Source organism: Ranitomeya imitator, chromosome 1, assembly GCF_032444005.1.
Source record: "Ranitomeya imitator isolate aRanImi1 chromosome 1, aRanImi1.pri, whole genome shotgun sequence".
Lineage (NCBI taxonomy): Eukaryota > Metazoa > Chordata > Amphibia > Anura > Dendrobatidae > Ranitomeya > Ranitomeya imitator.
This window is the reverse complement of record NC_091282.1, coordinates 255,321,952-255,466,130: the sequence shown is the minus strand read 5'-3', so window position 1 is coordinate 255,466,130 and position 144,179 is coordinate 255,321,952. Positions and strand designations below refer to the sequence as shown.

Genomic DNA, 144,179 nt, shown 5'->3' with positions numbered 1-144,179 from the left:
TATTTTCTATTTTCTGTCTCTACATGTCCTAATATCTTCTATTTCTTTCTTTCTGCATGCATCAGAATGTCTTCTGATGAGGAGCAATGTCCTGGGCCTTCTGAAGCCGAACATGTCAGTGAAGTGAGTACTCACCTCGTCAGATTGGTAAGTATTCACTGTCACATCTACACATATGACAATTTTTTTCCCTTTTTTTAGAGTTCTTCTACTGCGGCAGAGGCTGGGCAGGAGCAGCGGACTCACACTCGGGTGGCAAGGCGGCAGCGTGTACATATACAAGGCTGACTGTTTACTATATCCTCACTTTAGTATTCTTGAATCTTCCTTTCTTTACTTTACTCTTTCTTTACATTTGTCTTCTGCACTCCTTTTGTATCTTGACTTTCCTTATTCATGCCATTTCTCATCCTATTTTCTTTCTTTTCCTTATGTTAATGTATCCAACATTAATGTCTTTATTTATTTTTTGGTTACAGAACGGAATGAAGGCCTAATAGAAAATGACCTCCTCATCTCCCTGGTCCAGGAGCGAGTCCCGTTGTGGGACACCCGGGTTCCACAGCACTCGGACAATGTGATGATCCGGCGCCTATGGAATGAGGTGGCCAAAGCGATGTGGGATGGCTGGGACAACGCCCCTACTCGGGTCCGAAGTGCATTTTGTAAGTATTGCAATGCAGTGTGAAGCAGCAGTGACCATGGCCGTGCTCACACAATTGTGTGTGATGAGAGAAACTCTCAGGAGTTTGTCTCATCACACACAGTTGTGTGAGCACAGCCAAAAGTACATTGTGTAACCATAATTTTTTGTTTTTTCAACAGTGCAGAAAGTCAAAACACGTTGGCGTTCGATGAAGGACCGCTTCTACACGGACCTGCGTCAAGAGAGCCATGTTCCCAGTGGTTCAGGAGCAAGGATCTGAAAGTACAAATACCATCGTATTCTGGCATTTTTAAGACAGGTCCTTGCCCAGAGAACGTAAGTATTTATCTCGTGCATTTGGTTGTGTTGTATTGCCATAATCTGTATGTTTCTATTCCACAGGAGTTGGCGTCTGGTTAACTTTTGGTATTAATGTTTTTCTTCTTTTTTCACAGCACATGGAGCAGTACAGTTGGCCCAGGTTCTGGAGCGGTCCTTCATCAGACAGCCACGGACCCATCCCAGCCATCCAGCAGCGCTGCAGCAAGTGGGCCTGCCACACTACCTGGAGACCAGGAAGCTGGTCCATCAGGTGTTCCCCTTTCCCAGTCCTCTGCCCCCATTTGTTCGGGCTCCTCCCGGCAGTGGCAGAGGGCATCAGACAGGTCCCTCATGTCCGAGTTTTTGCACTTGAGCTTGTTTTTTTTTCACGAAGGATTCAAGGCTTTGGGTGAACGAATGGATATTTCCCTTAGCCACATGAATACACGTATCCAGGAGGTCACCAAAAGCCTTGACCAAGTAAAAGCCGACCTCCAGAGGCCAGCACATCATTTCTTTAACCAAATTGAGCAGGGCATGTCGGAACACCTTATTCCTGATCTCCAGCTTAGTGTCATGCAGGCCTGCAATGCTGCTTACGTGCAGGCTATGCAGCAGAGTCGGTACTTTCAGAAGACAATGTCGGCATATCCACCTGTGCCCTCACTGTCATGATTAACCTCAATGCCGACCTCTGCTGCATACCACTGCACGACCACCTCTATTCCTAGCACTGCTGGACACCAGTACAGCACCACCACCATGCCGAGTGCTGTAGGACAGCCCACCGCCACCATGACAACCGCTGCTCCTGCTTGGACCTCCTCCACTGATACCACGATGTAGCAGCAGGACCCTGGCATGGCCTTCCGTACCGCCTCCACCACGATGCAGCAGCAGGACCCTGGCAGTCTTCCATACCGCCTCCACCACGATGCAGCAGCAGGACCCTGGCATGGCCTTCCGCTCTACAAGCGCTATGGACTCTGGCATGGCTACACACTCTACGAGCACTATGGACTCTGGCATGGCTGCACGCTCTACGAGCACTATGGACTTTGGCATGGCTGCACGCTCTACAAGCACTATGGACTCTGGCATGGCTGCACGCTCTACGAGCACTATGGACTCTGGCATGGCTGCACGCTCTACGAGCACTATGGACTCTGGCATGGCTGCACACTCTACGAGCACTATGGACTCTGGCACAGTGCAGCCGGACCCTGACGGGTCATCAACCACGACCATGCCACGACATATGAGCCCACTGAGGCTTACCAGAACCCGGCGATCCCAGAAAGGGAGAAAAAATAAAAAAAATGACTCTTAGGATTCCTCCCCCCTCACCTCAGTGTGTCTGTTATGTCAGGTTTGTCTCACCCTTCCAGTGCGTCTTAGGCCTCTCATGTGTCAAGCCCTATCCCCAAACTACCAGACCCACAAGTTTCATTGCCCCTTCTTCTGCCTCCCCTGCGTCATCCACACTTAGCCAGGCCTCACTGCTCCACCCCCTTCTCCCCCCCTTCCTCCCCCCCCCCGTTTCCATCACTCTACCCCAAGCAGGCGCAGTTAAATAAATATTTTGGTTGTTAAAAAATAAATACAAGTTTTTTGCCCCCAATTATGTTTGGTTTATTGTGTCTTTCGCCGCAAACAACACACACCGTGCGCCAAATAAAACACTGTGCCGCACACTTTATTTTTTGGCCACATCATAGCTCCAGTAGTTAGCAAGTACAAGATTTTTTGTCTTTAGTATAGAGCTATGAGGTGGACCAAAAAATGTATACTTGTATTTTCTCCTTAATCTCTTCATTCTGCTTAGTCTGTGACTAGTGTTGCAAACTGAAAAGAAAATGGTGGCAATACAATGCAAAACTATACTCTACAGGTCAGGTGTCCAAAAACTCATTAGTTGGGACGCCTGACCTGGTGACTAGAGAAGTGCATTGTATAGCCTCCTTTTTCTCTTCAGTGTACATAATCTATTTCACACAAACTGAAGGGACGATGGCGGTCATACACAGCATATCTATGCTCACCTGCACATATGTCAGAAATAGTTAATTCACGAGGCTGTTATATGTGCATCATGAATTCATTATTCCTGACACCTGACTTGATGAGTATAGATCTGTTTTGTATGACAGCCATTGTCTCTTCAGTCTGTGTCCAATGGATACTGCATAGCAGAACAGAATCAGGATGCAATGACGTCAACAACCTTATCACTAAAACAACATGGCTGCTGTCACACTAGCAGTATGTGGTCAGTATTTTATATTAGTATTTGTAAGCCAAAACAAGGAGTGGAACAATTAGAGGAAAAGTATAATATTAGCATATCTAGCACCTCAGCCTTTATCACCCACTCCTGGTTTTGGATTACCAATACTGATAATAAATACAGACCAAATACTGTTAGTGTGAGGACAACCTCGGTTTATACAGGAAATACGGTACATATGAGACACAGTCAAGACACCAAAAAAGTTTATTAACGAGAAACATTAGTAACCAGGGATTCAAGCTTCAAACCAGGGATTCAAGCTTCAGGAGGCTAATTTGCATATTCCAGGTGCCTTCTGGGAGAAGCGAAGTCTCCCTAAGCTAGAAGATCGTTGGGTACAGCCGGGACCAGCTGCTTCGAAAGCATCACCAAACCAGGGATTCAAGCTTCAGGAGGCTAATTTGCATATTCCAGGTGCCTTCTGGGAGAAGCGAAGTCTCCCTAAGCTAGAAGATCGTTGGGTACAGCCGGGACCAGCTGCTTCGAAAGCATCACCAAACCGCGCGTGCGAATTTTTGCCTGTAGGACATTATTGCAAGAGAGCTTGGCTGAGTAGATTACACAAGAAGGAAAACACACAGCAAGTCAGCAGGATCTAGGAGCAACATGGCAGATGTGACAACCTACATGGTGAGCTGCAGCATGTGCTACATGTTCACAGATCGACCAGAAGAAGAATCCAATTTCACCTGTCAGAAGTGTAGACTAGTGGCCCTTTTAGAAGAAAAGGTGCGGGGTCTGGAAGAAAGAATAGCAACTTTGAAACTCATCAAAGAGAATGAAGACTTTCTAGACAGAACAGAAGCATCTCTACTGGTCACAGAAGGTGAAAAAAGTGTCAGAGAACCTCCAAAAGCAGATGAGTGGAAGCATGTGACCAAAAGAAGCAAGAAGACCATGGAGAAATCACCAACCACACAACTGAAGAACCGATATCAAATCTTTGTAGAGGATGAAGATGGCACACCTAAGAATGAAGCAATACCAGCAAGCAAAAAAAGAAAAGGGCACACAGCAACAAGTGACAGCAAAAAGTACAGCCAAGAAGCAACGAAGAGTGGTGGTGGTGGGAGACTCACTACTGAGAGGCACAGAAGCAGCCATCTGCAGACCGGACATAACTGCAAGAGAAGTATGCTGCCTTCCAGGTGCGATGATCAAGGATGTGACCGATAGGATACCAAAGCTCTTCAGCTCCAAGGACGTCCACCCATTTCTTCTGATACATGTTGGCACCAATGACACGGCAAGGAAGGACCTACCGACAATCTGCAAGGACTTTGAAGAGTTGGGGAAGAAAGTAAAGGAACTGGATGCACAGGTAGTTTTTTCTTCTATCCTTCCAGTAGACGGGCATGGCACCAGGAGATGGAACAGGATCCTTGATGCAAACAACTGGCTAAGACGATGGTGCAGACAACAAGGATTTGGATTCCTGGACCACGGTGTGAATTACTGGTATGATGGACTCCTCGCCAGAGACGGACTACACCTCAACAAACCTGGGAAACACACATTCGCCAGAAGACTCGCTACACTCATCAGGAGGGCGTTAAACTAGAAGAAGAGGGGACGGGAAGAAAAACATTAGACTCGAACAAAGACGACCCAGGAAAACATACTCTGAAGGGAGGTAAGAACATTTCTAAAACAATCCACAGTGAGGAGATTGGAACAAAACAAAATCCTCTAAACTGCATGCTCGCAAACGCCAGAAGCCTGACAAACAAGATGGAAGAACTAGAAGCAGAAATATCTACAGGTAACTTTGACATAGTGGGAATAACCGAGACATGGTTAGATGAAAGCTATGACTGGGCAGTTAACTTACAGGGTTACAGTCTGTTTAGAAAGGATCGTAAAAATCGGAGAGGAGGAGGGGTTTGTCTCTATGTAAAGTCTTGTCTAAAGTCCACTTTAAGGGAGGATATTAGCGAAGGGAATGAGGATGTCGAGTCCATATGGGTTGAAATTCATGGAGGGAAAAATGGTAACAAAATTCTCATTGGGGTCTGTTACAAACCCCCAAATATAACAGAAAGCATGGGAAGTCTACTTCTAAAGCAGATAGATGAAGCTGCAACCCATAATGAGGTCCTGGTTATGGGGGACTTTAACTACCCGGATATTAACTGGGAAACAGAAACCTGTGAAACCCATAAAGGCAACAGGTTTCTGCTAATAACCAAGAAAAATTATCTTTCACAATTGGTGCAGAATCCAACCAGAGGAGCAGCACTTTTAGACCTAATACTATCTAATAGACCTGACAGAATAACAAATCTGCAGGTGGTCGGGCATTTAGGAAATAGCGACCACAATATTGTGCAGTTTCACCTGTCTTTCACTAGGGGGACTTGTCAGGGAGTCACAAAAACACTGAACTTTAGGAAGGCAAAGTTTGAACAGCTTAGAGATGCCCTTAATCTGGTAGACTGGGACAATATCCTCAGAAATAAGAATACAGATAATAAATGGGAAATGTTTAAGAACATCCTAAATAGGCAGTGTAAGCGGTTTATACCTTGTGGGAATAAAAGGACTAGAAATAGGAAAAACCCAATGTGGCTAAACAAAGAAGTAAGACAGGCAATTAACAGTAAAAAGAAAGCATTTGCACTACTAAAGCAGGATGGCACCATTGAAGCTCTAAAAAACTATAGGGAGAAAAATACTTTATCTAAAAAACTAATTAAAGCTGCCAAAAAGGAAACAGAGAAGCACATTGCTAAGGAGAGTAAAACTAATCCCAAACTGTTCTTCAACTATATCAATAGTAAAAGAATAAAAACTGAAAATGTAGGCCCCTTAAAAAATAGTGAGGAAAGAATGGTTTTAGATGACGAGGAAAAAGCTAACATATTAAACACCTTCTTCTCCACGGTATTCACGGTGGAAAATGAAATGCTAGGTGAAATCCCAAGAAACAATGAAAACCCTATATTAAGGGTCACCAATCTAACCCAAGAAGAGGTGCGAAACCGGCTAAATAAGATTAAAATAGCTAAATCTCCGGGTCCGGATGGCATACACCCACGAGTACTAAGAGAACTAAGTAATGTAATAGATAAACCATTATTTCTTATTTTTAGTGACTCTATAGCGACAGGGTCTGTTCCGCAGGACTGGCGCATAGCAAATGTGGTGCCAATATTCAAAAAGGGCTCTAAAAGTGAACCTGGAAATTATAGGCCAGTAAGTCTAACCTCTATTGTTGGTAAAATATTTGAAGGGTTTCTGAGGGATGTTATTCTGGATTATCTCAATGAGAATAACTGTTTAACTCCATATCAGCATGGGTTTATGAGAAATCGCTCCTGTCAAACCAATCTAATCAGTTTTTATGAAGAGGTAAGCTATAGGCTGGACCACGGTGAGTCATTGGACGTGGTATATCTCGATTTTTCCAAAGCGTTTGATACCGTGCCGCACAAGAGGTTGGTACACAAAATGAGAATGCTTGGTCTGGGGGAAAATGTGTGTAAATGGGTTAGTAACTGGCTTAGTGATAGAAAGCAGAGGGTGGTTATAAATGGTATAGTCTCTAACTGGGTCGCTGTGACCAGTGGGGTACCGCAGGGGTCAGTATTGGGACCTGTTCTCTTCAACATATTCATTAATGATCTGGTAGAAGGTTTACACAGTAAAATATCGATATTTGCAGATGATACAAAACTATGTAAAGCAGTTAATACAAGAGAAGATAGTATTCTGCTACAGATGGATCTGGATAAGTTGGAAACTTGGGCTGAAAGGTGGCAGATGAGGTTTAACAATGATAAATGTAAGGTTATACACATGGGAAGAGGGAATCAATATCACCATTACACACTGAACGGGAAACCACTGGGTAAATCTGACAGGGAGAAGGACTTGGGGATCCTAGTTAATGATAAACTTACCTGGAGCAGCCAGTGCCAGGCAGCAGCTGCCAAGGCAAACAGGATCATGGGGTGCATTAAAAGAGGTCTGGATACACATGATGAGAGCATTATACTGCCTCTGTACAAATCCCTAGTTAGACCGCACATGGAGTACTGTGTCCAGTTTTGGGCACCGGTGCTCAGGAAGGATATAATGGAACTAGAGAGAGTACAAAGGAGGGCAACAAAATTAATAAAGGGGATGGGAGAACTACAATACCCAGATAGATTAGCGAAATTAGGATTATTTAGTCTAGAAAAAAGACGACTGAGGGGCGATCTAATAACCATGTATAAGTATATAAGGGGACAATACAAATATCTCGCTGGGGATCTGTTTATACCAAGGAAGGTGACGGGCACAAGGGGGCATTCTTTGCGTCTGGAGGAGAGAAGGTTTTTCCACCAACATAGAAGAAGATTCTTTACTGTTAGGGCAGTGAGAATCTGGAATTGCTTGCCTGAGGAGGTGGTGATGGCGAACTCAGTCGAGGGGTTCAAGAGAGGCCTGGATGTCTTCCTGGAGCAGAACAATATTGTATCATACAATTATTAGGTTCTGTAGAAGGACGTAGATCTGGGTATTTATTATGATGGAATATAGGCTGAACTGGATGGACAAATGTCTTTTTTCGGCCTTACTAACTATGTTACTATGTTACTATGTAACATGTAAGAAAATAACTGGTACAGATAAAATAACAACAGGACATTTACACAATGTCCTGCCATGACACACATCCAATATCCGAATCAAAAAAGGCAGCAAATTGGTCCCGCATGTGGCCAACTTCAGCTGTTGACCGCAGCGGGTGATGCTGGTAATCGGGCAGTGGGTGTGCAACTGGTTCAATGTTGGGCCGCTCCTTAGCCATAATGTAATTGTGCAGAACCACACAGGCTTTGACCACCTCGTCGACTGTCTCCATTTTTAGATTTATGGCTGATGCTATAATGCGCCATTTTGAGACTAGAATCCCAAAGGTACACTCTACAGTTCTTCGTGCCCTGGTCAGTCTCTAGTTAAAGATCCTTTTAGTGTGGTTCAAGTCACGACTGGAATATGGCTTCAGTAGGTTTTCGCACATCTGAAAGGCCTCATCCACAACTATAACAAATGGCATTGGTGGACCTTGATTATTGGTGAGAGGTTGTGGCCGTGGAAAATTAAAATTTTTGCCATACACACGGCGGCCCATATCCGAGTTCTTGAAAGTCTGGGAATCGTTGCCATGGCCAAAAGCTCCATGTCATGATATGTACTTTTGCCCTGTCCTGTATTTGAATAATATGCCATTTGATGTATGTAACTGTTCTCTGGTTTCTATTAGCTGTAATTTATGTATTTTCTTGGCTGGGAGTTCACCTGTAACAATGTCTCCTTTCCCCAATACTTGCAGCCCTAAGCTCTAATGTAATTAAGCTTTGTCAACATCACTAGTGGAGGAATAGCCATTCTTCCTCACAGCAGGTGGCTAGTCAAATGTACATATTACATAGACTGCCTGGAGCCCACCAGTCTAGAATCTTCTGGTGGACCCAACCATTGAATAGAAGGTGTAACCCCTACCCCCTTCATGGGCGGATCCCAGGAGCTCAGACAATCCATTTTTATTTTGAGATCAGATGTGAGTTGATCCTTGAAGGAGAAGGAGTGGGGATTCTTAGCTGAGGCAAGACCCCACGCCCATCTGGGACTGTGGAAGCGAACGGGGCGAGACTTGAGCTGAGGACATATCTCGTCGTTCGTGAGATTGTTTTGGGATCCCTTGGACTAATTGTGGACTATTGCTTTGTTACCTGGCACAAGGATTATCGGGAGGTGGCCCTGAACCTGTTCCATTGGACTAATTGTGGACTCTGTAGATCTACCTCCATGTGTTGTTCCAGCATTCTTGATAATAAATCTGTTGAATCATGCCTCGGCCTGTTGTCCCTTCTTGCTCTGCCGTACACCCCGTCACACTCCAATGTCCACGGCGATGAAGCGACAGTCCGCATCGGCTATTGCCATGAGCACAACAGAAAAATATTTTTTATAGTTGAAGTACTCCGATCCTGTTCTGGCTGGTTTGATAATGCGAATGTGCTTTCCATCCACCGCTCCCAAACAGTTGGGGAAATCACACACGCTCCAGAATTTTTCCGCAATTCCAATCCACATGTCCAAGGTGGGTAGGGGTATAAACTTATCCCGAAGTACATTCCACAAAGCCCGGCAGGTGTCCGCAACCATTCCCGACAGGGTGGATATTCCAAGCCGGTATTGGAAATGGAGGGATGATAAACTCTCTCTGGTTGCCAGAAATCTGGAAGAAAAGAAATAATAAAGAAACACCGGATTACGTACCGATAATGCTTTTATAGAGCCACGACAGCACCCACTGAGAGAGGGGATCCGCCCCTAGGAACAGGAAACCCTACAGAGAGATAAAAGGGGCGGTCCCCCTCGCTCCCATAGTTTGGGTTACAGAGATTGCGAGGAACCACCCACCAGTTTTAGTAGGTAATTCTATATCATCATTTATTCTAACATAACTACGTATAATTCCAAGAATCCACCACCTTTAACAGTGCTCATATGTACACTAATATATATAAATGGGAGTGAAATGAAGGGGTGCTGTCGTGGCTCTATAAAAGAGCATTACCGGTACGTAATCCGGTGTTTTCTCTTCGCCACGACAGCACCCACTGAGAGACTTTCAGAGATAGTTATTTGGGGTGGATTATCGTGTTAAGAACTGATCTACCGAAACACAAGTCAGTGGAGGCAGATAGATCTAATCTATAGTGACTATAGAAGGTAGACGGAGAAGACCAGGTTGCAGCATTACTTATGAGTTCTATAGGAACCTCTGCTCGCTCAGCCCAGGATGATGCTATCGCCCGGGTGGAATGTGCCTTCACAGTCTCAGGTGGATTCTCCCCTTTAGACGAATAGGCCGGGTATATCGCCTCCTGAATCCATCGGGATAATGTGCCTTTTGTAACACCAGATCCTTTTCTTTGACCCTGGAAGGAAACAAAGAGAGCCCTGCTCTTCCTCCAGGCGCTAGTCCTGTCTAGATAAGCTATTATAGCCCTTCTCACATCTAAAGTATGGTACTTTTCTTCCTCCTGATTTGTAGGGTTATTGTAGAAAGAAGGAAGAAGGATTTCTTGGGACCTATGAAATTTAGTACACATTTTAGGTAGGTAGGAAGGGTCTGTTTTCAGGACAATTCTATCTGGAAATATTGACATAAAGGGAGGATCTACTGATAGTGCCTGTATGTCACTCACCCTTCTTGCCGACACCAGAGCGACAAGAGCAGTCTTAAGGGAAATACATTTAATGTGAGCTGAGTCTAGAGGCTCAAACGGGTGACCTGTCAAGACTTCCAGGACTAAATTAATATCCCAAGGAGGTATTTTGGGAATCTGAACTGGCTCTGATCTCTGGCAAGCTGAAATAAATCTGGCTATCCATCTATTACCTGCAACATTGTGACTATACAAGGCCCCTAGAGCAGAAACTTGTACTTTTAGAGTACTAACTGAAAGGCCTAAATCACGACCTTTCTGAAGAAACTCTAGAATAGTAGAGACGGGAATTTTATTAGATAAGGCCGATGGATAGAAATTTAGAAATTTCTTCCACACTCTCACATATATGGCAGTAGTGGATTTCTTTCTACTTGCCAATAAGGTATTAATTACATTATCAGAGAAGCCTCTTAGTTTTAACAGCTGCCTCTCAAATTCCAGGCTGTCAATCGTAGACCCTTCACATGAGGGTGGTTGAAGGGCCCCTGGAAAAGAAGATCCTGATCCTCCGGGAGGATCCACGGATCTGAGATGGACATGGCTCTGAGCAGGGAAAACCACGGTCTCTTTGGCCAAAATGGGGCAATCAGGATTACATTTGCCCGGTCCTCCCTTATCTTCCTGATTACTGTTGGAAGAAGAATCAGAGGAGGAAAAGCGTATGCTTTCTGAAATGTCCAAGGAATCTGAAGGGGATCGAGAATATCGGGATTGTCGGCCCGGAACATTGAAGCGAATCTTTTTAACTGCCTGTTGTCTCTTGTAGCAAAGAGATCTATATCGGGAACACCCCATTTCATAGTTATCATTTTGAAAATTCGATGATTTAGAACCCACTCCCCTTGGTGGAGGGTATGACGACTGAGGAAGTCTGCTCTTGAGTTGTCCACTCCTCTGACATGTAGCGCTGACAGGGACAGAAGATGTTCTTCGTCTATAGTTAGAATGTCTTCGGTTATAGACATAAATGTTCCCGATCTTATTCCTCCTTAATGATTGATATAAGCCACTGATGTCATGTTGTCTGACAGAATTCTGGTATGTGTCCCCTGTAGCTGCGGAAGGAATTCACATAGAGCATGATAGATAGCTTTTAGCTCTCTTATATTAGAAGTCGTCTGACTCCGTGACTGACCACAGTCCTTGGACTAGGTGGTCTTCTAAATGTGCTCCCCAGCCAGTAGGACTGGCATCCGTATATATTATGTTTGAGGGTTTAACTACCCAGGGGACCCCACTAACCAAGTTTTTTGGCTCTAGCCACCAGTTCAGAGATTGGACTACTTCATCAGAAAGGGAAATCTTAACATCTAAACGACCATGTGATTTTTCTTCTTCATGTAAAATTGCATACTGTAAATGCCTCGAATGGAATTGGGCCCATGGAACTGCTGGGATACATGACGTGAAGGAGCCAAGAAGGGACATGCCTTCTCTCAAAGAAATTAGGGGTTTATCTATTACCGACTGAACCTTATTTCTAACCGTTATTTGTTTAGTTTCCGGAAGGAAACATCTCTGGCTTGTAGAATCTAATATAATCCCCAGAAATATTTGCCGAGTTGTTGGGAATAGCCTAGATTTTTCCCAGTTTATTATCCAACCTAATCCTTGCAGAGATGCTATCATATCACACAATCGTTGTTGACATTGTGAAGGAGATTTTCCTACTACCAAGATGTCGTCTAGGTATGGATTTACGAGGGTGTCTTTTAACCTTAGGTATGACATTACCTCCGCCATTAATTTAGTGAACACTCTTGGAGCTATAGATAGTCCAAAAGGCATAGCTGTATACTGAAAGTGCCGGATACACCCATTCAATACAATCGACACATTGAGATATTGTTGATGCTCTATATAAATTGGTAGATGGTAATACGCATCTTTAAGGTCAAGAACCGTCATAAAGCAATGGGGAAACAGGAGTTTAATGGTGGACCGGATAGACTCCATTTTAAAGGTTTGATTTTCTAAGTAGATATTCAGCTTTTTAAGGTTTATAATGGTTCTGAATGTTCCATCCGGTTTTGGAATAAAAAATAACGGGGAATAGAATCCCTTTCCCTCCTGAAGGAATGGAACCTCCACCAAGACTCCTTTGGATAGAAGATTCATTACCTCCTGCTCCAATGCCTCCTGTTGCAATTGAGACTTTAATGAAGTCAATAGAAATGAGTCCGGAGGGACTCAGGAAAATTTTAATCTTAACCCCGAGGTGATAAGGCTATTTGCCCAAAAATTAGATGTTATCGCCCGCCACTGATTTGTGAAGGAGGACAATCTGTCTCCCACAGGCAGATCTGTCCTAACGGGGTTTGTCTTCAACCTTGAAAGGGCGCTTCCCAAAGAATGCACCTCTTTGTTTTGTGTCTCTTGTGGCCCAGCGATCTTGGTTCTTAAAATCCTTCCTTTTATTAAACGCGGGCTTTCGGAACGCTCTCCTATAGAATGGAAGGTAATTATTATTAGGGAAGCCCTTCTTTCTTTCTCCCGCTTTGGTTAGAATCTCGTCCAGTTTAGTACCAAACAGGTACTCACCCTGACATGGGAGGCCACACAATTTGGATTTTGTTTGGGGATCACCCTTCCAGCCCTTAAGCCACAGGGCCCTACGTGCTGCATTCGTCAGTCCTGCCGACTTGGCTGCCAGGCGTATGGAATCAGCAGATGAGTCCGCCAGAAAGGCTGTGGCACCTCTAATTAGGGGTATAGAGGACAACTTCTCCCGAGAAAGACCTCCTTTCAGCCCTTCTTCCAAGTCACTTAGCCAGACTAGCATGGACCTTGCGGTGCATGTAGCTGAAATAGCCGTTCTAAAAGCCCCTGCAGAAGTCTCCCATGCTTTTTTTAAAAGCGAGTCGGCTTTACGGCCTAGAGGATCTTGTAATGAGCCCGAATCCTCCACAGGCAGTAAGGATTTTTTTGATGTGGACGCCACTGCTTCGTCTACTTTCGGGGCTTTTGACCATGTTGAAAATTCTTCATCATTGAAGGGATAACGCCTCTTTGAAGACGGTGTTAAACCCCTCTGCCCCTGGCTTTCCCTCTCTTTTTTGATTAAATTTTTCACTGCCGCTATTACCGGAAAGGAGGGTCTTTTCTTTTCGGATAGACCAGCAAACATTATGTCTTGCTGTGTTCTAGGGACCTTAGAATCCTCTATGCCCATGGTGTTACAAACGGATTTCACCAGGTTATCAATACTGTCCGTGGGGAAGCATCTATCCTGATCCTCATCTGAGGAAACATTCTCTTGTGATTTATCCGAGTCTGCATCCTCTATCTCAGAAGACTGGTCGGATATAGGGGAAACGTATCCCCTTTTTCCCTTAGTACGCGGCTCTTTGTCAGAACTATGCAGGGCTCGTAATTCTTCCCTAATCATGACTCTGATGTCTTCTGATTTAACTGAGGCTTCCTCCCGTAACGTAGTATCAATACAAGAATTACATAGCCTCTTAGTGTAACTATCCGGAAGGGGCTGGAGACATAACGCACACTGTTTGTGTTTCGCTTTTTCTGTTCTTTTTGCCTAAGGTGTATAGAGGGAGAGGGACAATAATCAGCTTAGTGGGGTAGATGCACACTCACCCAGTGAAGCTGTCTGTCAAGGTACCGGCTGAGGAGGAGACTGAGGTATAGGTGGAGGTCGATCCGATTTCTTTCTAGACGATCCGCTCTGTCTAGAGCGGCTGCTGCTGGTACGGCTGCGTGGGGTGACAGCGGTAACTTCCATAGAAGGTATCGCAGGCTCCCTCGTAGAATCCATCTTGGATGCCGGATTGTCAGCGCCGGCGTCCTTTTCACATGGGGGCCGCCATCTTCTTCCTGTCGAACCCGGAAGTGCTAACCACTTCCGGGTCGCGGCCATGCTGTATGCGCCGGCGCTGTCACCGGCATCAGCGCAGGCGCCGTCTCCCTCCTCCGGCACCCCGGAAGCTTACTTGCACTTCCGGGGGCACACACAGGGCTCCACGCTGCTCTAGCGTCCGCCGAGGACGGCGCGACGCTCCTTACCGGCGCTCGCCCTGCAGACCGCCGGATGACTCCGCCGTGAGCCAGTAACCGCCCGTCCTGGCCTCACGGCGTCTGCCAGCAGAGGGGGGAAACTGAACTAGGACCCCCGACGCTGCATCCAGCCCTGGAGCCCTTGCCGTCCTCACAGGTAAACTGCGCAAGCGGCGTCCAGGCTGGGCATCCTCTTCACTCCGTGGATTTTCCCGTAGGAACAGGAAACCAAACTGTGGGAGCGAGGGGGACCGCCCCTTTTATCTCTCCGTAGGGTTTCCTGTTCCTAGGGGCGGATCCCCTCTCTCAGTGGGTGCTGTCGTGGCGAAGAGAAAAAATTACAATCAATTCTATTTATGGTGTGGTTATGCTAAAGACATAAAGGAAAATACCAAACAAAAAAAAATGTCAGAACACCCAAAATTAGCACTGGCATTGGTTTACATTTCTTACGTACCTTAATGTAACCAGCAGACGTTCCTCTGGTGCTCTACGGAGCTGGGTGTCCTGTCTCCGTATGGCTCCTTGAACACGAGCAAGCAAATCCCGGAATGAGTCTTGCGACATCCTTGTGTATTCCGGGAATTTGTCAGGGTTCTCATTAAGCTCGCCATACAGCGTGTGATAGGCCCCACGTCTCTCACATAATTCAATAATGAGGTGTCTCCAAAAACGCCTATGCTGTCTCCTTATCCGTCTTTCGCGATTTGTGTCTTGCTCTCAAGCAAACGCACAGGCAAGAAACAGCTTGATGCTTAAATCCAGGTTGAAATAAAAGCTCTCCATGCGAAGATCCATCATGACACAGGATACAGTAGCACACTGTTAAGATTTCAGCAGTCCTATGGTCTATATATAGATATCCCATAATATACACCCTCTGTAGTCCCATTGGCGGTGTCTGGTTATCTAGATTTTCCTCCTGTAAAATTTGTCACCATGCGCTCAAAAAACGCAAACGCAGACAAAAACGCATAGAAAAGCGTACAAACGCTGCGTTTTTTTAACCGCATGCGTTCCCACATGCGTAAAAAAACACGTTTTTTCCAGCACTTGGGGATGCGGATTAAAAGCTGTGGATTCTAACGCAAATGTGAAACTAGCCTAAGAAAAAAGTGCACAAAAATCCCCAAAACATTTTGATATGGTATCTTGAAGAATACTAATATAGTGGTGTCCTTTGTCCGTGATCCTATTGGTCAGTGTGGTTACAGAGAACATGTCTTGCTCTTGCAACTGGATGGCTGTTATACCCTGCAGTACCTAACAATCCACGGATATGAATAAGCGCTGTATTGTGAGCGGCAGCCAGGGCCGTAGTCATGGCCCACATAGGTGTCTGCTTTAGCATGCCCTGACCACCCGCATCACATATACAGTCCCACTGTCTCACTTGCCTGGTTCTCAGAGACCTCCCTTAGACACAGGGACACTTCTTCACATAAAGAGAAAGAGTCCAATTCCAACTTAAGACATAGAACTTTGCTAGTTTCCAATCACAGCACATCCTCATCAGTTACAGCATCAATACAGAGTTCAGCACAGTTCACATCCTTCGCTTTCCCCTGTGCTCTTCACTATGTCCTTTAGGCTGTACTCGGTTTGTCCCGTCTTGACCGGTATTGCAGACTAAGTAATGTAATAGATAAACCATTATTTCTTATTTTTAGGGACTCTATAGCGACAGGGTCTGTTCCGCAGGATTGGCGCATAGCAAATGTGGTGCCAATATTCAAAAAGGGCTCTAAAAGTGAACCTGGAAATTATAGGCCAGTAAGTCTAACCTCTATTGTTGGTAAAATATTTGAAGGGTTTCTGAGGGATGTTATTCTGGATTATCTCAATGAGAATAACTGTTTAACTCCATATCAGCATGGGTTTATGAGAAATCGCTCCTGTCAAACCAATCTAATCAGTTTTTATGAAGAGGTAAGCTATAGGCTGGACCACGGTGAGTCATTGGACGTGGTATATCTCGATTTTTCCAAAGCGTTTGATACCGTGCCGCACAAGAGGTTGGTACACAAAATGAGAATGCTTGGTCTGGGGGAAATTGTGTGTAAATGGGTTAGTAACTGGCTTAGTGATAGAAAGCAGAGGGTGGTTATAAATGGTATAGTCTCTAACTGGGTCGCTGTGACCAGTGGGGTACCGCAGGGGTCAGTATTGGGACCTGTTCTCTTCAACATATTCATTAATGATCTGGTAGAAGGTTTACACAGTAAAATATCGATATTTGCAGATGATACAAAACTATGTAAAGCAGTTAATACAAGAGAAGATAGTATTCTGCTACAGATGGATCTGGATAAGTTGGAAACTTGGGCTGAAAGGTGGCAGATGAGGTTTAACAATGATAAATTTAAGGTTATACACATGGGAAGAAGGAATCAATGTCACCATTACACACTGAATGGGAAACCACTGGGTAAATCTGACAGGGAGAAGGACTTGGGGATCCTAGTTAATGATAAACTTACCTGGAGCAGCCAGTGCCAGGCAGCAGCTGCCAAGGCAAACAGGATCATGGGGTGCATTAAAAGAGGTCTGGATACACATGATGAGAGCATTATACTGCCTCTGTACAAATCCCTAGTTAGACCGCACATGGAGTACTGTGTCCAGTTTTGGGCACCGGTGCTCAGGAAGGATATAATGGAACTAGAGAGAGTACAAAGGAGGGCAACAAAATTAATAAAGGGGATGGGAGAACTACAATACCCAGATAGATTAGCGAAATTAGGATTATTTAGTCTAGAAAAAAGACGACTGAGGGGCGATCTAATAACCATGTATAAGTATATAAGGGGACAATACAAATATCTCGCTGAGGATCTGTTTATACCAAGGAAGGTGACGGGCACAAGGGGGCATTCTTTGCGTCTGGAGGAGAGAAGGTTTTTCCACCAACATAGAAGAGGATTCTTTACTGTTAGGGCAGTGAGAATCTGGAATTGCTTGCCTGAGGAGGTGGTGATGGCGAACTCAGTCGAGGGGTTCAAGAGAGGCCTGGATGTCTTCCTGGAGCAGAACAATATTGTATCATACAATTAGGTTCTGTAGAAGGACGTAGATCTGGGGATTTATTATGATGGAATATAGGCTGAACTGGATGGACAAATGTCTTTTTTCGGCCTTACTAACTATGTTACTATGTCCTCCCTGTTCAGCTTCGCAACGTTTAGGAGTTCCTTTGTCCGTTTTGCACCAGACATAAGGGCATCTGCCCAAGTAGAAAGCTGCCACATTTTGGAGCAACCTGCATTTCTGTTCTGCGGCGACTTCTGCTATCACCTCTGCTCTCACTTCTGTTTCTGCTGCTGTCCTGCTGCTCTCACTTCTGCTGTCCTGGATGACTGAGCTTCACACTTAAAGGGAACCTGTCACCTGAATCTGGCGGGCTCTGTTAACAGTCCGATGGGCAGTGTTTTCTGTCCTTTCATGCACCTCTTCCTTTCCCGCTGGCCGCAATATCGTCTTGAATTTGATTGGGTTTCCTCCGTAGTACACGCGTGCGCAATGCAATCTCGCCGTGCGCAAGCGCAGTATGCTTTGCCCAACTGCGGGCAAAGCCAAAAAGCATTAGTGCGCATGCGCCGGCGCACTATGTCCCGGAACACAGCGAAATACTTCCGGAACATAGTGCGCCGGCGCATGCAGTATATTGCAATCATCATATTGTATATCACTGTGTGCTTAAAATTGCTCATTTTGCTTTTCTACCCAGCTAATTGTTGTGTTTCTCTTCAAGAACTGCAATGAGAAATCATATCTATCCCCTTATATGGATACATTTTGGTCAATAATTTTTAAACGATTTTTGTCATTTTCTTGGTCACGATGTACATTTTTACCATAAGTGGTTTTTGTTTGAAAGGATTGAAAAAGATCAACATTTTCCAACTTCTACCTATTTGACAGTGAAAAGTGAACATTATGATGCCACACTGATAGCGTCAATTTATCTATAAAAAAGCTGGACATGCGAGCATGCGCATAGACTATAATGAGTACTTGTTTATAATGTATAGAACACTAGAATATTGGATGAGTGAAAATGATCCAATATTTCTTTACTTTATCTTATAATCATCATCGATTACAGGCTGTTAATAGCCAACAGGTGAATTCACAATTTTACAGAATAAATACAGAATAAATAGCAGTAATCTGCCAGCAGTAATTTCTGACTCAGTGCCTTGAGGTTTAGATTATTGATACTTAGAATAGGCCAGTATTATCAGATCAGTGGGACTCTTCACACCCCATAAAGATCAGCACAAGTGCTGTTAGAATGAGTCACAGCACTTGTGCAAGCACTACAACCAGTGTCAGACTGGAGTGACAAGGGCCCACCAGTAACATTGACTTGCACTTTTCACCTGCATGCAAATATTATACTACCTACTTTCACAAATTTACCTATATCTCTATATATTAATAAACTGGGTAGCGTGGTTAATAAATGATGATATGCTGCTTTTTCTGTACAGAGTGAATCAAGTGAATTATGCCAAGTACTGCCCATACAGTGGGGTTGGGGCCCAGATCCACACAGGGGCCCACCGGAGGATTCCCGTTACCCTATGGGCCAGTGCGAGCCTGGATACAGGAGGATGTGAAACTTATTTATTTTTGTGATTTTCCCAAGTTTAAACTGGAGCGCCCCCAGACGCAGGGCCGTGGGTTACTCGGTACCGGTCCTCTCTGGCTCAGTTCTGGGGTTGTCACGGTGGCTGGAACCGGTCCATGACCCTGCTAAGGGGCGTCCAATAAAAGGTGATACAAGTCTGTCAAGGTTTTGTGACGCCACCTGTGGTATTCGGTCAGGTCGACTGACGCTGCTTGGGGTCCACTGGGGTGATGTGATGGCAGCTAGATAGTATACCTTCCCACAGGTGAAGTATGTCCCCAGGGCTTCCCGATAGTGTAGGTGGCGATGGTGTGAGGTGCAGATAATAACGAGGACACAAGGTTGCAGTCTCTTTACCTCTTTACTGGTGACTTCAGGATCCTCAATCCAGAGCACTGTTAACAGGGCCGACCGGCCGGTCCGAAGGCACATCCAGAGTTCCCTTTGCAGGTGGAAATCGTTGCCTACCACTAGCACCTGTGTGTTGTAGTGCTTCCCTGCTGAGCATTCGGGATAGTCCTCACAGCTTCTGTTCTCGTTCGTTCCAGTTCTTTCTATTCTCCGTCCCCCAAGTTGGTTATGGTTAGGACGCACCCGTTTGACGGGTAGGCTCGGAGCTCTTCCGGGACCCTAGAGACGCCCCTCTCCACGGTTGCCCCCTATGTCTGCTTAGGTGATGTAAGGTACACAGCCAACCTATAATTAACTGTCCTGCGGTATTTGAAGTAAGGCCTGAAGTCAGTTACTCCTACGGTGATCTGGCCACCGACTACGCGCCTCAGTAAGATCCTTCCTCTCTCGGCACGACTCTTACTGGCTCTCCTTTGTGCTTGATCTCGTTTCTCACTGTCCACAATATCCTTCGCTGCGTGTCCTTTCTAAGGATACCGCCGCAAGGTAGTGCAGGCGCGGTTCCGTTTCTTTCTGTTCTGGTCGCTAAGTCTCTGCCAGGTTCCCACGCCTGACAGGGACTCCCCTGAAGTTTCCCCCACAACACCCCCTGCCACGGGATGTTGCCTGGGCAAAACCCAGTCAGCTTCTGTCCTAACTTCCTATCCAACCCCTAGTTTTACCAGTGTGAGGAGTGGCCTAATAAATAAAACCTTTTGCTCCCCCTAGTGGCCAGAGTGTGAAGTGTAATGTGTGCTGGTGATACCTGGTCAGATGAACTCCTTTAGTGCCATCAGACGTACCATCACTCCCCTTCGTGGCAGAGCGACGTTACTGCAACGACCAGGTCTCTGAGGCGCTGCAAAACCATGCCTTAGTGTCCTCACCTGAGCCTGGCAGAAAGTATTAGTACATTAGTGTATCTACCTGACCAACTCAATTGATGAAACAATTGTAGTACACATATTACACATCTAAATCACACACTAAAATATCAGATAGTAAATGTCTGTAATATAATGTAATGTGATACGTGTGCATATAAGGACCAACATACTAGGGACAACTGTGAAACAGGAATCCTAATACATCACAAGAGGAACACAGCCACTATGTCCCATAAAATATCAATCTTTATTCAAATATAAATATATATATAAAACACAAAACATCGGAACAGGTACATTCAGTAAAGAATGGGGTTGGAAAGACCAACTAAATAACACCATTAAACAAGGGCTACATGGTGTCCCCCATAAGCGCACAAAAAATATAGTGTAAATAATACCGTTATTATCAATCCATAATTAGTGTGGGAATACAGGCCAGAATAGTAATATTATCTAGTAGATGTAACCAAAACTAGGGATAAGCCATGCACAAGAGCAATAAATACACTGCTAATGCAGATGGGCATGAACACCCATTATGTCCATAGCTCATCCCATGTAGTCACCAGTACATAAAAAAGATGGCCACAAATGAAACCCAGACAATTACCTATAAGTGCGCCAGCATGGGGGGATCCAGAGCCCACCCCGACGCGCGTTTTGGAGCACTATAGCGGCTCCTTCCTCAGGGGGTGTAAGCGGCAGATGTCCGCAGTAGTTTTATGCGCCATGACACCGGAAATAGCCGACGGCGCATGCGCCCCTACAGCGGACCCTGCCAACCAACACGCCGCCGCCATCCGGAACCGGAAGTGCGCGGGCCCACGCAGACCGGAACCACATGACCGCAGACGTCACGGAAGACAGCCCACACAGGAGCACACGCGCCCAGGCACATCCCGGACACCATATTAAATGAGGGCACACAAAAGGGCAGAGGACACATATTACTAAACGCATATACAGACGCAGTAGCGTAAACAACAAGCGGAATGCTTCGTACAATTTATAGTTACATAGTATATATAAGTGATCAAACCCTAAAGAGCTACAACGTAGTACATTCCGCATAAAGTATATTGCTGCTCAAAAAAGAGTCGCTTAATACAGCTACGACGACCCAGAAAACCATACAACATACATAAACACCATGAACATTGTATAAAGAATATATACAAGACAATATAAAAACACAAACGTATACACACATATACATAAAAATACACAGCCATATAAGCCATACAAGTACTGTTCATGTACAGCGACAAATGTAGATGGTACAGACGAGTTATGTCAGTGTTCGACAACAATGTCATATCCGTCGAACGTTTCAGATATCCCCAATAATCATATGGCATAATGGACACCTACCTAAAAAGAAAATAGCAAGAAAAGAACAAACAATTAATCATATGTAAAAACAAGGTGTATCTAGTCAGCTGACTTATATAGGGTGAGAGATACACCATTACAGGAAGGGAGCAAACGAAATATGCTCGTTTAGTCCCTGTGGGTGGATCGTACCTAATGTCCAGATCCACTTGGACTCAAGCTGCGCAAGACGCTTAGATAGGTTTCCCCCTCTTATATTGATCTGAAGTAGATCAATGCCTCTAACCCTTAAAAGTTTCTCATTGCAATCGTGGAAGTCACGAAAATGCCGCGGAATGGTTTTGAGGGTGGATGCGTCCGCACAGGAGGCCGCCGCGATAATGCCCAATACGTGTTCCCGGATACGGACTTTAAGCTGCCGTGTGGTAAGACCAACATAGATCAAACCACACGGACAGGTTGCATAATAAATCACGTACCGGGAAACACAAGTGATACGTTGTTTTATAGTAAAGTTTTTGGAACCATCAAAGTTAGAAAAGGAAGCACACTTATCAACATTAGGGCACGCGACACACCTACCGCACGGAACGCATCCACCCCCCAACCTCGCGGCATCCAAAAAGGTAGGCACCGTCAGCCCAACATAATGACTCCTAGTCAATCTATCCCTGAGATTACGCGCTCGCCTAAATGTGATAGCAGGATTATCCGGAAGGATTTTAGCCAGAATCGAATCGGCCTTTAGAATGGGCCAAGCATTTTTAACCGCCATACGTAATTTCTCGTGTTGGAGATTGTATGTGGTGATCAATCTAACTCCATTGTTGGTATTAGATTTAATAGGAGCTCTACCATAAAGTAGGTTGTTACGATTGGCATACTTGGCCCGATGATATGCCTTCTTGATGCTGCGACCACTATAGCCTCTGGATAAGAAGCGTTTTAATTCCTCCGCCCGAACCTCAAAGTCTGAATTATTAGAACAAATCCGCCGAAGGCGGAGGAATTGGCCAATAGGTATTGCCTGGACCATATGGCGCGGATGGCAGGATGACGCATGAAGCAAGGTATTAGTAGCAGTATGCTTACGATAGATATCTGTCTGGATAGTACCGGATCTGTTCTTATAGATAGTAACATCGAGAAAATCAATTTTCTCGGCATCCCACACCGGGGTAAGACGAATGTTTAGATCGTTGCTGTTTAAGGAGGCTATAAATTGCGCAAGGTCGACGGCGGTGCCCTGCCAGACAAAGAAGATGTCGTCGATATATCGTGTCCATAAAAGGACACGATCTATCGACCCCTGTTTGTCTGACAGGAAGAGATCCCTCTCCCACAGCCCCAGGAACAAATTAGCGTAGGCTGGCGCAAAGGCCGCACCCATCGCTGTGCCCTGGAGCTGTAGGTAGAAGGATCCCTTAAACACAAAAAAATTGTGTGTAAGGGTGAACTCGAGAAGCTCCAGGATGAGGTCCCTCAAAGGTAATGCCAGAGTGGATGTACTGAGAAAGAACTGAACAGCACGTAACCCATCACTATGGCGGATGTTAGTGTAGAGGGACTCAACATCAACTGAAGCAAAAAGAGTATCACCCTCCAAGCACAAGCCGTCGACCTTGCGCAATAGATCACCAGTATCTTTCAAGAAAGAGGGAAGTGTCAGCACTAGAGGTTGAAGATGGTAGTCAATCCATCTATTGACCTGCTCCAGGAAATTCCCCCTCCCAGACACAATTGGACGGCCGGGCGGCGACCTAATGTCCTTATGTATTTTGGGGAGGAGGTATAATGTGGCAATTGTAGGTTCCCTGACAGTAAGCGCCGAAGCCAAATCCTTGGTGACAACGTCGTTGTCTAGTGCTCTTTTAAGAATAGACTCCAGCTTGGCACTAAAGGCAGCAAGGGGATTGTATGTCAGTTTTTTATAACATACAGTGTCATTCAGCTGGCGAAACGCCTCCTTTTCATACATCGTTTTAGGCCATACAACGACATTGCCACCCTTGTCGGCTGGCTTCAGCACTACGTCAGGGAGATCTTGAAGATACCTAAGTCTAACTCTTTCTTCTCTAGTTAGATTATCACCTCCCCCCCCATACCTAGGAATTTTCAGGAATTCATTGGTCACCACCCGTACGAACCAATCGATGCTGACCAACTCAATGCCTGACCAATGTGTGAAAGTAAACAATGTGAGCTGACTGCAATAACTGTCATGCACATGACCTCCGGGGTTATCTATGGTCACCTGCCATGTTCTAACAGTCAGTGGATTGTAGTGGGACATTATGGATTATCTTCTCGGCGGACAGGTATGGTATACTGTTGCATTTATTTTACTTTTTTTTTTTTTTTTTTTTTTTACAGGAGATCGAGGGCTTTGGTGGAATTAGGTGATGCAGTAAGTATGGTTTAAATTCAGAATATTAAAGGAGTTTGTGTCATTATTTCAATTAAAGGACTTTATTCTGGCTGTGTCTTTATTTACCATATAAATATGGGATTAGTAATGGATAGGTGTCTTAAGCTAGGTTCACATTGCGTTAGGGCAATCCGTTAAGGCTGGTTTCACATTTGCGTTTAAAAACGCACCATTTTAAACACAAACGCATTTGGTGAAAAAACGCATGTAAACGCGTTTAAACGCTGCGGTTTTTTTGACGCATGCGTTTTTGCATGTGTTAATACAAACGCGGCGTTTTGACGCATTTACATGCGTTTTTTCATGCGTTTGCGTTTTTTAAACACATGATGAGAAGTGTGTGACAGCTGCCAATCATCAAAATCAACAAGAAAACCCACTATAAACAAAAATAGCTAGGGTTAGGATCCCTAGGGTTAGGGGTAGGGTAAGGCCGGGGTCACACTAGCGTATTGCATCCGATGCGAGAACATCGGATGCGATATGCTAATGACACTCGGCTCCTGCTCGCAGCAGAGCAGGAGCCGAGTGTCATGCGTCTGTGCTCCGATTCTCACGCACAGGGAGGATCGGAGCACAGCTGCGGAGGAGGCGGAGAAATTAATTTCTCCATCTCCTCCATTGCTGGGGTCCGCTTATAGCGCACATCACTCGGATGATATCTGGGTGGTGTGCTCTGTCTCACTCGCACCCATAGGCTTATTTGGGTGCGAGTGAGCTGAGAGTTTTCCTCGGTCCGAGACAATCGCAGCATGCTGCGATTGTCTCGGACCGAGGAAAATGGCCGACAAAAAGTCGGCTGGTGGGAGCGGCCCCATATGGTAACATTGGTCCGAGTGCAATGCGATTTTTTATCGCATTGCACTCGGCCGTATTACGGTCTAGTGTGACCCCGGCCTTAGGGGCAGGATTAGGGGTAGGATCCCTTTATCAATTTTACGGTGTGGGGTGGCTTATCAGTGTGTTTTCTTGTTTTTTTTAATAAAAACGCATGCAAACGCATGCGTTTACATAGACAGCAATACGTTTTTTTGCTGCAAAAAAACGCCGCTAAAAATTACATGTTGCATTTCTGCAACACAACGCATGCATACAAAAGACGCATGCGGCGGCAAAACGCATGCAAAAAAAGCATGCGTTTTTAATGTTAAGTATAGGGAAAAAAATGCATGCATTTTTTTGCGCAAAAACGCAGCGTCAAAAAACGCAAATGTGAAACCAGCCTAAGCGCATAGCGCTAGCAGATTGCGCTAACGCAACGTTTATTTCGGGCCTGCGTTCGCCGTCCCCGCTACCACAGATCCCCGATCTGCTCTAGCGAGGGACGGACCTCGGACGCAAAAGAACAGCACATCGCTAGAACGTGCCGAAAATGGCATACGCTAGCGATGCGCTACAGGCACAAATCACATTGCTGTCAATGGGTGCGCTAACGGACCCGTTGCATGGCGTTAATTGCGACATTTTCGCGTGCAACGCAGTCCATTAGCGTTAACCCATTAACGCAATGTGAACCTAGCCTTATAGATGCTTCTCCATTATTAAGCCGTGGGCTTGATGTCACCGGACAATACAAAGGTGACATCAACCCCACAAATATAAACCGCTGCAGGGCAAGTGGGAAGAGCCAGGTAAAGTGGCACAATTGACACATCTTTGGATGTGCCAAATGTGGGGCAGCTGCGGGCTGCTATTTTTAGGCTGGTGAGGGCCAAAATCCATGGGCCTCGCCAGCCTGAAAATACCAAGCCGCCTGCTTTTTCCTTGGCTGGTTAACAAATATAGGGGGACCCCACGCTATTTTTTGGGGAAGGGATACCACTATTTTTGCTAACAATCCAAGGTAAGCAGACTGCTGCGGCCTGGTATTATCAGGCTGGTAAGGTTCATGGATATTGGATCCTTTACCAGCTTGAAATACCTTTCCCAGTGGTCTGCTTTACTTTTATTAAAGAGGGGGCCTCCATGCTTTCCTTCACTTCCTGTCGTGTCTGTCCAGCTGTGTCGCAAGATTCACCATTATGCAGATTAATACAAATGCGTAGTAAGCTTCGTTACCACACTTAAAGGGACACTGTCACCTGGATTTGGAGGGAACAATCTTCAGCCATGGAGGCGGGGTTTTTGATTCACCCTTTCCTTACCCACTGGCTGCATACTGGCTGCAATATTGGATTGAAGTTCATTCTCTGTCCTCCATAGTACACGCCTGTGCAAGGTAAGATTGCCTTGCGCAGGCGTGTACTATGGAGGACAGAGAATGAACTTCAATCCAATATTGCAGCCAGCATGCAGCCAGTGGGTAAGGAAAGGGTGAATCAAAAACCCCAAAACCCCGCCTCCATGGCTGAAGATTGTTCCCTCCAAATTCAGGTGACAGTGTCCCTTTAATACGCATGTGACTAGGGAGATATGCAGTTTTACCGCATCTAACGAAAGTGTATGAGTAATTAAGGCTAGGTTCACACTGCATTGTGTGAACCCGTTTAACGGACTACGTTACATAACATGGTGTAACGTAGTCCATTAAAGCTGCCATTGCTTGTAATGGCGAACGCATCGCTAGCCTACATTGGGTGTGCGCTAGCGATGTGCCGTCATTTGAGTGATGGACCTCGGGCATCTGCGCTAGCGGGATCGGCAAAAGCGATCCCTTTTGGGACATTGCGTTAGCGCAGTCCGTAGCGCTATGCGCTAAACGGACTGCCCTAACGCAATGTGAACCTAGCCTTACGCAGCAGAGACAGAGTATCTCCACTACATAAATTGAGATGCTGCGGTCTGGAAAGACGCAACGCATGTCAGTCTCTGCGGGTGAGCCACGAGCATCGGTGCACGCATAGCGGACATCAGATTCCTTGAAATCCCATCCACTATGCTGTAACAGCTGGACACTGCAGGTTGGACATTGCTGATGCATGCAGCGTCCAACTCGCAGCGTTTATTGACCATGGGAACATATCCCATTATATCTGCAAACAGGAAATCACTTTTTTTTCCTTCCCAGAAACCACCTTTCAATTAGCTTTATTTCAAGTGATAAAAAAGCAAGCAATGAAAAAACGCATGTAAAAAACACACACCAAAAACGCAGGTGTCCTGCCAGTGACCTCAGATGCAGATTTCACTTGCGTCAAATCCTGACGGTGGAAACATACCCGTATCCGGACCTGCGGCGCGTCTTTACAGACTGCAGCATGTCTAGTTATCTTGCACAGTCCTATGTATAGGATGCGGTGATTCTGCATGGTTCAATGAACACAGGAGGAATCACCGCGCGTACTAAAGGGGGCAGCGCTTTGGGCGGAGGGGGGTATCCACTGCGTCCAAACCGCAGCCATTCCGGCACGTGTGCACATACCCTACAGATTTGTATGGTGGAAGACGAGGCTGAAGTTGGTTTCTTATTCGTTCAGTTTCTTATTCGGAGTGTTATGAAATGCAATTCAGAATCACAATGGACATGGAGGTCAGAGCACATACAGTGAACTGACAATAACCCAAAATAATAGAACGAGCTCTGAGACGTGGGAACTCTGCAGACCGCAATCCCTAAGCCTATCAAACCACACTAAAGGTAGCCGTGGAGCGCTCCTGACCAGAACCTAGGCGCCTCGTCACAGCCTGAGAAACTAGCTAATCCTGAAGATAGAAAAATAAGCCTACCTTGCCTCAGAGAAATTCCCCAAAGGAAAAGGCAGCCCCCCACATATAATGACTGTGAGTAAGATGAAAACACAAACATAGAGATGAAACAGATTTAGCAAAGTGAGGCCCGACCAGCTGAACAGAACGAGGATAGGGAAGATAACCTTGCGGTCAGCACAAAAACCTACAAAAAACCACGCAGAGGGGACAAAAAGACCCTCCGCACCGACTAACGGCACGGAGGTGGTCCCTCTGCGTCTCAGAGCTTCCAGCAGGCGAGAAAAACCAATAAAGCAAGCTGGACAGAAAAATAGCAACAAAATAACATAAGCAAAACTTAGCTTTGCAGAGCAGCAGGCCACAGGAATGATCCAGGGAAAAAACAAGTCCCACACTGAAACATTGACAGGAAGCATAGATCAAAGCATCAGGTGGAGTTAAGTAGAGAAGAAGCTAACGAGCTCACCAGATCACCTGAGGGAGGAAACTCAGAAGCTGCAGTACCACTTTCCTCCACAAACGGAAGATCCCAGAGAGAATCAGCCGAAGTACCACTTGTGACCACAGGAGTGAACTCTGCCACAGAATTCACAACAGTACCCCCCCCTTGAGGAGGGGTCACCGAACCCTCACCAGAGCCCCCAGGCCGACCAGGATGAGCCACATGAAAGGCACGAACAAGATCGGGAGCATGGACATCAGAGGCAAAAACCCAGGAATTATCCTCCTGAGCATAACCCTTCCATTTAACCAGATACTGGAGTTTCCGTCTTGAAACACGAGAATCCAAAATCTTCTCCACAATATACTCCAATTCCCCCTCCACCAAAACCGGGGCAGGAGGCTCAACAGATGAAACCATAGGTGCCACGTATCTCCGCAACAATGACCTATGGAATACGTTATGCATGGAAAAAGAATCTGGAAGGGTCAGACGAAAAGACACAGGATTAAGAACCTCAGAAATCCTATACGGACCACTAAAACGAGGTTTAAACTTAGGAGAGGAAACCTTCATAGGAATATGACGAGAAGATAACCAAACCAGATCCCCAACACGAAGTCGGGGACCCACACGGCGTCTGCGATTAGCGAAAAGTTGAGCCTTCTCCTGGGACAAGGTCAAATTGTCCACTACCTGAGTCCAAATCTGCTGCAACCTGTCCACCACAGTATCCACACCAGGACAGTCCGAAGACTCAACCTGTTCAGAAGAGAAACGAGGATGGAACCCAGAATTGCAGAAAAACGGTGAAACCAAGGTAGCCGAGCTGGCCCGATTATTAAGGGCGAACTCAGCCAAAGGCAAAAAGGACACCCAGTCATCCTGATCAGCAGAAGCAAAGCACCTCAGATATGTTTCCAAGGTCTGATTGGTTCGCTCGGTCTGGCCATTAGTCTGAAGATGGAAAGCCGAGGAAAAAGACAAGTCAATGCCCATCCTACCACAAAAGGCTCGCCAAAACCTCGAAACAAACTGGGAACCTCTGTCAGAAGCAATATTCTCTGGAATGCCATGCAAATGAACCACATGCTGGAAGAACAAAGGCACCAAATCAGAGGAGGAAGGCAATTTAGACAAGTGTACCAGATGGACCATCTTAGAAAAGCGATCACAGACCACCCAAATGACTGACATCTTTTGAGAAACGGGAAGGTCAGAAATAAAATCCATAGAGATATGTGTCCAAGGCCTCTTCGGGACCGGCAAGGGCAAAAGCAACCCACTGGCACGAGAACAGCAGGGCTTAGCCCGAGCACAAATCCCACAGGACTGCACAAAAGCACGCACATCCCGCGACAGAGAGGGCCACCAAAAGGATCTAGCCACTAACTCTCTGGTACCAAAGATTCCAGGATGACCAGCCAACACCGAACAATGAAGTTCAGAGATAACTCTATTCGTCCACCTATCAGGGACAAACAGTTTCTCCGCTGGACAACGATCAGGTTTATTAGCCTGAAATTTTTGCAGCACCCGCCGCAAATCAGGGGAGATGGCAGACACAATTACTCCTTCCTTGAGGATACCCGCCGGCTCAGATAAACCCGGAGAGTCGGGTACAAAACTCCTAGACAGAGCATCCGCCTTCACATTTTTAGAGCCCGGAAGGTACGAAATCACAAAGTCAAAACGGGCAAAAAACAACGACCAACGAGCTTGTCTAGGATTCAAGCGCTTGGCAGACTCGAGATAAGTCAAGTTCTTATGATCAGTCAATACCACCACGCGATGCTTAGCTCCTTCAAGCCAATGACGCCACTCCTCGAATGCCCACTTCATGGCCAGCAACTCTCGGTTGCCCACATCATAATTTCGCTCAGCAGGCGAAAACTTCCTGGAAAAGAAAGCGCATGGTTTCATCACTGAGCAACCAGAACCTCTCTGCGACAAAACAGCCCCTGCTCCAATCTCAGAAGCATCAACCTCGACCTGGAACGGAAGAGAAACATCTGGTTGACACAACACAGGGGCAGAAGAAAAACAACGCTTCAACTCTTGAAAAGCTTCCACAGCAGCAGAAGACCAATTGACCACATCAGCACCCTTCTTGGTCAAATCGGTCAATGGTTTAGCAATACTAGAAAAATTGCAGATGAAGAGACGATAAAAATTAGCAAAGCCCAGGAACTTTTGCAGACTTTTCATAGATGTCGGCTGAGTCCAATCATGGATGGCTTGGACCTTAACAGGGTCCATCTCGATAGTAGAAGGGGAAAAGATGAACCCCAAAAATGAAACCTTCTGCACACCAAAGAGACACTTTGATCCCTTCACAAACAAAGAATTAGCACGCAGGACCTGAAAAACCGTTCTGACCTGCTTCACATGAGACTCCCAATCATCCGAGAAGATCAAAATGTCATCCAAGTACACAATCAGGAATTTATCCAGGTACTCTCGGAAGATGTCATGCATAAAGGACTGAAACACTGATGGAGCATTGGCAAGTCCGAACGGCATCACGAGATACTCAAAATGACCCTCGGGCGTATTAAATGCAGTTTTCCATTCATCACCTTGCTTAATTCGCACCAGATTATACGCACCACGAAGATCTATCTTTGTGAACCAACTAGCCCCCTTAATCCGAGCAAACAGATCAGATAACAATGGCAAGGGGTACTGAAATTTAACCGTGATCTTATTAAGAAGGCGGTAATCTATACAAGTTTTCAGCGAACCATCCTTCTTGGCTACAAAAAAGAACCCTGCTCCTAATGGCGACGATGACGGGCGAATATGCCCCTTCTCCAGGGATTCCTTCACATAACTGCGCATAGCGGTGTGCTCAGGCACGGACAAATTAAACAATCGACCTTTTGGGAATTTACTACCAGGAATCAAATTGATAGCACAATCACAATCCCTATGCGGAGGTAGGGTATTGGACTTGAGCTCATCAAATACATCCCGGTAATCAGACAAGAACTCTGGGACCTCAGAAGGAGTGGATGACGAAATTGACAGAAATGGAACATCACCATGTACCCCCTGACAACCCCAGCTGGACACCGACATGGATTTCCAATCTAATACTGGATTATGGGCTTGTAGCCATGGCAACCCCAACACGACCACATCATGCAGATTATGCAACACCAGAAAGCGAATAACCTCCTGATGTGCAGGAGCCATGCACATGGTCAGCTGGGTCCAGTATTGAGGCTTATTCTTGGCCAAAGGCGTAGCATCAATTCCTCTCAATGGAATAGGACACTGCAAGGGCTCCAAGAAAAACCCACAACGCTTAGCATATTCCAAGTCCATCAAATTCAGGGCAGCGCCGGAATCCACAAATGCCATGACAGAATATGATGACAAAGAGCAGATCAAGGTAACGGACAGAAGAAATTTTGACTGTACAGTACCAATGGTGGCAGACCTAGCGAACCGCTTAGTGCGCTTAGGACAATCAGAGATAGCATGAGTGGAATCACCACAGTAGAAACACAGACCATTCAGACGTCTATGTTCTTGCCGTTCAACTCTGGTCAAGGTCCTATCACACTGCATAGGCTCAGGTTTAAGCTCAGGTAATACCGCCAAATGGTGCACAGGTTTACGCTCACGCAAGCGTCGACCGATCTGAATGGCCAAAGACATAGACTCATTCAAACCAGCAGGCATAGGAAATCCCACCATGACATCCTTAAGGGCTTCAGAGAGACCCTTTCTGAATATTGCTGCCAGCGCAGATTCATTCCATTGAGTGAGCACTGACCACTTTCTAAATCTCTGACAATATACCTCTATCTCATCCTGAGCCTGACAAAGAGCCAGCAAATTTTTTTCTGCCTGATCCACCGAATTAGGCTCATCGTACAGCAACCCAAGCGCCAGGAAAAACGCATCGATATTACTCAATGCAGGATCTCCTGACGCAAGAGAAAACGCCCAGTCCTGAGGGTCGCCGCGCAAAAAAGAAATGACGATCCTAACCTGTTGAATTGGGTCACCAGAAGAGCGAGGTTTCAAAGCCAGAAATAGTTTACAATTATTTTTGAAACTCAGAAATTTAGTTCTATCTCCAAAAAACAAATCTGGAATAGGAATTCTCGGTTCAAGCAAAGAATTCTGGACCACAAAATCTTGAATATTTTGAACTCTTGCCGTGAGCTGATCCACACATGAAGACAGACCTTTAATGTCCATTGCTACACCTGTGTCCTGAACCACCCAAATGTCTAGGGGAAAAAAAAGACAAAACACAGTGCAAAGAAAAAAAAATGGTCTCAGAACTTCTTTTTTCCCTCTATTGAGAATCATTAGCACTTTTGTCTTCCTGTACTGTTATGAAAGGCAATTCAGAATCACAATGGACATGGAGGTCAGAGCACATACAGTGAACTGACAATAACCCAAAATAATAGAACGAGCTCTGAGACGTGGGAACTCTGCAGACCGCAATCCCTAAGCCTATCAAACCACACTAAAGGTAGCCGTGGAGCGCTCCTGACCAGAACCTAGGCGCCTCGTCACAGCCTGAGAAACTAGCTAATCCTGAAGATAGAAAAATAAGCCTACCTTGCCTCAGAGAAATTCCCCAAAGGAAAAGGCAGCCCCCCACATATAATGACTGTGAGTAAGATGAAAACACAAACATAGAGATGAAACAGATTTAGCAAAGTGAGGCCCGACCAGCTGAACAGAACGAGGATAGGGAAGATAACCTTGCGGTCAGCACAAAAACCTACAAAAAACCACGCAGAGGGGACAAAAAGACCCTCCGCACCGACTAACGGCACGGAGGTGGTCCCTCTGCGTCTCAGAGCTTCCAGCAGGCGAGAAAAACCAATAAAGCAAGCTGGACAGAAAAATAGCAACAAAATAACATAAGCAAAACTTAGCTTTGCAGAGCAGCAGGCCACAGGAATGATCCAGGGAAAAAACAAGTCCCACACTGAAACATTGACAGGAAGCATAGATCAAAGCATCAGGTGGAGTTAAGTAGAGAAGAAGCTAACGAGCTCACCAGATCACCTGAGGGAGGAAACTCAGAAGCTGCAGTACCACTTTCCTCCACAAACGGAAGATCCCAGAGAGAATCAGCCGAAGTACCACTTGTGACCACAGGAGTGAACTCTGCCACAGAATTCACAACATCGGAGCTTAAGTTGGTTTCTTATTCGTCAGTTTCTTATTCGGCAATTTTTTATTTTCTGTTTTTTATAGGTTTAACAACAAATAATAATCATCACAATGATAACATACAATGCAGTGAGGTGCCCTAATGTGAATACGCTTAAAAACGGCAAAAATAATAAAACTGGCACAAAAATGGGCATCAAAGTGGGCACCAAAGAGCGCTGAAGAAAGGGTTAAATGCCTTTGGGCCACTGATCTAACACTGCAGACATATAGAACAGGGCGCCCTGCATCCAAACCAGTTATTTCCAGCCTGGCCCAAATGGGTTCTGGGTACCAGAACTAGCATCAAAGTGGGCAGACAGTCAATTCTTGCCATTTTAATAAGTAACTGATGTTTTTAAGGGGTTAAATGCCTTTGGGCCACTGATCTGACACTTAAAATACACAGAAAGTGATGCCCTGCATCAAACCCAGGTCCATTCAGCCTGGCCCAAATGGGTTTCGGGCACCAGAACTGTCATCAAATTGAGCAAACAGCCCATTTTCACAGATTTGAATAAGTAACTGATGTTTTTAAGGGGTTAAATGCCTTTGGGCCACTGATCTGACACTTAAAATAAACAGACAGTGATGCCCTGCAAGCAACCCAGGTCCCTCCAGCCTGGCCCAAATGGGTTCTGGGCACCAGAACTGGCATCAAAGTGGGCAAACAGCCCATTTTCTCAGATTTGAATAAGTAACTGATGTTTTTAAGGGGTTAAATGCCTTTGGGCCACTGATACGACACTTTAAATTCATAGACAGTGATGCCCTGCATCAAACCAAAGTCCCTTCAGCCTGGCCCAAATGGGTTCTGGGCACCAAAACTGGCATCAAAGTGGGCAAACAGCCCATTTTCTCAGATTTGAAGAAGTAACTGATGTTTTTAAGGGGTTAAATGCCTTTGGGCCACTGATCTGAAACTTAAAATACACAGACAGTGATGCCATGCATCAAACCAAGGTCCCTCCAGCCTGGCCCAAATGGGTTCTGGGCACCAGAACTGGCATCAAATTGGGCAAACTGCCCATTTTCACAGATTTGAATAAGTAACTGATGTTTTTAAGGGGTTAAATGCCTTTGGGCCACTGATTTGACACTTAAAATAAACAGTGATGTCCTGCATCAAACCCAGGTCCCTACAGCCTGGCCCAAATGGGTTCTGGGCACCTGAACTGGCATCAAAGTGGGCAAACAGCCCATTTTCACAGATTTGAATAAGTAACTGATGTTTTGAAGGGGTTAAATGCCTTTGGGCCACTGAAACGACACTTAAAATACACAGATATTTATGCCCTGCATCAAATCCAGGTCCATCCAGCCTGGCCCAAATGGGTTCTGGGCACCAGAATTGGCATCAAAGTGGGCAAACAGCCCATTTCCACAGATTTGAATAAGTAACTGATATTTTTAAGGGGTTAAATGCCTTTGGGCCACTGATATGACATTTAAAATACACAGAAAGTGATGCCCTGCTAGCAACCCAGGTCCCTCCAGCCTGGCCCAAATGGGTTCTGGGCACCAGAACTGGCATTAAAGTGGGCAAACAGCCTATTTTCGCAGATTTGAATTAGTAACTGATGTTTTTAAGGGGTTAAATGCCTTTGGGCCACTGATGTCACTCCACGCTTACATCCCCCATGTCATTATGTCACTTTTATTAGTGTTAAAATGCTGCAGCAATTTTTCATTATATTTAATGAAATTTGCAAAACCTTCTTTTTACAGACTTATACCATTTTTAACGGTCTTTGAAGGCTTGATATATTTTGAAACCTGTAGAATTATACCTTTTCAACTGCACCTGTCAGGAAACAGGAAGAAATTCTGATTACTTCAATTACACATACAGGGCTCTCAGCTGCAGTTTCCTCTGCCTGCCAGCACAAGGGTGGAATTCAAAGCCTCTCTTCCTCCCTTCCCCCTGCTATATGGCTGTAATTGAAGACCAGCGTGCAAGCTCCACTGAGAAATTTTTATGGCTTTGTGCTGTGAAAGCCGTCCTCTCCCTAAACCCGCCTGATACTAGCTATAACTGGTACAGCCACTTTCAAACCGCATGGGACTTTTTTTTCTTGAAAATTTATGTACAATGACACAGATCAGGGATTGGGATATAAGGGTTACATATTCCGAATGTCCACCGAGAAATCTATAACTCACTGAAATCGCTAGTATCTACACCCAAAAAAATGCAAGGCAAGGATTTCTCCTTAAGCGGGTTATATATCTACGCCATGTTTATACTTAAAAGAACCCCCATGACATGGTGAGCATCATGATCATTGTGTCCTTCATCTCCGTAAGTGTTTTTTCAAATTTAATCCCATTTTAGTTGTAATTGTACTGTACACACGATACTTGTCTATTTTTCGAATATCTTTTTATAATTCTGTTAACGCAGCCTACCTTTTTGTAGTAAAATATATAAAATTACTAGATTTGTTCCTCCTTGCTCTACAACGTACTGTCCTGTCCTCTGAAGAGAATTACTCTACTAATTTGGGTTGCCTCCTGACACATTATGAATTAAAAAAATCGGAGCTCGTGGCAGCGGAAATGTCCTCTGCATTTGGGAGACCTTGTTGCAATGGACGGCGTTGATAGTTATTGTTCCCGCCTGAGTGGGAGTAGTTATATCGCGCTCGCTGCAGCGTGCCAATTAGCCAGTACAAAGAAGGCAGACTTTCTGGCTACTAATTATCCTAGGTGCAGTACCCTTTCTGACCTGAGGGTAAGGGGGGTGCCATAGAGCTGCAAGTTCAAAACCTTAACTTTGAAGTGGGACAGAAATAATTCCCCTTCAGAAAGAAGTGAGCAACCTGAACAACCCCGGTTCATGTCGTATTGGTGTTAGTGGCGGGGATCATAAAGTTATCCTCCCTGTCAAGAACATGAGGTATTTGATTGTGTATTATTGCACACACCGAGCTCTGCTACAACCAAGAGCAGAGAACAGACGCTGTGGGTCATTCCGACCCCCCTCTTCTGCTTGCTGCTATGAGTGTAATTCAAAACCCTCACTAGAAGTTATGGCTGTAGCTGCCGTTAGCAGTCTCTGTGAAGGCTGCTCATTTCCCCCCCTCCCACCAAAGACTAGTTTGAACTGGTGTAAAGCCCTGAGTTTCTTTGTACTATTAAAGTTATAGCGCCACTGATTTCAGCTACAAAGATAAGAATTATATATTCCAGACATCCATCGATAGATCTATCACACACTGAAAACGCTAGCAGCTAAACCCAACGAGGGCAAAGTGCAGATTTTTCCGTAAGTGGTTCAGGGAATCAATCCGTATTTACAATTAAAAGAATCGCCCCGACATAGTACACCGCTTGATCCTGGCGTATTTCATATACGAGGTTCATACAGTGAGATATGCATAAAAATGGTTTTAATATTTTCAGTAAAGGGGAGGTTTCAGCCCCAGAGTGATGTCACTACAGGGGGAGTGCCTGGGTTTTTGGGCTAAGAAAATTTTTGGGTTTCAGCATTCCAGCAGTCTTGGTGCAGGAAGCAAACTAACAACAGCTCGGTAAAGCTGTGCTCGTGCATCTGGATATATGGAAGCCCTTTCTCCTCCTGAGCACAAGGCCGCCATGCTGATATGAAATGACCTGAACGATCTGTAATTGTTCTCTATTCAATGTTAATCCTTTTTTTTTTGTAATCTTCAATGTACATATGAGTTTGTCTTCTTTAGAACATCTTTTATACTTTGTAAACACTGCCTTCCTTTTTTTATGGAGTTTTGTTTTCTTTAGAACATCTTTTATACTTTGTAAACACTGCCTTCCTTTTTTTATGGAGTAAAATATCTAATTTACTAGCTTGTCTTCTATGCTCTATAAACGAACTGTCGCTTCCTCTTAAAGGGCCACTGTCACCCCCCTCCAGCCGTTATAAACTAAAAGAGCCACCTTTTGCAGCAGTAATGCTGCATTCTAACAAGGTGGCTCTTTTAGTTTTTGGTTCATGTATTCCGAAAATAAAGCGTTTTGAAAGTTATGCAAAATACCTATCTTTGTCCATGGAAGCGGGTCCTCACTCTCCAGCTTGAACCGCTACTCTGCCGTCACTCAAATCTTCAGGGGCTTTCGGCGCCGCCCACTCTGCGCTGTTTTTGCTTCAAAACCGGAGCCTGCACTATCTACTAATGTGTTTGCAGGCACAGTAAGCTCTGGCCGTCTGACGTCCCAGCCAGGCTTGCAGACTGCGCCTGTGCGGGCATTGCGGCCACCCACCTTGGGAATCCCTGCCCCACACTGTGTTATGCATTATGCACAGTGCGGGGCAGGGATTCATAGGCAGGGCGGCCGCACACGCACAGTCTGCAAGCCTGGCTGGGACGTCAGGTGGCCAGAGCTTACTGCGCCTGCCCCACACAGTGGTAGACAGCACATGCGCCGGTTTTGAAGCGAAAACAGTGTGGAGGGCGCGGCACCGAAAATGCCAGTTCTGGTGCCCAGAATCGATTTTGGCCAGGCTGAAGGGACCTGGGTTTGATGCAGGGCATCACTGTCTGTGAATTTTAAGTGTCAGATCAGTGGCCCAAAGGCATTTAACCCCTTAAAAACATCAGTTACTTATTAAAATGGCAAGAATTGACTGTCTGCCCACTTTGATGCCAGTTTTGGTGCCCAGAACCCATTTGGGCCAGGCTAAATGGACCTGGGTTTGATGCAGGGCATCACTGTCTGTGAATTTTAAGTGTCGTATTAGTGGCCCAAAGGCATTTAAACCCTTAAAAACATCAGTTACTTATTCAAATCTGTGAAAATGGGCTGTTTGCCCACTTTGATGCCAGTTTTGGTGCCCAGAACCCATTTGAGCCAGGCTGAAAGGACCTGGGTTTGATGCAGGGCATCACTGTCTGTGAATTTTATGTGTCGTATTAGTGGCCCAAAGGCATTTAACCCCTTAAAAACATCAGTTACTTATTCAAATCTGTGAAAATGGGCTGTTTGCCCACTTTGATGCCAGTTTTGGTGCCCAGAACCCATTTGAGCCAGGCTGAAGGGACCTGGGTTTGATGCTGGGCATCACTATCTGTGTATTTTACGTGTCAGATCAGTGGCCCAAAGGCATTTAACCCCTTAAAAACATCAGTTACTTATTCAAATCTGAGAAAATGGGCTGTTTGCCCACATTGAGGCCAGTTCTGGTGCCCAAAACCCATTTGGGCCAGGCTGAAGTGACCTGGGTTTGATGCAGGGCATCACTTTCTGTGTATTTTAAGTGTCAGATCAGTGGCCCAAAGGCATTTAACCCCTTAAAAACATCAGTTACTTATTAAAATGGCAAGAATTGACTGTCTGCCCACTTTGATGCCAGTTTTGGTGCCCAGAACCCATTTGGGCCAGGCTAAATGAACCTGGGTTTGATGCAGGGCATCACTGTCTGTGAATTTTAAGTGTCGTATTAGTGGCCCAAAGGCATTTAAACCCTTAAAAACATCAGTTACTTATTCAAATCTGTGAAAATGGGCTGTTTGCCCACTTTGATGCCAGTTTTGGTGCCCAGAACCCATTTGAGCCAGGCTGAAAGGACCTGGGTTTGAAGCAGGGCATCACTGTCTGTGAATTTTATGTGTCGTATTAGTGGCCCAAAGGCATTTAACCCCTTAAAAACATCAGTTACTTATTCAAATCTGTGAAAATGGGCTGTTTGCCCAATTTGATGCCAGTTCTGGTGCCCAAAACCCATTTGGGCCAGGCTGAAGGGACCTGGGTTTGATGCTGGGCATCACTATCTGTGTATTTTACGTGTCAGATCAGTGGCCCAAAGGCATTTAACCCCTTAAAAACATCAGTTACTTATTCAAATCTGAGAAAATGGGCTGTTTGCCCACATTGATGCCAGTTCTGGTGCCCAAAACCCATTTGGGCCAGGCTGAATGGACCTGGGTTTGATGCAGGGCTTCACTGTCTGTGAATTTTAAATGTCGTATTAGTGGCCCAAAGGCATTTAAACCCTTAAAAACATCAGTTACTTATTCAAATCTGTGAAAATGGGCTGTTTGCCCACTTTGATGCCAGTTTTGGTGCCCAGAACCCATTTGAGCCAGGCTGAAGGGACCTGGGTTTGATGCTGGGCATCACTATCTGTGTATTTTACGTGTCAGATCAGTGGCCCAAAGGCATTTAACCCCTTAAAAACATCAGTTATTTATTCAAATCTGAGAAAATGGGCTGTTTGCCCACATTGATGCCAGTTCTGGTGCCCAAAACCCATTTGGGCCAGGCTGAATGGACCTGGGTTTGATGCAGGGCATCACTGTCTGTGAATTTTAAGTGTCGTATTAGTGGCCCAAAGGCATTTAACCCCTTAAAACATCAGTTACTTATTCAAATCTGTGAAAATGGGCTATTTGCCCAATTTGATGCCAGTTCTGGTGCCCAAAACCCATTTGGGCCAGGCTGAATGGACCTGGGTTTGATGCTGGGCATCACTATCTGTGTATTTTACGTGTCAGATCAGTGGCAAAAAGGCATTTAACCCCTTAAAAACATCAGTTACTTATTCAAATCTGAGAAAATGGGCTGTTTGCCCACTTTGATGCCAGTTTTGGTGCCCAGAACCCATTTGGGCCAGGCTGAAGTGACCTGGGTTTGATGCAGGGCATCACTTTCTGTGTATTTTAAGTGTCAGATCAGTGGCCCAAAGGCATTTAACCCCTTAAAAACATCAGTTACTTATTAAAATGGCAAGAATTGACTGTCTGCCCACTTTGATGCCAGTTTTGGTGCCCAGAACCCATTTGGGCCAGGCTGAAGGGACCTGGGTTTGATGCAGGGCATCACTGTCTGTGAATTTTAAGTGTCGTATTAGTGGCCCAAAGGCATTTAAACCCTTAAAAACATCAGTTACTTATTCAAATCTGTGAAAATGGGCTGTTTGCCCACTTTGATGCCAGTTTTGGTGCCCAGAACCCATTTGAGCCAGGCTGAAAGGACCTGGGTTTGATGCAGGGCATCACTGTCTGAATTTTATGTGTCGTATTAGTGGCCCAAAGGCATTTAACCCCTTAAAAACATCAGTTACTTATTCAAATCTGTGAAAATGGGCTGTTTGCCCAATTTGATGCCAGTTCTGGTGCCCAAAACCCATTTGGGCCAGGCTGAAGGGACCTGGGTTTGATGCTGGGCATCACTATCTGTATATTTTACGTGTCAGATCAGTGGCAAAAAGGCATTTAACCCCTTAAAAACATCAGTTACTTATTCAAATCTGAGAAAATGAGCTGTTTGCCCACTTTGATGCCAGTTTTGGTGTCCAGAACCCATTTGGGCCAGGCTGAATGGACCTGCGTTTGATGCAGGGCATCACTTTCTGTGTATTTTAAGTGTCAGATCAGTGGCCCAAAGGCATTTAACCCCTTAAAAACATCAGTTACTTATTTAAATCTGTGAAAATGGGCTGTTTGCCCAATTTGATGCCAGTTCTGGTGCCCAAAACCCATTTGGGCCAGGCTCAATGGACCTGGGTTTGATGCTGGGCATCACTATATGTGTATTTTACGTGTCAGATCAGTGGCCCAAAGGCATTTAACCCCTTAAAAACATCACTTATTCAAATCTGAGAAAATGGGCTGTTTGCTCACTTTGATGCCAGTTTTGGTGCCCAGAACCCATTTGGGCCAGGCTCAATGGACCTGGGTTTGATGCAGGGCATCACTGTCTGTGAACTTTAAGTGTCGCATTAGTGGCCCAAAGGCATTTAACCCCTTAAAAACATCAGTTACTTATTCAAATCTGAGAAAATGGGCTGTTTGCCCACTTTGATGCCAGTTATGGTGCCCAGAACCCATTTGGGCCAGGCTGAAGGGACCTGGGTTTGATGCAGGGCATCACTTTCTGTGAATTTTATGTGTCGTATTAGTGGCCCAAAGGCATTTAACCCCTTAAAACATCAGTTACTTATTCAAATCTGTGAAAATGGGCTGTTTGCCCAATTTGATGCCAGTTCTGGTGCCCAAAACCCATTTGGGCAAGGTTGAATGGACCTGGGTTTGATGCTGGGCTTCACTATATGTGTATTTTACGTGTCAGATCAGTGGCCCAAAGGCATTTAACCCCTTAAAAACATCAGTTACTTATTCAAATCTGAGAAAATGGGCTGTTTGCTCACTTTGATGCCAGTTTTGGTGCCCAGAACCCATTTGGGCTAGGCTGAATGGACCTGGGTTTGATGCAGGGCATCACTGTCTGTGAATTTTAAGTGTCGTATTAGTGGCCCAAAGGCATTTAACCCCTTAAAACATCAGTTACTTATTCAAATCTGTGAAAATGGGCTGTTTGCCCAATTTGATGCCAGTTCTGGTGCCCAAAACCCATTTGGGCCAGGCTGAATGGACCTGGGTTTGATGCTGGGCATCACTATCTGTGTATTTTATGTGTCAGATCAGTGGCAAAAAGGCATTTAACCCCTTAAAAACATCAGTTACTTATTCAAATCTGAGAAAATGGGCTGTTTGCCCACTTTGATGCCAGTTATGGTGCCCAGAACCCATTTGGGCCAGGCTGAAGGGACCTGGTTTTGATGCAGGGCATCACTGTCTGTGAATTTTATGTGTCGTATTAGTGGCCCAAAGCATTTAACCCCTTAAAAATATCAGTTACTTATTCAAATCTGTGAAAATAGGCTGTTTGCCCAATTTGATGCCAGTTCTGGTGCCCAAAACCTATTTGGGCCAGGCTGAATGGACCTGGGTTTGATGCTGGGCATCACTATCTGTGTATTTTATGTGTCAGATCAGTGGCAAAAAGGCATTTAACCCCTTAAAAACATCAGTTACTTATTCAAATCTGAGAAAATGGGCTGTTTGCCCACATTGATGCCAGTTCTGGTGCCCAAAACCCATTTGGGCCAGGCTGAAGGGACCTGGTTTTGATGCAGGGCATCACTGTCTGTGAATTTTATGTGTCGTATTAGTGGCCCAAAGCATTTAACCCCTTAAAAATATCAGTTAGTTATTCAAATCTGTGAAAATAGGCTGTTTGCCCAATTTGATGCCAGTTCTGGTGCCCAGAACCCATTTGGGCCAGGCTGAATGGACCTGGGTTTGATGCTGGGCATCACTATCTGTGTATTTTACGTGTCAGATCAGTGGCAAAAAGGCATTTAACCCCTTAAAAGCATCAGTTACTTATTCAAATCTGAGAAAATGGGCTGTTTGCCCACTTTGATGCCAGTTTTGGTGCCCAGAACCCATTTGGGCCAGGCTGAAGGGACCTGAATTTGATGCAGGGCATCACTGTCTGTGAATTTTAAGTGTCTTATCAGTGGCCCAAAGGCATTTAACCCCTTAAAAACATCAGTTACTTATTAAAATGGCAAGAATTGACTGTATGCCCACTTTGATGCCAGTTCTGGTACCCAGAACCCATTTGGGCCAGGCTGGAAATAACTGGTTTGGATGCAGGGCGCCCTGTTCTATATGTCTGCAGTGTTAGATCAGTGGCCCAAAGGCATTTAACCCTTTCTTCAGCGCTCTTTGGTGCCCACTTTGATGCCCATTTTTGTGCCAGTTTTATTATTTTTGTTGCTGTTTTTAAGCGTATTCACATCAGGGCTCCTCGCTGCATTGTGTTTTATTATTGTGATGATTATTATTTGTTGTTAAACCTATAAAAAACAGAAAAGAAAAAATTGCCGAATAAGAAACCGACGAATAGGAAACCAACTTCAGCCTCGTTGGTGGAAGCAGAGCTGAACTTTGGGATCCAGGAAAACGAAGTAAAAAAGCAGCAAGAAATCCAACAAAACCTGGATTTTGTGTGTAGTATTTTTACTGCCAAAAGATCCGGTTTTGTCTGCAGAAAAAAGCGTGTGACCATAACCTTTGAGTTGCATAAAAAACTCGGCAAAACCGCAGCTTGTGAACATAGTGTAGTATTTTCAGAAACCCAAGGTCCACATAGCCCAAGTCATTGCCTGACACCGATATCTTTTTAGGCTGTCCTAGGAGCCGTCAGTACCGCACTGTGTGGCCCTGCGCCTGTACAGCATCAGGCCTGGCCGGGACATCAGACCAGTGACTGGATTTTGACCTGCACACAATACTAACGTGTAACTGCCATTGTCAGCAGGCAAATAACGCGAGACTCCGCAGACCACACTCTCCACACCCCCCAATCACATGATCAGGGCGAAGATCACAACTGACGTGACCTTCTCAAGATGGCGGACACCTTAGGACGAGTCTCCGCCCTGTGCCGCCCCACAACGTCATTTCCTAGAGGGCGGGACCTCGTGTCACGTGGCTCCAAACTGCCTTCTCTTGAAACCCTGCAAAATAATAATAATAATGGATTATAATAAAATCACCAGAGCGGAGATCACCGAAGACGTGTGTGCTGGGAAGAAGCTGGGAGAGCGCGGCCGGGCGGTCACAGCGGGGCCGGTGCGGAGTGTGGGCGGGTGACCAGGCCGCGGACTGCGCGGGTCACGTGGTGCTGAGCTGTGGTGTTTCCCCGGTAAAGATGGCGGCTGTGAGGTAGAAAGCGGCAGCTCGGAGTAACCGCAGCAGTTTCGTGTGGACTCAGCAGCCGAGTGGCGACCTCTCCGGGACCAGCACCGTGAGTGACTGTGGAGGGCGGGCAGACGAGGCGCCGGGGGCGGGAAGGGTCTGCTCCGGACACGAGAAGGCTTGTTTGTGAGCACTTGTGGAGGGTCTGCTGCGGCCCCCGAAGGCCCGAGGTGACGAGCACGTCTCCCGCAGCGCCTCCACGTGTAGCCGGTCCCGGCTGTGTGCGGCATTGTCCCTATGGTGTGGCGCTCCTGTGCGGCCGCATCCCCCGCTCCGGGCTCGTCCACACACGGTGCGGCTCTCCTGCATCCCTGGGCATTGCATTAGTCATGCTGGCCCAACCCGGAAGTTTATATTGTGACCACGTGGTGGTGCGGGCGCTGACCTCTGCATGGCGAGTCCTCTGGTGTCCTCGCCGGACTGGTTCATTCATAGCCATAACCCCTGGAGATCGGCGGCCGCCACCTGGCTCATGTCCTGTGTGCCCGGGTCCTTCCCTGCCACCACTGCACAGTGCCCCTCTACAGGATCCCCGGCGCTGCGGGCAGCATGGCCGTGCACACTGGCCTTCCAGGCACTGAGCGCTGCCCCCTCACTTATCTGCCATCCAATTACCCCAGGCACTGAGATCTGCCCCCTCACTCATCTCCTGCCATCCAGTTACCCCAGGCACTGAGATCTGTACCCTCACTCATCTCCTGCCATCCAGTTACCCCAGGCACTAAGATCTGTACCCTCACTCATCTCCTGCCATCCAGTTACCCCAGGCACTGAGATCTGTCCCCTCACTCATCTCCTGCCATCCAGTTACCCCAGACACTGAGATCTGCCCCCTCACTCATCTCCTGCCATCCAGTTACCCCAGACACTGAGATCTGCCCCCTCACTCATCTCCTGCCATCCAGTTACCCCAGGCACTGAGATCTGTACCCTCACTCATCTCCTGCCATCCAGTTACCCCAGGCACTGAGATCTGTACCCTCACTCATCTGCCATCCAGTTACCCCAGGCACTGAGATCTGTACCCTCACTCATCTCCTGCCATCCAGTTACCCCAGGCACTGAGATCTGCCCCCTCACTCATCTGCCATCCAGTTACCCCAGACACTGAAATCTGTACCCTCACTCATCTCCTGCCATCCAGTTACCCCAGGCACTGAGATCTGCCCCCTCACTCATCTGCCATCCAGTTACCCCAGGCACTGAGATCTGCCCCCTCACTCATCTGCCATCCAGTTACCCCAGACACTGAGATCTGCCCCCTCACTCATCTGCCATCCAGTTACCCCAGACACTGAGATCTGCCCCCTCACTCATCTCCTGCCATCCAGTTACCCCAGGCACTAAGATCTGTACCCTCACTCATCTCCTGCCATCCAGTTACCCCAGGCATTGAGATCTGCCCCCTCACTCATCTGCCATCCAGTTACCCCAGGCACTGAGATCTGCCCCCTCACTCATCTGCCATCCAGTTACCCCAGACACTGAAATCTGTACCCTCACTCATCTGCCATCTAGCTACCTTATCTAGGAGCAGCAGATCACTCCGGTCACTGATCACAGGAGAAGTGGCAGACCATGGAGGGCTGTTGTAAGATCCTGATCAGTCCAGCCTGCTGGTCAGACTTCACTTCCCATGATAGGACCTAACCCTGTAAGTCTGCATTTACACATCCATGTGCTATCAAATATTTTCTTTTATCGGTCAGCATACAAACGATTTGTTTTATTCAGACAGCCATAAAAATCACAGCTCTGAGAATGAGATCCGTATCCCCAACGTCCTTCATAGTCTCTTGTACAGGGAGTGCAGTAGTTTCCAATGATTTCATTATGGCTGCCATTGTCCATGATTGTGTCCCTCCAATTGAAACCTTCTGCTGTTTTTTTACTCTTCTTGTTGTTGGTCCTGTCCTCCATTCCAAATCTCTTCAGAGATGGTAATGAAGTGATTGTTGAGTGAAAAGTTCAGCCTTCTTGTTGTAGTGCTGCAGCTAGTTTTGCTCAAGGGCAAATCCCTAAGTGAATGAATGAAAAGCCCCTCCCTCCTGAAGTGGCTCATAAAGGATGGGATCTTGTGCTTCATCCGCATTTCTGGCACAGATCAGTGTAGTGGACTCTGGGAATATTTTTGTGCTTCTAACATTCCTTCTTTTTTTCCCTTCTCATGCACTTTAAGATGATGGATCCAGGACAAGATTTGTTGCTTGCTGCTCTGAGTGAGAGCGGCATCAGCCCCAATGACCTTTTTGATGGCGATTCCTTGGATATAGGTGTGATTGCTCCAGGACCAGTCCCTGTCAACCAGCAAGTAAGTTCTATCAAATATGATAAATATTGGTATAATAAGCCTGTGTTTTTTAGTTTTGTTTTTTTTCTATGGAAAGCCTGGAATTCTAAAACTGTAAAGCGCTGCGGAATATGTTAGCGCTATATAAAAATAAAGATTATTATTATTAAGAATTCTGCTTTTGCTTTGGTTTCCCAAATTCCCTTTTAGTGGTAACCTCAGTATAACAATGAAAATGTTTCTGTTTTCACTATAGCCCAATAGTGCTGAGACTAAAATAATCTTTCTGGGGCTACAACATTGACCTGTCCTTATGTGTGTGTCTATAAGGAGAGAACTTTCAGTCACTGGGGTCCATAGTGAGAGATATGAAGTGTCCCCGGACACTTTAAACCCCTTTACCCCTGAAGGTGGTTTGCATGATAATGACCGGTCCAATTTTTACAATTCTGACCACTCACTTTGAGGTAATAACTCTAGAACGCTTCAACAGATCTTGGTGATTTTTTTTTTCCATGACATATTGTACATAATAATAGTGGTATAGTTTCTTCGGTATGACTTGCGTTTATTTATGGAAAAAATTGAAATTTGGCAAAAATGTAGTAATTTTCCAAATTTGAATTTTCATGCCCTTAAATCAAAGAGATAGGGCACACAAAATGGCTAATAAATAACATTTCTCACATGTCTACTTTATATCAGCACAATTTTGGATCCCAAATTTTTTTGTTAGAAGGATTAATAGTTTTTTTTCCACATCACTTTTGAAGTCGCTTTGAGGGGTCTATATCATACCCAAAAGTGACACCATTTTAAAAACTGCACCCCTTAATGTGCTCAAAACAACATTCAGGAAGTTTATTAACCCTTACGGGTGCTTCACGGGAATTTTTTTTATAAAAATAAACGTTTAACTTTTTTTTTTTTTTCACAAAAACATTTTTCAGGTCCTATTAATAATATATATACAGGTCCTTCTCAAAAAATTAGCATATAGTGTTAAATTTCATTATTTACCATAATGTAATGATTACAATTAAACTTTCATATATTATAGATTCATTATCCACCAACTGAAATTTGTCAGGTCTTTTATTGTTTTAATACTGATGATTTTGGCATACAACTCCTGATAACCCAAAAAACCTGTCTCAATAAATTAGCATATCAAGAAAAGGTTCTCTAAACGACCTATTACCCTAATCTTCTGAATCAACTAATTAACTCTAAACACATGCAAAAGATACCTGAGGCTTTTATAAACTCCCTGCCTGGTTCATTACTCAAAACCCCCATCATGGGTAAGACTAGCGACCTGACAGATGTCAAGAAGGCCATCATTGACACCCTCAAGCAAGAGGGTAAGACCCAGAGAGAAATTTCTCAACAAATAGGCTGTTCCCAGAGTGCTGTATCAAGGCACCTCAATGGTAAGTCTGTTGGAAGGAAACAATGTGGCAGAAAACGCTGTACAACGAGAAGAGGAGACCGGACCCTGAGGAAGATTGTGGAGAAGGACCGATTCCAGACCTTGGGGAACCTGAGGAAGCAGTGGACTGAGTCTGGTGTGGAAACATCCAGAGCCACCGTGCACAGGCGTGTGCAGGAAATGGGCTACAGGTGCCGCATTCCCCAGGTAAAGCCACTTTTGAGCTACAGAGAAGCAGCACTGGACTGTTGCTAAGTGGTCCCAAGTACTTTTTTCTGATGAAAGCAAATTTTGCATGTCATTCGGAAATCAAGGTGCCAGAGTCTGGAGGAAGACTGGGGAGAAGGAAATGCCAAAATGCCTGAAGTCCAGTGTCAAGTACCCACAGTCAGTGATGGTGTGGGGTGCCATGTCAGCTGCTGGTGTTGGTCCACTGTGTTTCATCAAGGGCAGGGTCAATGCAGCTAGCTATCAGGAGATTTTGGAGCACTTCATGCTTCCATCGGCTGAAATGCTTTATGGAGATGAAGATTTCATTTTTCAGCACGACCTGGCACCTGCTCACAGTGCCAAAACCACTGGTAAATGGTTTACTGACCATGGTATTACTGTGCTCAATTGGCCTGCCAACTCTCCTGACCTGAACCCCATAGAGAATCTGTGGGATATTGTGAAGAGAAAGTTGAGACGCAAGACCCAACACTCTGGATGAGCTTAAGGCCGCTATTGAAGCATCCTGGGCCTCCATAACATCTCAGCAGTGTCACAGGCTGATTGCCTCCATGCCACGCCGCATTGAAGCAGTCATTTCTGCCAAAGGATTCCCGACCAAGTATTGAGTGCATAACTGAACATTATTATTTGTTGGTTTTTTTGTTTGTTATTAAAAAACACTTTTATTTGATTGGATGGGTGAAATATGCTAATTTATTGAGACAGGTTTTTTGGGTTATCAGGAGTTGTATGCCAAAATCATCAGTATTAAAACAATAAAAGACCTGACAAATTTCAGTTGGTGGATAATGAATCTATAATATATGAAAGTTTAATTGTAATCATTACATTATGGTAAATAATGAAATTTAACACTATATGCTAATTTTTTGAGACGGACCTGTGTGTATATATATATATATAATTGTCTAAGGGTTTTTCCGTCTGTCTGTCTGTCCTGGAAATCCCAGCTCTCTGGTCGAGGCCTGGCGGCCTCGACCAATCAGCAACGGGCACAGCGACGATGATGTCATAAAGGACGTAGACATCTCACGTTTCTGATTCAGCGACGGGCACAGTATCGACGTAGATGTCATAATGGTTGCCATGGCGACGATGATGTCATAAAGGTTGCCTCGACCAATCAGCGACGGGCACAGTCTGCCGCGAATTCTGGAATCATCATTGTCCATATACTACGGGGACATGCATATTCTAGAATACCCGATGCGTTAGAATGAGCTCTTTTAAACACATCTGCTGTCATTGTTACAGTAACTTTGTCACTTACAAAATATCTTGTAACTGATGTTTGAGGATGCTCTTTCCTCCTTTGCCTGGTGGGAAGTGCTGGTCTCTGTTTTTTTTGGTGTTGCTGTGATCTTTTTCAATCACGGCTTTGTAAACCTCTGGATTGGTAGTGTTGTAAATGTCTTTTTAGATTGGAAACTCTTGAAGAAGCATTTTTATTACTGCCTGAGCATGCACTGTTTTTGCCATCACAGCATTTGTTGTCATCTGGGTCACTTATACACTGACACACAAACTGTTTATCTTGAGTCACTGTGAAATACTCAAATACAGCTGACTTAATAAGATGCTTCTTAGACATTTTGTAATTATGTAAATTCGCTCTCAAAAATTTGTCCTGTAAAAAAAAGGCATAATTCTTGCAAAGAATAGGGAATCATGCACTGTATAATTTAGGATAGAAATAAAACAATCTTTGCATAAATCAATTGGACAGATGATACGTATAAACTTTGTAAAATATGTTGTTAGCTTTACTCTGAACTTTCAATGTCAGGCTTGTCTCAGGGTACTGCTCACCAAATGCTTCACATCATATTTCTTCAGTCTATGAAGAAGGGAGCAAGTTTCAATCATATTCCACACACACACACACACACACACACACACACACACACACACACACACACACACACACACACACACACACACACACACACACACACACACTACTGTATTTTCGAATTTGAGATGTTAGAAAAGTCCCCTTATATTCTATGCTCAGTGTATATATACGTCATCAGAGCAGCTAATTTCTCCAAGAGCTAAGAGGAAAAACTAAAACATCAAGCATACAGAGAAAAGACATACTGAACTATTGATTTATGAACAGTTTTATTGAAAGTTTAGATATGCCCTAAGAAGTACTTGCCTTAATCCTGCTTTCCTGTTCACTCCACAAGTTCAGAGATGAATGCAGGCATTCCTTCCCTGTGTGTTTCTTATTTTTTCCCCTTATCTGTAGAGGAAGAGCTTCACTACTTCTCATGAACATAAACTGCAGCACAGATTCATCTCAGCTAAAAGTCTAGACCTTAGATCAGGCATAGGACAGATGTTTATAGGACATTTCATAACTTTCCCAAATTCTTCTGAAAAAAATATTCCCCACAACTACATTGAACTACTGTAGCCAATTTATTACCGTATATATTTTAAGAGTCGATTCATTTTATACAGACTCCACCAAAATGGGCTCCGACTCCACAGCCCTGGCTGTTGCACTGATTGGGCAGGAAGTGCTGATATTTCAGCATCTCCTACGCGATTATGCTGTGATCGGTCAGTCAGGTTGTCTTCCTGTGCCTGACTACTGTCGGCACTGAACTGTCACTGTGTGTTTACACCCAGTGACAGTTTAAATGCATGACGGGCACAGTCCGTCCTGGTATGGGAGCTGACAACCATGATCGACTGTGACCGTCAGTGGACGTTAAGGGGTTTAAATACCAGGATGTGAAAGAGTAATGTATTTAGAATAGGATTATTGATCAAAGTAACTTAATCAGTTACTGGTTAGAGAAATTAGTATCCATATTTGGTCACCATTAAAAAGGACTTATGAGATGTATCAATTGTGTCCCTATGTTTCCCATACATTGGGGTAAGGAGGTCTATAGCACTAGCCAGTATAGCATTCATATCTTTTAATGTATCAGACCAAATAATTCATATCTGAACCATATACTTCTGTGCGGCATCTCTCTGCGGCATGCATGTCGAATTGACAGTAGTGGAATCCTGCTACTGCTATATCATACACACATAATACCAGCCGTATATGGATCACATATGGATCATTTGGGCAGCCTGGTTACCTGGCCAGATAATAGTGAAACACGAGTGGTTTTAACAATGCTTGTTCATAATGATCTTGCAGTGTGATTGTCCCTTTAAAAACAACCTTTACTATTTAAGATTATTAAAAAAAACACCCACCCAGTGGAAAAAAAAAAAAAAAGTTAGATACCAAAAAATGAACTGACCTAGAAAGCTTGCCTACTATTGCCCTGCAATAGGCCTAATAGATGCCCCTGCCTGGCTGTGGAGGTTGGCACCCTAAGGACGATTTTTTGGTGCCCCTACTCAACGTGGGTGATCCCTCACTCCCCTATTACAGTCCTATCAATATAGGTGGGAAAACAATATCTTATAGAGCAGAAATGAAAAAAAAATATCATGATCGTCATCAATCTGGCATCTTTATTATCTGTGTTGCCTCCTGATGAACCGTGTCTGGTGGGGAAACGCGTTGGGGTGCATCTGACTCATGCTAAGTTGTACTCCAAATTATTTATTATGGTTTGACTGCTTATCTAGCTGATATATTTGGCCTTGTACTATTTATTTATGTGCCAAGCCTATTATATGATGTGTTGCATTGTGGAGTACTGGTTATGATTCTGGATGGGAATTTTTGCTATCTATTTGCCTTACAAGATACCCACAGGGAATCCTTATAGAGATTTTAGGTAAAAACTTTTTTCAATAATGTTTCAATGTAAGCTGTCTGACCATCACCTAATAAACAAGCAAAACGCTTATTCATCAGGTGAAATGAATGCCGCCTGTGCACATTGAGCGATCTATTACCGATCATGCAGTGCGCATCATTCACCACGGTCTGCTGTGTAAACATGCTATAAAGGCAGTTGATCAGTAAATGGTTCCCTGTAGTAGTGCTTATGTCTACTGTGATGCAGTGACTGGTGTTACCTGTAGGGATCGCTGTATGTTAAACACCCCCCCCCCCCCCCCTTCCAGGATGTGCACAGAGGCATATTGAGGTCATGAGCGGACATTGCAGTCAAAGGCATAGCTGTGGTTGCAATGCAGACTAAAAGCGAGTATAGGTCTTGGACATGCTGGTTGTCCAAGGCAGATTTAGGGAAAACCTGCTCTGGGCTTTTGTGTTGAAACAGACTACAGTATGGTAGTAGTGCAGTCTGTTTCATTCTGGGCCGGGTTTTCCATGTGGCTGAAGGCCACAGATTCAAGTTAGAAACCCTGCAGTATAGAGTTTGAGTGTGTTGGGGCAAGTGTCAGTTTGGTGTTTGCTAGAGTGCAGAGCAGTCAGCTGTGCAAAGCTCTACCTGTGTGAGGCAAGATAGGCAAGCGGAGCCAAACAGCCAAAGCAGCTGAGAGGTCTGGCACCTACAGCGCACACAGCGGTGTAGTTGCCTATGGCAACTGGTCTCAGGAGGTGGACTGGTGTGCTTTGTGACTAAACTGAGGATATGGTTCCCAGCTGCAATTCAGACGTTATCGTGTACTGGGTATTGCTGTGAGTACAGGGGCATTAACACGGCGGTGCAGTCACCCATGGCAAACGGTCAGAGGTGGACTGGCATGTTTAGTGACTGTAAAGCCAGTGTCTCACTTGCAACTGCAATGCGAGAAACTGGCGCCTCAGTACTCGACACTGCCGCCGGCGCTCGGGACCGAAGTGTGCGCCTGCATGTATTTCTATGCAGCTGGACACTCTGGTCTGAACCGCGGGTGGCATTGCCGGGTATTGAAGCGAGCGACTCGTGCGAGTTTCTCGCACTGCAGTCACAAGTGGGACACTGGCCTAATCCAGAGGATATGGTTCCCTGCTGTGATCCGGAGGATATCGTGTGCTGTGGTTGAGTTGAGCCTTGCTTTGAACTTTGCTGGGTCACTGCCTCATCACTGCACAGGGTGCTACCACTGCACTACACTACATGCAAGTAAAATAGTTTTCACAGTAAGTGGCAGTGTTCCATTTTTTTATTTTTTTTAACTTTGATATTTACTGGAACCTGTATGTACATGAAATTATAAAGTCAAAAGCTATTTACAGAGATGTCTGTTTCTAATTCTGTTGCAGCCTCCATCAACTACAACCTTTGTCCTAAATCAAATAAATCAATTACCAACCCTTGGTAACACAATAGTGATGACGAAGACTCCTACTGTTACTACCACTCGTCAGACTATCACCGTGACGAAAATTCTTCAGACCAGCGCTGCGACAAGACCATCTACAGCTGCGCCTGTTGTGCAAACCACTGTATCTGCTGTACCTTCTAAAGAACAAATCCAGCTGAAAGACCTACTGAAAACCAGCAGTCTTAATAAATTAATGAAACTGAAACCACCTTCAAACATCGCCCAGCCAGTTGCTACAGCTGCAAGTATGTATAACACTTCTCATCTCTTTACATGCTGATGGTCATTGCTGTGCTGAGTTCTTCGACATTTGACGTTAGGTTAATTCTATACAACTTAATGTAGTTTTTTCTTTTGTAAGATTTGTCATACATAAAAGCAAATTTAGATAAAGATCTAGTCCTGCAGGTACAGTCGTTTGGTTACGATACATTACGGTTCACAGCTTTTTACGATTTTTTTTTTTAACAATATATTTACATAGTTGTATGTAAAATGGTCTTCAGTTATTAGTTTGCAAAGGCTTTCCATGGGTCTCTGCAGTATTTCACATTGATGGCTTTGCTCAACTTTATTAAATGTCAAAACATTTATTTATTACATTTCCATTTGAAAGCAAAAGTTGATCAGGAAAGGTCCTGTCATGTGCTTTTCCAGCCAATGCTTGCATTATAAAGACATATTGTGGCAACACATTCATCTCCTCTTTGTTTTACAAATTGTCACCTAAACAGGTGGGAGGTGCATTGGGTCTTTACATTGTCAGGTAAATTTAATGAAAGGCCCTGTGGTGTTTTTGTTTTTTTCTTTCTTCTGGGGCACAAATCGTTAAGCTTGATAAATGTTCTCCGCTGTCTTACTGCACTAGAATACATACAATTGCATCTCTGCCGATGTGGAAATTTTGTTATTGTGTTTTTTAAAATCTTTGTTCTTATCGTCTTTGAGAAGGCGATTATGGATAGCAGCATTTAAGCCCATCGACACTGCCAGGATGTCTATTTCTATCAGTAATCCCATCCCCAATGTTGCCTTATTAATGCTCCTGTGATTCCCGTAAGGGGCCATCACTAGAATTATGCCGGGGTCACACTTGCGTGTGCCATGCGAGAAACTCTCGCATCAATACCCGTCACTGCCGGTGGCGGTTCGGACTGGAGCGTTCAGCTGCATAGAAGTACATGCAGCCGCACTCTCCGGTCCTGAGTGTCGGGTATGGAGGCAAGAGACTCGCTTGAGTTTCTCGCATTGCACACGCAAGTGTGACACCGGCCTTTATAGGTTGTATCACTGAAATGTTTTCCTAAACTATATGGTAAATTGGCATCTCTTAACTACAATTCGTCTTCGGGAAAAAACAATCCATACAGTTATGTTGACAGAAAAATAGTTGTGGCTTTTTCAAGGGTAGGAAAAGTGAACCTTGGATGTGTCATTATAGGCAATCTGTCACTTGAATCTGTCACTTGATTTTTGCTGCTGCATCATGATGAAGGATCAGAGACCCTGATTTCAGTGACTTACCACCTTACTGGACCTTTGCTGCTGTTTTGTTAAAGGGAACCTGTCACCTGAATTTGGCGGGACTGGTTTTGGGTCATATGGGCGGAGTTTTCGGGTGTTTGATTCACCCTTTCCTTACCCGCTGGCTGCAATATTGGATTGAAGTTCATTCTATGTCCTCCGTAGTACACGCCTGCACAAGGCAAGATTGCTTTGCGCAGGCGTGTACTACGGAGGACATAGAATGAACTTCAATCCAATATTGCAGCCAGCAGGTAAGGAAAGGGTCAATCAAACACCCGAAAACTCCGCCCATATGACCCAAAACCAGTCCCGCCAAATTCAGGTGACAGAGTCCCTTTAATAACAGATCTGCAGCAGATAAAACTATCAGTTCTCGGAATGATGAGCTCTGTATAACCCACAGGATAACTGTATGGATTGTTTTTTCCCGAAGACGAATTGTAGTTAAGAGATGCCAATTTACCATATAGTTTAGGAAAACATTTCAGTGATACAACCTATAAAGGCCGGTGTCACACTTGCGTGTGCAATGCGAGAAACTCAAGCGAGTCTCTTGCCTCCATACCCGACACTCAGGACCGGAGAGTGCGGCTGCATGTACTTCTATGCAGCTGAACGCTCCAGTCCGAACCGCCACCGGCAGTGACGGGTATTGATGCGAGAGTTTCTCGCATGGCACACGCAAGTGTGACCCCGGCATAATTCTAGTGATAGCCCCTTACGGGAATCACAGGAGCATTAATAAGGCAACATTGGGGATGGGATTACTGATAGAAATAGACATCCTGGCAGTGTCGATGGGTTTAAATGCTGCTATCCATAATCGCCTTCTCATAGACGATAAGAACAAAGATTGGCAACTTTCTGCCATAGGAAGAAAGCTGCCAAACAGTGGTGGCTGTGTGGTTGGACTCCCTGGCAACTGGATTACTAGCCCTCTAGTGATCGCAAGAGTGGAGCGTTGCTGGCGGCCACAGGAGGAGGCGGTGTTTGGATGTGCGGTGCAGCGCGCTGTGGAGCAGTGTCCCAGGGTCGCTGGAGAAGGCAAGAGTGGAGCGTTGCTGGCGGCCACAGGAGGAGGCGGTGTTTGGATGTGCGGTGCAGCGCGCCACTTCGGGTGTTCGGTGAGATCTCCTCTCCCGAGATTTTGGCGCTGAGATCTCCATCTGTCATGCACCACCCCTGGCCGGCAGCCACTTTCCAAGAGTCCAGTCCACCGCAATATGTCGGCAGAGCCCCCACAGAACTGAACAGCGGCGCGCCCCACATCCGAGCACCCCCTCATCCCAGACTGTGGCCTGCGGCAATGCTCCTCTTGCCTCCTCCAGCAGCGACCCTGCTTCATCGCAGCCAACACCCCTGGTAAGACGCACCACCATTTTCTTAGGAAAAAAACACCACTTTTTTTAATTTTTCTCCTCAAAATTTAGGGTGCGTCTTATAATTTGCAAAATACAGTATTATAAAAACTTTGGTTACGTGACAAACGCCTATTGACAGATTCCCTTTTTGGGGGGGTTACTAAATACACGTAAACAGGTTTTACATCTGATACATTAACTGATTTTCACATACACCTTTCTAGGTAAGTTTTGCTATAACTAGCTATCTTTTGAAAGCATGAGGCTTTTATGTAGCAGTGGGTACATAATTATGTCAATGTTCATGTTCTGGTTAAGTGATTGGTATTCTGCAGCATTCCCAAATATATTATGTTTGTTACAGAAATTGTCATATTCACTCCAAAGGTGGTAAGTGCCACCAAAACAGGTAAGGAAGTAGTTGGGTGTTGGATACAGTCACATCCCTATTCACATCACTGTTGATATAGAAGGGAACCAGTCACCTCCTTTTTCACTATTAAACTGGTCCTAGTGTGCTGATAATGATGCGGTGTGCATTACTTTCATGGTTTTGTCAAAGAAACTCCAAGTATCAGGTTTAACCCCTTCATGACCCAGCCTATTTTGACCTTAAAGACCTTGCCGTTTTTTGCAATTCTGACCAGTGTCCCTTTATGAGGTAATAACTCAGGAACGCTTCAACGGATCCTAGCGGTTCTGAGATTGTTTTTTCGTGACATATTGGGCTTCATGTTAGTGGTAAATTTAGGTCAATAAATTCTGCGCCTATTTGTGATTAAAAAAGGAAATTTGGCGAAAATTTTGAAAATTTCGCAATTTTCACATTTTGAATTTTTTATTCTGTTAAACCAGAGAGATATGTGACACAAAATAGTTAATAAATAACATTTCCCACATGTTTACTTTACATCAGCACAATTTTGGAAACAAAATTTTTTTTTGTTAGGAAGTTATAAGGGTTAAAATTTGACCAGCGATTTGTCATTTTTACAACGAAATTTACAAAACCATTTTTTTTTAGGGACCACCTCACATTTGAAGTCAGTTTGAGGGGTCTATATGGCTGAAAATACCCAAAAGTGACACCATTCTAAAAACTGCACCCCTCAAGGTACTCAAAACCACATTCAAGAAGTTTATTAACCCTTCAGGTGCTTCACAGCAGCAGAAGCAACATGGAAGGAAAAAATGAACATTTAACTTTTTAGTCACAAAAATTATCTTTTAGCAACAATTTTTTTATTTTCCCAATGGTAAAAGGAGAAACTGAACCACGAAAGTTGTTGTCCAATTTGTCCTGAGTACGCTGATACCTCATATGTGGGGGTAAACCACTGTTTGGGCGCAGGGCTTGGAAGGGAAGGAGCGCCATTTGACTTTTTGAATCAAAAATTGGCTCCACTCTTTAGCGGACACCATGTCACGTTTGGATAGCTCCTGTGTGCCTAAACATTGGCGCACCCCCACAAGTGACCCCATTTTGGAAACTAGACCCCCCAAGGAACTTATTTAGATGCCTAGTGAGCACTTTAAATCCTCAGGTGCTTCACAAATTGATCTGTAAAAATGAAAAAGTACTTTTTTTTCACAAAAAAATTCTTTTCGCCTCAATTTTTTCATTTTCACATGGGCAGTAGGATAAAATGGATCATAAAATTTGTTGGGCAATTTCTCCCGAGTACGCCGATACCTCATATGTGGGGGTAAACCACTGTTTGGGCACTCGGCAGGGCTCGGAAGGGAAGGCGCGCCATTTGACTTTTTGAATGGAAAATTAGCTCCAATTGTTAGCGGACACCATGTCGCGTTTGGAGAGCCCCTGTGTGCCTAAACATTGGAGCTCCCCCACAAGTGACCCCATTTTGGAAACTAGACCCCCCAAGGAACTTATCTAGATGCATATTGAGCACTTTAAACCCCCAGGTGCTTCACAGAAGTTTATAACGCAGAGCCATGAAAATAAAAAATAATTTTTCTTTCCTCAAAAATGATTTTTTTGCCTGGAATTTCCTATTTTGCCAAGGATAATGGGAGAAATTGGACCCCAAATATTGTTGTCCAGTTTGTCCTGAGTACGCTGATACCCCATATGTGGGGGTAAACCACTGTTTGGGCGCATGGCAGGGCTCGGAAGGGATGGCACGCCATTTGGCTTTTTAAATGGAAAATTAGCTCCAATCATTAGCGGACACCATGTCACGTTTGGAGAGCCCCTGTGTGCTTAAACATTGGAGATCCCCCAGAAATGACACCATTTTGGAAACTAGACCCCCAAAGGAACTAATCTAGATGTGTGGTGAGGACTTTGAACCCCCAAGTGCTTCACAGAAGTTTATAACGCAGAGCCATGAAAATAAAATAAAAAAATTATTTTCTCAAAAATGATCTTTTAGCCTGCAATTTTTTATTTTCCCAAGGGTTACAGGAGAAATTGGACCCCAAAAGTTGTTGTCCAGTTTCTCCTGAGTACGCTGATACCCCATGAGTGGGGGTAAACCACTGTTTGGGCACACGTCGGGGCTCAGAAGGGAAGTAGTGACTTTTGAAATGCAGACTTTGATGGAATGGTCTGCGGGTGTCACGTTGCGTTTGCAGAGCCCCTGGTGTGCCTGAACAGTAGAAACCCCCACAAGTGACCCCATTTTAGAAACTAGACCCCCCAAGGAACTTATCTAGATATGTGGTGAGCACTTTGAACCCCCAAGTGCTTCACAGACGTTTACAACGCAGAGCCGTGAAAATAAAAAATCATTTTTCTTTCCTCAAAAATTATGTTTTAGCAAGCATTTTTTTAGATTCACAAGGGTAACAGGAGAAATTGGACCCCAGTAATTGTTGCGCAGTTTGTCCTGAGTACACTGATACCCCATATGTGGGGGTAAACCACTGTTTGGGCACACGTCAGGGCTCGGAAGTGAGGGAGCACCATTTGACTTTTTGAATACGAGATTGGCTGGAATCAATGGTGGCGCCATGTTGCGTTTGGAGACCCCTGATGTGCCTAAACAGTGGTAACCCCTCAATTCTACCTCCAACACTAACCTCAACACACCCCTAACTCTAATCCCAACTGTAGCCATAACCCTAATCACAACCCTAACCCCAACACACCCCTAACCACAACCCTAACCCCAACACACCCCTAACCCTAACCACAACCCTAATTCCAACCCTAACCCTAAGGCTATGTGCCCACGTTGCGGATTCGTGTGAGATTTCCGCACCATTTTTGAAAAATCCACGGGTAAAAGGCACTGCGTTTTACCTGCGGATTTTCCACGGATTTCCAGTGTTTTTTGTGCGGATTTCACCTGCGGATTCCTATTGAGGAACAGGTGTAAAACGCTGCGGAATCTGCACAAAGAATTGACATGCTGCGGAAAATACAACGCAGCGTTTCCGCGCGGTATTTTCCGCACCATGGGCACAGCGGATTTGGTTTTTCATATGTTTACATGGTACTGTAAACCTGATGGAACACTGCTGCGGATCCGCAGCCAAATCCGCACCGTGTGCACATGGCCTAATTCTAAAGGTATGTGCACACGCTGCGGAAAACGCTGCGGATCCGCAGCAGTTTCCCATGAGTTTACAGTTCAATGTAAACCTACGGGAAACAAAAATCGCTGTACACATGCTGCGGAAAAACTGCACGGAAACGCAGGCGGTTTACATTCCGCAGCATGTCACTTCTTTGTGCGGATTCCGCAGCGGTTTTACAACTGCTCCAATAGAAAATCGCAGTTGTAAAACCGCAGTGAAATGCGCAGAAAAAAACGCGGTAAATCCGCCATAAATCCGCAGCGGTTTAGCACTGCGGATTTATCAAATCCGCAGCGGAAAAATCCGCAGAGGAACAGAATACGTGTGCACATACCGAAACCCTAACCCTAGCCCTAACCCTACCCATAGCCCTAACCCTAGCCCTAACCCCTAACCCTACCCCTAACCCTAACCCTACCCATAGCCCTAACCCCTAACCCTACCCCTAGCCCTAACCCTACCCCTAACCCTAACCCTATTCTAACATTAGTGGGAAAAAAAAATTTCTTTTTTTATTGTCCCTACCTATGGGGGTGACAAAGGGGGGGGGGGGGTCATTTATTATTTTTTTTATTTTGATCACTGGGATAGATTATATCTCAGTGATCAAAATGCACTTTGGAACGAATCTGCCGGCCGGCAGATTCGGCGGGCGCACTGCGAATGCGCCCGCAATTTTGGAAGATGGCGGCGCCCAGGGAGAAGACGGACGGGACCCCGGCTGGATCGATAAGTATGATGGGGTGGGGGGGACCACGGGGGGGGGGGGGGGGGGGGGGGATCGGAGCGCGGGAGGGGTGGAACGGAGCACGGGGGGCGTGGAACGGAGCACGGGGGGGCTGGAATGGAGCACGGGGGGGTGGAACGGAGCACCGGGGGGGTGGATCGGAGCACGGGGGGGGGGGAGTGGGGGGGGGTGATTGGAGCACGGGGGGGGGGGGGGTGATTGGAGCACGGGGGGAGCGGACAAAAGCACGGGGGGGAGCGGAGCACTGGACGGAGGGGAGCCGGAGCAGAGGACCGGCCAGATCGGGGGGCTGGGGGGGCGATCGGTGGGGTGGGGTGGGGGCACATTAGTATTTCCAGCCATGGCCGATGATATTTCAGCATCGGCCATGGCTGGATTGTAATATTTCACCCGTTATAATAGGTGAAATATTACAAATCGCTCTGATTGGCAGTTTCACTTTCAACAGCCAATCAGAACGATCGTAGCCACGAGGGGGTGAAGCCACCCCCCCTGGGCTAAACTACCACTCCCCCTGTCCCTGCAGATCGGGTGAAATGGGAGTTAACCCTTTCACCCGGCCTGCAGGGACGCGATCTTTCCATGACGCCACATAGGCGTCATGGGTCGGAATGGCACCGACTTTCATGACGCCTACGTGGCGTCATGGGTCGGGAAGGGGTTAAAAAAAACAAAAAACACTTTTCATATCGTTAAGGAATTCCCTCGCATACCTTTTGTTTCAGTCATAGGGGTGGTGATTTTCTTTTCAGTCACGGATCATTAAGTGTACTTTTGAAATTAAGCATACCCACAGAATTGCATTTGATTGCTGTGACTGGCTTGAAGTCACGGCACCCATGTATCAAATGCCGGGCATGCACATGGCCTCTGGGTGTACAGCTTCATGTTAGATGTGCGCATGCACCTGAGACGCTCTGAGTCAGTGGCCACGTGACGTGTGAGCGTGCACGCTATGCGTGGTACTTTGCCACCCTCCAGTCTGCGCTCCGGCGCATGCATTCATCTGACATGAAGTGCTGGGCCTGTACACCCAGTCAGTGTGCATGCCCAGGGAGCGGATGGGCAGTGCACGCATGGGATTTTGATACGTGGGTGCCGTGACTTTGGGCCAGTCACAGCAATCAAATGCTGTGGATGTGCGTAATTTCAAAAGTACACTGAATCGTCAGCTAAAAAATAGTCGCCATCCCTATGGCTGAAAGAAAAGGTATGTGAGGGAATCATCTAATGAAATTAGTTGGTGTGTGTGTGTTTTTTTTTTTTTTTAAACCTAATACTTGGAGCTTTTCTTTGACAAAAACATGTTAATAATGCACATTGGATCACTAGCGGCACACTGGGACCAGTTTAATAGCTAAAAACGAGGTGATATGTTCCCTTTAACGCTAATCTTTTTTTTTTTTTTTCCGGCTTCATCACCTATAGATTGTAGATGCACGGTGTACTATTTATTTATTTTTATTTTTTTTGTGGGGATTAATTAAGTTCAACCAGTAACATAGCTGCTTTAAATCTTGCACATTTGTGTAAAAATGTCACCGGTCTTAAAATATTCCGTTTTTAATATAAAAGCTTTTGCTTCAAACTTTGGGGAGTGGGATTTTTCTACTTTTGACTTTCCTCTTTTGTGTGGTGAAATACACATTTTCCGGTGTAAAATGTTCTGTCACGTTCTGTTGTGTTTCCAAGAAGCAATACATATATTTAACCTCCTGCTAAAGTATTCTAGATTGAGTACAAAGCAGCACGGCTTCATAAAGCGTATAGTGGCTGTTCTCCTATACTGCAGCGTGGCTCCAATTCACTTCTATAGGAGTGAGCTATAGTACCAGAGAACGGCCAGTATGCAGTGTCTGGACCTGCATTCTGGTTCTTCTGGCAAATCGCTGATCGGACCCCCATCAGTCATATGTTGATGAGCTATCCTTAGGACAGGTCATTAATATCAAAGTCCATGATTAAACCTTTGATACCAATTTTTAGAAAAGCAAGCAATCTTAATTTGAGACTTCCTGTTTGCATTGTGTTTGACTCGTGTCCCCATATTTCCATGACATTGACAAGCACCAGTAACATTACTGCAACATTGTAAAGCTGCAGTCTGATTTAAAAGAAACCTGTGCTGTTGAAAATCGTATCTGATCTGCAGGCACAATGTTGTAGAGCAGTAAGGCTACGTTCACATTAGCGTTGCGCCGCTGTTGCGTCGGCGACGCAGCGGCGACGCGCCCCTATGTTTAACATAGGGGACGCGTGCGTTTTTTGGGTGGCGTTTTTCGCCACGTGCGTCGTTTCCGACGCGTCGGACGCAAGAAAATGCAACAAGTTGCATTTTCTGTGCGTCCGATTTTCGTCAAAAACGACGCACGCGTCGCAAAACGCGCGCGTTTTTGCGCGTTTTAACATGCGTCGCGCGTTGCGTCGCCGACGCAGGGCGGCGCAACGCTAATGTGAACGTAGCCTATGAGATGTTCAATAAAAGTTGCATTTTTTTATAATCCCTGGTGTTTGGGTGCATGAGAGTGCGGTTTGTGGTCCTATTCAGTGACTGACAGTCAGCTCTGCATGCAGGAAAATCATGGAGTAGGATCGCCCACTGGACTCATGTAAACACACACCAGGGATCTCAGTTATTCAGAATCTTTTACAACAAACCTATAGATTCTTCTTTTCAGCTTTTCCTTCTCTATACCATGCTGCCAACAGATTGGGCTGCATCTGCAATCAACCTTATACCTCAACCTAAAAACTTGGTTCCGGGAAGTGTTAGACTGTTACAGAAATGTTTGCAGCATTTTAAGTATTTAGTTTGTTTATATACATTCTGAAATTTTGTATTGATAGCTGATCTGATCAATGGAGCAAAAAAAGATGTTTCCAATAAAGAAGTGACCAGAATATGGATCAATGATGATATTAAAATGAGAAGCTTTTCTCCAACTAATGTAAGTGTTATACAGCCATTTTGTCAATTTTTTTTTTCCAAGTAAATACAACAGTCTTGTCAGGTCTGAGATCTAATAATGTATACAGTTTGTACTGTGAAATCTGGTGATGAATCCTTTATGGTTAACCACCTAAGGGCACAGCTGACAAAAAAATGCTTTACAAGAAATTGTTTGGCCATCATCTATAACGTTAATTTCAGAAAGTTAAAGAGGAAGATGAGCCAGAGGAAGAAGATGAGGACGAGATGGGCCATGCTGAGACATATGCAGAATATATGCCTATAAAACGTATGTGACATTTAATGTTTTGTGCATTTTGGAAGGGGGCACATATTGGGAAAGATATGCAAGGATTGGATTCACTGTTTCTAGTCTTGCAAATCATTTTTGTGCATTGCTGCTTCTTTTTCTTGCCTTAGAGCACTGCGTAAGTGCATCAATTTTTGTGTAATTGGAAGTGTTCAAGAAAAATGTAAGACTAGTCTCCAGTCTGTTTCATTCAGTGTGGCAAATTTCTATGGGCCTAGAAGTTTTGAGATTATTTCAGATATCAATGTTTTTATTATTGGTTTTCTTTTTCTTTTCTAGTTAAAGTTGGACTTAGGCATCCAGATCCTGTTGTGGAAACCAGTTCTCTGTCAAGTGTGACTCCTCCAGATGTTTGGTTCCAAACTTCAATTCCCGAAGAGTCCGTTGATAACGGCTGGTTATCTGCTCTGCAGTTAGAAGCAATCACTTATGCTGCGCAGGTTTGTGTTTTCATCCCTAAAACAACTTGTGTTTAAATAACCTCTGGTAACCATTGTGTGATAGTTTTTTTATTTATTTTAATACTCCTAAATTTCTTATTTTATTTGTACATTTGCCACATTAATGTAAAAGATTACATAACTTTTACTTTGTTCTGTTTCTTCAGCAACATGAAACCTTCCTTCCCAATGGTGAGCGAGCCGGATTCTTAATTGGGGATGGTGCAGGAGTTGGGAAAGGAAGAACAATTGCTGGAATCATTTTTGAAAACTACTTGCTAAGTAGAAAAAGATCTTTGTGGTGAGTATAAAATGCCACTACAAACACATAATTACTCTTCAGTAAACACAAATTACATCTGAATGGTGCTTGTAACTCTCTTATACAAATGCATTGTAAGACTCAAAACAACTTAGGGTACCGTCACACAGTGCAATTTTCATCGCTACGACGGCACGATTCGTGACGCTCCAGCATCGTAACAATATCGCTCCAGCGTCGTAGACTGCTGTCACACTTTGCAATGTACGACGCTGGAGCGATAATTTCATGACGTATGTGCGATGTAGAAGCCGTTGGTTACTATGCGCACATCGTATACGATATATGTTACACCATGCGATCATGCCGCCACAGCGGGACACTAGACGACGAAAGAAAGTTTCAAACGATCTGCTACGACGTACGATTCTCAGCGGGGTCCCTGATCGCAGGAGCGTGTCAGACACTGCGATATCGTAACTATATCGCTCGAACGTCACGAATCGTGCCGTCGTAGCGATGAAAATTGCACTGTGTGACGGTACCCTTAGTTGAAATGGACTGATTGCAAATGTGCTATCTTTGTTTTGTTTTTTTTCTTAAAACAAAGAGCAAAGTCCCTGCAATTTATTTGTTTTTAGGTGCTAAAATTTAGTATTGTATACTACCCATGGTGTTGGTTTGTTTTATTTTCTAAACAAAGGATTAGCCATGAAAGTCTGGTCTGCCTGCCAAGCTGCTGTCCCAAATTTACATAGTATAAAACATTTAATCCTTTTACTTAAAGGTACCGTCACACATAACGATATCGTTGCTTTCTGTGACGTAGCAACGATATCGTTAAGGAAATAGTTGTGTGACAGCGACCAACGATCAGGCCCCTGCTGGGAGATCGTTGGTCGCTGAGGAAAGTCCAGAACTTTATTTCGCCGCCGGATCTCCCGCTGACATCGCTGAATCGGCGTGTGTGACGCCGATCCAGCGATGTCTTCACTGGTAACCAGGGTAAACATTGGGTTACTAAACGTAGGGCCGCGCTTAGTAACCCGATGTTTACCCTGGTTACCAGCGTAAACGTTAAAAAAACAAACACTTCATACTTACCTTCAGCTGTCTGTCCCCGGCGCTCTGCTTCTCTGCACTCCTCCTGCATCCTGTGTCAGCGCCGGCCAGCCGGAAAGCACAGCGGTGACGTCACCGCTCTGCTTTCCGGCTGACCGGCGCTGACAGTGCAGAGGAAAGCAGAGCGCCGGAGGACAGACAGCTGAAGGTAAGTATGTAGTGTTTGTTTTTTTAACGTTTACGCTGGTAACCATGGTAAACATCGGGTTACTAAGCGCGGCCCTGCGCTTAGTAACCCGATGTTTACCCTGGTTATTGGGGACCTCGGGATCGTTGGTCGCTGGAGAGCTGTCTGTGTGACAGCTCTCCAGCGACCAAACAGCGACGCTGCAGCGATCGACATCGTTGTCAGTATCGCTGCAGCGTCACTTAGTGTGACGGTACCCTAAAGGGAATTCATCAGATATTTATATTATTGGTTCTGCACTAGTAGATGGAATGACTGTGGGAGTCTTTGGTTTTGTCTGAATTACTGTTACAATGTAATCTTGTTCAGCTCCAGTATTGTCTATTTCTATACTGTAGTGTTCTATTATTTGTAAATGTACCAGTCAATTTCTCTACGTAGACTCCTGCTGCATTTTTTTTTTTTTAATAAAATTCGAGACTTTTATCTTGATGTAGTTTTATATTTTCCATACTGTTAACTTTAAAAAAAAAAATTGTTTGCTTTGCTCAGTTCATAAAGAAGGATTTTTGGTACTCACTGTAAAATCTTTCTTGGAGCCTTCATGGTTACCTGTATCCCCCAATGAAGCGATAAATAAATGAAAGTTTCTGTAATGGGGAAAAAAGACATTAAGTAGCAAAAATAATAAAAAAATATATATGTTCTATAGATCATCTCTAACCTTTTACTTTAGTGCATTTAAGATATAATGGAATTTTCATTATTTTGGTTCTGTAGGTTCAGTGTTTCGAACGACTTGAAGTATGATGCTGAAAGAGACTTGAGAGACATTGGAGCTAAAAATATTCAGGTTCATTCTTTAAACAAGGTGTTCACCAGATACTTTTTTGTTTATTTCTTTAAATGTAAAAATAACAAAATATAAACTGTTGTGGTTTTTTTGTGGCTTATCATATATATATTTTTTTCTCTTTACAGTTTAAATATGGAAAAATTTCATCTAAACATAATGGCAGTGTCAAGAAAGGGGTTATATTTGCCACATACTCCTCATTGATTGGCGAAAGCCAGTCTGGGGGTAAATACAAAACGCGCTTAAAGCAGCTTCTTCACTGGTGCTCAGAAGATTTTGATGGTGTTGTATCCTTTTATCACAAGCTGTTATATTCTTAACTTTTTGAGTAAAAGCGTGTTTATAGATTGTTTTAGTGCAGGTATGCATGTGATGAGTTTGTATCTGAACCAATAGGTTTGAATGGTATAGATGAAATGCAGTTTTCACTAACTCCTGTGCATGCACACATTATATTTCTTTACTAGTTTCACTAGTTTCCTTAACGACTTAAACTATAGATTGTATTTGATGAATGTCACAAGGCAAAAAATCTATGTCCAGTTGGTTCCTCAAAACCAACAAAAACTGGTTTAGCGGTGTTGGAGCTTCAGAACAAGCTGCCTAAAGCTAGAGTTATATACGCCAGTGCCACAGGTATGTAGATAATTCTTGGTTTGGTAAAGTGCAAAAATGTCACTGTCCAAATGGCTTATGAGACTTTTTTTTTAGGTGCCTCGGAGCCAAGAAATATGGCTTACATGAGCCGTTTGGGAATTTGGGGTGAAGGCACTCCCTTTAGAGAATTTAACGACTTCATTCAGGCAGTTGAAAGAAGGTATGAAATTGGCTTTGTTCTCCTTATTTTGATGTATGTATAATAGCCTGATGACCTTTTATATTGCAGTAGGTGGTACAATGCATTTCTCCTACGCCTCATTGGGGGACACAGGACCATGGGTGTTATGCTGCTGCCACTAGGAGGACACTAAGTAATACAGAAAGAATAGCTCCTCCCCTGCAGTTTACACCCTCCTGCTGGCTCCAAGTGAACCAGTTCTTGCTTAGTGTCTGTAGGAGGCACTTGGGTCTGCTTTCAGACCCCACCGTTTTTTTATTTTTATGTTTATTCTATTTTTCCCTTAATGGAGCGAATGGGGCGACAGATCTTTTCTAGGTTCCGATCTCCCCCGAACCATCAACAGGCAAGAATGCGGAGCGTCCCTCCCCGTACCCTTTCCTGCACCATTGGATGCCAGCCCTGAGCTCACTTTACGGGCGACAGTTCTTTCGCGTTTCAATCTCCCCCCTCCATAGCAGGCGACCACATGGAGTAGCCCTCCATCTACCTCTCCTGGAGCCAGGTGCATAGCTGGACATGTTTATGGCGTCCGTGCAGCCACCCACTGCATCACTACTGTTACAGCGGATGATAGAAGGCGGCAGAAGCTCTCCACCCCCTCCCTGACTATGGCGACGGTGAATTGAGCACCGGCCCACCGCATCTACCGTGAGTACACCTGCGGTGCCAAGGTGCTGGGAGGTCCTGGGATAAGGGATATATCCCGGGTGCGTGGGGCAAAAATAGCGGCCACGGCACGCAGGCCACAACTGCAAGCTTAAAATTTAGCCCCCGGCTTTTCTCTTGTCCAGACCGAAACGTTGGCTCCGCCCACCGGCGGTTACCGCCGCCCACTCTCTAACGCTTCTCGTTCTGCGAGAAGAGCCTTCTCTTCCTGATCGCGGTGGCCATCTTTGGACACCCTCAGGGCTGATGCTGCAGCGCTGCTCCAGCGTTCTGAATCACAGCTTCAGGGATTAGTGATTTCGGTGGACACATTGCGGACCTCACCGGGGACACAGGACATGGGTAAGCTGCAGAAACATAGCTTAACTTTTCCCCTGCTAGTAAGCGCTCTCCTCAAGGCTACACTCTCAATCAAAGCCGAACAAAAAGTCTGGGAAAACCCACAGTGTTTTTGCTGCTTGTACCTCTTGTAAGGTATCTCTACCCCGGGGTCACAATACTGTTATGCTCAGCTGGTGACTGCTCAGGGACCACCTGTTACTGATACCGAACCCAGTGAGCCTAGTCCCCCGGAGTGGGCTACCTCCCTTACCCGGTCTATGGCATCCCTGGCCAAAGCGTTAGACTCGTTCCGAGATCCTTCCTCTAACCAGGGCACTCTTACAGACAACGCTTCCGATGATCAGAACCCCTTTAACACTAGGGGTTGTACCTTACCAAGGAGCTCTCGCTCTTCCAGAAAAAGGATTCATGCCTTGTCCGCAGACCATCACCGGGAATCGGGTTCTGAGAGTTACTTTTCTTGCTCCCCCTTTCTTGGGGCTAGTAGAAAACCTGGCTCAGAGGACGATCCTGACACGTCCCTAGATCAGGAATTTCAACACCATCAGGAGACTCTCGACTCTCTCATTGAGTCAGTAGATGAGGAACCTTTTATCTAAAACGGATCATGCTGTGTCCTTTAAGAGGACCAAGCGGGCTCACAGTGTTCGCCGATCATCCCGAATTTAAGGAAATCGTTGAATCTCATAGGATCCGTCCAGATAAACGCTTCACAGGGCAAAAGCCCATGGAGTCAAAATATCCCTTTGCTCCTGATCTAAGAAAAGATTGGTCACAGTCTCCTCCGGTAGATCCTCCAGAATCGCGCCTAGCTACTAAATCTATTTTATCCTCTTCAGAGGGCGCCTTGATTAAAAACCCCACCGATCGTCAGATCGACAGTATGGCTCGTTCAGCTTTTAAAGCCTCAGCAGCTGCACTCTTTCCATCTTTTGCTGCTACGTGGGTGGCTAAGGCTATGACCCATTGGGCTGAGGTCTGAGATAGCCAGAGCTGGGGATTTTCTAGTGACCGCGTCTCTAGATGCCACTGACTGCGCTTCTCAAGCAGCAGCAAACGCCATCACCATTCGGAGGTCCTTATGGCTCAGGGACTGGCGTGCGGATTCTGCTTCTAAAAAGTCATTGACTTCTTTACCATATCAGAGTGGTCGCCTTTTTGGCGAAAAACTCAATCAGTTAATTTCCGACGCCACTGGAGGAAAGAGTCAATTTCTCCCTGAACAGAGACCCTTTCGGAACCAGCAACAGCAGGCTCGGTCCTGATTATATATATATATATATATATATATATATATATATATATATATATATATATATATATTTTTTTTTTTTTCCCCCGTTCCAACTCAAATTGGTCCTCTACTTCCACATCTTCCAGACCCGGCCGGACACAACGTAGGGATAGAGGTCCCCAAACCTCTTACAAACCTTCCCCTTCATGGAGAGGCAGGCCTAGGCAGTCAGGATCCAGGGGGTCCAGACCAGGCTGATCTCCCACACAATGACTCCTTGTGGTATCCGGGGGACACCCTGAAAGTAGGCGGCCGCCTGCTTTCCTTCAGCGACGCGTGGCTCTCGGTCATTCATGACGAATGGGTCCGCGACCTAGTGTCCTCCGGATACAAGATAAAATTCTCCTCTCTTCCTCCAAATCGCTTTTTCCTGTCTTCTCCTCCAAGGGCAAAGGCATCAGAGTTCTTCCAGGCCATAAGCGTTAGAATCATTCCGAGACCTCTCCTCTAACCAGGGCACTCTTACGGATGACGCTTCCAATCGTACTCTAGGGGTCGTACCTTGCCAAGGAGCTCTCGCTCTTCCAGGAAAAGGACTCGTGCCATATCCCCAGACCATCACCGGGTTTCGGGTTCTGAGAGCTCGATTTCTTGTTCCCATTCCATTGGGGCTAGTATAGAACCTGTTGCAGAGGACGATTCTGACACGTCCCTAGATCAGGAATTTCATCACGATCAGGAGACTCTCGACTCTAAGTCAGTGAATACGGCTTTGAAACTTGAGGAGGAACCTTTATCTAAAACTGATCATGCTGTGTCCTTTAAAAGGACTAAACGAGCTCATAGAGTGTTCGCCACTCATCCCGAATTTAAGGAAATCGTTGAATCTCACAGGACCCATCCAGATAAACGATTCACAGGGCAGAAGCCCATGGAATCAAAATATTCCTTTGCCTAGGATCTAAGAAAAGATTGGTCGCAATGTCACCCGGTAGATCCTCCGGGATCACGCCTGGCTACTAAATCTATTTTATCCTCTTCAGAGGGCGCTTCTATAAAAAACCCAACCGATCGTCAGATCGACAATATGGCGCGTTCAGCCTTTGATGCCTCGGCGGCCGCACTCTTCCCATCTTTTGCCGCTACGTGGGTGGCTAAGGCTATGACCCACTGGGCTGAGGTCTTGTCTGCAGCAGTGCTGGATACCGATCTCTCTCTCCCACACAATGACTCACTGCGGTATCCGGAGGACACCCTCAAAGTAGACGGCCGCCTGCTTTCCTTCAGCGACGTGTGGCTCAATGGGTCCGCGACGTAGCGTCCTCTGGATACAGAATAGAATTTTCCTCTCTTCCACCAAATCACTTTTTCCTGTCTTCTCCTCCCATGGCAAGGGCATCAGAGTTCTTCCAGGCCTTAAGCTTTCTAAAAGAGAGGGTTATTATCCCGGTCCCTCAAAGCGAAAGCTTTAAATGTTTTTATTCAAACCTGTTAATTGTTCCAAAGGACGGTACAGTATGGCCCATACTGGACCCTAAAACTGCTGAACAGGTTCGTCAGGGTACGACGGTTTCGAATTGAATCACTTAGTTCTGTCATCGCCTCCATGGAAAAAGGCGAGTTCCTGGCATCTATAGACATCCAGGACGCGTACCTTCACATTCCAATTTTCCCTTCTCACCATAGGCTCCTTCGCTTCGCAGTTCAGGAACAACACTTCCAATTCGTTGCTTTGCCCTTCGGCCTCGCCACCGCTTCCAGGGTATTCACCAAGGTCATGGCGGCCGCTGTGGCCATTCTTCACACCCGAGTCATGGTGGTGCTACCGTATCTAGATGATATCCTCATCAAAGGCCCCTCTTTCCGCACCTGCAAGGAGGCTGTGAACATCACAATAGATTCTCTTTCTCGTCTGGGTTGGAAGATAAACTTCAAAAAATTTTCACCGGTACCATCTTGGTGAATTTCCTTTCTAGGAATGATACTGGACTCATCCCAGGGGTTGGTGCTTCTTCCCCCGGAAAAGGTCTCAGCCTTACAGCGGGAAGCTGAGAAGCTCTCTCAACCTCGCACTCTCTCTTCGCTTCAGTATGACAGTCCTCGGCAGGATGGTGGCAGCTTTGGAGGCGGTTCCATTTGCCTAATTACACCTCTGTCCCTTACAGCATGCCATCCTGGTTGTTTGGGACAGGAACCCTTTCTCCCTCGACTGTCGGTTCTTCCTTCCCCACCGAGTAAGACAGTCTCTCAGGTGGTGGACATTAAAGTCCTCCCTGAATCAAGGGAAGTCTTTTCTTCCAGTACATTGGCTAGTTGTGACAGATGCCAGTCTTCTAGGCTGGGGAGTGGTGTTCTTACATCACACTGCTCAGGGCCGCTGGTCACTTCAGGGATCACGCCTTCTGATCAGTATCTTGGAAATTCAGGCAATCAGGTTAGCTCTTCTCCAATTCCATCCCTTCCTGGCGGGTCGTCCCATCAGGATTCATTCCGACAATGCCACTGCAGTGGCATACATCAACCGACAAGGGGGAACCTGCAGCATGCCAGCCATGAACGAGGTAGGATACATTCTCCGTTGGGCCAAGGAAAACCACTCACTGATTTCTGCGGTTCACATCCCGGGAGTGGACAATTGGGATGCAGATTCCCTCAGTCGTCAAGGCCTTGACTCTGGGGAGTGGTCTCTCCATCTGGAGATCTTCCATCTGATTTGCTGACATGGATCTGATGGCCTCACGGCTAAATTCCAAGGTTCCTGACTTCATAGCTCGGTCCCACGATCCAGCAGCAATCGGGACAGATGCACTCGTACTCCAGTGGCATCGTTTTCAGCTTCCGTACAGACTTCCCCCGCTCCCCTTACTGCCGAGAGTCATCAAGAAGATCAGAGCGGAGGGAGTACCGTTAATCCTGATTGCGCCAGATTGGCCGCAATGGGCGTGGTAAGCGGAACTAGTTCAACTAGTTGCCGATGTTCCCTGGCAATTATCGAATCGCGTAGACCTGCTATCACAGGGCCCCATTTACCACCAGAACTCCAAGGCCCTGTGTTTGTCGGCATGGCCGTTGAGTCCTGGGTTCTAACCCAGGCAGGTTTCTCTCCAGAAGTCATCTCTGCCACGATCAGCGCTAGAAAGCCTATGTCTATGCTGATTTATCATCACACTTGGAAAATCTTCTTTTCCTGGTGCAACGACCGGGGACGTTCTCCTCTTGAATTTTCCATTCCTTCCATCCATCCTCAAATTTTTATAAACGGGTTTGGATTTAGGTCTCACCCTTAGTTCTCTCAAGGGGCAGATTTCAGCCCTCTCCTTTCTGTTCCAACGCAGGATTGCCAACAGATTACAAGTGAAGACGTTCATTCAGGGAATCTCCCATAGGGTGCCGCCCTATAGGATGCAGTTGGAACCATGGGACCTTAATCTGGTCCTTGGAGTCTTGCAAGAAGCTCCTTTCGAATCTCTACAGGAGGTTTCCCTGTCCTCTCTTTCATGGAAGGTTGCCCTCCTGGTCACGTCCATTAGACGAGTCTCGGAGCTGGCGGCTCTGTCTAGTTCCGTTCCAGAATTTTCATCAAGATAAGGTGGTTTTGAGAACATCCCCGTCCTTTTTGCCAAAAGTTGTCTCATCCTTTCATCTCAATCAGGAGATTGTCTTACTGTCTCTGTCCGTCACCAGTATATCGCATCGAGAAGGCCCTCCACACACTGGATTTAGTGAGAGCTCTCAAAGAGATACATCTCGCGGATGGCATCCTTCCGCAGGTCGGATGCCCTGTTTGTGCTCCCGTAAGGGCCAAGGAAGGGGTTTCCCACTTCCAAGGCGACAATAGCAAAATGGATTCGTTCAGCTATTCAGGAGTCCTACCGAGTCAGAGGTCATTGTGTTCCAGCAGGGATTAAGGCTCATTCCACTCAGTCATTGGGTGCGTCTTGGGTCATCCGGCACCAAGCTTCGGCAGCGCAAGTTTGCAGAGCGGCGACCTGGTCCAGTCTGCATACGTTTAGAAAACATTACCATGTTCATTCTCAGGCCTCGGCAGATGCGACCGTCGGCAGATGAATTTTGCAGGCGCCTGTGTCGCATTTGTAACCTGTGGGTACAAGGAGCAATTACAGTTGATTGTTCCCCACCCAGGGATTGCTTTAGGACGTCCCATGGTCCTATACCCCCAATGAGGTGTAGGAGAACAGGGATTTTTGTGTACTTGCCGTAAAATCCTTTTGTCCGAGCCAAACTGCTTTGGTTTTCTGTGTTGGCTTGGTTTTGACATAGTTCATCCTGGTTAAATGTTAAGCTCCTACTGCTTTACCGAGCTGGTTCACTTGGAGCCAGCAGGAGAGTGTATACCTTCTGTATTACTTAGTGTTCTCCTAGTGGTAGCAGCATAACACCCATGGTCCTGTGTCCCCCAATGATTGGCTCGCAGAAAAGGATTTTACGGTAAGTACGCAAAAGTCCCTGTTTTACAATGTTAGGAAATGTATATATGTTAGAGGAGGCATTGTTTCAATGTTTGGGACCTTTAGGTCTGTGTGCAAGAGATAGGTGACTAGCTAGCTCTCTACTATTGTTTTATGTCTCTACAATATATATGTGATTTCTCTGCAGAGGTGTTGGTGCCATGGAAATTGTGGCCATGGATATGAAATTGAGAGGCATGTATATTGCAAGACAGCTTAGCTTTACTGGTGTCACTTTCAAAATTGAAGAAGTTCCCCTCTCCCAGGATTATGTGAAAATGTACAATAAGTCTGTAAAATTGGTAGGTATTCACTTTACAATTTTTTTTTTTTTTTTTTTTTGTCAGCTTAAGGATCACTTCCGTTATAAGTGACATTTTCTAACTGTCCATATACTCCTATTTTCAAGTAAACTTGTGTTGCACAAACTGCACCGCTTTAAAGAGGCCTTTATGACTTAAACTCTGATCATTTTGTCTTAAAGATGGGCCTTCAATGTTAATCAGTTGGTGATGCATTGTACATGCAGATCAGGATTTAAAAGGCTATTGGTATTATGCCGGATTCACACCTGTGTCACAGTACATTATGCATGGACTGTGACTGCAGGTCTCCTGACCCTGTATGCCTATGAGGCTGCTGAGTTTGGATTAAGAGACCTGAGGCCAGTCCATGACAAACAGAAGTGTGAATGCATTGAGTCTTGGAAAACATTCTTAATAGAACATGTCCATTTGATATTTATTTAGAGGTTGTCCACTACTAGGACAACCCTCTTTTTGATTAGAATGTTTTCCTCCCATAAAATAATAAAACTTATACTCTCCTCACTTGCCGGTGCGGTTCTCGAGGTGTCTGCATTCGGTGTCCCTGGGGCTCTTGTGCGGTATTGTGATGCCGGTGCCAAATCAGCGCTGGCGTCACTGTCCCTGCCTTCGGACAAATTGAACATGAAAAAGAAGCCAAGCTGCAGCTGTTCTTGGACCTCCTCTTCATGATCGATTTGTCCAGAGGCGGGGTCTGTGACGCCGGCGCTGATTGGGCGTTGGCGTCACGTGTCACAACTGCATTGGAGCCCCGGGTGAATGAGTGACGACACTGCGGCAACGACGTCGGCACGGGAGGTGAGTATAAGCTCTATTATTTTATCAAGGCCAATTTAGTTGTGGACACCATCTTTTAAAGGCATCTGTTAATTGAATATGCTGCCATAAGTAAGATCAGAGTGTTGCATACATGGGGCTATACTCCAATAATTCAAAAGAGCACAATTTTTTTTTCTTTTTTTAACTATCATTTAGTTATTAGGAGCGATGAAAGAATACCATAAACTTGTATTTATGGGGCTGTTTTTTTTTCATGACTGGAACACTTATCACCTCACTCCGAAGTTACTCTTATTAGCTATTTACTCTCTTTTGGAATATTTTATAGTATTCAATACATTAGTTTTATGTAAAGACTACACTCTTATGTTTTTGTTCTCTATTCTATCTGAAGTGGGTGCTGGCCAGAGAGCGGTTTCAGCAAGCTGCGGACCTAATTGATGCTGAGCAGCGGATGAAAAAGTCTATGTGGGGACAGTTCTGGTCTGCACACCAGAGGTTTTTCAAATACCTCTGTATAGCATCCAAAGTCAGAAGAGTAGTACAACTTGCCAGAGAAGAAATAAAAAATGGAAAGGTAAGCTGTGGGTTTTGGGTATCATGGTTATGTCAGAAGGGTTGCAATGCGCTAACTTACTGCTTTGTGTGCCAGTGTGTAGTTATTGGTCTCCAGTCCACTGGGGAGGCAAGAACTCTGGAAGCTTTGGAGGAAGGAGGTGGAGAATTGAATGATTTTGTATCTACTGCAAAGTAAGATTTTTAACACATTGTATTTATCAACATTTTAAAGTACTATTCTTGCATTACATTTCTTTAATTCGTTTTATCGCATGAAAAATAAGTTTGCAATGGAATTGCTTTCTGTGCTTTCCTGAAATGAGGGCTTTTTTCTTGCATAGTATACACCTTGTTTCTATGGAGCTCAACAGCAAGTGCACTGTTACATTCCAGTAGAGTAGTTAACTCCTAACTTCTTAGACAGCTCTCCAATTGACTTCTATGTAATAGTTAATTGCTCACCTACCTCCCCCTCACTAATGGTTCCTGACAAGGTTATCTTAAGTAATCACAATCCCCTGGCACCCAACATCATAGCTCTAAATGTCCTTCGGTAGTCATGTGCTTGTTAAAGAGGGATTTTTGATACTAACCCTAAAAACTTTCTTGGAGCCTTCATTGGGTAACATGTATAACCATGGTATATGCTGCTGTCGCTAGGAGGATAACACTAGGCAAAAAAGGAAAATAGCTGCTCCTCCGCAGTATATACCCACCGGCAGGCACAAAGTACTTCAGTTAGTGTTAAATCAGTAGAAGCAACCAAAAACTGAACATATGTACTAACCCAACAATGAATAGTAATATACCTTGTAGGAAAGAAAAAAGTGCAGATAGTGTCTTATATCACAATTTAAAAGAAGATTCGCCAGTAATGTAACTGATCACCTGATGTAAGAGATTCATAGGCATATAGTGCCGGCTGCCGCAGATCCACCGGTCGACACGCGACCGTAGCTAAATCGCTGAATAGGAGGATTTGTGTGTTGTGATCCGCACTGCCAGCTCATCCAGAACAGACAAAATGTACAATTTGAACAGTGGTTTATTCTACGCGTTTTGGAGTGCATATGACTTCTTATTCAGGAAAATACCACAAGACTTGTGGTATTTTCCTGAAGGAGCCATATGCACTTCGAAACGCGTAGAATAAACCACTGTTCAATTGTACATTTTGTCTGTTCTGGATGAGCTGGCAGTGCGGATCATAAGCCACAAATCCTCCTAATCAGTAATTGAATCCAACAATGAAGGCATATAGGCCTAATAATGGTACAAACGATTAGGGAGGGTGCTGTGTCCCCCAAGGAAAACTGACACGGTTCGGCTGGTGCGTAACTGCTGCCTGCAGCACCTTCCTTCCCAGGCCTGCAACAGACGATGCATGGGTATGAACCCTGTTAAACCTCGCAAAGGCGTGCAAAGACAACTAGGTCGCCGCCTTACAAATCTGGAAAGCCAAGGCCTGGTGACGAACAGCCCAGGAGGACTCCACCGCCCAAGCAGAGAGAGCCTTCACCCTTGGAGGAGGCTGTTTGTCCTGAATGTGGTATGCCTCCAATATTGCCGAATGAATCCAACGGCAGTGGTGAACTTAAAAGCTAGGAGCCCTTTACGATGACCTTGAGAGATGACGAACAGGGCATCAGATTGACGAAAGGAAGCAGTCTTTGAAAGGCAGACTCTGATAGCTCTGACTGGATCCAGCTTGTGGAGGGACTTCTCCAGGGGATGGACCGCAGTAGGAAGGAAGAAAAACAGGCTTGAGAACTACCTTTTCCTGATATAGAATCAGGAATGGGGAACGAATGTATTACATCCATCAGAGAGTTTCCAACTAAGACAACTTTCCAAGTAGAGAAAACAGTGTCTTGAATGGGCTCAGAAGTAGGGCGCTGGAGCAAGTCAAGGACAAGGTTAAGATCTTATGGATCTATCAGAAGAAGGAGGTGCCAGGTGGGCGACTCCTTGAAGAAAGGCCTTCACTAGGAAACGAGAAGCCAGATTTCGTTGGAAAAGAATTGACCGAGCAATAGACTCAAGTCAAGACCCGCTTGAAGAAAACCAAGAATGGAAGGAAGAGGAAAGGACATGGGGACCAAACCGTTGTCCTCACTCCACCAGGAGAAGGCCTTTCAGTATCTGTAGTAGACGCGCAAGGATGCTGGTTTTCTGGCCCTAATCATGGTCTGAATGGCCTGATGGGAAAAGACCAGCTTCCCTCAGGATTGCGGCCTTAACGGCCATGCCCTTAAACTCGGAGATTGTGGACTCTGGTGGAAGAGGGGGCCTTGAGAGAGATCAGGATGGTCTGGAAGCCTCCAGGGAGCATCCATGAGCATGTTCACCAGCTTCGTGTACCAGGCCCATCTTAGCTAATCCGGAGCAATCAGGATTATGGGGATCCCTTCTGCCTTTTATTTTTTTTCACGACTCTTGGATCAAGTGGAGAGGCAGAAAGCGAAAAGGCAGCTGGAAAAGTGACCACGGGATTACTAGAGCATCACAACCGACGGCTAGCAGATCCCTGGACCTGGCTACAGAGGAACCTTGTGGTTCATCCGAGATGACATCAGGTCGACTTCTGGGGAGCCTCATTTCTGGCATATCTGGTTGAAGACGGCAGTACTGAGCTACCACTCGCCCGATGCGAGACCAGGACGGCTCAGAAAATTGGCTGCCCAATTTTCCAACCCTGAAATGTGTACGGCTGATATGGCGGGAAAATGACATTTTGCCCATTGCAGAATCCTTGTTTGCTGCGAGTTTATGTAAGCCACAGCCTTGGCGTTGTCCGACTGTATGCGGACCGGCTGGCCCGTAAGGAGGGTCTCAGTGGCTAAGGGCAAAGAAAATTGCCCTGATCTCCAGACTGAAGAAGAGAGCGACTTCCCGGGCGTTCCAGCTACCCTGCGCTGTGAGACAGGGCAAACCGCTCCACAACCAAGGAGACCGACGTTTGTGGTGAAGACTTACCACATAAGGCTGCACGGCACTCCACTAAAAAAGGGGTACGAATAGGATACCACTCCAAATAGTCCAAAAAATTAATTTGGCACTCCAAAGTTAAGTGCAGAAAACTTAGATAGTAATTTATTAACATGGGTACATCCAGTGTATAAATGTTGATGTTTCGGCCAATACTGGGCCTTCATCAGAAATAATTTTCAGTGCTTGGAGACTACACAATAGGTCAGGTGTAACAGGGCAGTGGAGTCTTTGTGAGAACAAATTAAACGCTGGGGTTCATGCACTAAAGTGCTGGAGATAAAGCGCACTTTGGTGCATGAACCCCGGCATTTAATTTAACAAAGACTAAACTGCCCTGTTACACCAGACCTATTGTCGTCTCCAAGCACTGAGGATTATATCTGATGAAGGCCTAGTGTTGGCTGAAATGTCAACGTTTATACACTGTGGCTGTACATATGTTAATAAATCACTATCTAAGTTTTCTGCATTTATCTTTGGAGGTCCGAATTTATTTTTTGGACTGTTTGAAGACCTGCCACTGGAGAGGAAGGAAGGACGTCCTTCATAGGACTGATGCCGATAGCGTTCACCAGGTCAGAGACTGATTCACCTTGAGAGGTAGAAGCAAGGGCCGGTCCAGGGAGCGGTCCTCTTGTCTGAAGCCGACCAGAGGGCCAGCTGAAAAGGATGGTTAAGGAACTGGGTAAAAAGAATGGCTTCCATGGCAGTAATAGTCTACCTCAGAACTCTCATGCGGGACCGTAGGGGGAGAGGAGCTGGTCGCTGTAGAGTACGGATCCCCTGGCAGAAAAATGATAAACTTCTCCTTTGGAAGGCAGACACGGGCTTGGGTCGTGTCAAACCTCTTTCCCAGGAACTCCAGGTGCTGAGCTGGGGTCATGGAGGGCTTCTCTCTGTTGATGATCCAGCCGAGAGAGACCAAAGTGTCCAAATCTGAAGACTTTGGTCGCAGTGTCGGCGGAACGGCCGCTTGATCAGAACATCATCCAAGTAAGGAATTATGAGGATTCCCTTGGAGCGAAGGGTGGCCATGACTGCTGTCCTGACTTTCATGAATAGTCTGGGGGCAGAGGCTAGGCCGAAAGGAAGGGCTGTGAATGGATAAATATCCTCCAGGATCGCAAACCTCTAATGCTGAACAGAAACAGGAATGCGAAGATAAGCTTTGAGTGTCCACAGAACAAAGACATTCTCCCAGTTCCATGGAGGCAATTACTGAATGTAGGGACTCCATCCTGATATGGCGGATTCAAACCTGACAATTCAATCGCCTGAGGTCTAAAATAGGGCGGAGCGATCCATCTTTTTTCGAACCATGAAAAGATTGGAGTAAAATCCTGAAAACCCTTCATTATGGGGACGGGTATGATGACTCTTGTCACTATCTCTTGAGATTGAAGCAACCTTTTCCTAGTAAAAGGACATCTAGGCTTGGACCAGGGAAGCGAGAAGTTTTTCCCGCCCAGCTTGGACCAACAATGTCTAGAGCCTTGGAAGGCAAGGCCAGCGAGGGACTTTTTGACGGCGAATCTGCATTCCACGCTTCCAACCAGAGAAAGCAGTGTATAGCAACGATGTTGCTGGTAGCCCTGGAGGAGCAACCAGCCGCATCTAAGGAAGTAGTCACCAGATATCTGCCATCTCATCCGGAGGAGCTGCCGCTAGAATACCCTGACAAAGCATTCTTTCCCAGACCGACATGGACATTGCCCCCCAGTTGAAGGAAAATATGGGACAGAGGGAGGCGCCAGCTGCTTTAAGGCTGATTTAGTCAAGGATTCAATCTGTCTATCCATAGAATCCTTAAGATACACCGTCCGCTAGAGACAAGACTGTCTTGAAGACAGGTGAGAAACCGGTGGATCCACATTAGGGGATTCTGCCCATTTACCAATGAGATCTGACCTAAAGGGGTAGAGAATATCTAGCTGCTTCCTCTCAGGGTGTTTCCAGTGTTTAGACATGATTGCTTCAAATTCCCCAAGATTAGGGAAATTCCGGAAAAGTAGTTTTACCCATTTGAAGGAAACTGAGTGCTCCGGAGCAGGTGCCTTGTCCTTCTTAGGTCCAGAGTTTGGATAATTGTTAAAATAAGGCTATTGACCATGTCCTGCATCATTTGAGTTCTGGCCTATATCAGACTCCAGACTGGGAATCCATCAGACCCAAATCCGCCTCCGTTGAGGGGGCATGGGATGAGGAATGTATCCAGGAGGATGCAGAGGGACCCGGAGAACTAGATTAAGAACTGGAAAGAGCCCACTTCTTTGCTTTTGTACCCGATTTGACCCTGTGGTGCGTGCAAATCGCTATGAGAGGCATTCGGAGCACTGGTGGCAGTAAACAAGTCATTCAAGGACCAAGGACTGGAACTTTTATCACGTCTGAGACCGACTGCAACGTGGCAACAGCCCACTCCAGAGGAAGGGGAGTGCTCTCATCCTGGGTGTTAGGGTGCTCCTGTGGGGCAGACATGGTGGAGGGGGTTGCCGGACAGACAGAAAAGGGGAAGATCTGGCCTGAAGGTCACTTCTTTTTGCAGAGGTCACAGGTGTAGTGAATTACCATGGGTTTAGAGGGGCAAGAAGAAGCCTCTGTAGGGTTGGGCATAAGTTGAGCCTTGGGGATACTGCTGTTGGAGGAGCCAAGACAAAAAGTACAGGGGCTACCCGATGCCAGCGACATCAAGAGCTGTGGAAGCTGTCTGCAGAGAGCGCAGGATATAGCTGTGTCTTCCGTATGCAGAGCACGCAGGATATGGCGGTGTGAAGAGGCTGATGCGGACTCTGCTTGTCCCCACACCACTGCAATCTGCCGACTGGCAAAAAAGAAAGCAAGGACCCGTTTGGCTGACATGCCGGGGGTGTGAACAGCCAGGACAATCTGCCAGGGTTAAAACTAAGGTCCCCTTCTAATTGGCTGACACGCTGGGAGGCGTGAACAGCCGGGAGAGAGAAGCTCTGTGATAGGAGCGGAAGAAAGCATGCTCTGCGGGAGGGCGTGGCCAGCTCAAGAGGATGCCTCCTATTGGATAAAAAGAGCACGCAATTTAATCTCATGCTGGTGACTGGCTAAAGGAAAACAAGGAAGGGGTGCGGCCATCAATGGGAGGGGGAGCTGTGCTAACGCCTGCCGCTGCGGAGGGAGACATACATGCGTTGAATCCCTGTCCCTCTGCAGCAATGAGGATCACATCAGGAGCCCCAGGATGGGTGAGGGTCGCTGGAATCGGGGATCCTCCTTCCCGCACCGTCTCCAGGCGGTGCAGAAGATGTGGTCAACCCCTTATAAGAAGGGGTGAGGCCACCGCTGGTGACCAGTCTTCCTCCCAGCCCTTTCTGAAGAGGTGGGGAGGGGAAAAGAGACAGGACTGGCCACCTGGAATCACCCTGAAGCACCCGTGAAGGTGACTGGATTAGGTCCTGCCTTGTAGGCCTGAGAGTGGGTGACACTGCAATGCTCTCTCGGTCGCATAAGTGTGGGAAAACAGGGTGATAAATTACCCCGTTACCCTGAAGCTGAAGAACCTGAAAGACAAAGGAAAACGATTAATAAAACACAACAGGTGATCTGAAAAAGGAAAAGATCAGATCCGGGTCTGCCTCCTAGAGACACTCAGATTAAACTGAGGCACTTGGTTCCTGTCGGTGGGTGTATACTACGGAGGAGCTATTTTCCTTTTTTTGCCTAGTGTCAGCCCCCTAGCGACAGCAGCATACACCATGGTTACCTCTGTCCCCCAATGAAGCGATAAAGAAAATGCCCTGTTATCACTATATACAAATACAGTGAAGACAGTGTAGACTCCAGAACAAACCACTGATGAATTAATGTTTTTTACAGAGGAGCTTTTGCTGAGCTTTGTAGTTCTACTAATACTTCAGCTCTGCTACTCGCTAGAACTGTCAGTCAAGGAGGAGCGAGCTGCTCAAGAGACAACTGAATAACCCTTTTAGGCTATGTACACGGGTTGCTGCCCGTTTCCGGTTTGCCGTTTGTATGTCGTTCTCCTCTTAGGGTTATTGGCCATAGATTTGCCGAGACCCGTCCCGCTTTCTTCTTCCTGCGGCAGTATGTACACATGTTGCAGAATTGCCTCGGAAATTCCACGGCAATTCTGCAACTCCCTGCCGCGGGTATCACGCATGCGGAATTGGCATGTGTTATCCCGCTAAACACTAGCGTTTTGCATGCTCAATTAGCTTGTGATCTGTAGCATTGCTTGGAAAACTGACAGGTTGGTCACACTTCTCAAGCATAGTGCTTGACAAGTGTGACCACCAAATTTTTACTATTGATGTTGCCTATGCAGCTTCAATAGTAAAAGAATGTTAAAAATAATTAAAAAAAAAATTATTCTCACATTCAGATGGCCCCTGATCTCCTTAGCGGCGCTCCCTGGAGCTTCCGTTCCCAGGGATGCATTGCGCGAAGGACCTTTGTGACGTCACTTGACCGCGACGTCCTCCCAGGTCCTTCGCAGTGCATCCCTGGGAAGGAGAGCGGCCGCGTGCACCGCTGAGAGGTGGGAGGACTTCGGGGGCCATCGAAAGGTAAGTATATCAATATTTTTTTATTTTTTTTTTAACAGAAATATGTTTCCCAAGGGCCTGGAGGAGAGTCTCCTCTCCTCCAGACCCAGGTACCATCCGCACATGATCCGCTTACTTCCTGCATGGTGGGCATAAACCCATGCGGAAAGTAAGCGGATCAATGCATTCCTATGTGTGCGGAATCGCTGAGATTCCGCACAAAGAATAAGCATGCTGCATATTTTTCCACGATGCGATTCCACCTCAGAAAAATACGCAGCATTAACACAGCATTGCGGAATCCCATTGAATTCAATGGGCTGTTGTGCAACGCGGCAAAAAACGCATACTATCCGCAACGTGTGCACGTAGCCTTAATGACACAGATGGGGGGAGGAAAGAGCTAAAGAAAAAAGTAATGGCGAATGTTTTGTTTAAAATTGTGTTCATTGCTGTTTTCAGAAATTGATCAGCTAATAGCAGTAAAACAGATAGTGAGGATGTAGTAATTGTGTATGTTTAAAAATTACGATGTTGCTTATATTTTTTCCATTTTAGGGGAGTACTGCAATCTTTAATAGAGAAGCACTTTCCTGCTCCAGATCGTAAAAAATTGTTTAGTCTTCTTGGTATAGACTTAACAGCACGAAGCAATAATAATTCTCCTAGGGAAAGCCCCAGCAAGGACAGTAAAACAAAGAAAAGGAAAGGTAGGTGAACATCTTTGATTTTATGCTTCCTATTTCTCTAACACTTCATTGGGGACACAGGAAACCATTCGTGTATTTAGGAAATATAATCATAATTTGGATAATGACCGTTTTATTTGTTGTGTCAATTGTCTTATAGGTGATGATCTGTTGAGGAATGCTAAGAAACCTCGTAAGACAGGTGGACTTGCTGGCAGCAGTTCAGATGAGATGGACAGTGCATCTGACTCTTCTGATAAAGAAGCTGAAAGCGAAAGTGAAAGCTTTAAGTCTGTGAGCTCTGGAGAAGACGAAGATGATTTTAATCCATTTAGAGATGAATCGAGTGGCGATGATGAAGATGGTATTGATTATTTTATTTAATTTTATATATTTTTTTAAATATATAATATAGCGTGGGGTGGTGAGGTATTATTTTATAGCAGGAGAAATGTACTCATGCTAAAGGGAACACTGTAGTTTTCTGTTAAAATCTAAAGTGCAGTTTTGAGTGGGGTATTCATTTTTTTTTTTTTTTTTTTTGAATGTCTAATTTCACGGTGAAAAAATTGTAAGTGCTTTCAAATGCGTCTTCTTTCTTCGCTATTCTAGATCCTTGGCTGATTAGAAAAGAACACAAGAAGAGTAAAGATAAGAAGAAAAAAAAAAGCATTGATCCAGATTCCATTCAAAGTGCCTTATTAGCATCAGGACTTGGGTCTAAGCGGCCCAGCTTTTCATCAGCTGTCAAATCTGCTCCCAAAAGTACTGTTTCCAGCCTTCCAGGTGATTTATCAAAAGTTAGAACACTCGACTTGTCGATGAACAAATATGAGAGTAACAACATTCCTTATTCTTTTAGCTATTTCTAGTAATGCAATTTCCAGTAATGCCAATTCCAGTAACAGCTGCGTAACGAGTCACGATTCTGTGGAAAGGGCTCAACAAATGAAGAAAGAGATTTTGGAGAAACTGGATAATTTGGCAGAAGCTTTGCCCCCAAATACACTAGATGAACTTATTGATGAGCTTGGAGGACCAGATAATGTGGCAGAGGTATGTTTTTTTTGTTGTTTTGGTGTTTTTTTTTAATATCAGTTTTTCTGTGTATAGAACCCATTGATTTTGCATCAGACGGTGTGGTTGTCTCAAGCATCATATTATAAACTGTTTACTCATTTGTGGGTTTGCCTTTATTTGAAGATGACTGGTCGGAAAGGTAGAGTGGTCAGTAATGATGATGGAAGCATATCTTATGAGTCTCGATCAGAACTTGATGTACCTGTAGAAATTCTAAATATCACTGAGAAACAGAGGTTCATGGACGGAGAAAAGGTTAGTATTATACTTTCTAGACAATTTGTAAGCTCTTAATGTGTGGTTATGAATATGCTATAATGGATTTTGATGAATGGATATGCCATAAATGCCTGATGGGATCCCCATCTATGCTAAGAAATGTGTAACCAGCTTCACTAAGTGGTTAGTCGGCTGCTATATCCTACCGGCCATCAAATGAAAAGTAAACCTTGCATATGTGCAAGTCAGTCTTGAAATGCAGCATTGTTCACACAGTGCGGTGAAGCGGCTGTGACCCAGGTTAGTCCAACTTAAGCCTTTATTGTAGCAACTTACAGAAAAAAGGCAATTGTTTCCTCCAGATCGCAGCCGGATTGAACGTCAGTTCGTAACACTCTGTTGCCGTGGCTGACTGCACCACCGTATCCCTCGTGCGTGCATCAGGGGATTTGCTTCCTGGCTCTGGCCTGTGTTCAGACTCTCACATAGCTTCCTGCTCTGCTGCTAGCAAAACACAAACTGACCCACCCACACCTCAACTCAAAGTTTAAATGTGAATCGTGGATATAAGCCACTTGTGGAGGGAGAGATTCACCCCACTACCAAATCTGTAAATCTCTCCTCCAAAATAAAAGCCCATTTCGGATTTTCTTAAATCTGTCTTGGTCAAATAGTTTGACCAAATCCACACTTTTTAATTTTGCATTGCAAACTTAGCTGTGGCTGTAATTAAAATGCACGCCAGCAGGTTCAATATGCTTTTAAGCACATTCTAGGGGATACTGTGCATAACTGCCCTCGCATATAATTCCCCTCGCTGTCTCATAATCTCTATTCACCATCCACCTAAATGTGGAAACTGCCTCCCCAGATAGGTTAGGGAGCTCTGTTCCTGCTAGAGGGGAGGATCCCATATGTAAAACTGGCATTTGACATAGGTCTTCTGGACATCTACTTCATTTCGCAGTTTAGGGATGCCCTTTAAAATCAAATATAGTTTAGATTAAGGTTTTTGTCTTACAGAATATAGCAATCATCTCAGAAGCTGCCAGTTCAGGAATTTCATTACAAGCTGACCGCAGAGCGAAGAATCAGAGGAGAAGAGTACATATGACGTTGGAATTGCCCTGGAGTGCAGATAGAGCTATTCAGCAGTTTGGTGAGTCTGACTGCGGTGATTCAATATGCACATTTTTTTTTTCATGGAGTAAGAAAAGTGCGTTTCGCCATTTTTAGCTATGTAACTTTTTTTTTTTTTTAACTGGTTTGATGTAGGTAGAACGCACAGATCTAATCAAGTTACTGCTCCAGAATATGTCTTCCTCATCTCAGAATTAGCTGGAGAACAAAGATTTGCTTCAATTGTTGCCAAGAGATTGGAAAGTTTGGTAAGTTTACATAGGCGAGGGATACTTGTGTTAGACTATGCACGAATATCATTCTGTCCCTCATAATAATATATAATAATAATTTTTATTTATAAAGCGCCAACATATTCCGCAGCGCTTTACAAATTATAGAGGGGACTTGTACAGACAATAGACATTACAGCATAACAGAAATACAGTTCAAAACAGATACCAGGAGGAGTGAGGGCCCTGCTCGCAAGCTTACAAACTATGGGGAAAAGGGGAGACACGAGAGGTGGATGGTAACAATTGCTTTAGTTATTCGGACCAGCTATAGTGTAAGGCTCAGGTGTTCATGTAAAGCTGCATGAACCAGTTACCTGCCTAAGTATGTAGCAGTACAGACACAGAGGGCTAATACTGCATAAAGTGTATGAGAACATGATGCGAGGAACCTTTTTTTTTTTTTTTATTATAAATAGGCCACACAGGGATCGTTAGGTTAATGCATTGAGGCGGTAGGCCAGTCTGAACAAATGAGTTTTTAGGGCACGCTTAAAACTGTGGGGATTGGGGATTAATCGTATTAACCTAGGTAGTGCATTCCAAAGAATCGGCGCAGCACGTGTAAAGTCTTGGAGACGGGAGTGGGAGGTTCTGATTATTGAGGATGCTAACCTGAGGTCATTAGCGGAGCGGAGGGCACGGGTAGGGTGGTAGACTGATACCAGGGAGGAGATGTAGGGTGGTGCTGAGCCATGGAGTGCTTTGTGGATGAGGGTAGTAGTTTTGTACTGGATTCTGGAGTGGATGGGTAGCCAGTGTAATGACTGGCACAGGGTAGAGGCATCGGTGTAACGGTTGGTGAGGAATATGATCCTGGCTGCAGCATTCAGGACAGATTGGAGCGGGGAGAGTTTTGCAAGAGGGAGACCGATTAGTAGAGAGTTACAATAGTCCAGACGAGAATGAATAAGTGAAACAGTAAGAGTTTTTGCAGAGTCGAAAGTAAGAAAAGGGCGAATTCTAGAAATGTTTTTGAGATGCAGGTAAGAAGAGCGAGCCAGTGATCGGATGTAGGGGGTGAATGAAAGGTCAGAATCAAGGATGACCCCAAGGCAGCGGGCATGTTGCTTTGGAGTAATGGTAGAACTGCACACGGAGATGGCAATGTCAGGCAAAGGTAGGTTAGTAGAGGGAGAGAACACGAGGAGTTCAGTTTTTGACAGGTGTAGTTTCAGAGAGAGGGAGGACATGATGTTAGAGACAGCGGTAAGACAATCACTGGTGTTTTCTAAAAAGGTCGGTGTGATATCGGGAGCAGAAGTGTATAATTGGGTGTCGTCAGCATAGAGATGGTACTGGAAACCAAATCTACTGATTGTTTGTCCAATAGGGGCAGTATACAACGAGAAGAGTAGGGGGCCTAGGACTGATCCTTGAGGAACCCCAACAGTAAGGGGAAGGGGAGAGGAGGAGGAACCAGCAAAACATACAGTGAAGGATCGGTCAGAGAGATAGGAGGAGAACTAGGAGAGAACGGTGTCCTTGAGGCCGATGGAGCGGAGCATAGTGAGGAGGAGCTGATGATCCACAGTGTCGAATGCTGCAGAGAGATCCAAGAGAATTAGCATGGAGTAGTGACCATTAGATTTAGCTGTTAGTAGGTCATTAGACTTTAATGAGGGCAGTTTCAGTAGAGTGTAAAGAGCGGAAGCCAGATTGAAGAGGGTCGAGAAGAGTTATCTGAGAGATAGCGGGTAAGACGGGAGTGGACCAGGCGTTCGAGGAGTTTAGAGATGAAGGGAAGATTAGAGACAGGTCTATAATTAGCGGCACAGTTTTGGTCGAGGGATGGTTATAGCTATACTATATTTTGATCCATATTACAAATAGAACTAATGATATTGCTAGAATATTGTCACTGAGTGCTAACTTACCTTGCATGTCTAAAGAAGGCCATATATTTTTAGATGGTTTCCGACATCTGACGTAATAATACGCCAATGTCGGTCACCATCCCTTTGATGTGTGCTGCGACACTGAGCATTTAGCAGGTGCTTCCGGCACCCACGCCTGAAACGCCTCTAGGGAGGGGAGCAAAAAAACGAAAACCCCAAAATGAAAATGCCTCCAGTCATGAAGGGGTTAATGGCCGAACCCTCATTTGGCCTAAAGCCTATTCCACACAACTCCCCATCAGATAATGAGGCACAATAGGATCTCGTGCAGGAACAAAAAAAATGCTGTTTGATGTCAGTTACCAATATTTGCTACCAGAGGACATCAGCGTCACCACCATACAGAATAATTGGTTGAATATAATCTCGGTCGGCTAGCGTTACCATGGCTAACTTAAATCAATCTCAGTGTTAAATATATAATTTTTTACCTGTCTTTTTCATTCTTAGGGGGCTTTGACACATGGTGATAGAAGAGCAACAGAAACGAGGGATTTGAGTCGATTTAACTTTGATAACAAGGTAATGATTTTAATTGTCTTGGGTGTCTACAAATTATTCTTATTTACCTGAAGATTATTTTTCATTAACACAATATATCGTTTTGGTTTTTCCCATTGCAGTATGGCAGGAACGCTTTGGAAATTGTTATGAAGTCTATTGTAAGCCTGGATGCCCCATTGGTTTCTTCCCCACCTGATTATCCTGGTGATTTCTTTAAAGGTAAGGTAAATTGTCTGTCGAAAAATGCACATTGATTGTGATTTTAAATGCATCCCTGGGAATGGTTTTGTGCAAATATTTTTATTAGAATCTTATGCAGTGTATATAATCCAGAATTCACAAGGACCCAAAATAACGCCATTGCCTGTACATTTTCAAATCTAGATGTTCGTCAAGGGTTGATTGGAGTTGGACTAATAAATGTAGAAGACCGATCTGGAATTTTGACTCTTGATAAAGGTATAAAAAATGGTTTCTATTTTGCATCTTCCATTAGATGCTATGTATTTACAAGGTTAACCCCTTCACCCCGGTGCATTTTTTGTTTGTTTATCGCTCCCTTTCTTCCCAGAGCCATAGGTTCTAAGGTTTCCTCCCACACTCCAAAGGCATAATAATAGGGAATTTAGATTGTGAGCACAAATGGGCACAGTGCCAATTTTTGTAAAGTGCTGTGGAATTATTGGTGCTATATAAGTGAATAAAAGAAATAAATAGAGCAGGGGCAGGTGAGTACAATGATATATCATTTTATAATAAACTAATCGGTATATACCCAGTGTTTCATTTAAATCTCTGCGCTTTCTGGCACTTTCAGTCCTATCAGTGACGGACAGCTTCCTTTGTGCATACAGAGATAGGGGTCTCCGAAAAGAGCAGAGGTTTAAATAATTCTTGGTTGGCCTGAGTTGTAGCTTACAAATTCATTCATTCTAAGGGTATGTTCCCACAGTCAGTAAATATTGTGGGTTGGACGCTGCGTACATCCGCAGCGTCCAACACGCAGTGTCCAGATGTTACAGCACAGTGCTATGTGCACACGTAGGAAATGTGGTGCAGAATTTTCTGCACTAAATCTGCATCTGCAGATTTGGTGCAGTTTCTGTGCAGTACAATGTAAATCAATGTGAAAAAAAGCTGTGCACATGGTGCAGAAAAATCTGCTGCAGAAACGCTGCAGAACTGCACAAAAGAAGCGACGTGCACTTCTTTGAAATCTGCAGCGTTTCTGCACAGATTTTTCTGCACCATGCGCACAGCTTTTTTATTTTCACATTGATTTACATTGTACTGTAAATCACAGTGCAGTTCTGCAGCGTTTCTGCAGCAGAAAAATCTGCTGCAGTTCTGCACCAATTCTACCCTAAATCTGCATCGTGTGCACATACCCTTACCCACGGCTTCCCTTCGGAGACAGAATAGGGCGTGTCTTTCCAGACTGCAGCATGCCTATTTACCTTGCGAAGTAGTTTAGTCTCCACAAAATAAATTTCACCCGTCCAATTATTGGGCTCGGTGAATTCGCACAGTTCAATGAAAACATGCAAAATCGCCTGCGTTCAAAAGTCTGCAGCGCTTTGGACGCAGCGGACATAGTTCTGTGTCCAGAGCACTGCCTAATACTAAACCTGTGCACATAGCTTTTTAGCAACACTAAGGGTACCGTCACACTGAAACGACGCTGCAGCGATACGACAACGATGTCGATCGCTGCAGCGTCGCTGTTTGGTCGCTGGAGAGCTGTCACACAGACAGCTCTCCAGCGACCAACGATCCCGAGGTCCCCGGTAACCAGGGTAAACATCGGGTTACTAAGCGCGGCCCTGCGCTTAGTAACCCGATGTTTACCCTGGTTACCAGTGAAGACATCGCTGAATCAGCGTCACACACGCCGATTCAGCGATGTCAGCGGGAGATCCAGCGACGAAAGAAAGTTTCAGACGATCTGCTACGACGTACGATTCTCAGCGGGGTCCCTGATCGCAGTAGCATGTCAGACACAGCGAGATCGTAACGATATCGCTGGAACGTCACGGATCGTGCCGTCCTAGCGATCAAAGTGCCACTGTGTGACGGTACCCTAAGGGTAACTGTTTTTGTCAGTTGTCCCTGACATATTGGCTGAACTCCTGAAGTGAGACAATTTAGTTGTACTATATTTTATCAGTAGAACACCCACTGATCATCAAAGTAACACATTTCACAGCCTACAGCAGTGACTGGAGGTACATTTTATACCTCCGATCACAGCTGCGGGCTCACACTGTCATTTGTCACCATGCATATGACAGCACGTCAAACACCCGGTATTCGGGGACCCGAACAGTAACATGGACTTCTTTGTGAAGTCAGTGTTCGGTGTCCCTTCCTGAGCACTAGGTGTTTGGTACGAATGATGAACTTTACTGTTAGGGTTCACCCATCTCTACTATGCATTTCCTCTCCTCAATACCAAATGCAGCTGACCTGCAGCTCTGCGCGGTGCCCGGTTTGGAGTAGGCAACATCCCCTTTGTTCTAGATATCATTGGGGGCGTGATCACTACTCAGCAAGGCACACCCTAAGAAGGGAACCGCTTATACACAAATAGTAAATATTTCCTTTTTTTTTTTTAAATACAGATTACAACAATATTGGAAAGTTTCTCAATCGTATCTTGGGCATGGAAGTACACCAGCAAAATGCCCTCTTTCAATATTTCTCTGACACACTCAATGCAGTCATACAGAATGCTAAGAAGAATGGCAGATACGACATGGGCATCCTAGGTAATTAAATGGAACATTAAAAAATGGAGTTCTCACAGGGATTATTTAATCTATTTAAAATATACATCCAAAAATATTTGCACTGGTTTTTTTTAAGCTATTTGTTTGTTTTTTTGTGCGGCATTTATTCTAATTTTTTGTTTTGTTTTTTTATTTTGTTTTCCTGCATAGATCTTGGATCTGGAGATGAGAAGGTTCGAAAAGCTGAGGTTAAAAAGTTCCTGACCCCAGGATATTCCACTTCAGGTCATGTGGAGTTGTACACGGTAAGTTCTTTATTAGTGGTGAGCGAGCATGCTCGCCACTTCTCGGTACTCGCCCAAGCATCTCACTGATCGAGATGATCGGAGCTCGACGAGTATTTCCGGGGTTGCTTGGCAGGAGCTTGAGTCCCCTCTCTTCATGTTTGGCGCTCTTTAGAGAGTCAATGAACATGCAGGGATTGTCTGCCACACACTGTAATACTGCAGCCACATTGGTTGGGGCATTAGTGATTGACTGCACAGCGTCATCAGGTCTAGATCAGACCTGGCACTGCCATGCTCGTCAGTCTACTTCGGAATCAGGCAGTGTAGGGAGAGGTGCTGCTGAGCTAGGAAGAGATTTGCTTGTTTAAGTTAGTGTAGGTATACCACAATATATTATGCCCATATCCATCTCAACTAACAGTCGTTCTGAGGAGTAATCCAGCTGCATAGATGTCAGTGCTAGGCAGGCAGTATATGTGGCAGACTGTAGTGCATATAGCAAGAGGGTCCATTCCAGTTCTGTCTGCTGCTGCTACTTTTACAGATATTTCTTCATCGCCCCATTGGGGGACACAGGAACCATGGGTGTATGCTGCTGCCGCCACTAGGAGGCTGACACTATGAAAAAAGTTAGCTCCTCCTCTGCAGTGTACACCCCACCGACTGGCATTATACTCTTCAGTTTAGCTTAGTGTCAGTAGGAGGTGGACACGGGTCTTTCATTAGACCCTTATCTACCTCAATGTGCATCGTTCCTTTTCAGATTTTCCGGAGGGATATAGTGTGAAGTCACAACTGTAATCCCACATTATGGACTATGAGTACGGCGTGTACTGCCACCCCGTATCCTCATAGATCCCACAGCAGGACTAAGATCCTAGCACACAAGCTTGCTTAGAAGTCCGGACCTAGTTCTGTCCCCCACCCACTCGCCCACCAGAGCCTGTCGGTTGCAGAGATGAGGACGTCCATCAGCTCCCTGGACGTCTGATATCTTCCCCAGATTGAGGTTAGTAAGGACAGTGTGGGATGTTTTCGGTGAGTATTCCACATACCCCTACCTTCAAAGTACCTCTGAGTCCCTCCTCAGATCTTGGGTAGTCATTTGGGAGTCTCTTGGGATTTTTTTCCAGGCTGCCTTGGCCTGGTCGGCGTTTTTCTTCTTATTGGCCGCAGGGGACACATGGGACTGGGGTCGTCACTCTGTTCGCATGGCAGCCACACTACTTCCTTCGGCGGCCGCACTGTTCTGCGTCCGGTGCGATGGCCTTAAAGGCGACCGCGCTGCCTTTTTTCCTCCGACCGCACTGTTCTGACCGGGCGCAGCGGCAGTGCAGGCAGCCGCGCCGCTTCCTCCTGCAGCCGCACTATTTTTCTGTCCCGGTGGCCTTACAGGCAGCCGCGCTGCTTTCCTTTTGCGGCCGCACTATTCTTTTCTGACACTGCGCAGCTGCCTTGAAGACAGCTGTGCCGCTTTCTCCCGCGGCTACACTTTTTTCTGTTCCAGCGCAGCGGCCTTGCAGGCAACTGTCCCGCGTTCTCCTGCGGCCGCACTGTCCTTTTTTTTTTGACATGGCACGGTAGCCTTGCAGGCAACCGCGCCGCTTTTCCTGGCATCCGCACTTCTCCCGGGGCCTACCTGCGGTGCCGCGACTCCACCCACTTCCTTTCCCTCGGGCGGGCTTTTCTCCCTCCCGACTATCATCGGCGAGCTCCGTCCACCGGCGCCATCTTGGTGCTCCTGGCCAGTCGGTTAGCTCCGCCCACCACTCCCTGTGCCGCTGCAGGTACTCATTTCGGCACCAGGAATGCTTTTCTTCGCCCATCTCCACCACTGCTGTTCTGTCAGGCCTGCAGCAAGTTCCAGACAAGAGGGTGCCCCAGATATGACTACCTGTTCTCCTGGGGCTATCGTTCCTGAGGAGCATCTTCCAAGCCATGCAGCCTTCCATCTGGAAACCGCATCATCTGCCGTGAGTAGCTCTGCACTGCAGACTGACACTCTCCCCTGTCCCCTAACCTTCTGGCATTTTCCTCAGGGGCCCGTTCGTCATGTCTAATTCTAAGGGAGGTCACTCCCGGCCTTCTACTTTTTCCCCTACTTCCTGTGCCTTAGTGAAACACTTTGCGTGTTCATCTTGTAACTGCAAGCTTCCCTCAGGTCAGTCTTCTCCCCTCTGTCAGGCCTGCAGCAACCCCATTATACCCACCGCCCAGGACCCTCCTACTGTGCCGCCTGAGAGCGAAGTCCCCACCCCAGGCTGGGCCGCCTATCTGTCTCTATCAGTAGCGGATCTCGCACGGGTGTCCCAGACCCTTGTGTCCGTGCTCGATCGGTTGCCCCTGCAGACTTCCATAGTAGCCAGCAGGTCGCAGGGAGCTCCGTCTGAGACTTCCAATATAGGCCGTAAACGATCGAGACAGGAACGCTAGTCTGAGTCCTCTTCTCGGTCCATCTCGCCCCACGGTCCTTCTCTGTGGTCGACTTCCCCCTGGTCCTCCTCCCCGGAGTCAGGCGAGGCTTTCTCTGATGCTCCTTCGGAGGAAAATTTGAAGCCGGATTCAAACCAAATCGCCAGCATGAGGGATATGGTTCAAAGCCTCAATGGAGCGATCAATCAGACCTGTGGCATTAATGATTCCTCTACGGAACCCGCAGATCAGACGGTTTCGTTTAGACGGTCTAAACCACCTTCCAAGGTATTCGCTCTTCATCCTGAATTCGATGAGTTTCTGGCCAGAGAAAGAGAGAATTCAACCAGACATTTTCAAAGAGGCAAACGCCTTGGCGTCTTATATCCCTTTCCTCCGGATCTCATCGCCAACTGGACGACTTCTCCCTCTGTGGATCCCCCGGTTTCTAGACTTTTCCACCTACACAGTCCTCACGCTGTCCGGTGGGGTGTCTCTGAAAGATCCCATCGATAGGATCATTGAACCCTTCGCGAAGTCAGCTTTCGAAGCGGCCGCGTCTTTCCATGCCCGGCCTTTGCTTCCACCTGCGTTTCGAAGTCTGTATCCGAATGGGCTAAACAACTCCGTTGGGGCATTCAAGCCGGAGCTCCACCAGAACGGCTGGCGGAACTTGCCACCCAGATTACTCACGTCGGGGAATATTTGGTTTCCACTTCCCTGGACGCCACGTCTTGTGCCACTCAGGTGTCCAGTAATGTTGTTGCCAGCCGTCGCACCGTTTGGCTCAAGTCCTTGCAGGCGGATTTGTCATCAAAGTCCCTTACCAAGTATAGGAAAAATCAGCCGCACTCAAATGGTTGAAAGTTCAGCAAACTGTGTAGTTTCTTTATTAACATATACAATAAACATCACCAGGTGCTTTTTTAAGGAGGTAAATGGGTGGCGGACATCACCCACCAGGCGGACGCGCTTCCACACAACTCCACCAGAGCTGCCCTATGGGAACTTGGCTTTTTCTCCTCTCATCTACCTCTTTGACATTCGTTACCCGAATTGAATAGTCCGCCACCCATTTACCTCCTAAAAAAAAAGCACCTGGTGATGTTTATTGTATATGTTAATAAAGAAACTACACAGTTTGCTGAACTTTCAACCATTTGAGTGCGGCTGATTTTTCTTATACTTGGACTATTTTGTTCATGCCTGCACCAACCCAGTGACAGTGTGCTTTTTCCTGGATCAAAATCCCTTACCAGCCGGCCTTTTCAAGGATCACGTCTTTTCGGTTCCAAGCTTGAACAAACTATTAAGGACGCCACCGGGGGCACCAGTTCCCTTCTCCCCAGTCCAGACTTCGCCGACCTCCCCCTAGGCGGCAACTTCAGTCTTTTCGGCCTTTTTCGTCGTTTCGCGGCATCAGATTCCTTTTCCCAACAACAGAGGCCACAGGCACGTTAAGAGAATAAGGTATCCTTCAGACCCACTCCTTCCTGGCATTCCCGCTGCTTCCAATGTAGATCCTCCAGGCCCAGGACTGGAAGATCCACCTCGGCATGACTCTCGGCAAAACCCCAGCCAACTTCCCAGGCTGGGCGGCCGTCTCCTCTTCTTCAGGGACGTCTGGATCTCTTCAGTAGAGGACGCATGGGTCAGGGAAGTTGTATCCTCAGGATACAAAATAGTTCGTTTCTCGACCCCGGGATAGTTTCTCCGAATCCCAACCTCCAAGAGACCCTGCTCTAGTTCTGGGTTTCTTCGCAGCCATCGCTTTTCTCCTCAAAGCCGGGGTAATCGTTCCCGTCCCAGAAAAAGAACGGTTCACAGGTTTCTATTCAAACCTTTTTGTGGTACCGAAAAAAGATTGTAAGGTTCGTCCCATTCTGGATCTCAAATTCCTGAACAGGAGAGTTCATCTGAGTCACTTCAGGATGGAATCCCTTAGTTCAGTAATTGCTTCCATGGAGGCTCAGGAATTTCTGTGTTCCATAGATATTCAGGACGCCTACCTCCATGTCCCAATATTCCTGGGACATCACCGATTCCTGCGCTTTGCGGTGCTCCAGGACCACTTTCAGTTCGTCGCCCTGCCGTTCGGTCTTGCAACCGCTCCCAGGGTTTTTACGAAGATCATGATAGCCATCTTGAGGGTCAGAGGCCTGGTTCTGTTTCCGTACCTCAACGACATCCTCCTCTATGCTCCGTCCTTTTTTCAGGCTCACGAAAGTCTGTCCATCGTCTTCGACACCCTAGCCCGCTTCGGGTGGCTGGTCAACCAGAAGAAGTCCTGCCTTATTCCTTCTCAGCGCATCGTTTTTCTGGGCATGCTCTTCGACACTCGTCAGAACAAAGTCTTCCTTCCCGAGGACAAGAAATCCACCATTCGTTGGGACGTACGCTCGCTTCAGGGTCCTTGTCTTCCTTCCTTCCAATCGGCCATCAAGGTTCTAGGGAGTATGGTAGCAACATTGGAAGCGATTCCCTTCGCCCAATTTCACTCGTGACCTCTTCAGCAGGCCATCCTGTCTCAGTAGGATATGTCTGTCTTCTCCCTGGATCGTCCGATCCGCCTCTCTTCCCGGGTCAAACAGTCACACAACTGGTGGCTGACGTCCCCTCTCATCCCCCAGGGCAGGTCCTTCCTTCCAGTTCACTGGCAGGTGGTGACGACAGACGCCAGCCTGCTCGGCTGGGGTGCGGTGTTTTGCCACCTGACTGTTCAGAGTCATTGGTTGGCACAGGAGTCTTCTCTGCCGATCAACATACTCGAGATTCGGGCCATCTTTCTCTCCCTTCGTCACTGGGAAGGGATTCTCAGGGGTCTACCTATCCGAATCCAGACGGACAATGCCACGGCGGTGGCATATGTCAACCATCAAGGGGGGACTCGGAGCTCCTTGGCCGAGGTATCCAAGATCCTCCTCTGGGCAGAGGCAATGGTGTCGGTGATATCCGCGGTACATATCCCCGGCGTGGACAATTGGGCTGCCGACTTCCTCAGCCGCTAGAGTCTCGCGGGAGGGGAATGGTCCTTGCATCAGGAGGTCTTCCATCAGATTTGTCTTTGATGGGGGACTCCGGACGTGAACCTCACGGCGTCCCGAATGAACAGGAAGGCACCTCGGTTCATCTCCAGGTCCCGCGATCCACTCGCAGTGGGCGTTGACGCTCTGGCCATTCCTTGGTCGCAGTTCATGCTCCCCTATCTGTTTCCACCCCTGCCCTTGCTTCCCAAGCTCTTGAAAAAGATCAAGGCAGAAGGGGTGCCGGTCATTTTGATCGCTCCGGATTGGCCCAGGAGATCTTGGTTTGCGGACATCATCAACCTTCTTGCGGGCGCACCCTGGCGGCTTCCAGACAGACCCGATCTGCTGTCCCAGGGTCCAATCTGCCACCCGAATTCTCGGTCGCTCAGTTTGACGGCGTGGCTGTTGAGACTGCGATTCTAAGAGCGTCCAGCCTTTCGGATCGGGCGATTCGAACTATGGTCCAGGCTCGGAAGCCTTAGTCTTCTACGATCTACTATTGTACCTGGAAGGCTTACTTCCGTTGGTGCGAGTCCAACCGCGTTTCACCTATGTCCTTTTCCCTGCTTTCCATTTTTGCTTTCCTTCAGGCAGGACTGGATTCGGGCCTTGCTCTTAATTCCCTAAAGGCCCAGGTTTCTGTGCTCTCCATCCTTTTTCAGAAGACGTTATCTTCTCGGCCACAGGTTAAGACCTTCCTTCAAGGAGTAGCCCATGTTGCCCCTCCGTACAGGGCCCCTGTGGATTCATGGGATTTAAATCTTGTGCTGGACGTTCTGAGGGGTTCCCCCTTTGAGCCCCTCAGGGAGGTTTCCCTGTCAGCTCTTAACTGGAAGGTGGCCTTTCTTGTGGCCATCACTGCGTTTCAGAGTTGGCGGCCCTTTCTTGCCGACCTCCTTTTTTGGTTATCCACCAGGACAAGGTGGTCCTCAGGCCTCCGCCTTTCTTCCTCCCTAAGGTGGTTTCCACCTTCCACCTCAACGAGGACATTGTTCTACCTTCCTTTTGTCCAGCTCGGACTCATCCTCTGGAGCGATCGTTGAACAAGCTGGACCTCGTCAGGGCAGTGACGATCTACCTGGCTAGAACGGCCGCTTTCCGGAAGACAGATTCTCTTTTCGTCACTCCAGATGGCACGCTTAGAGGCCTGCCAGCTTCCAAGGTGACTATTGCTCGCTGGATTAGATCGGCAATTTTGGAGGCTTACCGGGTCAAGAACAGAGTGCCCCCTCCTGGAATTAAGGCTCACTCTACCCGGGCAGTCGGCGCCTCCTGGGCGGTGCACCACAGGGCTTCCGCCCTACAGCTTTGCAAAGCGGCAACCTGGTCTTCCATCTACACGTTCGCCAAATTTTACAAGGTCCATACCTACGCTTCAGCGGACGCCAGCCTAGGCAGAAGGATCTTGCAGGCGGCAGTGGTGAGTCCTCTGACCTGATGGAAGTCTGTTTTTCCCACCCCAGGGACTGCTTTGGGACGTCCCATGGTTCCTCTGCCCCCCAATGAGAGGTGATAGAGAAATCAGGATTTTTGGTTGCTTACCGTAAAATCTGTTTCCCGGAGCCTTCATTGGTGGACACAGCACTCTCCCTGGTTATTCAGTTTGTTGTTCTGTGTTCTATGACTGTTCTTGTGTTTACTGTTTCTCACTTTTGTGGTTATGGTTTTTCAACCTTATTGTTTTTCTCCTACTGCTTTCTCACTAACGGAGGTGCATAATGCCAGTCAGTGGGGTGTACACTGCAGAGGAGGAGCTAACTTTTTTTGTGCCTAGTGTCAGCCTCCTAGTGGCAGCAGCATACACCCATGGTTCCTGTGTCCCCCAATGAAGGCTCCGAGAAACAGATTTTACGGTAAGCAACCAAAAATCCTGTTTTCCCGTGACCCTCATGTTCTCAAAATTTTGGTTGACAGTAGTTACTGGTTTTTGACACTTTTAGACCCACGTTACATGGAGAACTTTATATCTTATTCCTGAGGCGGACAGGTCTACTATAATGAGGCAGTACCAGAAGGCCACAGTTCGTTGGACAACCAAGGAGTACAGGCGAGAGAGACACAACTCCAATCCAACAGAGGCAAGGGAACACTGTCAACGTTCTGGGAGAATTTTCTCAGACCTTCCCATCGCACAGGCCCTGAGGTGCGGGGTTCTCTTACTAGGAGTGCAAAGTTTTGGAAGATGCTGAGGGAGTACCTTGCTGACCGTACCAACGTCTTCCATGATTCCTCTGTGCATTATAATTATTGGGTATCCAAGCTGGACACGTGCCATGAATTGGCTCTCTACGCCTTGGAGGTCCTGGACTGCCCTCCTGCTAGTGTTTTGTCAGAGCGGGTTTTTAGTGCCGCTGGTGGAATTATAACGGAGAAGCGCATCTGCTGACAACTGAAAATGCTGAGAGGCTGACTCTTATAAAAATGAACAAGGGCCGGCTTGGGCCAGACTTCTCAACACCACCGAATGATAGCAGCGTAACATATTCCCATGCACCTCTTCACACCCACAGATGGGTATACGCTTCCTGATTTTGCTATTTGCTGTTGTCCTCCTCCGCCTTCTCCTCATCATCCACCATATCACCAGGGTGACTGTGGTCCGTGATGCAACACCCACATAGTTTTTTTTAAAGGGTGTTTATGATGCCTGTTGAAAATACTGTATACCATTTTTTTTTTTTTTTTTTTTTTTTATGTATTCCCTCCACGTCTCTTCCAAGGGGCATTGGAGTGCCTCCTAATTTTTTTGGGGGGCTCGTTGCTCAGGTCGAGCACCCAAGCATTCCTATTTGCTTGACCCGAGCATTTTAGTGCTCGCCCATCACTATTCTTTATTTTTGTGGCCTCAAGGACTTTGTACATTTGAAGGGTATTTGCTTCTTGATTCCTTATTTTAAACAAGTTGTACTACAAAATTGTACCAGTATAACTTCAGGTCACCATGCAAAAACAAAAAAAGTCCCCAAACTGCTAAATAGACTTGGAGAAATGGGGGTGGGGTGGGGGAGTGTTATAGCTCTCAGAAAATGGTGATGCAAGTCCCGTAATTATTTTAACAAAGTTGAGAATTTTTTTTTATTTTATTTTTTCTTGAACCCGCAGAAAAACTTACTGAGTTGTACTTTTCCTCACATGGAATTTTATTTCCAGTACATTGTATGGTAAAATGGAATGGTGTTACTTAAAACTAGAACATTCATGTAGAAACAAACCCTCAGTAGGCCACCTTGGCAGTAAAATAACGCTATGGCTCTTGGATGAGGAAAATCAGAAGTACAAAATTTGTTACATATGGAAAGTGGCAAATTTAAACAAAAATATTCTCCTTAGTCTAGGCTATAAGGGTTATTCACCCTTGTACATTTATTTAAAACCTAATATTCAGGCTCCTGCATCTCACATGTAAAGAGCTATGGAATAAATGGTGCTATAATAATAATGCTGTGCACGATAATGCTGTTCTCCTATTAGTGATTGCCGACTACCGTAGGGCACAGTGCAGTGTCATCGCTTATTATATCATTGTCATTTAATTTACCAAATTATAAGATTTTACATTTTTAGACTTGGGCACTATAGTGCCCAAGGAATTCCACCAACCCACCTTATTTATTTGATACTCTGCTTCATTGATGTACGTCTAATGTTAAGTGAAATATTGAAGAAGCGGAGTCATGCTGCTTCTTTACAGGTGACTCCTTGTAGTTTCTAAAATATTTTGTTTGCTATGGTATTGTGAACACTGAGGAAATGATCACAACTAATTGATACATTATACTCCTCTTTACAGATAAGTGTAGAAAGAGGCATGTCTTGGGAGGATGCGACTAGGATCTGGGCTGAACAGATTGGACCGGAGGATGGGTTTTATTTATCACTACAGGTAAGATACAGGTATATCTGCACATAAGTGTTGTTCTGCAGCTGAAAATGTTTACACATGCTCATAATAGCGTAAAATATAACCCCCCCCCCACCACCACCACCACCACCACCACCACCACCACCACCACCCCCCCGGTTGCTGAAGAATATAGGTTCCACATGCCAATATATGACTTCATAGTGTCATAAGTTGGAGCGTTATGTTAGAATGCAGTATTATTGCAGCCTGAGGTTATGTTCACATGTTGTGTTTTTGGGGGACACAGACCATGGGTTGTATGCTGCTTGCCACTAAGAGTCTGACGCTAAGTTAACACAAAGTTAGCTTCTCCTCTGCAGTATACACCCTCGTGCAGGCACCCAGAGAACCGGTTCTTGCTTAGTGTCCATAGGAGGCACATGGACAAGTCTACTATTCAGACCCAAAACTCTATTTTATTTTTTTATGTTTATATTTTACAATTTTTACATTTCTGATTTTATTTTTTACAATGGACGAATGGGCAACCGATCCTTTCAAGGCTCCAATCTCCCCGAATCATCAACAGGTGAGCACGGAGATTGTCGCCTCTCCGTATCCTCTCCTGCAACGTGGGATGCCACGCCTGAGCTGATTCTCAGGGGCGACGGGTCCCTTCAAGGGCACCGATCTCCCCACACCTTCAACAGACGAGCACATGGAGTGTCTCCTCCACATATCCTTTTCCGCAGCCAGGCCTATTGCGGACATTCAGACCTGTCCCATCCTAGGGGATTAACCCCTTGGATGTACAGAGACCCACCTTGTGGCATCCAAGCAGCCCCCACTACACCACCACCACCACTATTAAAAGTAGATTGTACAAGGAGGCGGACGGTCCCTCTCCACCTCCCACGTAAAGGGATGGTGGATTGAGGGTTTCATCCCCCTATCCCTGCACCGTCCAAACCAGCAGGAGCACAGGAGGACCTGCAGCAAGCTGCCTTACCTTCTCCGGGTAAGTGCCGGGACTGGAGGGCTCCTTTCAAGCGGTCTGGGGTGGCGCTGGGTAAGGGGGACCCATCCTCATTGCAGGGGTGCGCATCTACGCCGGTCGACGCCACAAATTTAGTTCCCAGCTTTGGCCTTTCTAGGCCGCAACCCCCAACTCCGCCAATGCTATGATGCGATGCGGAGGCTCTGCTCACCGGTCCGGGCACTTCTCGCACAGCACAAGAAGCGCCCCTCAAATCTCGGGGGTCATCTTTCTATCCCCCACCCCAGACCGCCTCAGCACTATCTACCATCAGGACGGAGGCAGCAGGTGGCGCGCAGGGTCCACGCAGGAGGAGTAACGCAGGAGGAGCAGGGACACAGACTTGGGTAAGGGAGCGCTGCATTTTACAGACTTGAATGCCTCCGTAATCCTCCTCCCTGCTGTAACGCCCTCTTTTCTCGGTAGTGCCCCTGATGTTATAGGGCCACATAGGCTGGGACATGATGTACCCTTCTAAGGCATCAAAAAAAGTCTTAACAAGACTATGGCTATTTTCTTCCATTCCTGCTCCTCCTGCCAATCTGCATTTCCTAAGGCTCAGTTTGCCGCTCTGCAATGCCTGTGACTCCAACTGCGCTCCGGAGCCTTCCGACGTCCCCAAGCCCAGTTTACCTAGTCTCCCTGAGTGGGCTTTGTCACTGTATCAATCCATGGCTTTGCTGACCAAAGCGATTGAATCCCGGACCAGAGCGTTTGCAGGACTGATGTAGAAAAACCCTCCCCAAGCCGGGAACAGTCAGTTAGCAGGGGCCGAAAGCACTCTAGAAGCATTCAGTCACCTAGAAAACGGATCCGTAGCACGTCTCCTGAGCAGACGCGTGCCTTGTTGCCTCACAGATTTGTTTCTCACTCGCTCTCTCCAGAGTTCAGTAGCGAACGCGATTCTAACTGCGAATCTGATGGTTCCTTAGATCCAGATTCGCCAGACTTTCAGAAGACGGAGGATTCGCATATTGAGGCAGTCAACCAGGCTTTAAAGGTTGAGGAAGATTCCGGCTCCTCTCTGGATCAGACCGTGTCCTTTTAAGAGAACTTAACGCTCTCCTAAGGCATTTGCTATTCACCCTGAATTTAGAGCCATAGTTAATAGGCACAGAGAGGACCCCGGCTAAACGCTTCACAGGACAAAGGCCTCTTGAAACCAAGTGTCCTTTTTCAGCTGATCCGAAAAAGGATTGGGTGGAATCTCCGGTGGTAGATCCCCCCCAGTATACAGCCTAGCATCCAAAACTCTCCTGTCTGTGCCGGATGGCTCATCCATCAGAAATCCCATGGACCGTCCGATAGAAGGCTTGGCCCGCTCTGTTTTTGAGGCCTCAGGTTCAGCTCTCTATCCATCCTTTACTACAGCTTGGGTAGCTAAGGCTTTGGTTTTCTGGTCAGAGACCTTAGCTAATTCACTTCGGAACAGTAAGCTTCCTCCAGAGGCGGCGCACCTTGCCAACCAAATTTCCCGGGCAGGCGATTACCTGGTACAAGCCATGATACAGAGACTGTGCGGCACCAGGTAAGTCAATCTTCACAGGCAATTCAGCAAGCTGAAGCATATAGACTTTTAACACTTAGCCAGATTAAAGCATTCAGGGGTGGTGCACACCAAACAGTGGATCAGAGACTTCACTTGCAGTAATATATGTAAAAAGAAATGCGGCACTCACCCCAACGATGCTGTTGCAGAAAATCCTTTATTCGCTGAAATCAGCGCTCAGGTACACATGGAGAGGCGGCAGGGAATGAACAGGAGAGGGTGTGGGGAAACAGGTGAGGACAACGGCCGTTTCGCGCTGTGCGCTTCAACGGGTCCAAGTTACCTGGTACATGCATCCTTGGATGCTGCCGGTTGTGCCAATGCCATCTCTATTTGAAGGACATTATGGCTTAGAGAGTGGAAGGCTGACTTTGCATCAAAAAAAGTCTCTCACCTCCCTTCCTTATCAAAGCTGCCGCTTATTTGGAGAAAAGCTGGATCAGAACATTTCCGATACTACAGGAGGAAAGAGTAAATTCCTTACCCAACAGAGACTTAGGCGTCCCTTTAGGAGACGGCAACTAATCCGTTTCCAGTCCTTTCGTTCCGCTCCAAGCTGGGCCACTACCACTACTTCGTCTGGTCCAGGAGGAACTCTGGTCTCATATAGGCCTCACCACCATTGGAAGTCCTGACCCAAACAGTCGAGGCCTAAAGGACCTAGGTCCCGGAGATTTTTCTCACGCTAACTAACAATGCTATGCGGTCAACACCGGCAGGTAGGCGGCCTCCTACTTCTTTCGTCAGGTCTGGCTTTCCGTCGTGTCCAATGAGTGGGTCAGAGATGTGGTGTCGTCCGGATACAAAATCGACTTTGCTATGCGCCCCCTTCACGTTTTCTTTCCCTCCCGTCCTCCCTCTTCAGAGGCAAGGGCAAACGCTTTCTCCCGGGCCATAGACTTATTGCGTCACAATGGCGTCATTGTTCCCGTCCCAGAAAGCAAAATGTTTCACGGTTGCTGTTCTAACCTTTTCGTCGTCCCAAAGAATAATAATAATAATTTTTATTTATATAGCGCCAACAAATTCCGCAGCACTTTACAATTAAGCGGGGACCTGTACAGAAAATAAATTCAGTACAAGTTAAGACAATTTAAACAGTGACATTAGGGGTGAGGTCCCTGCTCGCAAACTTACAATCTACAAGGAAATGGGGGGACACAATAGGTGAAAAGTGCTTGTTATTTCAGGTCTGGCAATTATAAAGAAGGATGGAAAGGTGAGATCCATACAAGTTTGTCAAGGTCAATCATTTCTGCATGGAATCTCTGCGTTCATTTATAATTTCCCTGGAAGAAGGGGAATTCTTGGCTTCAGTCGACATCCGAGACTCTTACTTGCACATTTCAATTTTTCCCCCTCACCAGAGATTCCTGCACTTTGCCATTCGCGACCAGCATTTCCAATTCATTGCCCTGCCCTTTGGCCTTGCTACTGCCCCCAGAGTGTTCACAAAGGTCATGACGGCTTTCATGTCTATCCTGCACTCTTGTGGCGTGATCATTCTGCCCTATCTGGGGGACCTGTTGATCAAAGGTCCATCCTTCCACAACTGTGGAGTCGGTTCACATTACTTGCGATACCCTTTCTTGCCTGGGCTGGCTGATAAACTTAAGCAAATCCTCCCCGGTCCCAGCCCAGCAGGTTTCATTTCTAGGAATGTCCCTGGACTAGTCTGAGTTGGTACTTCTCCCTCCAGACAAAGTCTTAGCCCTTCGACAAGGAGCCCGAGCACCTTGTGAGTCTTACCCTCACTCCATTTGGTTTGCAATGAGGGTACTAGGAAAGATGGTGGCCGCAATGGAAGCGGTCACCTTTTGCGCAACTGTACCTTCGTTCCCTACAACATGCCCTTCTGGCAAGTTTAGGACAGAAACCCTTTCTCCCTCTACCAAAGGTGTCGCTTATCCCTGCAGGTCAGACAGACACTCAGGTGGTGGACATTGAACTCTTCCCTTAACCTGGGGAAGTCTTCTCTGCCCTTTCAATGGCTAGTGGTGACTATCGATGCCAGTCTTTTGGGCTGGGAAGCAGTCTTCCGCCACCACACTGCTCAGGGCCACTGGTCAGTTCAGGAATCGAAGCTACCGATCAACGTTCTGGAGATCCGTGCTAGTCGACTGGCCCTGCAGCACTTCCATAATCTTCTGGCGGGTCACCCCATCCGTATCCAATCAGGCAACGCCACAGCTGTGGCATACATCAATCATCCCATACCCACAGCAGGGTGGCCATGTCCGACGTATCTCACATTCTTCAATGGGCAGAGAACAACCACTCTGATCTCAGCGTTGCACATTCCAGGAGCGGAAAACTGGACAGCGGACTTCCTCAGCCATCAGGGTCTCACTTTGGGGGAGTGGGAGCTCCATCCGGAAGATCTTTCTTCGCTGGGGGATCCCAGATGTGGACCTCATGGCATCCAGACTGAATGCCAAGGTTCCCCAGTTTATAGTGACCAAGGTTCCCCAGTTTATAGTGAGGTCTCGAGATCCAAGAGCCATCGGTGTCGACGCCCTGGTTCTTTCATGGCGCCAATTCCACCTTCCGTACATTTTTCCTCCTGTACTTACTCCCCAGAGTAATCAGGAAAATCAAGATGGAAGGAGTACCAGTAATCCTGGTTGCTCCCGATTGGCCTCCCCGCTCGTGGTTCGCAGAGTTGGTACGCCTCGTCACCGACACCCTGGAGACTGCAGGATCGGCCAGATCTGCTCTTCCCAGTGTCCCATCTACCACTAGAACTCGGGCCCTGTGTTTAACGGTGTGGTGGTTGAATCTTGGGTCTTAATCCAGGCAGGGTTTTCTCAACAGGTCATTTTCACCATGGTTAGTGCCCGTAAAACCTCATCGGTATGCATCGATCATCGTACCTGGAAGACATTTTTTTGCTTGGTGCAAGGATCGTGGTCTTTCTCCTCTCGTCTCCTCAGTTCCCACCATTTTAGAGTTCCTACAGGCCAGTCTAGGCTGGCACTCTGCTCTCTCAAGGGCCAAATTTCCACTCTGTCGGTCATATTTCAGAGAGGCAGTGCGTCAAGACTTCAGGTTAATACTTTTCTTCAGGGGGTGTCACATGTCGCTCCTCCCTATCGCATGCTTTCACTGAGAGCCTTGGGACCTCAGCTTGGCGCTAAGTGCCCTTCAGGAACCTCCCTTTCAGCCGCTTCAGGACATTTCGCTGGTCTTTCTGTCCTGGAAGGTTGCCTTCCTTGTGGTGATCACATCAATCAGAAGGGTTTCGGAATTAGCTGCCTTATCCTGCCTGGTGCCTTTCCTTATCTTCCATCAGGACAGAACTGTCCTCAGGCCATCGCCATCCTTTTTGCCAAAGGTTGTTTCGTCTTTCCATCTTACAAAGGACATTGTTCTTCCTTCCTTTTGTCCGGCGCCTATTCAGAGTTGAAAGAGCTCTCCACACTCTGGACCTGGTCAGAGCTCTGCAAAGGTACGTCTTAAGGACGGCATCCTTAAGAAGAACAGATGCTCTGTTCATTCTCCCAGAAGGTCACAAGAAGGGTCTTGCCGCTTGAATGGCCACGATAGCCAGGTGGATTCTTTCCACCATTCAGGAGTCATACCAAGTCATAAGTCAGCCCACCCCAGCAGGTATCAGAGCACACTCCACTCGGGCGGTGGGGGCTTCTTGGGCCATTCGGCATCAGGCGACGGCGGAGCATGTCTGTAAAGCTGCGACTTTGTCCAGTCTGCATACCTTTGCAAAGCACTATAATATTCACTCTCAGGCTTTAGCGGATGCAAGTCTGGGCAGAAGAAATCTGCAGGCATCGGTGGCGCACATTTAGGCAGTTGTTGCATGAAGCCTAATTCTTTCTGGTTTTTTTTTCCACCCAGTGACTGCTTTGGGACGTCCCATGGTCTGTGTCCCCCAATGAGGCGAAGGAGAAACGGGGATTTTTGTGTACTCACTGTAAAATCCTTTTCTCTGAGCCACTCATTGAGGGACACAGCACCCACTCTTAGCCTAATGGCTTATATGGCTTTTGCCTGTTCTTTAAGTTGTCATGTTGTACTCTTCTATGTTACTATTTGTTCCTACTGCTTTTGCACCGAACTGGTTCTTTGGGAGCCAGCACGAGGGTGTATACTGCAGAAAAGGAGCTAAAATGTTTTGGCAAGCAGCATACACCCCATGGTCTGTGTCCCCCCAATGAGTGGCTCGGAGAAAAGGATTTTATGGTGAGTGCACAAAAATCCCTGTATTTTTTTTTTTTTTTTTTTTCAACAAACAAAACCTGCCGCCTTGGCAGTAAAAATGGTGCGTGCAAAACACCTGTTTTTCAGTAGCGTTTTTTTGCCTCGTTCCTTTGTGTAAATTACTTGTCTAAGAAAAGCCACAAATGCTAACAGTATTGACATGCTGCAGATTTAAAAAAAACAAACTGCAGTTCTCCAAATCAGTTGGGGAAAAAAGCGTATGAATGAGATTTCTTAAATCTCATAGCTTTTTCTGGTTCTGTAAAAAGTCACTTTTAGTTTTCTTAAAAATACACAAAAAGGGGGCTAAAAAAAATCCCCCCAAAATTCAAGAATGAATACAGCACAAAGGGACTGCAGTGCTTACCTGTCCAGGTCTCTGAACTAGTGCACTCCCATGATGCAACAAACCCATGTGATAAAGATGGCGGCAATACAGGTGCAAAATACTGATGAGGCCACCACTCACAGCCTACCAACTCATGGAGGGGGTGATTTCTTAGTATATGATTGCACAAAAGAGGCTTGTATCGGGCGCTGGTCACACACAGGTATGGCACAGTGTCTGGTTTACAGCCTATTAGTGACACCATACTATTAGATCAGGTGGGCTGCCCAGGCTGCACCCTAAAAAATAATGAAGTGCAAAAACGTGTGTGTATATAATAATTTTTTATTTTTTTGAGGAATTGGTCTATATTTTGGACAAGATATGTAAGCTTGCAACTCGCGCCAAGGGTCCTCACATTTGCGAGTACCGTATATACTCGAGTATAAGCCGACCAGAGTATAAGCCGACCCCCCCTAATTTTGCCACAGAAAACTGGGAAAACCTATTGACTCGAGTATAAGCCTAGGGTGGAAATGCAGCATTTACCGGTGAATTTCAAAAATAAAAATAGATCATTATTTCCCCATAGCTGTGCCATATAGTGCTCTACACCGTTCATACTGCCCCATATCTGTGCCATATAGTGCTGTGCACCGTTCATACTGTCCCATATCTGTGCCATATAGTGCTGTGCACCGTTCATACTGCCCCATATCTGTGCCCCATATAGTGCTCTGCACCGTTCATACTGTCCCATATCTGTGCCCCATATAGTGCTCTGCACCGTTCATACTGCCCCATATCTGTGCCATATAGTGTTCTGCACCGTTCATACTGCCCCATATCTGTGCCATATAGTGCTGTGCACCGTTCATACTGCCCCATATCTGTGCCCCATATAGTGCTCTGCACCATTCATACTGTCCCATATCTGTGCCCCATATAGTGCTCTGTACCGTTCATACTGCCCCATATCTGTGCCCCATATAGTGCTCTGCACCGTTCATACTGCCCCATAGATGCTCAACATAAATCTGCTGCCGCTGCTACAATAAAAAAAAAAAAAAAAAGCCATACTCTCCTTTCTTGCTTGCAGCTCCCCAGCGTCCGGTCCCGGCGTCTCTCCGCACTGACTGATCAGGCAGAGGGCGCCGCGCACACTATGTTCGTCATCGCGCCCTCTGACCTGAAAAGTCAGAGCGCAGAGACGCCGGGAAGATGGAGCGGCGGCTGGAACGGGGACAGGTGAATATGACATACTTACCTGGTCCCGACGTCCGGCTGCCTCTGCCTGTCCCACGGTCTTCGGTGCCGCTGCTTCTTTCTCTATCAGCGGTCACCGGCACCGCTGATTAGCGAAATGAATAGGTGGCTCCACCCCTATGGGAGTGAAGTCCATATTCATTTCTCTAATGAGCGGTCCCACATGACCGCTGAAGAGGGGAAGAGCTGCAGCACAGAAGACCGTGGGACAGGCGGGGAGCGCCAGGATCGCTGGGACTAGGTAAGTATACCTCAGCGCCCTCTCCCCCCTCACCCGCCGACCCTGCCACCCACCTTGACTCCAGTATAAGCCGAGAGGGGCACTTTCAGCCCAAAAATTTGGGCTGAAAATCTCGGCTTATACTTGAGTATATACGGTACTAAAGCTAAACTTCATAGAGAAACCACAAAAAAGAGAACTAAAAATCCTCCAAAATTTAGAGAATTAATAAAGCTTTACTTAAAATTAAGCAGCAAAAACGTATCGTGTAAACATGGCATAACTCTAAATCTAAATAAGAAACCTGTAGTATATTGTGCACCATTCGTGGCCCATTCATGATTTCCAACCCAGTAACACTTTCTTAATTTTGTTGTATAGTTGTATTTTATCTGCAAACTTTTTTTTTTTTTTGCTTTTTATGTAACTGTTCAAATATTATTCAAATTGCAGATAAGAAATAATAAGAAAACTGCTGTTTTAGTTAAGGAAATCAACCCCAAAAAGAAGCTTTTCCTGGTGTACAGGCCTAATACTGGAAAGCAGCTGAAACTTGAAACATTGTCAGAATTGAGAAAGAAATATAAGAAGGTAAAAAAAAAATTCAGGCACAGTGGGGATTGTAAGCACAGCGTCGTCTTTTAACCGTCATTTTGCGTATCGGATGAGAACATCAGTGGATGCTAGTGACAATCATGCATCAAAAAAACCCTGTGCTTGGTGCCACGGCTGCCACCAGGATTTTCAGGTGCCCCATACTGGCAACATTTTTGGACCCCCATGAGACTCCGTTCATTCCTAAAACACCGTTCTGCCTCCCAAACCTTCCACAGTCTCGCTGCCCAGTCTTGGAAAAACTCCACTTCTGCACCCAGTCCTCATCAATCATTCATTAAGTTCCCATAGAACACTGTCGCATACATAGCCACCAGCTTTTGTTTTGGCCAAAAGATTTTTTTAGGCCACCACCACGACAAGGTAGACTCTTCTGGCAGGTCCCTACTCTACTCTAATTATTAAAATTTTCTTAAAATATCCAATACTCTTTTGGTACTTTTAGGTATTTATTTGTCTTTAAGGGAATGTGTCACATACGTTTTTTTTTACCTCCTTAGTGACGGAGCCAAATTTTTGAAATCTTACCAGTGTCACTTTGTGGTAATAACTCTGGAATACTTCTTCAAATCCCAGTGATTTTGAGATTGTTTTTTGTGACACATTATACTTTATGATAATGGTAAATTTAAGTCGATATGTTTTGTGTTTATTTATAAAGAAAAAATATCAGTAATTTGACAAATTAGCAATTTTCAAACTTTGAATGATTATCCCTTTAATCCAGATAGTCATACCACAGCAAAGCATTAATAAATAACATTTCCGTCATGTCTGCTTTACATCAGCACCATTTGTAAAATGTTATTTTATTTTGTTAGCATTTTAGGAGGTTTAAAAATGTAGCAGTAATTTTTCATTTTTTCAAGGAAATTTACAAAAAAAATTTTTAGGGACCTATCCATGTTTAAAGTGCGTTTAGTGGTCCCATATATTGGGAAACCCCCCCAAAGTGATACCAATTTAAAAACAGCACCCCCTGACATATTGAAAACTGCAGTCAGGTAGTTTATTAGCCCTTCAGGTGCTTTTCAGGAATTATTGCAAAGTGGCATGACAGAAATGAAAAAGTGTATTTTTACCACCTAAATGCCTCTAACTTCTGAACAGGTTACAACAGCCATCAGACTCTAAGGCCGCTATTTGGTCATGAATTGCCATGGCAAACATCAGGACCATACAATGATGATCTCGGGGTACCAATGGGGATAAAGAGGAATCCCCCACACTCTGTTAACCATTTATAATGATGTAGTCACTATTGACAGCAACATCTAAGGGGTTAAACAGATTTGAACGGTGCAAACGGTGCAGAAAATAGTGATCACCAGTGACATTATATTTATTTTTATGTAGCGTGAACATATTCCACAGTGCATTAGTTTTTGCACAGATTATAATCGCTATCCCTGATATGGCTCACAATCTAAATTCCCTATCAATATGTTTTTACAATGTGGGAGGAAACCGGAGAACCCGGAGGAAACCCAAGCAAGCACGGGGAGAACATACAAACTTCTTGCAGATGTTGTCCTTGGTGGGATTTGAACCCAGAAATCCAGCACTGCAGTGCTAACCACTGACCCACCGTTGCTGCCCTTGAGCCATTATACACAGGAGCGCTGTATATAGTATAGTTTATAGTGTATGTGCACAGGTAATTCACTGAAACGCCAGTGACGTCTCTAGTTGAAGTCCTTCATCTTTTCTTTTTCATGCAGTGCAGACAGCCATCACTTCTTCCATCCAGGACTCATCTCTGCATAAAATAAGTTATCTAGAGCACCACTACCAGAGCACATTCACCACGTTTTCCCTTTGTTCTACAGTACACAGCTGACTACAGACTTCCACCCACCTTTAATACATAGTTATTATGCAACCCACCATTTCAAATATAAATTGTAATCCGCCACTTTGCCCCACAACTATAAATAACCGCTTTCCCCACCCAATAAAAATATAAATTGACACCTGTACGTTTTCGCCCAATTCAGTACTAGTCATTGCATCCTCGACGCCCCTTATTCTGTACCTCTCGCTCTCCCTATTCATTTTATTTACATGCCCCTTTTGCCCTAATTGATTGTCATGTCCTCTTACCCACCTCTACCCTATTTATCAACTGCTCTCCACTGCAATCAGTACATCATAACTTTTCCCCCACCCTCAATTCATCATTTGCAGTCCCCCTCCATTTGCAGTTCTTCTCACCCATTTAATTCATTTTCTAAAGAAGAAAAAAAACTTTCATGCTTGCCTCACTGACGATCCCCTGCAAGCACAACTCTGATCTCTTGTCCACCGTTACATACAGGCGCGTATGCGATGTCATCATCGTGTACGTGCTGTCACTTGACCAAAGGCGGAAGGTGCTGGAGTTGCGCAGCCATTCAGGAATGACGGCCCTGGAGCTCCAGGAAAACTCCTAGTGCCTAGGTGTGCACTTTATTGCACCCTGGGGCCCGGTGAGCAGAAGCACAAGGTAGAGCCTGGGCACCATACAGCAGAAAGGGCAGTAATGGCAAGGTTTTAAATGGTCTTTTTCTTATTGTATTGTCAGGTGACATCTGATGATGCCTTTTCTCACTGGAAAGAACAGTATACATCATCTGCTGATATATGTACCCATGCTTATTGGTGAGTAGTTTACAGTAATTTCTACTTGCAGTATGTTAACACCTCAAAATGCATTAGTGCTGTCATCTGCTCATGCGTATGTTCAAGATGCCCCAACAATGGTATTGGTGTTTGGCTAATATATAATTAGGACATTCTATAAGATGTTTTTATTTTTTACACTCTTACTGGCATGCCCCAATATGTATTTTTAAGCAATTTTGTAATTTACCACCAGTGTATATAAAAAGTGAAATTTTATTTTCATTTTGACATTAGTCTGGGCTATACACTAATTTCTATGGGAGAATTTTCTAGACATGCTCTGTAATCGGCACAGAGCTCACTGTGGAAGGAGAAGGTGGTGAGCGGTCACAATCTCATTTTATTGTAATACCATGACAGCCCCACTTCTCCAATCACCTTCTCCCCAATTTCATTGGCTCAGGAACTATTCTCCTTGCTTCCTTTATTCTCCAGTACCCCCTTCTGCCTTTGTTATATACAAATTATTATTATTATACATTTTTATAGCGCCATTTATTCCATGGCACTTTACATTTGGTGTTTCTTCATGGAATGGCTTTTCATGTCAAGCTTCTCTATTCTGTAAGGCTTATTCATTTATCTCCACAACAACTTGTCTAAACAGGATCCCACTGACCAATTTTGCATGTGATTAGTTTGAGCTCCCATGCGGCTTGTCCAAAGCCCTCTAGAATTTGGGCACTGATCAGACTGCCTCAAGATTCTTCTGTTACGTCCCTGCTACCAGGACTGGTACAGGTCCCAGATCCAGGCCACAGGAAATATTTTCAAGCTATCCACTTCGATAGGTATTGCTGAATGCTCTTCCCTCGTTTTGCTTCATGGCAGGTCATGCTCTTCATTTTCTGAACTATGCCCTATTAGAGCAACTACTGATTAAACTGCTCCCCTAGCAGATCAGTCCGCCTCCAACGGAGATTCTTTTCTTTATCGCCTCTCATTGGGGGACACAGGAACCATGGGGTGTATGCTGCTACCACTAGGAGGCTGACACTATGCAAATAAAAAAGCTAGCTCCTCCTCTGCAGTGTATACCCCACCGACTGGCATTATACTCTTCAGTTTAGATTAGTGTCAGTAGGAGGTGGACACGGGTCTTTCATTAGACCCTTATCTACCTCAATGTGCGTCGTTTCTTTTCAGGTTTTTCCAGAAGGGATACAGGGTGAACAGTCACACCTGTATCCCCACAAGGCTGACTAGGAGTACGGCGTGTACTGCCACCCCGTATCCTCATAGATCCCTCTCCAGGACCAAGAGCCTAGCACACAAGCGTGCTCAGAAGTTCGGCCCTGGCCCCGTCCCTCACCCACTCGCCCACCAGAGCCTGTCGGTTGGAGGAGACGAGGACGTCAATCACCAGCTCCCATGGACGTCTGATACTTTCCCCAAGGTTAGTAATGGATGACGTGGGATGTTCTTAGGGGAGTATTCCTAAAGGGGTTCCCAGGATTCAGCACGGGGTCATCGCTGCATTTGCAGCACTTTCCCCATTCCCTGCGCGGTGCTCCTGTCTGGCGCGGCGGCTTTTCTGCCAGCCGCGCTACCTTTCCAGCGGCACCTGCAGCCAGCACCTAGCACCACCGCGTTCCTCCGGCGGTCGCCGTTTTTCCTTCAGGCCCCGACTTCCCCCGGGGCCTACTTGCGGCACACTCCTGCCTGCAGCCAGTTTTCTTCCGGCGGTCGCCGGCTTCTAATTTAGGCCCCGGCTTTTACCGGGGCCTACTTGAGGCGAATCACCCGCCCGCAGCAGCACCCCTAACGCCCCCCCCCCCTTCTATGCAGCGGCCTCACAGGCTGCCGCGCCGCTCACCTTCCAGCCAGCAAGCACCGCGGTTTTCTTCCGGCTCCTAATTTAGGCTTTTCCCGGGGCCTATTTCCGGCGACACATCCACCGGCGGCAGCGCTCCCTCTTCCATGTGGTGGCCTTGTAGCTGCCGCGCCGCTCTAGCCGGGCAGCGTCTGCACCGCGGGTTTTCTCCAGTCACCGGCTTCTAATTTAGGCCCCGGCTTTTTCCAGGGCCTACTTCCGGTGACAACGCTCCGCCCACTTCCCCTTTCCTCGGGCGGGCTTTTTTCCCGCCGACCATCCCCACCTCGGCATGAGGCGTTGCTCCGCCCCCCGGCACCATCTTGGTACTTCCAGCCACGCACGTTTCTTATATCTGTGCGCTGCAGGGGCTTACTGGGGTTCGGATTTCTCTGGCTGGACTGCTGCAGCTCACATTCCTTCCAATCTTCCCTGAGGGACCACAACCTGGGCTGCGTCTTCCGTCTGGAATTTTGTCGGCCGTGAGTAGCTCTGCACTGCAGACTGACACACCCCTCTGCCTCACTGTCCCCTAACCCTCTGGCATTTTCTTCAGACCTCCTCAAAATGTTTTCCACTAAAGGGGACCGCTCTCGTCCTCCTACTTCTTCCTCTTCTGCCTTAGGCTACGTTCACATTTGCGTTGTGCGCCGCTGTGTCGGCGACGCAACGCACAACGCAAATATAACCGCACCAAAACGCACGCTAAAACGCTGCGTTTTGTGACGCATGCGTCCTTTTTTGCCGAATTTTGGACACCAAAAAAATGCATCTTGCTGCGTCCTCTGCGCCCTGACGCGTGCGGCAAAAAACGCATGCATCGCAAAACGCAGCACAACGCATGTCCATGCACCCCCATGTTAAATATAGGGGCGCATGACGCATGCGTCGCCGCGGCTGCGCCCGAAGCAGCCCGGCGGAACGCAAATCTGAACGTAGCCTTAGTCAAGTACTTTGCATGTTCGTCCTGTAACTGCAAAATTACCTCAGGTCAGTCCTCTCCACTCTGTCAGGCCTGCAGCAACCCGATTGTTCCCACTGCCCAGGATCCCCCGGCTGATCCGCCCGAGAGTGATACCCCCATCCCAGGCTGGGCTTCCTCTCTGTCACAATCTGTGGTCGATCTAACACGGGTGTCTCAAACTCTGGTGTCCGTGCTGGATCGATTTACCTCTGCAGACCCCCGCAGTGGCCAGCGGGTCGCAGGAGCCTCCGTCCGAGTCCTCCTTGATAAGCTGCAAAAGGCCCAGACAGGAACGACTGTCTGAGTCCTCTTCACGCTCCATCTCGCCACACTGTCCTCCTCTGCGGTCGGCGTCCTCCCGATCCTCCTCCCCTGAGTCGGGCGAGGCATTCTCTGATGCGCCCCGCGGAAGATATTTCGGAGCTGGATTCTAACCAAATCGCTACCATGAGGGATATGGTCCAGAATCTCATTGGAGCTATAAAGCAAACCTGTGGCATCAAGGATCCCTCTTCGGAACCCGCAGATCAGGCGGTTTCGTTTAGACTGGCTAAACCACCTTCTAAGTTTTTTGCTCCTCATCCTGAATTCGAGGAAATCATGACCAGAGAAAGAGAGAACCCGACCAGACGTTTTCAGAGGGGAAAACGCCTTGGTGTGTTATATCCTTTTTCTCCAAAACTTACCGCCAATTGGACGGTCTCTCCCTCTGTGGATCCCCCTGTTTCCAGGCTGTCCACCAACACTGTGCTTCCACTGTTCAGCGGAGCATCTCTGAAGGATTCTAACGATAGTTATAGAATCCTTTGCGAAGTCAGCCTTTGAAGCGGCTGCAGCAGGGGCGTAGCTAGAGCTTTTGCCGCCCGGGGCTGCTCCCGAGTTTGGCGCCCCCCTTGGCTCAATACACACAAAGGTTACCAAAAATAGGGCAACAGACATGATAGGGTCTGCAAAAAAAAAAAACAAGTTCTGCTTACCTGACCGCGCTCCTGCTCTCTCCACGCAGCTGAAGCGTGCACTCGCCGGCGACTGACAATGACGTCAGAAGCCGTCGACGTGTGCGCTGCGGCCGACTTCAGCTGCCAGCCTCCAAATGGCTGGTGGCTGTTGTTAACTATTGACGTACGGGCGCGGGCCCGCACGTCAATAGCGTTAAACAGCTGCAGCGCCGGCCGCGGTTTTAGAGGGCCCCGGGCGAAAGAGTCTCAGTGGGCCCCCCCTTTAACACATAGCATGATTCATGATGCAGATACAGCAGAGAAATATAGCATAGCCACATAGCATATAACACAGCCCACGTAGCATATAGCACAGCCACGTAGTGTATAACACAGCCCACGCAGTATATAGCACAGCCCACATAGCGTATAGCACAGCCACGTAGTGTATATAACACAGCCACGTAGTATATAACACAGCCATGAAGTATATTGCACAGCCCACGTAGCATATTGCCCAGCCACGTAGTATATAACACAGCCATGTAGTATATTGCACAGCCCATGTAGCATATTGCCCAGCCACGTAGTATATTGCCCAGCCACGTAGTATATTGCCCAGCCACGTAGTATATTGCCCAGTCACGTAGTATATTGCCCAGCCACGTAGTATATTGCCCAGTGATGGAGTATACAGCACAGAGCCACGTAGTATACAGACTTAAAATAAAAAATAAACATATACTCACCCTCCGATGAATTCTGGCCCTGTATCGCACGAGGCAGCTTCCAGTCCCAGGGTTGGTATGAGCGCAGGACCTGTGATGACGTTGCGGTCACATGACCGTGACGTCATGGCAGGTCCTTCTCACATACCATCCTTGGCACCGGAAGCTGCCGCTTGCATGGAGCGGGCACTGGAGCGTTGCGAGGAGCGGGAAAGGCGATGGAGGGTGAGTATAGCAGGTTTTTTCATTTTTTTTATTATTTTTAACATGACATATTTTTACTATTGATGCTGCATAGGCAGCATCAATAGTAAATAGTTGGGGACACACAGGGTTAATAGCAGCGGTAACGGAGTGCGTTACACCGCGGCCCGTTACCGCTGCTATTAACCCTGTGTGAGTGGTGACTGGAGGGGATTATGGAGCGGGCGCTGATTGTGGGGAGTATAGAGCAGACGCCGGGCACTGACTGCAGCGGAGGGACTAATCGGACTGTGCCCGTCGCTGATTGGTCGCGGCAGCCATGACAGGCAGCTGCCGAGACCAATCAGCGACGACAGACAGAGGCCGCGACCAATGAATATCCGTGAAAAAAAGACAGAAGGACAGACAGAAAGACGGAAGTGTGACCCTTAGACAATGATGTAATATATATATATATATATATATATATATATATATATATATATATATATATATATATATATATATATATATATATATATATATATATATATATATTTCTCACCTGTGTCTTGCCTCTCTGTTGTTTTCTGTCTCTGTTCTCACATCTTTTCTGTCTCCCGCTCTGATTTTCATATTTCCTTCTGCCTCTTCTTCCTGCTTGTCCGTGGCTCCGCCCCCGACATTTAGCCCCGCCCCTCCATGGCTCTTCACATTGTGAGAGCTGTGACGCTGCTGGAGGGGCCGGATCGGAGCTTCTGCTGCTGACTGCAGGTGCGGGGGTGAGTCACAGCGTGTGTGACTGTGTGCCCCTGCTACACTGCAGCCAGCAACTCTGCACGGCCGCGCGCACTGTCTGCCAGCGCTCTGCTCCAGTCCTCATAATGCTGGGAGGAAGGAGCAGAGAATGAGTGCGCGCAGCCGTGCTGATAGCCGCCCCCACATTGTGCCGCCCGGGGCGGCCCGCACCCCCTTCCTACGCCACTGGGCTGCAGCTGCTCTATGCCCAGCCTTTGCTTCCACTTGGGTTTCGAAATCCATTTCTAAATGGGCCAAAGAACTCCGTCGAGAGAACCTGGACAGGGTGCCACCCGTGCAGCTGGCGGAGCTTGCCAACCAGATTTCCCATGCTGGTGAATACCTGGTCTCCGCCTCTGGATGCCGCGTCTTGTGCGGCCCAGGCGTCCAGCAATGCTGTTGCCATCTGCTGGACCGTTTGGCTGAAGGCCTGGCAGGCGGATTTATCTTCCAAAAAGTCCCTTACCAGTCTGCTCTTTCAAGGCTCACGTCTCTTTGGTTCCAAGCTGGACCAAATCATTAAGGATGCCACCGGGGGTACAAGTTCTCTTCTCCCCCAGGCTAAGCCTCATTGCCCTCCTCCTAGACGTCAATTTCGGTCCTTTCGGCCTTTTTCGTCGCTTCGCGGCATCAAATTCCTTTTCTTAGCAGCACCAGAGGCCACAGGCACGTCAGGAGAAGACCGTATCCTTTAGGCCCACTCCGTCCTGGCGTCCTCGCTACTCCCAAGGTAGATCCTCCAGGACTGGAAGATCCACCTCGGCATGACTCACGACAAGACCCCAGCCTACATCCCAGGCTGGGTGGCCGTCTCCTCTTCTTCAGAGACGTCTGGATCTCCTCAGTAGAGTAGGACGCATGGGTCAGGGAAGTTGTATCCTCGGGATACAAAATAGTTAGTTTCTCGACCTCGGGATCTTTTCTTCGAATCCTGACCTCCAAGAGACCCTGCTTTTGGTTCCAGGTTTCTTCGCAGCCATCGCTTCTCTCCTCAAATCCGGGGTAATCGTTCCCATCCCAGAAAAAGAACGGTTCACAGGTTTCTATTCAAATCTTCTTGTGGTACCGAAAAAAGATGGCAAAGTTTGTCTCATTCTGGATCTCAAATTGCTGAACAAGAGTTTGTCTGAGACACTTAAGGATGGAATCCCTTCGTTCAGTAACTGCTTCCATGGAGGCTCAGGAATTTCTGTGCATCCATAGACATCCACGACGCCTACCTCCCATGTCCTGATTTTCCCGGGACGTCAAAGATTCCTGCGTTTTGCAGTACAACAGGACCATTTTCAGTTTGTTGCCCTGCCGTTCGGTCTCCCAGGGTTTTCACAAAGATCATGGCAGTACTGATAGCCATCTTGAGGGTCAGGGGCCTAGTACTTTTTCCGTACCTCGACGACATCCTCATCAAGGCTGTCCATCGTCCTCGACACTCTAGCCCATTTCGGGTGGCTTGTCAACAGAAAGAAATCCTGTCTTGTTCCTTTTCAGCGCCTCGTTGTTTTGGGCATGCTCTTTGACACTTGTCAGACCAAAGTCTTCCTTCCCGAAGAAAAGAGATTCATCCTTCGTCGGGAAGTTCGCTTGCTACAGGGTTCTCAGCTCCCCTCCTTCCGATCGGCCATGAAGGTTCTGGGGAGGATGGTTGCAACATTGGAAGCGATTCCCTTCGTCCAATTTCACTCAAGACCTCTTCAGCAGACCATTCCATCACAGTGGGACATGTCTGTCTTCTCCCTGGATCGTCCGATTCGACTTCCTTCCTGGGTCAATCGGTCCCTCAATTGGTGGCTGACGTCACCTCTTATCTCCCAGGGCAGGTCCTTCCTTCCAGTTCACTGGCAGGTGGTAACAATGGACGCCAGCCTACTCGACTGGGGTGCGGTGTTTCGTCACCTGACTGTTCAGGGTCGTTGGTCGGCGCAGGAATCCTCTCTGCCGATCAATGTCCTCGAGATTCAGGCCATCTTTCTGTCTCTTCTCCACTGGGAAATGATTCTCAGGGGTCTGCCAATTCGACCCAGAAGGACAGTGTCACAGCAGTGGCATATGTCCGCCATCAGGGGGGGGACTCTGAGTTCTCTGGCCTCGGCCGAGGTATCTAAGTTCCTCCTTTGGGCAGAGGCAACGGTCCCGGTGATATCCGCGGGGCATATCTCCGGCGTGGACAATTGGGCCGCCGACTTCCTCAGCCGCGAAGGCCTCGCTGCAGGGGAATGGTCCTTGCATCAGGAGATTTTCCATCAGATTTGTCTTTGATGGGGGACTCCGGATGTGGACCTCACGGCGTCCCGAATCAACAGGAAGGTCCCTCGGTTTGTCTCCAGATCTCGCGATCCTCTTGCAGTGGGCATCGACGCTCTGGCCATTCCTTGGTCGCCGTTCGTGCTCCCCTATCTGTTTCCACCCCTGCCCTTGCTTCCCAAGCTGTTGAAAAAGATCAAGACGTAACAGGTGCCGGTCATTCTGATCGCCCGGATTGGCCAAGGAGATCTTGGTTTGCAGAGATCGTCAATCTTCTCGTGGACGCCCCCTGGCGGCTTCCAGACAGACCCGATCTGCTGTCTCGGGGTCCGATCTGCCACGTGAATTCTCGGACGCTCAGTTTAACGGCGTGGCTGTTGAGACCGCAGTTCTAAGGGCGTCCAGACTTTCGGATCGGGTGATTCACACTATGATCCAGGCTAGGAAGCCTCCGTCTTCCATGATCTATCGTACCTGGAAGGCTTACTTCCGTTGGAGCGAATCCAACCACGTTTCACTTATGTCCTTTTCCCTTCCTTCCATTTTGGCCTTCCTTCAGGCAGGACTGGATTTGGGCCTTGCCCTTAGTTCTCTAAAGGGCCAGGTTTCTGCGCTCTCAATCCTCTTCCAGAAGACGTTATCTTCTCGGTTACAGGTCCAGACCTTCCTTCAGGGAGTAGCCCATGCTGTCCCTCCGTACAGGGCTCCTGTGGATTCATGGGATCTGAATATTGTGCTGGAGGTTCTGAGGTGTTCCCCCTTTGAGCCTCTCAGGGAGGTTTCCCTGTCAGTTCTATCTTGGAAGGTGACCTTTCTTGTGGCCATCACCTCTATCCGGCGCGTTTCCGAGTTGGCGGCCCTTTCTTGCCGACCTCCTTTCTTGGTTATCCACCAGGACAAGGTGGTCCTCAGGCCTCCGCCTTCCTTCCTTCCTAAGGTGGTTGCCACCTTCCACCTCAACGAGGACATCGTTCTACCTTCCTTTTGTCCAGATCCGACTCATCCTCTGGAGCAATCGTTGAATAAGCTGGACCTCGTCAGGGCAGTGAGGGTCTGCCTGGCTAGAAAGGCCGCTTTCCGAAAGACTGATTCTCTTTTCGTCTTTCCTGATGTCACGCGTAGAGGCCTGCCGGCTTCCAAGGTGACTATTGCTCGCTAGATCAGCTATTTTGGAGGCTTATTGGGTCAAAAACAGAGTGCCCCCTCCTGGGATTAAGACTCACTCTTCCCAGGCAGTCGGCGCCTCCTGTGCGGTGCACCACACGTTTGCCAAATTTCACAGGGTCCATACCTACGCTTTGGCGAACACCAGCCTAGGCAGAAGGATCTTGCAGGCGGCAGTACTGAGTCCTCTTCCCTAATGGGTGTCTGTTTTTCCCACCCAGGGACTGCTTTGGGACGTCCCATGGTTCCTGTGTCCCCCCAATGAGGCGATGGAGAAAACAGGGTTTTTTGGTTGCTTACCGTAAAATCTGTTTCTCGGAGCCTTCATTGGGGGACACAGCACCCTCCCATGTTATTCAGTTTCTGTTGTTCTGTGTTCTATGACTGTTCTCATGTTTACAGTTCTCATGTTTGTGGTTATTTCAACCTTATTATTTTTCTCCTCCTGCTTTCTCACGAACTGAAATGCATAATGCCAGTCGGTGGGGTGTACACTGCAGAGGAGGAGCTAACTTTTTTTGTGCATATTGGCAGCAGCATACACCCATGGTTCCTGTGTCCCCCAATGAAGGCTCCGAGAAACAGAATTTACGGTAGGCAACCAAAAAAATCCTGCTATTCCATTCTAGCCCCTAGCCTCACAATCGATGTCTGTCTGGGACGCACGTTGCTGAAACATTGTACCACCATTGACACAAGGAATGCCTATTTAAGTCTCTGTGGGAGAGGGGCAATCAAAATCCAAGACAAGACTGATTGAATTCTACACTGGGCAGAAAAATGAGTTTTAGCTTTCAGCAGTCCATGTCAAGGGTGTGGACAGGACCTTGGGGAAACATGGATTCATGTAGAGGGCTTACACTAAATTATGGCCCAAGCTTAACCAAAAAAAATCAGTCTAAAACCCCTAGTCCTTCCAGTAGACTCTATCATTACTCTTTGGGAAGTATAGTCTTGACCTCATTTCTCCCATTCTTTTTTTTTTTTTTTTTTTGCCCTAGGCAAAGGGCACCTCCACAATCCATGTGACTCCAGACTGGCTTTTCTGGGTCTGGTGTGTAACCTGGTTACTCTGTTAACATCAGCTGCTGTTTGCACTGGCTGTCAGGGTTTTGAGGGCTTGCGAATAGGCCTGTCTTCCAGAGTAGTTTCTCAAATTTTTTACCACGTTTCCCAAAAAACCTATTTCTGCGGCTGTTGGCAGCTTTATTTCTATTCCCAAAGGTGTTCTTCTATGGAGTCTGTTAGGAGTTTTGGACCCCCATCAACACAGCTGAAAGCCCCTATATAGGTGTCAGGAATTTAAGTTGAAACATGCAGATTTCATGACCAAAGAAGAAAAGTTTTAACTAGCTTCACACAGCTATTGCAAGTGTCCAGGGGATGGCCTTTTTAACTCTTGATGACCTCTTCCCCCCCATTTTTATTTGTTTAGTCTCCGACCTGCATATTCAGAGCCAACACTTACCTTTATGCCTTGATGTAAGGATTTTTAATGACCGGTTCTCTACAATAATAAAGCAGAGCTTTGGGTGAGAAATCAAATCTAGTTGCTGTTCTGAACACAATATAGATTCCTAATATTGTTGATGCAACTTTCATGTGGCAGTATTTTTGCATGAGTATTTGGAAGCCAAAACCTTGTGGAGGTTCAAATCTTATACCTTTCCTGTGTATGATAAAGACCTGTTTTGTTTTTTTTGCTTACAAATACTGTTGCAGAATACATATCTAAAATGGCCTAAATTATTAATATATATTTATAAATTAGTGTTGTAGGCTCTAAAATGCCTTGCATTGCAGATTGTAGGGGCCCATGATGACTCACAAAAAACTGTTCAAAGTGTCCTGCTTAGAACACTTGGTTGCGACATGAGTGCACCCAGAACGCAGAGGCTCACAGACTTTCTTTTTGAGCTTGTACACCTTTCCGCATTTGCCACTCCCTACTAAGCAGCATGCTTTCATGGGGTCTCTGGAACAAACAATGGGGTCTGTGGTGCAAGCCTACACTGATCAAGAGTATGTTTCAGCACCTACAACCTAAAACGCATAGTGGTGTGAGGGTTCACTTTTGTAAGCAATCATAATCTTTCCATTGAAGAGATTAACAGTCAAACGTTTTTTTTTCTCTTTGCAGGAGAGGCAATTGTAAAAAGGCAAGCCTGGGACTGGTGTGTGAGATAGGCCTACGCTGTCGGACATATTATGTTCTCTGTGGCTCTGTTCTAAGTGTCTGGACTAAAGTGGAAGGAGTTCTTGCATCTGTTAGTGGCACAAATGTAAAAATGCAAATAGTTCGATTACGAACTGAAGATGGACAAAGAATTGTTGGTAAGTAAACCTGTATTGGATACAATAGTATATCATTAGCAGCAGAACAATACCTAAATGGTATTTACTCCCAGAATGTAAATTTTTAGGGTTTTTTTTTTTTTCTGGGATATCTAGCTTTAATTACTCTATTCATTTTAGCACTCGATGTACTGGGAATCTGACAAAAATATTCCAAGTGTGGTTAAATTGCAAAAAATATATATTTTTGGGGGGTTTTAGTGTTCATGGTATGTTTACCAGAAAAAAAAAAATTAAAGGCCTCCCAAATTGTTGTTTAGTAATGTATTTTGCTAGATGAGTCTAAGCTTTGCCCCTCTTAAGGTGATTGACAAGTCTCCCTTGTAAGTACATAGGGAGAGACTTGCAGTCATCTAGAGCAGGGCACAAAAAAGCTGCATCAGGCTCTTCTGGTCTCTCCCAGTTGTATGTTTATACATGGGTTTTTTTTTGTTTTTTTTAAAAGCTCCAGAGAAAATCAGTCCTCTGTTATGGCAGCATGATTGAAAGTGACAGGTTCCCTTTTTAACGTGCCAGTTTTTTTAATGCCATTAAAACATTTCCATATAATATATGATAAACCGCTTTCTGGGGGAAAAAAAAGTTTGTTTTGATTACAACACTACAGTTGTGCATGATCCGAAAACATTATTGCTTTCTCCTAGTAAAATCTCCACTTCTGCCCATAGACTTGCTTGTATTGGTGCCCTGCCTCAATTACGTGGAGTAGATGTACAGGATAGAGTGCATGAATAGAAGTGGGACATTACACTTAGGAGAAAGCTAGGGGTTGTTCTTGTGTTTTTTTGCTTTACTATATGAAATTATCAAAAGTGGAAATAAAGTTGTCTAACCTTTTTGAACTCTGCTTTCTCTTCATAGGTCTAATCATTCCAGCAAATTGTGTTTCATCACTTGTAGCCCTGTTATCGACTTCAGACCAGTCCCAGCAGATAGCTGTACAACAGCAACAGATGTGGCAGCAACTTCATCCTCAGAGTATCAGCAATTTCAGCGCCCCATAGATATCTGCCAAGCAGAAATTTGGACATGGTAGTGAGAAACTGTGGAAACCATTACAGTGCATATGAATCAGGGACAGATTCCAAAGAGTTCACCTACAAAGAAGTAGACTGAATACCAGGACTTGACGTACACCAAGAGATCTTTGTGGCAATCTGCAAGTTCCTTTAGAATGGCACATACTTTTTTTTTTTTTTTTTTATTGTACTGTTGGTGCTTTCCATCAGCTCCAGTTTTCACAGTTCTTTATTTAATTTTGTGAGTTTTGTTTTTTGTCTTTACTCCCTAGAACACTTTTGTTCCTCCTTGTGATATGGAGGGAGATACACACAGCTTTGTTTCTTTCCTTTCCCATATAGTGCTCAGGGTCTTATTTGGTAATCAATAATTTGTAACGGGGAGCTTTCCATAAGTGCATGTACATGGACGGTATGATGCATAGACAAATATATGTATATAAAAGGTTTTCCGAACTTGTGTAATAAGGATGCATGCATTCATAAATGCACTGTATTTAAAAGGATATGTTTGTGTTCACATTGGTTAATGCAGCGCATGTCTTTGAAAGCATGAAAACAAAGACTTAGGCAATCCATAGGTAACATTCAGTTCCCGATCTCTACTTAGCCTTTTTTATTTTTACATAGTATTTTAAATTTAATTATTTAAGTTGAGTACATTTTCTTGTGTATGATGCGATTTCAACACACATGCTCTTAAAAATTGTGATGAAAAATGTAATTTTAAGTGTAAAAAGGACATTTTCTAATGTGCTGCAGCAAAGGGCTTGTCCCTATTGCATTTTTTTCTCCCTTTTGAAATAAAAAATGGGAACAATACAATTCCATTTTTTTTCTTTACAAATTGCTTTATTGTAATTTAATGAAAACAACAAATTTGGTAAAATAAGGCACATCTTGAATGGTACACTTGTGTAGATCACTCAAGGCTCCTTGCTGTGTGGTGTTTTGCCTTCTCTGTAACTTGAATACAATTTACTATGTTGTAAGACATTGTAGAGTTTCTTGAGCTGTTTAAATTGTAATGTACAAATGTGAATAGTTATCTATAATATGGGTAAGGTTTTTTTTTTGTTTTTTTGCCTTCAATTGTTCATGTTTCTATGAAAGTGAAAAGGACAATGTTTGTCATTTCTTGCTTGCACAGGTTGCACTATTGTATAAACCTGTTTGGGGAAAATAATATCCTGTGAGGTATTTATACCTTAGAGGGAGTAAATAAAGTTCATTGTACTAACATAAATCTATTGTGTTGATTTACATAATTACTTATCTTTGTTGTTGCAACGAAAATGATCTTTTCTGAAGATTGAAATGTGCATGGCATTTTCTTTTCACATAAGGATAAAACCAACAGGTTGTCCACTACTTGGATAATCCATTCTCATACCCTACGCTTGGCCCTGACAAAATAAAAAAAAAAAAAGTTTATACTCCCATGCCACCACCGTTCCAGCAGGGTCTGCACTCAAATTCCTGGGGCTCTCGGGCGGTTGTTATGATACATGAATTCAGCGCCTAATCAGTGCTGGCGTCACTGACTCTACCTTTGCACAAATCGAACATCAAAAGGAAGCCACGGCTGCGTCTCCTCTCACTTCTTCTTGATCTATTTTACCAAAGGTGGCGACATATTTTACCAAAGGTGGAGACAGTGACACCAGCGCTGTTTGGACGCCGGGTTCACATGTCATAACTGCATGAGAGCCTTGGGAACACTAGTGCCCACACCGCTGGAATGGCGGTGCTGGCACAGTAGGTGAGTTTAAGATGTTTTGTTTTATGGGCAACTACTCAAACGAACCCAGACCAATTTTGTGATTAACAATGCTTTTTCCAGCATGTTGGAGCACCATGCCACAAGTCAAAAGTGATAACTGATTTGGTGAACAAAGCATTGATATTTTGGTTGATTGGCCAAGAAGCTCTCCAAATTCCAATCCCATTGAGAACCTGTGTTCAATCTTTAAAAAGTGGGTGGACAACCAAAATGAGAAAGCAATGTTTAGGTAACCTGGGCTTGCTGGTTGCCATTAGTCAGGAAATGGCCCAGAAACTGATATCCAGCACGCCAGGAAGAATTGCAGATTCTCTGTAAATATTGAGTCTTTCCATAAACTTGATGTATTTGTCAAAACAAGTTTAATAACTTATGATATGCCTATAATTGTACTTCACTAACCATAGAAACATCTGACTAAAAAAAAAAAAAAATCGCTGAAATGGCAAACTTTGTAAAACCAAAATGTGTCCACAGAACACTTTTGACCACAACTGTAGATGGGGGGGAAAAAAACAGTTGGAAGTCATTGATGATCTATTTTTGGTATCTAGTTTCAAGATGTCATGGAACAGATTGATACATTACTGATTGGGGCTGGTTTTAACCCATCTGTTGTGGTCCACTAGGGATCCAACAACCTTTTTTTCCATTCTTTTAGAGCCTGGATGCTGGATGGAGGATGATGGTCGTCAACTTGTCTCTTCAGAATTTCTACAGAGTACCCTGATACGTTGTATGTGGTTGAAAATTACTATTTGGACACACAACAGGGCTCAGAGTGGAAAAAGCATTATTTAACTTTCTCCTTCGCCTCATTGGGGGACACAGGACTGCGGGTGTATGCTTCTGCCGCCAGGAGGCTGACACTAAGTAAACATAAAAAAGTTTAGCTCCTCCTCCGTCGTATACACCCTGACACTGGCTACCAGAGAATCCAGTTAATGCTTAGTGTCTCAAGGAGGCACACGTCTGGGTCCCGGATCCTTCGGACCCTTGTTTCGTCTCTACATCGTAAGGATTGAGAGGGACGACTGACCCTTTTGAGGGGGTCCGATCTCCCAAAACCAGCAACAGGCGAGCACGTGCGAGTACTCTCCATGTATCCTTTCCCGCGACGTGGGATTGCATGCCGGACTTAGCCCTGACCACCCTAAGGTATTTAAGACCATAGGCTGTACAGGTGCCCAAGGATGTCCGTGCGACCCCCCCCCCCCTGCTTGCTACCCCTATGATTCAGCTGCGGTGATAGAGGGGTGGTGGACGGTCCCTCTCCTTAACCCAGGGTGGGAGGATGGAGCTAGGCTTACTGCACCGTCTTTTATTCTGCCCTCCTCCCGCTAAATTTTTAAAGCCACGTTGACCCACTCTTGGCAGAGGTACAGCTTGCAGAAGGGGGGCTCCTGTCACAGCGCAGGTTACCTTTTAAAAAGGCATCTAGGCAGGTTCGGGCGTCCTTGTGCCGGTCCAGCACCGAGGCAATAGGCCAAGATCCAGTCGGCGCCGCGGTTCTTCCGGCGCTAGGCGGCACCGCAGCGGTCCAGTGCAGCCGGCGCTGTGGCCTTCCCAGCGGCGCCAGGTGCCGGCCTAGCATCCTGGGTGCACTTCTGGGTCAATCAGGCTTCCATCTGGGACAGGCCGCACAGAGAAGCATCGCTCCCTCCGGCGCATCTAATTCCGGGTCTGCCCCTTCCTTTCCTTGTTGAGGGGAAATCGAGGCCCCGGCTTTGGCCCGCTATAGGCCGCATCAGCGCTGCAATCCCGGCGGTTCCTCCCCCGGATGTCGGCACGGAATAAAGGTGGCACACTCGCCGTTTTGATGGTCAGCTCCACAGTACGTGCAGGGACACAGGACTGGGATAAGTGCTTCTCCCCCCAGCCTGACAGCAGAAGCTTCTCCTCTTTCCCCAATTTAGAGCTCCCGATTATAGCATCTGCGGATCACCATGTCTAGAAGGACCAAATCTCACACTGTCCTATATACCGTATGTGTAGCCTGTCTCCTTTCCCGCATGCCCAGAGTAATCGTCTCTGCGAGGCCTGCGACTCTGAACATGCTCAGGAGCCCCCCCTGCGAGTTCCCCAGCATTTTCCCCTGAGATTTACTCCTGCAGCTCAGACAGACACTGGGGTGGTTCCACCGGAATGGGTCATGTCATTATCGCAATCCATGGCATCCCTAACTAAGGCATTCGAGTCCCTTCAGACCCCGGCTGTAGTCAGGGACAGCAGTTCGTCTGTCTTGGAGAGATCCTCCGTTTCTCAGGAACCTTGGGTCTGCAGGGGCCACGCTCACACTAGGCAGACGTGGGGGAAGCGAACTTTCACAGCGTCTCCCGGGCCATCAGGTGCATCAGCATCCTGGAGTTCTGTCTCTCGCTCACCTTCCCCAGCAGAAAGCGGGGAACTCGGATCAGACTGATTCGGAGGGGTCCCTAAATTTAGAGACTCCTGGGTTTCAGGAGTCAGTAGATAGCCTGATTGAGGCCGTCAATCAGACCCTGGGTGTAGAAGACGAGCCCGCCTTAACCTCGGATCACAAAGTTTCATTTAAGCGGGCAGTCTTATAAGGTTTTCTCATCTTACACAGCGTTTGAGGACCTGGTTCAGCGAAACCGGGAGCACCCAGTCAAACGTTTTTCAGGGCAGAAGGCCTTGAAGGCAAGATACCCTTTTTCTCCTGAGCTACGTAGTAAATGGGCGGAATCTCCTTCGGTAGATCCGCCGGTGTCCCGTTTAGCCTCTAACACTGTTCTCCCTTCCCAACGGCTCTTCTATTAAGGATCCTACAGATCGTCTTATAGAAAGTTTGATTCGTTACGTTTTTGAGGCTTCAGGTTCAGCCCTTTTTCCCTCTTTGCGGCAACTTGGGTTGCTAGGGCCATGATGTCTTGGTCAGAATCTTTTGCAAAGGCTCTTCAAGAGAGGGACTTGCCAGCGGAATTGAAAAAAAATGTCAAGTCAGATAACTCTTGCTGGGAGCTATCTGATTAATGCATCCTTAGATGTAGCAGTCTGTGCTGCGTCTGAGGCAGCAAACGCAATTGCCTTTAGAAAGGCTCTCTGGTTAAGAACATGGCGGGCAGACTCTACCTCTAAGAAATCTCTTACAACCCTCCCGTATCAGGGGGTGTTTATTCGGAGAGAAGCAGGATCAGGTTATTTCTGATACCACAGGAGGGAAAAGCAATTTTCTCCCACAGCAAAGGATTAGACAACCTTTTCGTTGCCAATTTTAGGCCCGTTTCAAACCCTTTCGTAATACTAGGTTGGACTCCAGCGTCAAATTCCACTGCGCAGGGTCAACCCAACCAGGACCGAGACAATCGGGTCTTCTATAGAGCCAACCTGGGGGGAAGAATGCGTTCCCAGCCTCCTAGATCGAGAGGATCTAGGTCTCAGGTTTTCGGCCAAGTGACTGGAGGCATCCTCCGATCGCCGCCAACAGAGTAGGCGGGCGCCTACTTTTGTTTCATCAGGCTTGGCTCAACTCAGTTCACCACAACTGGGTGAGAGAGCTGGTGTCTTCAGGATACAAGGTAGAGTTGGTTTGTCAACCTCCACGCCGGTTCTTCCCAGGTCCGAGTCCCGGCATCAAGCCCTGTTCAATTCTATAGAGTCCCTTCATCTCCGTGGGGTCATCATTCCAGTACCAAGGGAGGAGAGATTTCAGGGGTTCTATTCCAACCTGTTCATAGTGCCCAAAAAAGACTGAACGGTAAGGCCCATTCTGGACCTGAAACATTTAAACAGGTTTGTCAACAGTCGTCACTTTCGGATGGAATTTCTCCGGTCAGTCATTGCGTCAATGGAAAAGGGGGAGTTCTTAGCCTCGATAGACATTTAGGATGCCTACCTGCATTTTCCCTTATTTCCTTCACATCAAAGATTTCTCTGTTTTGCCATAAACAATCTACATTTCAAGTTCACGGCTTTACCCTTCGGGCTGGCCTCCGCCCCCAGGGTGTTCACAAAGGTCATGTCAACTGTGATGTCCATTCTGCACTTCAGAGGCATATTGGTTTTGCCATATCTAGACGATCTTCTCATCAAAGGGCCGACCTTTCAGGCCTGCGAAGAAAATGTCAGCATTTCACTGGACACTTTCTCGTCTGGGTTGGCTAGTGAACTTAGTCATCCCTTGTACTATCTCGGAGAATTTCATTTCTAGAGATAATTTGACACCTCTCAAGCTCTGACAATCCTGCCCCAGGACAATGTCCTGGCTCTTCGGTGAGAGGTGATGGCCCTTCGGCAGCCATGCTTTCATACAATCCGGTCCTGAATGAGGGTCTTAGGAAGGATAGTTGCGACAATGGAAGCAGTGCCATTTGCACAGCTTCATCTTCGACCTCTTCCACATGCACTTTTAGCAGCATGGGACAAAAATCCATTCTCCCTCAACCTCAGGTGCCGTTTGTCCCCCCAGGTCAGGCAGACTCTTTCATGGTGGTTAACCAGCCCGTCCCTACTGAAAGGGAAACCCTTTCCTCCAACCCATTGGCTTGTGGTTACAACGGATGCCTGTCTACTAGGTTGGGGAGCTGTGTTCTTTCACCACACAGCCCAGGAGCGCTGGTCCCCTCGGGAGTCAAGTCTTCCGATCAATCTCTTAGAGATTCGGGCAGTTCGACTGGCTTTGCAGCATTTCCATCATCTTCTGGCGGGCTGCCCTCTCCGGATTCAATCGGACAATGCCACAGCCGTGGCATACATAAATCATCAGGGAGGCACCCGCAGCAAGGCGGCCATGCAGGAAGTAAAGCAAATACTTTACTGGGCCAAGAGGAATCACTCGGTGATTTCGGCAGTCCACATTCCGGGCAAAGAGAACTGGGCGGCGGATTTCCTCAGTCGGCAAGGCCTAGTGTCCGGGGAATGGTCTTTCCATCCCGAGGTATTTCAGCAAATATGCCATCGATGGGGGACTCCGGATGTGGATCTAATGGCGTCTGGGAAGAATGCCAAAGTGCCCAGGTTTGTTGCCCGGTACCGAGATCCACAGGCAATCGCCGTGGATGCGTTAGTTCTGACTTGGAACCAGTTTCATCTCCCATATCTGTTTCCCCCGCTGGCACTGCTCCCGAAAGTAATCAAGAAAATCAAGTCAGAGGGAGTGCCAGCTATTCTGGTCACCCCGGATTGGCCGTGTCGGTCTTGGTACGCGGACCTAGTACAGCTGCTCGCTGGAGTTCCGTGGGGGCTCCCCGACCGTCCGTATCTTCTATCTCAAGGGCCGATTTACCACCACAACTTAGGGGCCCTGCGTTTAAACCCCCCCCCCCCATCCCAAACTGGAGCTTCTCGCTAACTGCGAGACTTCCGCATGCCACAACTCCTGGGGGTCATCTTTATCCACCCGACCAGCTCTCAGCTGACGCGGTGCAATGAAATCCCAGTGGCAGTCTTAAAGAGGCACAGCGGATCGGCAGCACTCTCGGGCAACAGGACCTGGGTAAGAGCCCTGATCCTGCAGCAGACACAGCAGCCCATATTGGCCTTTCCCTGCAGTTCCTTTGGGCTCCTCTTTATTGGAGGATAGTGGCAGTATAAGATGCCAGCATACTGTGGTGCATTATCTCTCCTGAATCTAAAATGGGGTAACAGATACATACAGTGTATTCCACCTCATGTACTACCTGCCAGACTGTTGCCGCGGGGACATAGTACCTCTCTCTGCCGGTACGGTGATCCCAAATGAGCTCAGGAGTCCTACTCTGCTACCGAACCAAGTGTACCCAGCATCACTAAGCGAGCTTTGTCGCTGTTGCAGTCCATGACGCCACTGACCAAAGCGATAGTCCCTCCTCTATCGGCCGGGGCCTTAGCCAGCCTGTCTTGGAGGATTCCTCCACCTCAGATTTCAGAAGGGCGATGGACCCCGTAAGGGCTCTGCTCTCCCCAAACCTACAAAAGGCGGGAACGCGGAGTGTCGTATCCATGTACCTTTTCCGGCATCGCCGTATTGCTTTGCCCGCAGTTGGGCAAAGCAATACTGCGCACCTGCAATATCTCTAAGCGCTCTGAGTTATTCACATCAAAGAATGTACAGCAAGCCGAGAAGGGGTGGAGTGAGGGAACCGAAGCAACGCCAACTGGACCGAGCACATTACCATACAGCGTGGAAGCAATGAAAAGGGTTTTTATAGGTGATACATGGGTAGTCAGGGGGTTTCATAAGTAATAGTGGAATGTTTTCTGGCCGGAAAAGTGATGACAGGTTCCCTTTAATGGAATGTGGAAGGCAAAAAATTAACATTTACCTTTTTATCAGGTTTTAGTTAAGACTCAAATTTCTTTATTTTCCAAAGGGAATCAGGAGAAAATGGCCCCCAAAATTTGTTGTGCAATTTTGCCAGAGCACGCCGATACCCCATGTGTTTGGGGAAAGTTCTGTTTGGGTGCACGGCAGGGCTTGGAAGGGGAGGAGCAGCGGTTTAACTTTTGAATGCAAAATTGGCTGGAATTGAAAGTGGACGCCATGTCCCTTTTGGAGGTCCCCTGGTCTGTCTAAACAGTGTAAACCCCCCTCCCCACAAGTGACCCCATTTTGGTAACTAGACCCCTCTGGGAACTAAATGTGTGTTGAGCACCTTGAACCACCAGTTGCTTCACAGAAGTTTATAACGTTGAGCTGTGAAAATTAAAAAAAAAAAAATACATTTTCCCACAGTTATTTTAGCCCCAATTTTTTTTTTAATTTTCAAAAGGGTAACAGGAAAAATTGCACCATACCATTTGTTGTGCAATTTCTCCTGAGTACGCCAATACATTAGTAAACATTAGTGAACATTATGTCTTGTTTGGAGAGCCCCTGATGTGACTAAACAGTAGAAACCCCCCTCAAGTGACCCCATTTTGGAACCTAGACCCTTCAGGGAATTTATCTAGACGTGTGGTGAGCACCATGAACCCCCCCCAGGTGCTTCACAGAAGTTAATAACTAGCCGTGGCAATAATCAAAGTGTAATAGGGTAATGGAGGAAAATGGACCACACAGAATGATCAACATTGATCTGTGAAAAGGAAGAAAAGAAAAAAAAAAATCCCATAATAATGTTGATTAGCCCCAATTTTTTTCGTTTTCACATGGATAGAAGGAAAAAAAATGGACCCCATCATTTGTTGTGCAATTGCGGAGTACGCTGATACCCTATATGTGGTCAAAAACTACTTGTCGCATTATAGTTACTGGCTATCTCAGGGGTTTCATCTGAATCATGTCACTCAGATTTAGCAACCCTAATGTTAGTGCTCAGCGTAGAGTGCTAGATAAATGTGATCTCAAACGTTATGTAAAATGTTCCCAATTATAGCTTCAACTCAATCCACAAAAAAAACATTCTAGTGGTACAAATGGAATTCCTTCACCACCCAATAGTATAAAGTTCTGCGAGGAACATGTGATGTCAATTTGATCACTGAACCCCTAAATGAATTAATTGGGCAGTGTCGTTTGTAAAATTGGTCATATATGGGGGGGGGGTGTTCTGCTGATCTGGCACTAGCAAGGGCTCTGCCAATGTGACATGGCACCCTCAACCCATTCCAACAAAATCTGAATTCCAAATGGCGCTTTTGAGCTTCGCACTGTGCTTCAAAAACAGGATTTTTAGTTACTCGCTGTAAAATCTGTTTCTTTGGGGGACGCAGGAAACCATAGCTGTATGCTGCTGCCACTAGGAGGCTGACACTATGCACACAAAACATTAGCTCCTCCTCAGCAGTGTACACGCCACCGACTGGCACTAGGTTCATCAGTTTAGCTTAGTGTCAGTAGGAAGCAGACTTGCATCTTTTACTAGACCCATATCTACCTCTGTTTTCCTTGTTTTCCAGTAACTTCTTCCTTTTTTCTTTTTTAGATGGATCTTCTTCATTACTTCTGGAACAGTCACACTGTACTCCCACGTGGAGACTGAGTACGATGTGAACTGCCACCTCACATCCTCATATGTCTAGCCGGCAGGACCTCAACCCCTAACACATGAAGAATGTTTAGGTGATCCGAACATCGGTCCTGGCCCCATGTCTCCTGCCTGCTCACCCACCAGAGCCTGTCGGTTTCAGGGGGCATGGACGTCTGTTGAAGGTCGTCTCATCTTTCGGAATGGAGGAGTACATCTCTTTTCTTCTCTCTATCGGGTTCATTGCTAGAGGTGTTGAGGTAAAGATTCAGAGCAAGAAAAAGATGGCTTTCCAATCGTCACTAATACCCATTTTTTATTCCTAGGGCCTTCAGGATAGGTATAGACTGCTCTTTTGGTGTATACATGGCTTGTCCCCTTTAATTGCAGCAGGATTGGTGGCGCAGGGTTACTGTACTGTAACCCTGGGGCCACCGTGCCGCCCTCCCCTGTCTTGTCGGCCGCATTTTCTAGTTTAGGCCCCGGTTTCAGCGCGGCCTACTCTCTGCAGTTTTCTCCGCCCCCTCCTGGTCTTTTTCGAGTCCAATTTTTTCCCTCCCATGACAGACATGCCCTCTCGCACCTCAGTGGCGCATAAGTTGCACGTCTTTTTTCTTCTGTGGGCCCTCCTCCTCCTCCCTGTGGTCGCCATTTACCAGCATCTGGACCCGGAAGGTGGCATTTAATTTCAGTGAACGCAGCATCTCCTCCTGCATCCTCCCTGCAGCCCTGCTGATCTTCTGGAGCTCATTTACAGCCTGGAAGCAGACTTCAGGATCTGCATCTTCCTGTGAGTAAACTCTGCTCTCCAGTCTGACACCTCAGCAAAATCTCTGTCCCCTAACCTTCTGACACTAGTGAGTCTGCCTTCTCCTAAAGGAAAGCACTCTAGCCCTCCTGCTTCTTCTTCTTCTTCCACCCTTGTCAGGCACTTTGCTTGCTCTTTTTTAATTGCTCCCTTCACGTCTGTCCTCTCCCCTCTGTCAGGACCACAGCAATCGCCCTGCACCTGGTACCCAGGAGTCCTCTACTGCCCCCGGTGTGAGTGGGTCCCCTATCCCAGTTTGGGCTACCTCTCTGTCACAATCTGTTGCAGACCTGACCAAGGTATTGCAGACCCTGTTGTCCATTCTTGACATGTAGAGAACCTGGAAAGCTAGCACTCAATCAATATAGTTCACGGTGCCAGTGAACGGGACACTAAATCCCACAAGTCATGGAGTCAAAGTAATCACTGCACTCGTATAGTTTCAAGTTGCATATATCAAAAGTTTATTTGACTTGAGTCAGTAAACAAATGCTTGGCGAATTTTACGGTTCGGCCAGCCCGTGGCCTTGCTCACAAAATCTTTGTAACAAGCAAGAAGACAAACAGAATATCAAAAACATATAAGTACACATATACATATTTACATATTTACATGAATGAATACATGTCAAAGACACTGGCAGCCATGGTAGGACAAATATATCCAAATAAAGAGCACAAACTGCATCCGGTAAGAAGTCACAGAAATCAAAGAGAATGGTTTGAAAGAAATGTATATATGTGATTATGGAGCCAAACGAGGCAAGAGAACATACCCCAATGAAAATCTGTTGTTTAAAGTAAGGATACCGTATGACTGATGAGTCAGATAGGAGGACCCAAATGTGTAACCTGGAAGGAACAATGTACCATAAGGTTGCAATAAAAACAGTATATATACAAATGTACACCTGGAATGTGCTAAGTGGGATATTACCCGTCGATCTCAAAAGAGAGGTGTTATATGGGAATGCTGTAGTCTGGCTAGATCCCAGAGAGAAGAACCCATTGATTGTCACCTTTATTATCAGGGAGGGAGGGGGGATGGTGCCCCAGGTCAATATGTACTAAGTTATATAGGCCATAAGGGTGGACTATGTGCCAAAGACATACTGCAAACATACTAACCAAACTGATATGGTATAAACGCTTGCCCGTGCACTACAGCTGTAATTCCAGCCGGAGGGTAAACAATTGCTGAAATAGAGGTTAGATATACATAAGAGTAAAAGGGGGGGAAAATTTATGGGTTACCAGATTGTGGACCCATAAAGAAGGCTTATAGGGTACCTGTCGTATATATACACTCAGGAGTACAGATCAGGCTGTGTAGATCATGTGCCTTCTGGACTATCCCAGGAAAAGCCAGGGAAGATAGTGCTGTGGGCAAGAGGATAATAGATGGCTGAGACCCAGGACAAGGAGTTAGTTAATGGATACAAACTTGCGGTCCCATGAGGCCCCTTGAAATACCTGTCTCACATATGGAATCAGGGGCACTGGTTAGGTGGTATAATCCCTGTCTGGTTTGGTATGTCCCAGATCCTCTTGCCCACAGCAAGTAAGTATTCACTGTTTTTCATTTTTTTTAGAGCACTTCTTCTACTGCGGCAGAGACTGGGCAGGAGCAGCGGAGTCACGGTCGGGTGGCAAGGCGGCAGCGGGTACGTATACAAGGCTGACTGCTGTATCCTCACTGTTGTATTCTTTAATCTTCCTTTCTGTACTTTACTCTTTCTTTTTTAATTCTCTTCTGGACTCCTTTTTTTATCTTGACTTTCCTTATTCATGCCATTTCTCAGCCTCTGTTTTCTTTCTTTTCCTTATGTTAATGTATCCAACATTAATGTCTTTATTTAATTTTTAGGTTCTAGAACGGGATGAAGACCTCATAGAAAATGACCTCCTCATCTCCCTGGTCCAGGAGCGAGTCCCGTTGTGGGACACCAGGGATCCACTGCACTGAAACAACGTAACGATCCGGCGCCTATGGATTGAGGTGGCCAAAGCGATGTGGGATGGCTCGGACAACGCCCCGACTCGGGCCCGAAATGCATTTGGTAAGTATTACACTGCAGTGTGAAGCAGCAGAGACCTTGGCCGTGCTCACTCAACTGTGTGTGATAAAAGAAACTCTCAGGAGTTTCTCTCATCACACACAGTTGTGTGAGCACGGGCAAAAGACCGCTTCAACAAGGACCTGCGTCAAGAGAGCCATGTTCCCAGTGGTTCAGGAGCAAGGATCCGAAAATATAAATACCATCGTGTTCTGGCATTTTTAAGACCGGTCTTTGCCCAGAGAACGTAAGTATTTATCCCGTGCATTAGGTTGTGTTGTATTGACATAATCTGTATGTTTCTATTCCACAGGAGTTGTCGTCTGTTTAATTTTTGGCATTAATTTCTTTTTTCCTTTCCTTTTTTCACAGCACATGGAGCACTACTGTTGGCCCAGGTTCTGGAGCGGTCCTTCATCAAACAGCCACGGACCCGTCCCAGCCGTCCAGCAGCGCTGCAGCAAGTGGGCCTGCCACACAAACTGGAGACCAGGAAGCTGGTCCATCAGGTCTTCCCCTTTCCCAGTCCTCTGCCACTGCCCCTTTTTTGTGCGCTCCTCCCGGCAGCAGCATAGGGCATCAGACAGGTCCCTCATGCCCGAGTTTTTGCACTTGAGCTCGGTTTTTCACGAAGGACTCAAGGCTTTTGGTGACCGAATTGATATTTCCCTTACCCACATGAATACACGTATCCAGGAGGTCACCGAAAGCCTTGACCAAGTAAAAGCCGACCTCCAGAGGCCAGCACATCATTTTTTTAACCAAATTGAGCAGGGCATGTGGGAACACCTTACTCCTGACCTCCAGCTTAGTGTCATGCAGGCCTGCAATGCTGCTTACGTGCAGGCTATGCAGCAGAGTTGGTATTTTCAGCAGACAGTGGCGACATAACCACCTGTGCCTTCACTGTCACGATTAACCTCAATGCCAACCTCTGCTGCATACCACTGCATGGCCACCTCTATTCCTAGCACTGCTGGACACCAGTACCGCACCACCACCATGCCGAGTGCTGTTGGACAGCCTACCGCCACCACCACGACAACTGCTGCTCCTGCTTGGACCTCCTCCACTGACACCACGATGCAGCAGGACCCTGGCATGGCCTTCCGTATCCCCACGATGCAGCAGGACCCTGGCATGGCCTTCCGTACCGCCACCACCACGATGCAGCAGGACCCTGGCATGGCCTTCCGTACCGCCACCACCACGATGCAGCAGGACCCTGGCATGGCCTTCCGTACCGCCACCACCACAATGCAGCAGGACCCTAGCATGGCCTTCCGCTCTACATGCACTATGGACTCTGGCATGGCTGCATGCTCTACGAGCACTATGGACTCTGGCATGGCTGCACGCTCTACAAGCACTATGGACTCTGGAATGGCTGCACGCTCTACGAACACTATGGACTCTGTGATGCCTGCACGCTCTACGAGCACTATTGACTCTGGCATGGCTGCACGCTCTACGAGCACTATGGACTCTGTCATGGCTGCACGCTCTACGAGCACTATGGACTCTGGCATGGCTGCACGCTCTACGAGCACTATGGACTCTGGCACGGCTGCACTCTTTACAAGCACTATGGACTCTGGCACAGTGCAGCCGGACCCTAACAGGTCATCCACCACGACCATGCCACGACAAATGAGTCCTCCGAGGCTTCCCAGAACCCGGCGATCACAGAAAGGAAAAAAAAAAAAAAACAGCGGACTCTTAGTATTCCTCCCCCTTCACCTCCCAGTGTGTCTGTAATGTCATGTTTGTCTCACCCATCCAGTGCGTCTCAAGCCTCTCATGTGTCAAGCCCTATCCCCAAACTACCAGACCCCTCAAGTTTCATTGCCCCTTCTCCTGCCACCCCTGCGTCGTCCACTGTTAGCCAGGCCTCACTTCTTCACACCCCCGTTTACATCACTCTACCCCAAGCAGGCACAGTTAAATTAAAAGTTTGTGTAAAAAAAAAAAAATAATGTTGTTTTGCCCCCAATTATGTGTGGTTTATTGTGTCTTTCGCCGCCGTCAACACACACCGTGCGCCGAACACTTAATTTTTTGGCCACATCATAGCTCCAGTAGTTAGCAAATAAATGACTGCAGCTTTGTGTGTCTTTAGTATAGAGATATGAGGTGGGCCAAAAAACGAATTCATGTAATATCTCCATAATCTCTTCCTTTAGTCTGTGACTAGTGTTGCAGACTGAAGAGAAAATGGCGGAAATACAATGCAGACCTATACTCAACAGGTCAGGTGTCCAAAAACTCATTAGTTAGGACACCTGACCTGGTGAGTAGAGAACTGCCTTGTATAACCTCCATTTTCTCATCTGTGTACGTAATATTCCACACAAAGTGAAGGGACGATGGTGGTCATAAACACGGCATATCTACAGTTATATGAAAAAGTTTGGACACCCCTATTAATCTTAAGTTTAATGTTTTATAAAAATTGTTTTTTTTTGCAACAGCTATTTCAGTTTCATATATCTAATAACGTGGCCACTTGCAAGTTGTTCTCTTGTTTGAATCTCCTCTGAAGAGTGGCATCATGGGCTCCTCAAAACAACTGTCTAATGATCTGAAAACCAAGATTATTCAACATAGTTTTTCAGGGGAAGGATACAAAAAGCTGTCTCAGAGATTTAGCCTGTCAATTTCCACTGTGAGGAACATAGTAAGGAAATGGAAGAACACAGGTACAGTTCTTGTTAAGGCCAGAAGTGGCAGGCCAAGAAAAACATCAGAAAGGCAGAGAAGAAGAATGGCGAGATCAGTCAAGGACAATCCTCAGACCACCTCCAGAGAGCTGCAGCATCAACTTACTGCAGATGGTGTCACTGTGCATCGGTCAACTATACAACGCACTTTGCACAAGGAGAAGCTGTATGGGAGAGTGATGCGAAAGAAGCCATTTCTGCAAGCACGCCACAAACCGAGTCGGCTGAGGTATGCAAAAGCACATTTGGAGAAGCCAATTTCTTTTTGGAAGAAGGTCCTGTGGACTGATAAAACCAAGATTGAGTTGTTTGGTCATACAAAAAGGCATTATGCATGGCGGCCAAAAAACACAGCATTCCAAGAAAACACTTGCTACCCACAGTAAAATTTGGTGGAGGTTCCATCATGCTGTGTGGCCAATGCCGGCACCGGGAATCTTGTTAAAGTTGAGGGACGCATGGATTCCTCTCAGTATCAGCAGATTCTTGACAATAATGTTCATGAATCAGTGACAAAGTTGAAGTTATGCAGGGGATGGATCTTTCAGCAAGACAATGATCCAAAACACCGCTCCAAATCTACTCAGGCATTCATGCAGAGGAACAATTACACTGTTCTGGAATGGCCATCCCAGTCCCCAGACCTGAATATCATTGAACATTTGTGGGATCATTTGAAGAGGGCTATCCATGCTCGGCGACCATCAAACTTAACTGAACTGGAATTGTTTTGTAAAGAGGAATGGTCAAAAATACCTTCATCCAGGATCCAGGAACTCATTGAAAGCTACAGGAAGCGACTAGAGGCTGTTATTTTTGCAAAAGGAGGATCTACTAAATATTAATGTCACTTTTCTGGTGGGGTGCCCATACTTATGCATCTGTCAAATTTTGTTTGAATGCAGATTGCACATTTTCTGTTAGTACAATAAACCTCATTTCAAGGCAGAAACATTACTGCGTCCAACAGTTATTAGATATATGAAACTGAAATAGCTGTCGCAAAAAAACAATTTTTATAAAACATTAAGCTTAAGATTAATAGGGGTGCCCAAACTTTTGCATATAACTGTATGCTCACCTGTACATGTCAGAAATAGTGAATTCATGAGGCAGTTATGTGCATCATGAATTCATTATTTCTGACACCTGACTTGATTAGTATAGATCTGTTTTGTATGACAGTCATTGTCTCTTCAAATGTGCAAAGAAGTCAACCATCAGCACTCAGATAGGGGATGCACGCTCCAAAGTCCAAGGATCCAATCGGACAAAAACGTATACGAAAAAAGAAGAGCAGCATCCGTAGCAGGTGATGAATATCCAAAAAAAGTCTTTATTCTGCCATAGTAAAATACAACGTTTCGGCCAGGTTGGCCTTTGTCAAGTACTTGACAAAGGCCAACCTGGCCGAAACGTTGTATTTTACTATGGCAGAATAAAGACTTTTTTTGGATATTCATCACCTGCTACGGATGCTGCTCTTCTTTTTTCGTATAAGTCATTGTCTCTTCAGTCTGTGTCCAATGGATACTGCATAGCAGAACAGAATCAGGACCCAATGACGTCAACAACCTTACCACTAAAGCAACATGGCTGCCGTCACAATAGCAGAATGTGGTCAGTGTTTTATATTAGTATTTGTAAGCCAAAACAAGGAGTGAAACAATTAGAGGTAAATTATAATATGAACATAACTAGCACCTCTGCCTTTATCACCCACTCCTGGTTTTGGATTACAAATACTGATATTAAATACAGACCAAATACTGCTAGTTTGAGGACAGCCTAGGTTTGTAGAGGAAATACATAGGAGACACGGTCAAGACAACAAAAAATAAAGTTTATTAATGAGAAATATTATTAACATTTAAGAAAATTACTGGTACAGATAACATTTACAACAGGACATTTACACAGCATTGTCCTGCCATGACACGGCATCAAAAAAGGCGGCAAATAGGTCCCGCATGTGACCAACTTCAGCAGCTGACCGCAGTGGGTGATGATGGTAATCGGGCAGTGGGTGTGCAACTGGTTCATCCAGTTCAATGTTGGGCCGCTCCTTAGCCATTATGTAATTGTGCAGAACCACACAGGCTTTGACCACCTCGTCGACTGTCTCCATTTTTAGATTAATGGCTGATGCAAGAATGCGCCATTTTGAGACTAGAATTCCAAAGGTACACTCTACTGTTCTTCGGGCCCTGGTCAGTCTGTAGTTAAAGATCCTTCTAGAGTGGTTCAAGTCCCGACTGGAATTTGGCTTCAGTAGGTTTCACACATCTGAAAGGCCATGAGCACAACAGAAAAATATTTTTTGTAATTGAAGTACTCCGATCCTGTTTTGGCTGGTTTTATAATGCGGATGTGCTTTCCATCAACCGCTCCCAAACAGTTGGGGAAATCACACACACTCCAGAATTTTTCCGCAATTTCAAGCCACATGTCCGCGGTGGGTAGGGGTATAAACTCATCCCGGAGAAAATTCTACAAAGCCCGACAGGTGTCCGCAGCTATTTTAGACAGGGTGGAAATTCCAAGCCGTTATTGGAAGTGGAGGGATGATAAACTCCAGTTTCCAGAAATCTGTAAGAAAAAAAAAAATGTAAATCTATTCTATTTATGGTGTGGTTACGCTAAAGACAGGAGAAAAGCAAAATCTATATACTTACTGTAAGTCACATAGACGATACCACTATAAATTGGGACAGACTTTACAGGGAGAGTGCAGGGCATGTGTATACAGGGGTAGCTGTGGACTGCCCTTGTAAGAGCAGGAGCTTTGGGGATAGCTTACTGATAGCCCCATAGGGATCGACATAGCGACTGTCGTCTCTTCTTTTCCGGATCATCCCCTGACTAGAGGCTATCCGGTGCTCCTTTGCCTACACCTTGGAACTGGTGAGATTGTTCCTTTTTTTACTATGCATATAGCCACCAGTAGCACTGGTCATATCATATGCATCTACTGCTGGCAATTCATTGTTTTTACATGTAACTAGGTATATGATACTGAGTGTTATACATGTTTTCTTGACTTCAGCTTTTTTTACAGGTTATATCCTAGTGTAACTTGATTTCTCTAATATCCTATAGGTGAAATCATATAATCCTGTTAGGGGATAATTGGTCTCTATGGTTACCACACCATTGGGTTAAGACTTTGCCCCAGTTTTTATTCACCTGGGTGTTTGGTTTCGTTTTTGTGTGGCTTTAATTATAATAAAAGTTACGTTTTATTTTTTACACTTATGCTTTGTTATACGCTAAAGACAGAAAGGAAAATACCCAAAAAATACATGTCAGAACACCCAAAATTTGTCATTGGTTTGGAGTTGGACTGTACCTTAATGTAACCAGCAGACGTTCCTCTGGTGGAATCGCTCTACGGAGCTGGGTGTCCTGTCTCCGTATGGTTCCTTGGACACGAGCAAGCAAATCCCAGAACGAGTCTTGCGACATCCTTGTATATTCATGGAATTTCTCCAGGTTGGCATTAAGCTTGCCATACAGCGTGTGATAGGCTCCACGTCTCTCACGTAATTCAATAATGGGGTGTCTCCAAAAACGC

The 144,179-nt window shown here is 46.2% G+C and overlaps 1 protein-coding gene across 1 annotated transcript; it reads left to right on the top strand.

Moving 5' to 3' along the window:
- The first annotated feature begins 43,684 nt into the window (after positions 1 to 43,684).
- Positions 43,685 to 126,576, top strand: SBNO1 (strawberry notch homolog 1). The gene is made up of 31 exons (XM_069755913.1): positions 43,685 to 44,031; positions 46,162 to 46,293; positions 53,079 to 53,385; positions 63,170 to 63,270; positions 63,474 to 63,561; positions 63,862 to 64,022; positions 64,190 to 64,323; positions 66,314 to 66,404; positions 66,515 to 66,676; positions 66,890 to 67,025; positions 67,101 to 67,206; positions 74,090 to 74,243; positions 75,442 to 75,624; positions 75,700 to 75,797; positions 83,690 to 83,841; positions 83,981 to 84,184; positions 84,433 to 84,606; positions 84,683 to 84,876; positions 85,024 to 85,155; positions 86,143 to 86,278; positions 86,395 to 86,507; positions 88,880 to 88,951; positions 89,053 to 89,152; positions 89,318 to 89,392; positions 91,555 to 91,701; positions 91,873 to 91,967; positions 101,178 to 101,270; positions 110,302 to 110,439; positions 113,027 to 113,103; positions 124,097 to 124,290; positions 125,173 to 126,576. Exons 2-31 carry the CDS (start codon positions 46,162 to 46,164, stop codon positions 125,313 to 125,315), a joined length of 4,092 nt encoding a protein of 1,363 aa, XP_069612014.1. The 5' UTR covers positions 43,685 to 44,031; the 3' UTR covers positions 125,316 to 126,576.
- Positions 126,577 to 144,179: the final 17,603 nt, after the last annotated feature.

Bases quoted from the DNA above. Each gene is read 5' to 3' on its own strand.
- SBNO1 (XM_069755913.1), top strand. From the start codon at position 46,162: ATGATGGATCCAGGACAAGATTTGTTGCTTGCTGCTCTGAGTGAGAGC. The intron at 67,026-67,100 runs GTATGTAGATAA...CTTTTTTTTTAG, and splicing joins TATATACGCCAGTGCCACAG to GTGCCTCGGAGCCAAGAAAT. The intron at 86,508-88,879 runs GTAAGTTTACAT...TTTCATTCTTAG, and splicing joins CCAAGAGATTGGAAAGTTTG to GGGGCTTTGACACATGGTGA.